The sequence below is a fragment of the Zonotrichia leucophrys genome, chromosome 3, assembly GCF_028769735.1.
Source record: "Zonotrichia leucophrys gambelii isolate GWCS_2022_RI chromosome 3, RI_Zleu_2.0, whole genome shotgun sequence".
NCBI lineage: Eukaryota > Metazoa > Chordata > Aves > Passeriformes > Passerellidae > Zonotrichia > Zonotrichia leucophrys.
The window spans coordinates 66294770-66416665 of record NC_088172.1 but is presented as its reverse complement, the minus strand read 5'-3'; the positions used below and the strand labels follow the sequence as shown (position 1 = coordinate 66416665).

Here is a 121896-nt window from a genome sequence, read left to right as displayed (position 1 = left end):
TTGGACTATGCCTTCAGGTCAGGTTTGCTCAGTGAGCACACTAGTGTGATGCTGTTGGGCATTGCAGCACCTGCTTTGCTTTAGGGACCTGAGCTGTCAGCCTTGGCAGCAGCTCTTTGTGCTTTTACTGATGATGGCCCTTAGAGTGATAACTGTGTGAAGTTATATTTGCATATGCAGTCAGCTCTCTACAAAAGAAATAATTTTAAATCTGTGTTAAATTCTCCCTTCTGCACCTATCATCCATATACACTGTTTTTCAACTCCTTTAGCTAGTCTGTACTACAATCTTGCTGGGATTTGAGGAAAAGGCAGTGAAATGAAGAAGTTGACCAAGTCCATAGTATGCATCCTGTTCCCTGAAATAATAAGCAATATACTTGATCATACAGATTGCTGTTTGTATGTCAAGCAGTGAGTACACAAGTAGCAGAATAAACAAGACTGTTCTTTACCTCCTTATTCAATTAGATAACACAAAACATAGTCCTAGTAAAAAATCATCTTCAGAAATAACAGTCTTAAAACACATGCAGTGACTCATGTATGATAAGAATTGGCTCTTCCTCCTGTTTTGTCAAACGATACTGCTGTCTCAGGGTCAGTTACTGGTTGTGTGTTCCAGAAGGCAAAGCCTCACAGGCTAAAAATTTGGAGTTGGCTGACTTCTCTCCCAGCTGTAGTAGCAGGTAAACATAATGAGACCACAGTGCAATACACCTGCCCAGAGAATCTCAGTTTATTGTTACTGACAGGTGCTCAGAACTCAACTACTCAACACAAAAAATGTGCAATGAGATATTTACAGCTTCACCAAATAATGTTTTTACATTATTTACTGTGTGTGCAGTACAGCAGTCTCAAGTTACCATCTGCTGAGTGTGGAGAACGTCACCCTGCAGAGGCAGTAGAAAAGGCAGGGGTGTACAGCAGAATCTCTCTGTGTTTGGCAGAAGAGGGATAATGGCCTTCTCTCCTGGGCTTTTTCCCCAAATGCTTTTCTACTCATTCTGCCTTTAGGAATGTTGCAATGGACAGCTCATCAGAAGTTTATGGAGCTGGGACCTCTTAGGTCTTGTTGGTTCCACCACTGGAGTTAAAGTTAAATGCTTCAGAAGTGTTCAAGACAATGCTTACTTAATAGTAACCTAAGATTTGTAATCCACTGACAGATTTTATAATCCATGTACAGCATTTCTCTGAAGTTAAAATTAAGAGTTAAATGTGGGTTTAGATAGTTCCATGACATTTCTGGCCCTGAAGTTCCACAGAAGGATCTGTAATATGGCAGGGCCTTGCATCTGCAGGGGGAATATGGGATCAAGTTGGTGAAAGTTGGGGGAAAAATTATTCTTCAAAGTAGAGAATCAGCGTAGAAGGGTGTGCTGCAGTAGTCTGGCAGCATTTCTAGAAGACAGCTGGATGTTGTTTCTTTCCCAGGTCTCACCAACAGACTATTTCGTTCATCAAGCAACCTCTCCTAAGCTTTGGAAATAGAAGGAAGATCCCTAAGGAGATTTGCTGCTGTTATGAAGAGTTACACATCATACTGAGATTTTTTGTTTTTCTGCTCATGGGACAATTTTTAGTACTATTTGACCTTCAGAGGTGCACAGAGAAATGACTAAATAGGAGTAGTGGATGCTATTTTAGGTTACTACTTCAAAGAGTGCTAGTAAATTAAGTCTTGTCTGTTACAACCTACAGAAACAAGATCCTTAATCTCATTAATTGTGGGTAAAATCCACAGTGAGGGAGAGATTAACCATTACACTTCAGAGGTGATCCTTCTGGGATGAAGCTGAGTTTCGCTGGTAAATAACGTTGTTCTGACTTGATTGCTGCTGCAGGATAAGCATTACATCTAAAATCACAGCTCGTTGTCAAGAATTGAGTGAGTCACACCCTGCAAGCAACTAAATCATCCTCCCCAAAATAGCTGATGTTGATTAAAATCCTGTCTGCCTTACTTAGTGCCAACATCTTGTAACATCTACACCATTGCAGCTCTTTTGAACTGTTTTTTAGCCTGTATCCATTTGTCAGTTCTCATTTTTCCATCAGAGCAGAGCTAGTTGCAAGGAGGAACTGCTGAGTTACACTTTTGTGTGCCAAACCTAACTGCAACCAGCCAGATGGGTCTTTTTTTTTTCAAACAGAGGCTATAGACTGTAGCAACTTGTTGAAGATGCAGGATCCCAGAAGATGGTGGATAGAGCTGCACAGGGGTGTTTGGTTTGATCTGTGATAGCTGGGCTGTATCTGGGTTCCTTAGGAAAGGAACGCTATCTCTTTTGTGCCAAACATGGAGGAATTCACTGCTCTGTGTCTTTGGATTTTCTACTGTCCACATGAGAGCACATTTACCATGTTCAGTGGAGAGTAACTTGAGACTGCTATTTTGCAGAACTGGATTCCTCTGTAATTATCATGTTGGTTTTGGTTTAAAAAAAAAGAAACCCAAAACACTATAGTCCAAAAATAGTGCTATTTCCCACTTCCAAGAAGCTGACATGTCTGTATCTGGTATACTTACATATTTTATAGCCAAATAGTATAATGACTGCTTTCAAGACCATGTAAATCTTTCAGTGCAATACAGCAGAGTACCAAGTAATGTTGCTAATGCATGTCACATTTTCACCTTGGAAACCTCAGTGGGAGACCCCCAGCCATAGCCTGGATGAATAGTTCCTGCTCTGGGCAGCTTATCAGGAGTCCCACACAACTTGAACCCACAGGCTTTGTGCTTGTCCTAAGACCAGCCCTAATGCCGGCCGTGTTTGCAGTTACTGAACATCCCCCGTGGGGCATCATCCAGCTCCCTGTCAAAGCAAGGTCACTACAGCTGCTTGCATGGGGCTGGGTCTTCGAGCAGCTCCAAGGATGGAGACTCCGTCATCTCTCTGGGCAGCCTGCGCCACTGTTTGACTATCCTCACACTGTCCTTAGACTCCTGCCTCTTGCCCCGGCCCCTGGGCACCACAGAGCAGTCTGTGGTGTCCATAATCTCCATCAGGTATTTGCACATCCTGTGATCCTGGTCCCCCTCAGCCTTCCCTTCCTCCGGGCTGCACTTCCCCCAGCACACTCCATGTAACAGATGTTCCTATCCCTTAATCTTCTTTATGGCCTGACAGCCTTAGCCCAAGCACACATCACCGGCTGCTTAGGGGGAAGTCGTGTAGCCAACATCAGAGCCCCCAACTCTGTCCTTCTCCTCCTCGCCCTTTGCGCTGATGTGAGGCTTGTGTCCCTGAGCCCAGGAACAGGGTAGCCTTACACCGGCCTGGGAGCTCCAGGCTTTCCTTCTATTCCTGCACTCCCTGCCCTAATCCTTGGCCATGGTCTCTGAGATCAGGACGCTGCAGGCACAGGGATCCCCCACCCTCTGGATAATGGGTACGGACCTCTGAGGTCACTTGTCCCGCGGGAAGCTGTAGGCAAAGGGACCTCCACTCCCATGGATAATGGGTACGGACCTCTGAGGTCACTTGTCCCGCGGGAAGCTGTAGGCAAAGGGACCCCACTCCCATGGATAATGGGTATGGACCTCTGTCCCGCGGGACCCCCACTACCACGGACAGCACGCCCATGGATAATGGGTACGGACCTCTGAGGTCACTTGTCCCGCGGGAAGCTGTAGGCAAAGGGACCCCACTCCCATGGATAATGGGTATGGACCTCTGAGGTCACTTGTCCCGCGGGACCCCCACTACCACGGACAGCACGCCCGCTCCCTACTCAGCCTCCCTGCTGGGGGCGCTCTCCGTCACAAGGGACCGCCGTGGCCCCGCCCCGTTCCCGCTTCCTGCTCGCGGATTGGTTGACTTCCCTGCCACTCAGGGATAGGGCGTGGCTGGCAGGCGGTGGCGCTCGCTCAGCCAATCGCAGCGCAGAGCGCCTGGCGGGGAAGGGGCGGGTCCGTCGCCATGGCAGCCGCGCTACCGCCCCAGACGCGTCCCGGGTTAAATCCCCACCGGAGCCGCGGCTGGAGCCGGAGGAGTTCTCGCTCCGCCTCGGCGCGGGACCGGGCAGGATGATGCGGCCGCGCCGCGGGCTCGACCCGAGCTCCGTGTGGGCGCAGCGCCTGCGGCAGCTGGAGCAGCGGTTGCGCGTGAGGGGGCGAGGGGCGGGGCCGGGGCGGGGCCACGGGCGGGCGCGTGCTGCGGGGCCGCGCCTCAGCCCCGTGCCGGGGGGAAGGGACGGCCGGGAGGGCGCTGCGATCCCGGCTCCTCCTGGGCGGGTATCCCGGATCCCGCAGTGCCGCTTGCTAGGTCCCCGCGTGTCGGAGCAGCCCGCTCCAGCTGGGGCTGGGGTAGGAGTGCAGTGTCAGAGCAGTGAGCAGCTCTCCTTCCCCCGGGCCCCACCGCCGGGCAGGGCGGGCGCTCGGCGCTCTCGGGAGGCGCCCCTGGGCTGAGGGAGCGTCTGGGGGCGACGCTAAAAACCTCTAGTGGTGCTGCCTTGGAAATGGAAACTTAGGTGCTTATGCATATATAAATAAAATAGTGCTTTGGTAAGACCGCGGGTCTGGAAAATGCCAGGAGGAGGTGGTTTCGCAAAGCAAAAGCGCTTTAAATTGTGTACCTATGCGTTCCCACACAAGCAAGCAAGGTAACAGAAAAGATGGAAATAAAGGAATATTAAGAGTTTATCCTAATTTTTGCATGCTCATATACAAATATTGTTGTGATTAGGAGATGGGGGTAGGTAGTCCATTGATCTCAGAAGTTTGAGAAACAGTGGAATATGGTAATGAAGGCTATCATAATGAAATTGTATTAATCAGACTAATTTTTTTAATTTTCATTTTTGTGTATTTGGGTGGGTTTTCTTCCTTAGGCCAAAGAAGAAAGAATAGTTGTCCTGGAAACTGAGAATGCTGTTCTTCATCTAAAGCTTGCAGAGGTGACTGTTGTTTATATTTTTCAGAAAGAATTAATATGGAAATAGAAAAAAAGACACTGACATCTGCCTTCCTCTTTTCAGGTTTTGCCCTCTTTACCAGTTGGGAAAATCTCTGAAGTGTTAAGGCTCAGCATCTCTTTCTTTTCAAAATCATTAATGGTAGCAGTAATGATAGGCTGATCAAGTAACTTGATTCAAGTCAGCTTGAATTTAAATATTTGTTATTGTTTTAAATCTAGAAAGCTGAACTGAGGGAATGACTCTGGAAGCGTTAAATGTGGAATATCCCTTCTAACAGGGAACATGTTTGTCTAAAAGACAATGGCAGATTTTTCAGGAATGCTTTTTAGACACAACTGGGATGATGCTTGGAAAGGAACTGTTCACAAAGTGCAGGAGAGACATTTCATTAGGAGTAGACTTACCAGGGATGCCCTGCTGTGGTTTCAGTGCTGGTATTGTTGCATGTGTGCCTTGTCACACAGCATACAGCAATAACTTGAAGCCCTCATTGCCTTACATCCTTCTATAGGATAGAAGGATATAAGTATAGGCTTTTCCTAGATCCTCACTAAAATAAGGAGCAGCCTGTGGTAATGTTTGGGGCCTTCAAAGGAGGGGATTTCAGAGATTTAAAGAATTTTGAATGTAGATCTAGGCTGCTAGTGCAGAGCCAGCTGTGAGTATTAGTGGTGATGGAAACTGTTGGCCAAGAGTTTCTAATCTGGGCTGAGACATTAACTGGTTGGGTGACCTCAGGGAAGCCATTTGCCCTCCCTGTGGGTTTGCTAACACCCGTGGATAAAAGTGGATTTAACATTTTTCAAAGTCTAACTGGAAACAGGTGGTAAATGTGAAATGAATTTTGCTAGGTATACAGAAGAACACTAATTTATTCTGAGGAAATGTGTTTATTGTCTTTGTTCTTCTTTACAATATTCATGGAAAGCCTTAAGTATTTCAGCAGATTTTTATTATCCTCACAAGGACAATAAATTAATTATTATAGTCAGTAAGGTATGTCAGATGTAGGAAGGAGTTGTCTGTGTATCAGAGAATGAAGCCTTGCTTTTGAAATAGAGCACTGCTTCATTTTATTGAAAAAATGCTGGAAGAAATGAGCACCTACAGACACACAAGCAGTGTGGGCAGTGTTGCCACCATCAGTCAGAAACAAAGTTAAATGAAATCCTTTGCAATTAAGCTTGCACTAATGGTTCTTGCACTGATTCAGGCAGTTATTTAAGTACACTTTAAAAAATTGCCTCTTCTTGGTTAATGTGCCCCAGCAATCTGAAAATACAGGCTGAACTGACATCTATGAAATAGTTTTACCTTAATTGAAGACCCTCTATTAAAAACAATAGTAATTGAAATGAGTATTACTTAAGGTTGCGCAATATTCCACAGTATGTCCTAATATTCCACCAGCTATGCTGGAGAGAAAAGCTGCTGCCCTTGACTGTGTATCCCTGATCCTTCAGATCTGCCAGTGGAGCTGCCTGAGTGACTGAGCTGGAACAGGTTCAGTCACAGGGAGCAGGGTTAACAGAGGTCTCATCCTTAACTTGTAAAAGCTAATTGGATTCATTTTGTCTGGAGTGAGTTGGGAAGCTTTGGAGACAAACTTATGAGGATTGCCATAAATTAGGATTTGCAGTGTAAATGTTTGTCTATAGGTTTCATCAGTCTTATTAAAATGTTATCTCCTGCTACAGACCTTCCCTTACATCCTTGAGGCAGTGATGAACTTCAGCACTTCTCCTGTGTTCTGCAGCCTGGTGTGTGGTTGTCCCAGCAGCATCCTGGGGGCTGTTACTGCACACAGGCAGGCAGATTTCTAGGTAGATCTCCCTTTGCCCCTTTTTCCTGTTTGGAAGTCTCTTTATCTTTTATTAGCAGTCTTTGAGGGCCTAACCCTGCAGCCTTCTGTATGTAAAGCCAAGTCTGCCAGAATGGATCTGATTGCAAAAGTGAGATTTCACTTTGGAGAATGCTATTGAATAGTTGTGTTTCACTTCTGCTTACAATAAAGCTGACTGTAAAAATGTTTTGGTCCATTTTTTGCTTCTATGCTCAAGCACAGGTTCGCAAGTGCTGGCCTATGAACAACTCTGGTGAATGTTAAAACTGTTTTGGTGGGGAAAACCCCAAAATCAAGGCAACGTTTGCAATGAAGATGAATAGACGAAGTGATGCAATGACAATAGCATCAAACTTTCTGCTTTTGTCTTAGTGTTGAGAAATGTGGAGGGTCAAGGGGAGCCTGTGCAGATGGTGCAGATTAGGTGCTAAAAGGAGGTTTTAGCTACCCTAAGCTTACTTAGTAACAAGGCTTGAGTACAGCAGTTGTTTATATACATATGCTTAACTTTTCTAAGCATTGTATAGAATCAGTCTCAATGTCTGGGACCTTAAAGCCTGTAACAATTTAAAAAAACCAAACCTCTTCCTGCTATTTCTTGTAAGAACTTTTTCTAATAGTGCTAAGGTGGTACATTGTTCTACAGGCTTTCCACTTGCATGTGTAAATAGAAGATTCATGGTTTGTGAAGGTGAAAAAGCCACATGAAAATATTGGTTTTGATAAGTGAAGTACTTCTTTTTTTGAAAATACAATCTGTCTTTATCCTAACAGCTCCAGGATGTTATATTGTTTTTGTCCATATTGCCTCTAGTTAAACTGCAATTAAATGTTTGCTTTTTATCACCTGATAAATGTTATCAGATGATTGGAATTGAATCAAATCCATTGTGTGAGTAGGTTTAGCGCTTTCATGTCTTCTGTCTCTTCTATGCTTTGCTAATTTAAACAGGAAATTACAGTCACAGAATATATGATGTGAATAAAAAAGGAAATAAATCTGTGCAACAGGCAAGTGCATTTCAAAAATAAAGAAGTAATTGGTACTGGTTAATGTATGATAGATGTGAACAGGTGTCAGGGGAAAATAGCTGAAGTTGCAGCTCATTTTAAGCACCAGGACTGTCAGAAAATTAAAAAAATGCATTTTTTAGTGTTTTAGAGATTCTTCTATATTGCAGAATTTCACGAGAAGTCTCTACCGAGATGACTCTTCTTGCATTTGTGCCTGTAAATATTTAAAGTTGCATTATTTCTATTTTCCTTTTGATTTCAACATCTCAAAAAATTCTCAAGTTGGCCATAAAAATTGCTTTTGCATAATAGGTAATTTTAGAGTGTTAGACAGGATTCTTCTCCACAAACTTTAAAAATTGCTTTGGTTGCTGTGATTTCTGAAGACCCAGAGCAGGGCTTTGTTGGCCCAGCTTGGCACCATTGCAACCCTACTGATTGTAGTGGAGTTAGTGTTGCCAGGGGGCACAGAGCTGGGGGCTGGCTATTCAGGACATCAGCGGTTAACACCTGTGTGTTTGTCTTTGTTCTGTTTCATGTCCTTTAATGTGCTTTCTGCATTGAATCTAGTTTCCAGAGACACTTAATCCAGCTGAAAAGGCTGAAACCAGCCCTTTTCCCTAAGTGAAGGCACAGTTTTAACCCTTTAGACCCACATCAAGCATAAGTAAGGGGGTTTAGGTACTGCCAAAGCATTTTAGTAATCTGGTGCTCAGGTTTATAACCCAAGGAAGTAGAATTTTGTGATGTTGGCCTGTTACCATGAGGTGATTCTTCACATAACTCAGGAAAACAGAAAAGCAAAGAAATTAAGTACTAGCAACATCCTATGTTATCATATAGTTGAATTACCAATATTTACAGAGAAAAAGGGGACAGAATGCAACAGGAGACAGGAGTGTTTTAAGTGATTTTTTGTGATTTTTTTTTTTTTAATAGTACCAAGGGTTGGCTGGAAGAAGCACCAATGAAGTATTGCAGCTCTATGCTGCTCATAGCCAGCAGATGAAATTTCAGAGGAGTTCTGTTGTAACCCAGCTGCATGGAGCAATAAAGGTAAGGGCATTTAGTGATAGCATAGACATAATCAGTGTCCCAAATATTTACATGATTACCAAATATAGTAAACCCCAGAAAATGGTGTGATATGAACCTGATCTCTGGCTTTATTGTATTCACAAGAGGGCTAACAGTGAGATGTAACAATGATTTATTTCATAGTGGTTGTAATAGGCTGCAGAGTCACCTGAGAGGCTGGTAAAAGTGGATGGTCCTGAGCTCCAGGATCTTACATATAGGGTGCTATTAATACCTGAGACAGATATTTTTGTAGTCAAAACTTTACAATTTCCTATACAGACATCCCTAGAAACAGTAATTGTAATATACTTTACCCAGGTAGGCAAATCCTTTGGAAAAGGCATTTTAGAGCTCCACTGATTACTAAGAGTTCTCTGGCAGATCTCACAAGAAGTTTGCTGTATGCTCACTCAGGTTTTACTTTTGCATCAGAGAGACTGAAACTCCTAGTGCCAGTACCATAATATTTGCCTTTGTCAAAGTACTTCTTTGTGAAGTTGCTCCACAGAGTAGTGAGTTCCTTTCAGGGACACTACCATATATTAGCTTTACTCAGGGCAGCACCAAATGCCTGCATAAATGACCAAAAAGTATCTCAGGAAAAAATCTGATTCTTAACAGATAGAAGGATGCAACTTAATTGCAGCAGTGTTGGACTAGATGATTGTTGTAGGTCTCTTCCAATGGAACTATACTTTTTTATTCTAGTTATAGCAGTTCTGCTTTGTAAATTTTATAGTAGTGTCTTGCATTTTTGATTAGCTAGAATGGCAGAACTGCTTGTGATGCAATATCAGTGGATTGAGGTAGTAAACTATCAGATATCAATGAATACTAGGAGGAGCAAAGCTCTCTAAATAAAAGTCTAGAGGAACAGTCATCCTATGCCCATACTAACAAAAAGATACTCCTTCCCATTTACATTGTATGGCCTTTGAAAGTGAGAAATGCAATGATTTTGTCCCTTTAGTTTAGATTGCCGTTTTATCATTGAAACGAATTAATTATTTCAAGGTTGGTACCACAGTTAGAAAAATAGAAAAATGTCACAGAATATGTAACACTTTGTAACACAGGCTGACAATGAAATATCACAGTGTTTCTGTGGCATAAGGTATTGTTAAGTTCACCTTAGAGATGGTTTTGCACATCTTGGATGTCAGGAACTTTACTAATCCTAAAATCAGGTCAATTTGTTTTTATTTAGGTGGACTTGTAAGTGAATATAGGCTGATCTTACCAATATTTAAAAGCCTCATCATGTATATTACACTGAATTTCTTACATAGTACAAATTCTTTTCTGAACAACATCAGTTTCTGGGTTTTTTCAAAACACATCTGTTCTCATAGTAAGACATAAAACTAGCCTATACAAGAAATGCCTCAAGTGAATCCTAGCAAATACCTTCTGGTCAAAGTGTGAAAAATTATAGTAAGGGATATATAGTTCACAATTTTTCATTGCTAGTTCTGGGTATGACTTAAAAGTGGACAGAGCCCACACATGCTCACACACACTTATTTTTGTCTGATGAAATAACAGACTTAGTTATACCTGAAGCTGTGTTACAGTCAAAATAGGTATGATAAAATGATAAGGATCCATAAAGTCTTGCTGAAACTTTTAGGAAATTACATTGCTAAATGTTTTGCAGGATCCTTCTCTGAACATACTGAAAGATATTCTCTTGAAGGCTTCCTTCCATCAAGTAGAGGGTTCTTCCTGTTTGTGGTGTCTCACCGTAATAATTTGGGTTGTTATATTGATTCTTCTTAACTGCTGGTTCTGTGACTTTATAACATATTTTTCTTCTTGCTGAGAAGAGGCTCAAGCAAGACCTGAAGAGCCTTCATTCATTTGCTCTTGAGCTTTCAAAAGACTTTCAACGTCAAAGCAAGGCTTGTCTTTACCAAGTTCTGGCAGCAGTCCAGGGGATACAGCTGCACAATGAAGCAATGCAAAGTAAGGCTCATTGCACTTAGATTTCAAACATGTAACATCAACAATGTAATTGTTCGATGTTACTAATGTTAAAAGGTTGAGGTTTATTTTTGAGAAATGTGTCACTGAAATGGTAGCATTTGTTTCTTGTTTGACATTAAATCATCAAGGAGTTCTGAAGCATTAGAAGAAGTACAAATAAGTCTGCAGAGGTTATGACTGATAATTTGAATTTGTCTTTTGTGTGGATTACAGCTGCTATTAGACTGCTGCTGAGTTGGCTCAGCTGTAACATTTTTAAACTGATGCTCTCAAGCTTGTTGTCTTGGCTATTTTAGAAGAGCCAAATAAAGAACGCATTGCTTTATAAAGCTGAAATTTGTCTGCTTTTAACTGTTCCAGGAAAGGACTTGGCTTGTTTCAGAGGTTTCTGAAAATACTGCCTGAAATGAGGATAGATTTGATTTTTAATATTTCTGTGTATTTATCAAAAAAGAAATTACTTCCTATTCAAAAACCAGTTGCATCTTCTGGACTGTAGATACTAACAGTACATGGACTGAAAAAAAGACTGGATGTGGCACTTGGTGCCATGATCTAGTTGAGGTGTTAGAACATGGGTTGGACTCGATGATCTTAAAGGTCTCTTCCAACCTAGAATTTCTGTGATTGTGTGATTGCTGTTTTGGAATTCAGGCTCTTCCTTGTTCGTGTATGCATAGGAAAGAGAGCCAGTGCACAGGTGCATTCTGCCCTCATCCCTGAGGATTAAGTGCATGGGTCCTACACCTGGATCCCATGATGTGGATCTCTGCACCTGCTTCCAATATCCTTGAGTCTAGTGAAGCTCCTACCAGACCTGAGAATCACATGACACATGTAATGCTTAAATTGTTGAATGTGTGGCAGCCTGGTGAACTACAACAAATATACAAATTTCCAATCAGAGGCTCTTTGTGAGGCTCTGAAAGCCATGTGTCACCATTTGAAAGGTATGTTTTCTTACCTTGAATTATTTCATTTTGGGACTGTTTTGGTTCTGATGAGACTCCTGATTTGGTTCTGATGGACTGTTGCTATGTCAATAGCAACAAACAGCACTCTTGGTGATGGGTGTTTACAGAACTTATTCCTGTATGTTAAGTACTCAGTTATAAATAAAATTTATTTGATTACTGTATTATTATTGTAGAAAAAATATTTTTTCCTTCTTCAAGGAAAAAATCCCAAAGTTGAAAATTAACTTTATCTAAAAAGTCAACTTTTCTCTTATTGAAACAGGGGGCTAAATGAGCAGATATGAGATTGAGTTTGGCACTGAGCTATTGTGGCGTAAATAAATAATAAGTGTTCCTTCAGAGACCTGGCAAAATTGTGTTGACTGTTCTCAATTTGCATTTCCTGGTGCATTGCTCTTTGAAATCATAAGCAGGAGAATCTTCCCTAACTATAACAAAATTAGTATCCACTTTGGTGGATGACTTTTGTTTTAATTTGTCTGGTTTTCAGTTCTCTGTCAAGTGTTTTAGATGGAGATTCTATTGTTTAGGTTAAATATGACCATTGGAATTGCCATCCTTAAATTACATGTAATCTTTTGTAGACAGAAAGCCCTAAGTATATATTCTGGAGACAGTATATATTACCAGTTTAATCTTAAAATAGAGATTGAACACAAGGGAGAAAATTACAGAAGAAGCATTTGAGTAGGTAAATTTCAAGGTTGTAGTTGACATGCAACAAACTGTAAAACTTTCTTATAATAACTGAATAGTCCTTTGCTTAGAAATATCTATTCACAATCTGAAAACCAGGCTATGCCACCTTTCCCACTGAATTTAAGCAGTAAAAGTTCAAAAGAGAGAGAGGTGCTCATTATTCTGTTGTTATAGGTCTGTTTCCCTCAGGGATAAAGCTGATATCATTTTTGCTAAAAAAATATTGGCTACAGAACTGCAAATGATACTACTGAGACAGATACAGTGATTCAGCAGAGTTTTGGAAAGGTAGGATTTAATAAAAAATTGAGATTAGGTTTTTAGATTGCTTCACCATGCAGATATTATCAGAAAGAGGAAATTGTGGTGACTTATAAGCCTCGTGACTTAGATATGCTTCGTAGTTCCAGGACCCTTTCTCTCTGGGATGGAAAAGATTAAAAAAGGAGCTTTCCCATTTTGTCCATATGCTACCACCTATGTTCTTTGCTTTTTCTGGAGAAAGCTGAGCTCTGCACTGTGCTAATGACTTTATAACATGAAACATGGTGGAACATGAACTACCATCATCTTTTCTCCTCAACTCCACAAAAGTTGGAGAAAGAAAATCAGCTCAGCTGATTTTCACCAGCTCAGCTGCCTTTTGACAGCATTTTCCTTAGTAGAATAGGGAAGTACGAGCAGGACCTTGGATCCAGTAACACAAATATTGTAGCAGCCTAAAGAATACTCCATAGAATGGTTTGGAAGAGATCTGGACCCTTGCAGTGAGTAGGGACATCTTCAACTAGATCAGGTTCTCAGAGGCCCATCTGACCTGATCTTGGATGTTTCCAGGGGTGGGGAATCCAGCATCTCTTTGCACAGCCTGTTCAGTGTTTCACCACCCACACTGTAAAAACCGCCTTTCTTATAGCTGTTGTGAGTCAACCCTCTTTTAGTTTAAAACCATTGCCTACTGATCTATGACAAGAGACCATGGGAAAAATAATGTTCCAGGGTGGAATATAAAATGCAGCTGAATTCAAAATAAGTTTTGGTATTAAGTCTATTGCATCATAGCTGCTTGTCCTAGGAGACATGATTAGATTGATCTTCTTTTTAAAAATGGGCTCTAGACTGGCAAGAAACAATAAAAATCCCAGGGGACTATGGGGACTGCTACACATCCATGTCTCAGATGTGCTGTGGCTGTGCGAGGTTAGGCTGCTCCTCTTTTTCATATCCCTGTTATGTTTGTGTAACTGTTTGTGATCCACACACAGAACAGATCAGGGAGCTGAGCCAGGACAGAATTTGCTCAGAAGAAAGGATTGCTTTTAGACCCCTGTGTGACTGAGGAAGCAGTTGTGTGAGCACAGCAGAATGTCCAGTCCAGCACTGAAGGGGAGGGAATATAAAGCGCTGAGACTGGCAGTTGAAGGAAGGAGACTGTAATGGTTACAGTCCTGAATACACTTGCAAGACATCACAACTGTTAGACTGATGTTACTGTGGTTGGTAACATTTAAACAGAAAAATTGCTGGCATTCCCATCTCCCAGAAAATTTCCATATCAGTCAATGAAATGGACAAAGGGTGGGGAAGAGGGATGTCCGTAATGGCTCCATTCATGTGGTGACTACTTCTCTTGCCTAATGAAGAGTGTGTTACTTAAACAGATGTACCCAATGTCTACCCCTAGGTTAAAGGTGAAGATGTAATGCTTTTATTGCCTGCATCTGATGCCAAGCAGAAAACTAGGAGAATGTTAAATGAATGTTTATATTTGTAACTGCATAACTCCACTTTCAGAAAAAACAATAGAAGTTCAGAAATCATTTATGCATCAGGAAACTTTTGTTCTTTCAGTCCTGGAATAATGGAAGAGTGCCCTCAACATCAATTGCTTTACCTTACTGCTTGTTTCAGAGACTTAGGAACTCAAAGTGTGTGTACACAAATATGTAAATGAAGATACTTATTGTGGAAGTTACTTAAATAATAAATAGAATATTACTTCAATAATCAATGGAATTTAACCTTGTGTTTTAAAAATTACAGTATAATAATAGGGGTCAGTGACTGTAAGTGGCCCTTTTGAAAACTTACGGTAACATAATTTCATGGGATTCTCCAAACCAAAGCATGCTAGCGTTACTCCACATGCTGGATGCAAAAGAAGGATTTTTCATAGTGAAACTCCTAGACATTGATTCCCCAGCTATTAACATCATGCTTCCCCTGCATGCATGCACTTGTGGAAGGACACTGTGAGCTGGACATGAACGACATGAGTATTAGAAAAAAAGAGATCTGAGAAATCTCTAGTGTACACAAATGTCCCTTGAAATTATCTGATTTTTAGTCTTTACCAGAGAGATTAAATTGTATGTGTGACCATGCTGAGATACTGAGTCTGCTCCTTGCTCTACAAGGTAGCACATACTGAGGCTGGTGGCCATCTGGTTGGGGATATTGAACTGGGGTTCCTAAAAGTCTGCTTTTTACACAAGTCACATAATGTGTCTTCTGGGCTGTGTGTTTGTTTTAGGCCTGCTCGGTGTTAATGTAATTGGGCTGAAATAAAAGCATTTGTGAAGTTAGAAAGCTTTTATAATGACCCATACAAGCCTTCTCAGTTTGTTGAAAGAGACTCCCTAGGGTTCAAATGATCCATCTTTCCTATGAATTCCTCATGGAGTGATGGACCTGTCTTAAAGAGGAACCTTAAAACTGTTGTTAAGGATTAGTAGCACTGTGAGACTGAGGGTAAATGACAGGTTAACTTCTTGTAAAGCTAGCCCACATGAGTCTAATCAGTGCAGACGTGGTGTGAGCCTTGCAACTGACATCCCCCTCTAGCAGCAGGCTGCTTCAAATGTAGGTTTTCAAATGACACATTTGAGCTGCCTTTAAATATCTTGCATTATTGATTGCTTTTCAAGACTTTACATGTATAGTTGTGGTAATAATTTGTAGCTTCACATAGCAAGAACTATGATGGGATTTTTCATAGATGTCTAGTAAATCAGAAACTAAGCCTCCTAATTGAAATTTGGTAGAAGTTGAGAAGGTCTGTGATCATATTTCATGAGGTGCTACTGAACAATTCATTTTGTAAAGTCATGGAGTTTATATCTCTGAAACTGCTTTCTTCTAGTGTTTCAGATAAAAGCTTTTGATCTTGAGCAGTCTCTACAAGAGGTGACAGAGAGATATGAGAAAGAAAAGCAGAAAAGGAAGGCTCTACATAACAGCTTAATTGTAAGTATGTTTAATAACAGAACATTGGCTTATTTTGTTGAAATTATTCCCATAATTTCCTCACCAATATAAGTAAAGAATATACTTCACATGGATATATCACTTGTCTCAGCTGTCTATATATGATGTGTTTATTGCCTGAGGCACATTTGTCTTATAATAAATCCCACTCCTTTCTTTTTACACATGATCTTCCAAATGCTATGTGACCTACTCCCCTAAAGAGTATAATCCATTTTGAATAGTGGACAAAAGCTGAGTTTCTTTTTCCTCTTCTCTAAATTTGGAGCTTCTGAAATTGTTTTGAAATTCTTAAAATTATAACTTGATATTGCAAAGTAGTCATCTTTTATTTTTCCAAATATGTCAAGCTGTATCCTGCTCAGCCATTAGTGATGGTTCATTTGGGATTAAAGTTTTCCTATTTGTACTTTAAATTTACTCTTCCTCCCTTCCCCACAAATGACTAGTTTTGGGTTTCCTGTATCAGGACCCAATTTTTAGAAACACAAACCTCCTTCAAACAAATTTTTTAAAAGTTTTTCTACCTGGGACAATTAATCTCTTTGTTAAAAATACTTACCTTCTAAATTTTGCTTTGTGTTGCAGTTTACTGAAAGAATATTCCCCAGAGCAATGGGGCGTTAATACCAGTGGTCATTAGTCCTCACAGGCAAGCTGTGTTCAGTCATACAAAATAAGAAGAACTGATCACCAGCAAAATGGAGGAGATAAACAGGTCTAAAATGTCCTACAGTAAAAAAATCAACTTTTTAATCATGTAGGAATGCAGTGGAGAGGAAAATATACAACATATTTTAAATTCCACATCTTCCTCAGGACTGGTGGAAGAGAAATGGAGTGTATAACATTGTCTATTGAGTTAATACAGGTGTCTGAAAAAGCTCATGTAAAGAGGAAGGAGAAAAAGGAAGGGAAAGGAAAATGTCTCAAGGGTTGTTTTTGTCCATATGACCTAGAGAGGGCTATACAATTCCAGTGCTCTGAAGAGCTCATACTTCCTCAAGCAGTTTGTCCAACCTTACTAAGACAAATTATATTGATTCTATTTTTTCCCCATAGAGTACAGGGCTTTGATGTGGTAAACACTGGCTTTCTTAAACATGTTCGTGTCTGTTTGACAAATTTCAGTGTATTTATCTCTCCAGTAACTTGTGTTAAATACAGCTCAATATTCTTATCCCAGGAACTGAGAGGAAATATCAGAGTCCACTGCAGGATTCGACCATTACTACCTTTTGATGATGCTGCTGGACATTCACAAGACAGGTAAACTGTTTTGATTGTGTTAGAGCCTATCTGACTCAAAATTCAAATAAAGGGAAAACAATAGTTATGTTTGTATGAGAACAACTGTGTCCTTGATTTTTCTGGTTTTATGTGTGTGGGGAGACAATGATGGTATCATAAAAACTAATTGCTGTTTTCTTTCTCCTGCTGAATTGGCTCTAGCCAATCTCATCTCCCTGTCTAAAAGTATGTCCATCTCAATAGAAAGCCATAGTTGTTCTGCCAAGCCAGGATTATCCTTGGCTTGGCAGAAGTAACACAGCTGCAATCAGTTTAGAGTGTATTCACTATCCTGTACAAATTCTGGGATGCAGTAATGTGAGAGCTGCCAAAAGACGTGGGTAGTGCTACAGTTGTTTTGTAATGCTGTAGAACACACTGGCTGTCACCACAAACATTGGTAATTCTATTTCAGTCTAATTTGGCTCTGCAGCCCTAATGTATAAAATGTTTACTGTAACTGATGTGTCAAAACATTCCAAGATCCAAAAGGAAAAGAGGGATTAGATGCAAGTATCTGCTTAACAGGCTGAATTCTCCATAGATGACTAACATGAAAGAAAGTAGGGGTCGAAGTGTATACAAAGAAGGAGAGAAAGAAGGGAAAAACTAGGTGGGTGGCTAGAAACCAATAACATTGTCATTTGCTTTATCAGTAAATAGCTGATTTGGGGCTTCTTTTACTGCCTGGTAACTCTAAAAGAGTACATTCAGTGTTTTAAAGTTTATTATTTTTTGGCAAATCTTAAAAAAAAAGACTGTTTTAATTAAAACAATGTCAAAAAGAACAGACAAGATATTTCAAGAAGCCTGAAGTTGAAACTTGCATTAGCCTGTGCTTTGTACACCTGGGAACGAACCCACTCACTTTTTTTGTTGCAGTATGAAATAGTGCAATCAGGTGCTGACTTGCAGTGTAAAACAGGATGGACTGGGCCAAACAAACAATTGTCAAGGGTAACTTTTGTTAATGTATCAAAAAGTAATTTAAATAAAATTTATCTTTAAAACTATGGACTGAATGTCCAAAATCTTGCACACACAAATAGATATATACACCTCAGTAATCCCAGTCAGTGTTTGGACTAATCATGGATTCAAGCTCAGGGACAAATTCCTGAAAAGAGGGTATTTCTCACTTTAATTTTCTAAAGTGAAAGCCTCTTGTTACAAGCTCATGCAGCAATCACAAAATAATAGAATGGCCTGCATGTGCATTCATCTTAATTTGGTTTGTTCTAAATGTGTTTTCTAAAGCAGATTATTTTGCTTGATTGCACTTTAATTTGTTATTTACTCAAAATTAGCTGTGGTGTTAGTATGTACATAGGGTACAATAATAGTGGCAATTCTGGAAAGTACTCTTCAGAGAGTTCACATTTAAACATTGTTTTTTCTCAGCTAAGTGGAACACTTATGGTTTGAAAGGTATCTCTTCTTCCCCTACTGATGCTGTTTTCTTCCTTTACAGGCAAAGAAACTTTTCAGAAAAAGTGGCATATGCAGCTGATGATGTAAGTATTTGATGGTGGAATTCAACAGCACATTCATAGAGGTAGAAGAAGAAACAAAAGGGACATGAGAACCATGAGTTTAAAAAACCCAAAACAACAAGGCCAGGTGCTACTGAGATTTGATTACCCATGGGTGCAATAGCAGGTGGTTTGTGCTACTTTCATCCTGACTCTTTGTAGTGGTAATAGCTTGGAGCTTCTGTGGATCAGCCATCCTTTAACTGGAGGTTGAATGCTTGCCACAGTCAAACTGCTGCTGATTTCCTGCTGTCAGTCCCTTTGAGCCACCTGTATGTGCTGTAGCTATTTCTAAAATTATGTCAGGCTTTTCTCAAATATTACTATTGCAACACAGCTAATGCATTAGGACAGGAATCTGATACCTGGTGAACCACAGCAGCCTATGTGGTGCTGTAGTCAAGCATGTTAAAGTGTCCTGGCTTAGATCCATCAGAGGAAGAATGGTCATTGAGGTTGCAAATGACATTCCAGCATTAACTGAGGCCATTTCCAAGATATAAAATTTAAAAAGGGACAGTAGTGTGAGCTAAGGTCAAAGTATTAACTTGGGTTTTAATTTTCATAGCTGCCATAGTTCTTAGTTGCCTGCTCTCTGTTACTTACATGGTGATGAGCCAAATTCTCTTTTATAGTGTAGTGCTTAAAATATTGCTGAAGTGACCTACAATATATTATGCATTTAAATCTCCCAAATTATAGTTTCATTAGGCAGATCTCACTTGTATAATATGGATAATTTTATATGTATATATCTGTATCTATATCTATATGTGTGCAATTAGGTAACTAATGGAGCTCATAAAGAGAAGAAGAAAGTAAATATATCAGGAGATAAAAAACAGGGACCTGTAATGGTAGACATAATATTCTGGATATCCTGACACATTTATTGTACTATAAAATACTGCAGCCATTTCTGACCTGTTAAATTTTATTGCATAAGGATGAAATTAGGCATATATAGGAATATTTAGATTTTTTATTATTTCATATAGATATATGAAGTATTACAGTATTGATATGTTTACAGGCAAGGCAGTGTTGGCTTACTTATGCCAATTTATGAGTTTTATTTTGTATTAAAGAGTGACCTTCAATATGATAATCTTATGAAATATTTAAGGAATATAAATATAAGCACGAGATTAAGAAATGAAATTTGCAAAATGCTAACTTCCTGGTTTGGAAAACACAACATAGACTTCAAATGTTTTATTGGTTTGCCTGGACATTTATTTAGTTAAAATACTTTCCAGACCTGAAGCCTTTGTTAGTTTCTTAATATGAATTTATCTTTTTTAAGAAAAAAAAAATGTTGCAGAAATCCTTACAAAAAGCAGTCAATTTAGACTAATCTTACGAAAGTAAAAGAAAATAATGTTTTATTGCCTGTTTACTTTGCTGTTAACAACTGAAGATGTTATGCTAGTGGCTAGGATAAATGTGCTATTTTCAGATTAAAATACAGGGTTTGACTTATGCTGAGCTTTTAGTTGCAACACAGTCAAAGATTGTATTTCTGGAAACAAGTTAACCATTTCCCTGATAATGATTTCAAGGAAATTTTAGATCAGAGTGAATGAAGACTGTGTGTGGTAGAGTTGAATTTATTAGTTTTGCTTTTTAAATCATGACTGCCTCTCCAGAATTTTTTCCTGAAAATCCTCTGTGTGTGGCATAACCAGGCAGTTATTTGCCATGATTGTGTTAGAAAGCAGAGCCACATTTGAGAACCAGATCCACGGAGACTACATAACTTCCATTTAGTCTCTGAGTGGGTTTTTTTGTTTGCTTGTTTAGAAATTCATATAGTCCCTAAGACACATGATCTTTTCTGACATATTGTTCATCTTGTCTAGAGAAACATGATTCTGATTTTAAGTCTAAAAAAGGCTTAAGATTTTACTGAGTGTACCAGAAGAGTATTGTATTTCAGTTTTTGAGTTACTTGAAGATTTTTGAAGTTTTCTTTTTGCTGTCCTGTGTATGCTCTGCTCCTCAACATAACATTAACAACTGTCTGAGCCTTTCTTCTGAAGCTTATTGTGCAATAACTGTGGAGATTGAGTACACAGCACACAGATTAGGACACTGAACAGTGCTGGTATTGTCAACACCTGAGAAAATGAGCAGATGAGGAGATACTGAATGCACAGACTCTTTCTGGTGGTGACAGCCCAAGGGGGAATGGGAAATATAGGAAATGTAGCCTAAACACAAGAAGAAGCTGTGAGGGAAGTCAAACACTGGCACAGGCTGTCCAGAGAGGGTTTGGATCTCCATCTTTAGAGACTTTCAAAGCCTGACTGGACATGATCATTACAAATGCTCATATGAAACTTCTGCCTGTTAACAGTCAATTCTTTTATTTCTATGTTATGCAAATGGAGGGTTTTTTCTCTTATTTCTCACCTTAGAGAAAGCTTGTCTGTAAGTATATTAGATATCTGAATCAGAAATTTATTCTGTCATTCTATATATTTTTCAGGGTTTTTTTTCTTTTTCCTTCCCCTGGAGCCTGTTGGTTACTGATCCTATTAGAATTTTTGTGTGAGGCCATTTAGTAGCAGTGTTGTACTGAATCTGCAGTCAGCTAAATTTGCCACTACTGGGGTGGGTAACATAGCTCGTTCTGTACAGTAAGTCTTTTGTCATCATTAGTCTGATAATTATACATTTCTCTTCTCCAAAGAGGTACAAATACTCATGAACTCAAAGGAAGAAATTTGGTGTTTATTAGCCTTTTGCACACTGGACATACTGTTATGTGATTGTTATTTGCTTAGCTCTTTATAACTTCAGTCTGTGGCAATACTTATTTGAGGCCACTAGTTCAGCACTCCAACTCACTTGTCTGAAGCACATTAGGAATTTCAGCACTCCCATCAAATGCAGTAATGTAACCACAGGTTAGTAAGCTAGAAAATCTCTTTGACTTGGATGAAGTATTTTGTGTGCTAGAGAGCTTCCACCCAATTTGTTGTAAGCCCCCAAATCTTTTTTCTTTGCTTTTCTCAGCAATTAAGCAGCATTGGCTATGAAGAGCAGAACAGCACAGAATTTGCTAGCTAAGCCACATCAGACTGCTGGGATTTTTGTACTCTGGTAATCGTTTAAAGGGCTGCTTGCATATTTGTCAGACTTACAAAGTTACTGTATAACTCATCTGGAAAGTGCATTCCACTAAAAACTCATGGAATTCTACAGATTGTTGTAGTGCAGCTTTTTCTCTTAGTTGAGGACTACCATGTTATTTAATAAATTGTGTATCTTTTACTCAGTTCTAGACAGAGCTATCTATGAAATCAATTTGAAAAGGCACTGAGAAAATTTGCCCAATAATAAAAAAACCTCTTTTGCAATTTTTTGTGCCTGTAGTGGCAGTTGGGGAGCTTGTGTTTACTTGTCTGTGACTTTCTAGGTCCAATAAAAAGTTCAGGTAAGGGCTTGGATCTTTCTCTTGAACTTAAGTGCATGTTGGTTGTTATTTAATAACCTGAATGGGTTTTGAGGGCCTTTCTTATGGTTTTCCAAGTTCACTGCATTATGCATGCTCTAAAGCCTCATGAATTGGTGACTGCTGCTTGGATTTCCTGGTCTTTAAAGCTGTCAGCTGATACATTAAGATTGATGGATATTTGACTTTGTGTGTGCCTGTGATATTAACTATAGTTAATTTACTCTTTTCTCTTAGGAAACCATCCTTGTCAAGTGTAGCCGTCCTGGTCATGCCTCAGTAAACAAGACTTTTCAGTTTGAGAGGTGGGTAGTCCTGTATAACAACTGGAAATCTGGATTGCTGGAAGATTTGTGTAATGAAGACTAATATTTTTAGTAGACATTAGCTAGAGGATAGTGCTCTTTTTGGTTGGGATTTTTGAGTAAGGTGGGTGGGAGGAAGATTATTGGGGTTTTTTAGTGTGATAATTATGTTCTTCTCAGGACAGAATCATGCATTTCAGAGAATGGATAACAGTCCTCCCTCTCAGTAGAGACTACTGATAGGGCTGAATTTGAAACCTTTATAGAGACTTGACTCTTTTCCCAACATGAGTAGCTCCTGATCCTTGCAACGTGTTGCAATGTAGCAGAATGTTTTCAAGGTAAGGAAGCCTTGTTTGCCTTCCAGTACGTAGAGGGAGCCCATAAGAAAATGGGGCCAAACTTTTTAGTATGGCCTGTTGCAATAGGAACAGGAGTAGTAGTGGTTTTATATCTAGTCTCAATCGACCCTCTTTTAGTATAAGGAGGAATATTTTCACAATGAATGTGGTGAAAAGCTGGAATAGGTTTCCCAAAGAGGGACTAGATATCAGATTCCTGGAAACATCTGAGGTCAGGTGATATGGGACTCTGAGCAACTGATCTAGTTGATGTCCCTGCTCATTGCAGGGGGATTGGACTCGGTGACCTTTAGAGGTTCCTTAAAACCCAGACAATTCAATGGTTCTATGAATTGAGGTGGATTGCAAGATTTCAGCATTAGACATAGAGCATGACTTTGGCAGAAACTGGACTGAGCACTTGTATGAGTTGATGTTCAAACAGCCTGACCAGAGGCAGAAGGGCAGAGCAGTGGCATGGGAAATCAGTGCTCCCCAAGGGAAAGGCTACAGTGGGACTACTTTCCATATTAGATGCTCAAAAATCTCCACAGATGAATTGGATTTTGAGTGCATCATTTGTGATAAGGGCTTTAATGGGACACTGGAGTCACTGCCAGTGTCTGTCAGTGACACAGAAAACTGCTGGGAGTCAGGCTGAAAGGTGCCTTTTGTTCTGTCAAAGTAGTGCTGACTTGGACCTCTGAAAACAGGAATGAAGAGTGTAATAATACAATGAGAACTTTTGTCATGTAAATGACAAAATACAAAATTTTACCCCAATGCCTCTTTCTAATGCAAACTTTGAATCTGTATATTGCAATGACTCAGGAGGCTGTCTACCCTGAACCATGATGCAAAGCCTTCTGGAAACAGAATACAGGGGAACAATTTCATGCTTCCTTGCTTGAAGGCAAAACTTGATTTAAAGTCAGATGTACCCAGCATGAATTATCTGTCCTGGTTTAAACTTAATGTCTGAGCCTGTTCAGCTGAAATTCCTGTAGGTTTGCTAAACACTGTTAGTCATTTACCCTTTCCCCAAGGCATTCTTTTAAAGTCCTGCAGTATTCTACTCACAGGAGAATGGGGACTGCTGCCATGCAGACCACCAAGCACCTGAAAAATCCTGAGATAATGCAGATCTTGGGGAAGCTTTACTGATCCCACAGGTTATAGGACATCTTTGATTCAAGGCATATGAGCTCTCTTAGGGTACATGGCCCCCTCACATGTTGGTAAGCTACATAAAGTAATTCCTTTCACTCTGCAGCTGTACATGACCCAAAAGTAATTCCTTTCACTCTGCAGCTGTACATGACCCAGCCATACCAGTTGAAGTAAACACAGAATAATGCTGGAATTCAACTCTGTAGAACAGCACAGTTAATGGTATTGACTGTTCCAGAGGTGCTGTGATTCTGGAAATGTGGTGTAGATCCTGGTAATCAGGAAAAGGGTTAAAAAAAATGTAAATCCCCCAAAGAATGCAGTTCTCCAGGAATGTTTTTTTAGTGTCCCAGTACAGCTATTTTTTTATAAACAGAAAAGCATATGTTTCTTATGAACTCTAGAATGTTTATTTTTTTTAGCAATGTTTTATGGAACTAATAAATGTCAAAATATTTGATTTCAGCTCAGGAAGAAAATTCCAGCTTTCAACATGTTATGCTTTTATAATTTTATTGGCAAATCAGTTAGCAAAATAAAAAGGAAGCTCAGAATTTTCAGTGTGAAATTCCCATTAATCAGTGCACAGGGACAAATCTATCGTTTGGGTAAAAATACATGGGGTTTTAGAAAGAGATTCTTTGGATTTGCAGCATCTTTCATGGTTTCAAATAGCTAATGAAGTGGGTGTCCATGCTTCAGCCAAGAGCTGTGGTTACAGTGTAGCATAAACTAGTTCAAGACTACTTTAAACCACTTTATTTCAGTATGGACAGCATTTGAACCACAGCAGCTAAGTTGTGGCAGTAAAACCCCTTTAGGAAGTCAAGTAAATATTTGAGTAGTTACTGTAACGTGGAATCACGTGCCTTTGCTTGGATCTGCTACTGGAGCCTGACCCTGCCATGGCTGTACCGACCCCAGCTGTGGCTGTCCTTGGATGAAATGGCCTCAAGCTGCACTAGGGCTTAGGTATGTGTCCAGCCTGTGCTCAGGCTGGAGATCAAGAAGATTTTCTGCACAGAAAGGGTGCTTCGGCTCTGGAATAGGCTGTCCAGGGAGGTGGTGGAGTCACAATCCCTGGAAGTGTTCAAGAAACAACTGGATGTGGCACCTACTGGGTTAGGTGACAAGGTGGCGTTCAGTTAAAGGCTGGACTTGATGGCTTTGGAGGTCTTTTCCAAACTAACTGATTCTGTGATTCTACTTTGCTGTGCAAATGAACTGCTAAGACTGATTGATTCTAGCCTGGGTTGTGGCCAGTAGCAATGTGTTTGCTTTCTTAGGCAACAAAAGTCATTAACTGTGAATGTTTTAATCTTTAAAATGCCTTTCTTAGCAGTTTCTCTTTTTTAAATTTATATCGTAGCTCTGAGATGTTTTGATGTGCAAAGAAAAAATATTTCAACACATACTGAGTTAGAGACCTAGGTGGTTAAGATGGGATGGGTAACTGGGTGCTAATGAATATTTCATCAATTGCAGATGATAGATGAAGCAGGGAAACGTGTTTGCAAGTGCTTTTGGTCTTCTCTATTGACCTTGCAGATTGGATGTGCAAAGTTTACTGAAGCATATGCTCATGTGCATGCAAAGCAGAGACAGAGTATTCAGTGCCTGTGTCCTTCTGGTCTGAACTGTGCCACATCCCTGCATACTTGTTGGTTTCTCAGTGCACTATGATGGCACATCAGTGGAATGGCAATACAAGCAGTATTTGTCTATCAAGCCAGACAAGTGCTCCTTTCCTGATTAAAGAGAGTACATTTTCATGCAGCTTACAATTAGTCTGTGGAACACATTGCCACAGGATGTTGCTCTGGGCCAAGAATTTAGCAAGATGCAGAAAGAAACTGAATGCTAATTCTAATAATATTTTTTTTGAAACAGAGATTCAACTCATATTCCAGTTTTGAGGCCAGTATACAGCTTTTAAGGATTAGGATGAAACACAGAGATGAATTATTGTGTCGCTGACCACCATATTGTTTCTTGCTCCTTCCTCTGGCTGTTGTCAGGAAAAATGCTGAGTTGAGTGCATTGGCTCCAATTCTGTATCTGTTTATCAGGGATCCCTCTGTATAATCTTATTTATATAGAGCATGAATACAAAAACTCCATTTGTGCAGTCTATAGACTGTAGCAGACGGATCATGGTCAGATATACAAAGAGGCTTGAGTAAATGCTGAAGAGGACACTCTGTCTTTATTCAGTTAACCCTGTAGTATCCTGTACAATCTGTGGGATACTGTTAACTGAACTGTACTGCTGTACTGTATACACAGAGGAGTGACCACACTTTGTAGCATTTGCTGCTACCAAAATTCCTGTTTCTAATTAGCCATTTTGCAGTGAGCTACAAAGAGCATATATCACCTATTGGAAAAAAGAGCTAGACCAAAAAAAATCACCACGGAAAGATACCAGAAAAGGAAACTTTTTTCAAAATATAAACATTCATACCTCAAATATTTAACTGTGGGTAAAGACATTCATGTTTTAGATTCTGTTCATATTGTATAAACAATGGGTGCTGCAGGCTGTAATCTTGGGGAGGGTACATTTTTGGTGTGCTGCAGAAGAAATGAATGAGTTAGGATATCCATGTTTTATGATCAGAATTTCCTCTTTGATTTCCTATTTTCAGGTCTTGATTTTATGTTGTAGAAACCTGAAGAGGTTGGAGGAAAGATTTCTTTGAAAATGACTATTGGGGTTTTTTTCCTTCTTGCATTCAAAAAACATATGGAGTTGTTTCAGACAACATTGTATTGGCCCATATATTGAAATGTCATTGCTCTTTTTTAAAAGGTAGAGTAACTCATGCAATTTAATTGTCTTCCATTCTGTTTAAAAAGGTCTGCATTCCACCTCATTATGTGAAAGAAAGTCTTCCCTTGAGTGAGAAGTGTTGATTTCGTAGTACGTAGTTCATCAGGGCTGGGGATGGAAATACCTTAGGCTGATGTTGCCCACAAAGATAGTGCATCCTTAAACATTACCCTTAGGAGCATTCTGATTTCTGCTGTGCCTCTGAGTCCTCTGAGACAAGTCCTCAGCAAGTTTGCAGTCTCTGTACCTCTTTCCCCCCTCTCCCCTCCCCAAACTTTACCCACATCTAAAGGGCAGTATAGCCTGACCACTGTCTTCCATAAAGTGATACATAGGAATCCCAGGCAGCAGGGATATTTCACATTCTGGTAGGTGTGAAAAAGTTACAGGGATCCAGTACAGCCTATAAAAAGACTCTGTGTGCCAGAGGGGCAGGCAGGAGGTTTAGGATGAGCTCAATCCACAAGGATACACATATGTGTTGTTTTCTCCAAAACACACAACAGCTGCCCCCAAAATGTGAGTGAGGACTTTGGAGTTCAAATTTTCAGTTTTGTGTCACAGAAATCTCTGCAGGTCCCAGATTATATGTCACTGGCCTACAGTGTCTGTGATCTGTGTTCTTGTGACAACATTTATATTTTTCTTTGGTTAATCATTGCACTTTGTTCCTCAGAGTTTACAATGACTTGGAGTCTCAAGATGCAGTATTTGCAGATGTGGCCCCTTTGCTAACATCTCTCCTGGATGGGTAAGTTAAAAGGTTGCAGTAAGAAAACTAAAGCACTGTGATCTACTGAAATCTATAAATTAAAAAAAATACTTAATAATCATGACCTAGTCAAGTTTTATGGCTTTTCAGTTCCATTTTCCTGTTTTCTTTCTACTCAGCACCAAGCAAATGCTGTTTCTCTGTATAAACAGTGAAAATAGGGCTTAGAAAATTTAGCAGAGCAGACAAATTTGTAAAAATTTTAAAAAATCCCAGTTTTTTCCTCTGATCTGCTTCTGTCAAACTAATGCTTCTAATGGAAGATGTTGTATTTTTCCTTTGTGTTCTTCAGGTCATATTTTATAACTTTTCCAGCTGCAAACATTGCATGATACATCTTTTCCAACAGTGTGTTCACTGTGAACATGGTGTGCAATGTGAAAGGCCTGCCAGGGCCACTGTCTGTTCTGGTTTTGTGTCCAGCACAGGCCATAGGAGGTGGTGCAATCGATTCCTGCTTGAACCAGAACTGAGCATTCTCAGTCATTCTGCTGCTCCTTCAGGCACTGGGGTAAAACAGAATTCTGGTTTGAATACAAAACTTTATCACATAAAGTTTTGAATACATAACTTTATCAGTTATGAAAAATCACACTTTATGAGCTTCAGTAGCTAGAAGTAATTCCATGTACAAATACATAGAATTACTTCTAGCTACTGAAGCTTATAAAGTGTGATTTTTCATAACTACTGAGCCAACTTAAGCTACTCTTGCAAAGAGGCTTTGATGTGCATATTGTTATAATCCTTGAGGCTTAAGCTGAGTTTTACACATAACTTTCTTTCTGCTCCTTTTTCATCCCTGTTCCAATACCACTTAATTGTATGGTAGGGCTGTCTTGGACTTTTGGCTCCCTGGAGAGGAGAAGACAGTCCCTTTCCATTCACACTGGCATAGTTGAACAGTGGGAATCCTTGTTCCCAGCAGCCTGCACACTGAAGTTTCCAAGGTTCCTTTTGTTAAAAGCATCCTAGAAGAGGTATCTAAAGATACTGTAAATATTGGGAATTCCATATGCCACAGAGAAGCCCCCAAGGGCTCCCTGGCTGAGGGAAGTCATAGACTGCATTATTCTTGTTTACCAGTGATGAGTAACCACAGTTTCTTTAGCTGACCAACCTAGGGACCACTGTGTTGCAGGAGTTAAAGAAGTCTTTAAACAACTGCTTTCTCTCTCTACTTTTCCTTTTGCAATGATCATAATTTTGCCTTGGTTCAACAGGTCCTTTAAGTGTCTTCAGACACATCTGATCTGCACTTCGATCTGCTGTACTTCCCACTTACTAATTTTTACATGGGGAGAATCCTGTTCTAAAAGCTAAGATTTTGTATTCAGTTAGGAAATGTTCTGTTATTGAAAACAATAGACCTGTCTTGTTCTTCCTGAAGTGCTGTTTAAACAGAAGCAGATTCTCAGGAAAGGCTACTCTGTGCACAGGAGCACAGCAGCCTTCCCACTGTAAATGGGAAACAGACATACTTTGTCTGAACCTTCAACCTCTGCTGCTCCTGATTGTTTTAGTCTGGGCTCCAAAGTGGTCTGTAACAACTTTTAGCTCAAGTAGAAGGGAGTGTTCTCTCCTTTTCCTTATTTTTTCTGTTTTTCTTTCTTAATGGATTGTTTCATTTTTCAATACAAATATACTCGAAGAAAAGATTGTTCCATATGTAAACCAGACAAAGTATAGCAGGCTTTAAAGTTTACCATTAGCCCACAGGGTCAACAGGGGAGTAAGGTAACTTTTCTTTTCTTTACAGCATTGAAGAATCCAACTTGTTTGTTTATTTTAAGAATTAATTTCTCCTCCTTTTATTTCCTTTAACAGTGTTCTCTCCTAGGGGTAACTCTGCTGGAGTGAACACTCACACTCTTTTCAGGAGAGAAGTGCTATATTGATATTTTAGCTTGACAATAAGAACTTTTCTAAAGAAGACTATTACAGTTATATATTATAATAAAGTGGAGAAGGAAAAAAATCAGGGCCCATAGGTGAATCATAGTAAAAAATCTTCAGACTTCTCTATTTGAAAGCTTTATGCTGGAGCTAGAGCTCCATTGAAGTAAACTATAATAAATAACTACTATATAGATAAATATAAGGTAATCTGCTGCTTGTCCTATTTTTAAATCCCCCAACAATTCATTATCTCCTATATCTGCTCAGATATGATACTGCTTTGGCCAGTTTTGGCTCATTTAGGCTGGCTGAAACACTGTTTTGGCTTTGGCAGACAAGTTACCACTGATTGATACATGACTTGCACCCCTGTCTTCAATGTTCCAATCCTCTGCCCACTTAACTTCTAATCATATCATCTGTCTCTTGTCAGAACTATTTTGTCCATGATACTTACTGTCTTATAACTAGCAGCAATTAAGGAAAATTTAAACAGCTGGACTATGGGAAAGTCCTTTAGGAGAGACTTCTAAGAAGACTAATTCTGTTTTTCCTAAGGAAAAACATCTGGCTCCTTTTTTAGTTCCAAAGATCTTCTTAATTTTGAAATAGGGCTAGAAGTCTCAATAAGTTACCGGCTGGCCAGGCAGTGTGTATGAGGGGTGGAACTGTGAAAATTACTCATGGTTAGTCTAGCTAAAAGCTACCAAAATTAGTGTGAGCTTTTCTACTGAGTTATGTCAGTAGTGAATATTTCAAGGAATCCCTCATTTCAGATTTATAGCCCTAATTGCTATCACATTTAATTTTACTGTAGTGCTCTTTGTTTTCAGTTACAGCTATATCATCTCCTTTACTTCATCAAATCTATGACTAGACTCTTATTTTATACTCTGCAGTGCATGCTAAAATCTGGAGGGACCTTATTATAGATTCACTGACTGCAACTATGACTTCAGGAAGGGTATCCAGGTATTTTTCATGTGGCTTATCAGCCCACATTTCTTTCCAACAAGTGAAAGTTTTCAAAGTAATCATCCTGAAATAATTGCATCTAGGCATGTTTAATAAGCATGTACGTATTTCATGACTTGAAACCATACATTTAAAACAATTAGATGAGGGGTGTTCATTGAAATATGCTGGCATGTGCTTGAAACTACATTTTTGATATGAGGAAAAGCATCAGATAATCAAAAACAGCTGTTTCAGATCTGCCACAGAGGAGGTAGCTTAGGCAGTGAAATTCTATTCTCTGGCACAAAAGGAGCAAGCCCATTCTTGCAACTCTAGTAGAGCAGAAGTTTCTGCAAACTGTGAAGCACTTCTTGTGTATGAAGGTTGTGCTAATGTCGTATCTCTGAACAAACAGGATAGTCCAGGGAGAGAGCAGTCCTGTCAGCATGAATGCACATCTTCCAGTTGCTGCCAGGAGCAGCAGAGCAGGCACAGCCAAGGAGGGGCAAAACTTCAGCTGCGCAGCACAGTGTTGGTCCTCCTTACAAAGCAGTCCTGTGGCTGGATGCATCTGTATCCACCCACTTATTTTGCTTAAGATGTTGACTTTGATCTGATTGTGTTAGTAACACACTTTCTGGATAGGTTTCATACATTTCAGTTCAGATCCCTGTGGCACAGACATCCACAATGGTGCTCACAGCTGTGAACAATTATTTTTCTATTATTTTCAGTGCAGCCAAGAGGCATTTTCAGAGTTCTGTTCATTAGACATATTTACTTGTCTGCTTCAGAAGATGATGTTTTATAGGTGCTTGTTCCTCTGTACTTATATTGTACAATTTCATTTTCTACTTGTCCTTATCAGAGCAGTTCCTGCCACCTTTGTTCCAGAGTAGTCATTGTGTGCATGCTCATTCTCAACTGGTGCTCTTGGTTTAAAATTTGTGCCTCCTATTCTTAGGGCTGTCTTCTCTGAGGGCTATGACTGATGAGCCTGCCTGAAGAAGGCTATGAGAGATGAAGAGTTCCCAGCTGTTAGGATCCAAGTGCAGTGGTGTGCAGCACAGCACTGTTGCACAAATCAAGCCCAGAAATGGTTTACTTTGAAATGCTGTACTGTAAACTGCAGTGGTTCAGGAGCTGATTAAAAAGCAGCTCAGTAGTGCAAAAGCTGCAAGTTGGGCAGGCAAGGAGGTCTAACAGCATCAATAATTCCAAGCTAAGGATCCTTTAAACTTCTACTTAAAAGCATCCTTTCAACTCTGCTTACAAAATAAAATCTGTTTAGGTGATGTTACGAACAGTAATTATTTTCAAACTTTGAGATCTGCAGAAAGAAATCAGGGGCAGTGCTTTTATTTTCTTGTTTAAGTTTGTGTTCCCATATTGTTTGGAGTTTGACTTGCCACCTAACAGAGACATTTGGTAATGATAAAATAAATTACAGCACTTCTATTTTTCAGGTACAATGTGTGTATCATGGCTTATGGGCAAACTGGAAGTGGGAAGACATACACAATGTTGGGACCACAGTTAGAGGGGAACTTAGCATTCGCCATAGAAGAGGAATCAGAACTTGGAATTATTCCCCGAGCTACCCAAGAAGTGTTCAGGTAAAAACTAAATAAAGACTTGCCATCAGTGGCAGTCACTTTAAACTGTATTGAAAGGATGAAATAATGTTTGTAGTGTATTTATCATGACAGATTTCAGCTTCAAAATTGTTAATATTTATAGCTTCTCTGACCACCATTTGATACTTGAGGTTTCATATAGATTTCTATTCTCTCTCCTGCTTAATCCAATTTTCTAAGACAAGAAGATTATGCAGTTTTACTGTGTGTTATCTGTCTATCTGGCTTTCAGACTCTAATTAAACTTATGAAAAAGTTTCAACCATAGTTGTTGAAACTATGTTTAGTTGTTGGGGGAGTCCAAAAGATAATTAAGTTCTAAAAAGTCCTGTGAAAATTGACAACTGGAATAGATGAAGAGGATGCAGATTAGAACCCAGTCCCAAGGAAAAAGGATAGTAGAATTTTTAACTACAATCTGTTCTCGTTTTAAGGGTTCCTGGATTTTTTCAGTTGAACCTAAAACAGGATTGAACTGATATGCTGCTATGTTAGAGTAGAAGAGCCATTAGAAGTTTTTCCAGCTAAGCCTGTTTGTTTTGGAGAAGGGTATGAACTAAATCAAAGAACCAATTTTGTATGAGAATAACTGTCTAAATGTAAATACTCTCCTGAACAGAGAAGCCCTTAATTTATGGGTTTTCTCAGGCTGTGAACAGATAACTTCTTCCAGCAGATATAGTTTCCCATCTCTGTTCATTGCTTGCTCTCTGCCAGATTTTATACTCTGAGCTCTGAGTGCAGTAACTGCCAGCAGAGAAATGATATTAAAAATCCTGAGATGGGAGGCTAGTGGAAAAAACAAACTGGCACAGCTGTTTGGAAAATTAAATTCTATCTACTTCCTCAAGTATAAATAAACTGTATATTCTGATTCTTCAGGTTAACATTAGAATATGGATGAGGCAATTCCAAGGCTGCAGATACTTAGTAAATGCTTTTATCAGATTGTAATTATATTACAATTAAAGAAGAGATCTCTATTTACAGATTTTCATTTGGGGTTTGGCTTCAACATTTCTGGGCTTTTTTCTTCAAATTTTTTTCTCTTTTTTTATTTGCCAGGCTTATTTCAGAAAAGCCACCAGGAAGTTACTGGGTTGAGGTTTCTGTTGTAGAAGTGTATAATAATGAAATATTTGATCTTCTGGCCAAAGACAGTTGTGGAAAAGTGTTTGGCGTCAGGCGTGATGTTGTCACAACCAGAGAAGGGAAGAGTGATGTGCCATCGCTGACGCACGAGTGAGTACAGAGTTTGCTCCTGCCATCCAAACACTGTCTGGTGGTAACGCTGTGTAGAGCTGTCACAAAACTGCATTACAGGCACCAGATTGCTTCTAAACAATGAGTCCTTACCATATGCAAAAGAACAGTTCTGTTTCTGTTAGCCCAGTCTGTTAGACTGCAGTTGGCTGCAAATGTCAAAATACTTTCAGAAATAAGTGTACAGTTACTTTGAGTTATACTCCTGTGCTGAGTGCCTTCCACTCAGAATGCCTGAAGATTGCAGCATATGTGGTTGTTGCTGGATCTATGGCATCTTGTCAGCTGTTGAAAAAGAAGGGATAATCTTGGCACAAAGCACTTTCCATTCAGCCTCATTGAATTATAAAATTTACAGATTATCATAGAATTTTACATACCAGTTGCAAATAGTTAAGCAGCTGTATGGTGTTAGCTTTCCCTTTATGCTGGAAAGTTGGAGTTACAAAAATTAGAGTTGGAGTTACAAATTAGGTTGGAGTTACAAAAAATTAGAATAAGATTTTAAGTGATCTTTTAATGCAAATACCCATCTTAGTATTACTTAATGTTCTGTTTTCATAACTGAAGGTTTTAAAGCTGGAATTGTTGGCATTTGAACTGGTAGATCTTGAAAATCAAGGTTCTTCAAACTAAAAGCTAAGCAGCAAAGCTTCTCACCGTTCACTTGGAAGATGTCCCTCCCCAGCATTGTATGCCAGGTTTGATCCTTATTTACACAACTTGACAGTGTAGGGGAGAGCTAGGGTATTTAAGGCTACAGCTATACTTACTTTAATGCCTTCTTTTACTTACTAAGCATTATGAAGATTTGTTCTAGCACTCATGGGAATGATTCTTGGCATTAGGTAAGTATGGCATACAAAGCAAATGTACAGTGCTTTCTTGTTATATATAAAATCTTACCTTGGGTAATTAGATGTTAAAAATAAAATGTTCATAAAATTTCATCCATTAACAAGAGGGAATCTGTTTCAGATGCTTCATTTTAGTATTGGCTGTGTCATTTACCATAGAGTGTCCTGAGTGAGAAGGGGCCCACAAGATCATTGAGTCCAACTCCTGGCCCTGCACAGGACAGCCCCAAGAATCCCATTCTAGTACCTAGCCACTCTGGGTGAAGAATCTGTTCCTAATATCCAATGGAAACCTCCCCTGACACAACTTCTGGTTGTTCCCTCAGGTCACCAGAGAGAAGAGGCTGATTCCTGCCCCTCTGCTTCCCCTCGCAAGGAAGTTGTAACTGCAATGAGGTCTCACCTCAGTCTCCTCTTCTCCAGGCTGAACAGACCAAGTCACCATAGCTTCTGCTTATGTGGCTTCCTTTCTGGGCCTTTGACCATTTTTGTGGCCTTTCTTTGGGCCTTACACTAGGAATATCAATATTAGCTACAAAAAAAAATAATTAGAATAAGCAGTATTAGTGGCACCAGAGAGGTGATGGTACCCAGTGGAATTAAACTGGACATCTCTCTGTGAGCACCCAGCATGAGAACAGATGACAAAAGGAGCATGTGCATTATGGAGATGTCACATAAAGAAGTGTCCTGCTCCTTGAGTAAATAATGTTTGTGAAAAGAAACATCCTGCTCTATTGAAATGTTTAAAACAGCATTAGTGTTTTCTATGTTTCTGAGGAAACATGATGTTTTTCTTTGCCTCTCTGTAATAATTCTTGTCATAGTCTAATCTTTACTTTTCCAAGGGGAATTAGCAGTCAGATATGAAATGCATCCCATGCCAATTAAATAAAATGCACTATCAGTGGAGATTATTTTGTCCTGTGGGACTTAGTCACATAAGCAGACCAGTAGTTTGTTTATGTGGATTTAATGCTATTCCCAGCAAGCCTTGAGAAAAATACAAGAATGTGCTGGAAGATTGTGCAAACATACTTTTATTCTACCTAGTGATACACATTTATTGATTTGTACTTTCTACCAATTTAATTGCTCATAGAAAAGTAGGAGCCCAGAGAAATTGTCAAGTAGTTTTCTTCACTGTAGGATCAACAGGACTCTCCGTTCTTTCTGTGAAATAATAAGCACTGCAATATTCTCAGAAGGATTAACATTTGTATCTGGGGTTTGCCTGCTCTTGGTCTTGAGATTAAATACCATTTCCATAGAAATTCTGCAAGCTTAATTGCACTCTGCACACTCCATAAGAACATGGAATGAATGTGTGATGGAGCTTAAAGTGATGAATCCTTTTGCCCTTTCTGTCTGTATTATGCTGACTAGTGGGTTTCTCTATGTGTCTCTATTCTTGTATTTCCCAACTGTGACTCTACTCCGACTTTTAGTATCTAGTTAAGGCTCTGCTGTCACGGGAATGAAAAACTCCAGAAGATGCTGGGAGCAGAACTCAACCTGTGTGTGCTGAATCTTTCTTGGAGGAGCTAATCTTTCTCCTTTGACTAGACAGGAAAGGAGCTATATGACTTAGAAAGTGAAGATGGGTGCATATAGTGTGGGCATGCTGGGAGTTGAACTTTCCCTGTTTCATCAAAACCTCCAAGTACTTTTTAATTAAGGTATTTCAGTAACTAAGATGCTGGCCTAGCATAACTTTATTCCTGAAAAATGCCTGTTCCACTTCCCAAGGGAACTTTGCATAGTTAGTGGACCCATCTATTTTCATAGGTTTTGGGAAAGGGAGAGGTGAGAAGCAGTGGGACTTGTGCCATAGAGACAAAAAAAAAAAGAAGCTGCAATAAGGTTTCATTTGTCCCTCTAGTTAATAAAATGGCTGCCCTGTTTATTTCTGTAAATTTTAATTTATGGCAAAGGAACCTGGTGCCTTGAACTAAAACTCTTAAAAGCCACTTATCTCAATCAGTTAATGCTAAATTCTAATGCAAACATAAATAAAAATACTGCCTTGTATCTCAATTACAATGCAAGCAGTGAAAAAAGTCCAATTCATAAACAGGTTATATTAATAATTACATAGAAAGGTTAATAAGAAAAAGCAAACCCAAACAAAGTAAAGGAATCATTGAATGAGGCCACCCAGCTGCCTGAAATCTAAAGTAAACAGCTGGTGCTTTGAATAAAAACACATCCTCATTTATGATAATATTTCATCTAGAATATATTGGCCTGCTGGGTCTCATTGGCCTCTCCATATATCCACTAAAGTTACAGTAGTCTCTTTCCTGCTAACATGTTCATCTTACTGAATCACGAAAGCCTCAGTCTCTTTCTTCTTTTATAGCTTGGTTGACTTTGGAGAACTTTCAGCATCAAATTTTTAACGTAACCACAACAGGGCTTCTCTTTGTAGAATCTGGTCCTGGAACGTGCGGCACATAAGGCTCGATGAAGTCGTAGAGATTACACTGAAATATTATTTCTGTCAGTCCTGTGGGGGAGCTACTGTGCCAAGCTGACCACACCGGGCTGGGGGTGTTGCTTGTCTTCAAAGCCAGCGGCAGCTTCCCAGCCATAGGTGACCAGCAGTGACAGCACACCCTGAGCCCAGTCTTCCTGGCAAATGCAGGGATGGGGCAGCAGCTTGGAGTGCTGACCCTTTGCCAGCTCACAGCAGCAGCTTGCAGAATCCAACAGCCTGGTGCTGCATCCTAGCCAAGGCTGCTTCCCCCTCGGGCCTTCCAGTCCTGGCTGCCCAGGCCCCTGTAAGATGCAGTTCAAGGCTTGGGAAGGCAGGATGTGTGCCTCCTTCAACGGAGGCAATAGTCAGGTCACTCCAGAGTAAGGCTCTGACTGCAGGAGCTGGAGCCACTGGTTCTCTGCTGGTACCAGGTCAAACAAGCAGGAGGCATCCCCGGTGGCTGCCCAGAGGTAGAGGGTCACTGTGGAGGCTGGCATGTGTGGCTCAGGACTGATAGGGGAAGTCTATAGTGATTGTTTACCTCGTGCAGGCCTGGATACACAGGAACTGCACTTAGCTGGCTGCTTCTCCTAAGTGCCTATAGATATGGTGTGGCCAAATGCTTTTCTGGGCTTCAGATGCCCTTGCTTTGTATTTTTAAAGAAATTGTTTTAGTTGAGTATAGTTTGTTTTCTTTTGTTCTTCTGTCTCTAAACTCTTCAAGTATGGCTCTTAGCATAAAATAAGTTTGTGCCTGGTGTGACTTTTACTGAAATCAGCCAAATCTAATTCATAAAGACCTTGCCTTTTATCATATGCTAGCTGCTGCTGACTGCAGCGTTGTGAAACCAAGCCTGTGGCCTGTCATAAGTGTTATTAATAGTTGGGCTGTTACAGAGCATTCAGTGACCAGGCTATGATACACAGTCATCATTTATACCCCCACCTAAAAACAACTGTTTAGGTGTTCTACCTTCAATGATTATTGAAGAAGGCAACAAGTGAAAGAAAAGTGTAGGCAGTCTTATCTCATTTATTTTAAACATTGCAAACATAGGGAAAATCATAGTGGTTTTTTTTCTTTACCTAACCAGATTATTTCACTGTCTGTGTTTCACTGTGGGTGCTAGGTCTTTGCCCTTGGATTCATATTTGCAGTACTTCTTTTAACAGGAAAACAGATAGTATGAGATAAATGGTCTATAGAAATTCACATCTATTTATTCTGATGATGTGCTCATTGAGCAGTGGAACTGGACTTTTTTCCAGGGATTCTGGATTTAATTCCAAATGTGAAATACAACTTCCAGAGGCCCAGAGAAATTTTGGGGGGTTTTGCCTAATTCTGTACCTAAGAAAATGAGCTATCTCAGCATAAATTGGAGAAACCTACTTCTGTAAGACCAGAGATTCCAGCAATGTCTACCCCTGTGTCTTTTCTTCCAAAGTCTGGAGATATAGAAATGTCTGTTGCTTCAAGAGCTGAGCTATAGTACCTCTGGACCTGCAAGGCTGGCAGGCCACTTCTGCAGCACTTTAAGGACTGCATCACAGCTTTTGGCTTGAATTGTCATCTTTATCTCACCTGAAAATGTCTGTCTGTGCAGCTCAAATCTGAGAGTAGTATAAGGAGAAGAGCAGAGAAATGGAAATGCTGAGGTTCTCATTCAAGTTGTCAGCTTTCTTGTGTGATTTTTTCCTGCAAGTCAGTTAAATACCCTTTCTGTTTCTTTACTTCTTAGGACTGTTGAAAATGCATCTGAATTTTTGCATCTAGTCAACAAAGGCCTACAGCTGAGAGTCACGCACCCAACACTGGTCCATGCTCATTCCTCTCGCTCTCATCTGGTAGTGACATTGACCATAACCACAGTTGTCCCTGGAGATAACTTTGGTAAGCAGGATGTTACAAAGATACATCTGGAGCCAGTTGTTTTTAGAAAAACAGTTTGTGGACTGGGAGGTTCATATTGCTTTTTCTTCCTTTTTCCAATGTTTGATACACGCCTTCAGTTCTTTTCCATTTTTCTAACTTCAACATTCCTTCTTAAATAACAGACCATTTTCATGTTTCTAGCACCTTTCTTTGCATGCCTTGACTGCCAGAGTTGTTGAAGTTTTATTGCATGAGGTAACTAATGAATAAGTATCATCAGAAAGTCATAAGGTATAAGATAGTAAGTATCTTGATAAGGTACATACTCAAATAAAGTAGTTAAATCACTTAGAATGAATAATTACATGTCATAGAAAGTTTGTGGTCAAGCTAACCATAAATTTTAGGGATCATCATATGCTTTTGGTTGAGAAAGAATTAAATTTATTTACTCTCTGCCTTGCAAAAATGCCCTTTAAATTCAGAATCTTTTGAACTGTTAATAATAAGCCACTGCACGAAAAGACAAAATACTTGTCCTATTTACTATTGGTAACATTCATATTTCTGCTTTCCACTACCACACCAAGACTTACCAGTTTATTGGTTGAGGAACAACTTTCTTTTGGAGCTCTTGAGGTAACTTTGTTTTCTTTTGCTCATGTTATAATTAGGCTCTCTGCTTTCAGTACTGTGGTCCATCTCCTACATATTCTGCAACAACAATTTGATTTTAGAAAGTGGGAAACATTTTTTCCCTTAGACTGCTATCAGAAATTAAACCAACAAAAAAGCAGAACAGACAGTGCCCTCTCTTACCTGTGGGCCTTGCCAAAAGACACAGTTAATTTCTAAGCTGCAGCTCCAGCATTCCCAATGTTAACTCTAGTCAGCTCCAGATTCTTGTCAGTTCGACTGATGGTACTTTTTGAAACTCAGTGCTTGCACCATTAGCACAGCAGCCATCTTGTCTGCTGCAGAATTCCCTTTGCCACTTCTAATTGCAGCCACCCCACTGTGCCATGTTGCCTGGCAGCACAGCTCTGCAGAAATGGCTGATTGGTGAATGCAGACTATGGCTTTTGATTCACAGCACGTGGGTGAAGATGTGCACTGTAAGGAAGCAGACAGAGCAGCACTGAACCTGGGACCTCACTGCAGCAGTGTGGCTTGTTTAAAAGGAAAGGATCCTGATTTAAAAGCCAGATGCCATTGTCAAATATCTCAATGTCAGATACCTTAGTCACTAAAGAAAAAGTTGTAAAGTCTGTGATGAGTTCTGTGCCTAAAGCCAAGGTTGACAAGCCAGCACATTTTCAGGTTTGATTAAGGTATTTTAGCATTTTGATCCGTATTTGAGGAAAGCTGTTTCTTAATTTCATTGTCTAAAACTGAAGAGGAGTGAGAATACTTAGTTTGACACTGTATGGCCTGAAGCCATTTATTCTGTGTAAGCCAACACAGCTGCTCTGCCTACACTGTGAAGATCTGGCTCAGGGTTTAGCAGCAGCCTACTTGGAGAAGTACAGAGCTCTGTAAGGCAAGTCAGTCTGCTCCTTAGTCAAGTTTTGCAGTTGGAAACTTTCTACTATTCCAGCTAGAACTCTGCAAACACCCAAGGAGGTCTGTTGTCTCTATGACCTGTAGCAGAATATGTGCCTTTTATTTTTTTGTTCTTTCAGAGAGAGAAAGAAAGAAATAGATGAAAACCAAAACACTAAGAGAAAAAAACCAAACAAACAACTTTGGGAATTCCATTTTGTATACATTCCTGCTAAGCTAATGTGAAAGCAGCTTTCCCAGACAGTATTTGTCTTACTTCCCAGCAAACAGAGAAAGCCAGATGCTTCTGCTGAGGAATGATACTAGTAGGTAACCAACCTGAACAAGTGGGAATAACACTATTGAGGCTAATAGCTCGTCATGTGGAGATCTTGCAGTGGATAGGAGGGCTGAAGGAAGTCTAGGGGGAGCAGCAGCAAAAGATAAAATAGAAGAGGCAGGATAAGGATTTATTTTTTTTTTGCCACAGCACCAGCAGTTGTAATTTCAAATACACAGAATCTATTTTCAGAGCCTATTGCTCCCAAGCATCCGAAACTGCATTTTGGTTGCAATAAGTCTAAAACTTTTTTTAAAGCCTCTTTAAAGTCCTTACTGGACTCCCATTTCTTGTTTTCCACACAGATGTGTCAACAATGGGGATATTGGGTACAACACAATGTACACCGAAGCTTGTTACCAATTGGTACGATCAGTTTGATGAGTAAAACTTTAAGATAGAAAAAGTCATTCAGCCTGCCTGTGCCATGGATTCTGGCTTGTACATTGCTTCTGTTAGAATAGCCTGAAGCAACAGATACTGCACATCCCCCTATTGATACCCCATTTTTTCCCCATCTTAATTTTCAGTGTCAGTGAGAAGCTCTCTTTTGTTTTTTCCATTAACCAGGTACATTATGGGAAGATGAGCAAACCAGTCAGAGACTAAATAAAGAGGCTTCCTTCACTTTTCCACAAAAAATGAGAGACAATAAATCCACCTCTTCTTCCAGAGCCTCTTCACCAGTGCAGCTTGAAGCCACTGAGAAAATGAAGCAAGTCAAAACAAGACTGCAGCTGGTGGACCTGGCTGGGAGCGAGTGTGTTGGTAAGTGAACATGTCTGTTCGTGGGCATGGATCCTCATGGATCTAGATTGGAATAAATGCCTTAGTCCTTTATGGAGGGATGCATGCTGCTCACACAGGGGTGGTTTGAACCCACAAACACATAAACAAAATTTTGAGGGCTGATTGATCCAGTTTTACACTGGTACAGTTTAACTCAAAGTATGGCTGTATAAGCTTGAAATAAGCCCAGGACGGCTACCCCTATCATAGATACACTATTTGTTCAGACTGCTTTGATTAGGCCTAAGATTTCTATTCTGAAAATTAGCATGTCTTTGGTACCTAAATTTAAAGGGCATAAATTATTTAAATATTACAAATATCTGTAATAATTGATATCACCATGTGTGGATTTTTCCGCTTTATTGTGGAAAAAAGTCTTGGAGGAAATTAGTGTTGAAAAGATAATATTGTTTTCATTGTTTCTTCAAAGCATTTTCCTCCTGCCTCCTCTATGCACACAATAATTTCAAAAACTTGATTATTTCCTAAAGGACAAGCTTTCTTACCAAGAAAAACCATGCAGCCAAATGTATCATTCCAGAAATAATGTTTTCAAAAGTGAACCAGTATTATGAAAGAGTCTTTTACTTTACTGCCAAGAATTCTTGCTGTTGCTCACTGTTAAACTTTTGTTCTACAGAGAAACCTAAGATAATCCATTATTTTTTCATTTGCTCTAAATGCTGAAAACATGTAATTGAGCAACAGGGCGTGTGTTTGTTCTCTCAGTTAAATCAGGACAAACATTTCCTCCGTTTGGGGCTCAGCAGGCCAGATCCTCCAGTGAAGCCAGAAGAGCTGTGCTCACATCAGTGTTAGATGAGTGAGTTAGTGGCAGACTGACCTCTGCCATCAGATGTGCTAGTGGACATATTGCTGAAAGTGAGGGCAGTGTTAACTCGTAACTGTTTTAAAATGTGGGCAAATCTAAGTGAGCAGCAGTACCCCAAGCTTCTCACACATGTCAGCACCCAGCCCTGTTGGCTCTACAGCTGGCCTGGGTAATTTGTAGCACTTACAATCCAATTTGTCCCTTTTTAGCAAACTGTGTTTCACTTTGAGAACTCAGCCAAATGCTTTATCAAAGTTCATCTTACCAAATGCAGATAATCAGTAGTTTAAGCATATAACCCCTCCCCTATTTGCAGTTTTCTTCTTTAGGGGGATAACTGTTATCCCAGGAGCCTACTTTTCCTTGATATACAAGCAGCCTAGGATGGCTGTATATATAATGACCCCAGTAAAATTACCTGGAGATTCATCCCATCTTGGATTGTTATCCACCCTTTGGCAGGGTCTTCCAAACTGTTTTGCTGTGTCTCTGACAACTGGAGACTCTATCACTCTAACTTCATCCTCTCCCACAGTCACAATTCTACAGCTCTCCCTGTCCAGACTCCTGGGGTTTTTGCTACTACTGTACTTTTCCACATTTCCTTCTTGAGCTCCCCTTTGCTGGAAAATGCTGGCCTAAGGGGAAAACAAGATCTCTAGCCACTCTCTGTACCTGTCTAGAGATAGGAGAGTAGGCAGTAGAGGAAGATGTTGGCCTCATCTGATCCCACTGTCATCAGCTCTGCCTGACGTGGATCATGTGCTCTGGGTAAGAAGTGACTGAGGATGTATCTGTACCTCATCCACTATCCTCAAGAAAGCTCAAATTTGAATAACATGATGCTAAATGCTATTAGCAAATTTCTTGTCCCCAAATGGCAATGGTAAGGACAGCAGGAATTAATTACTCTTAACTGCACCCTCATCCAGACTGATCAAAGAGTTGAGCTTGCAGCACCTCTTTGAATTGGTGCAACGTGTTGCATAGACCAAACCTTTATTGGGTTGTTCAGGGGCAGCATAGCTACGTACAACCATGCTGGGTGGGTGGTAGAAGGGCACCTTCTACCACTTCCTTTATCCATTTCCTTACAGCAAATCATGCCATAAAACACCACTCCACAGGCTTTGGTGAACCCAAACACTTCACACTTGTGGCTGCTGTACAGTTTTCATGCTGCAGCTTGTGCCATCAGTGTCTTGTCTCTTATTTCCAAAGGGATACAGATGGGGCAGCTAAATAGTGTAAAAAATGGTGGAATAAACCAGGCTTCTCTTTAGGGCCGTTGTGGACTCATGTTTTCAAAAGCAGTGTTGTCTGATCTAAAGGTGTTCCTGCTTTCTTGGTTCCTTGTTCTTAATACATATAGAGTAAAAAATGCATTGTACACCTGCAGAGATCAACTTGAGATGCTTTGGACCATCTGTAGACATTGAATCTTCTCTAACCTCTCCTTCACATTACAGTTTTGAGGCAGATTTGCTTAGTGTTCCCAGTGCCTTTTTGTCCATTGTACCAGGTATGTCTGGAGTGACAGGGGCAGCACTGAGAGAGACCTCCTTCATCAACCGCAGCCTGTCTGCCCTGGCCGACGTTCTGGGAGCGATAGCAGAGCAGCGAGCTCACGTCCCGTACCGGAACAGCAAACTTACACACCTGCTGCAGGACTCCTTAGGTGAGGCGTTATTCTGACTCTTCAACAATATAGATTTCTTCTTCTGGTTTTTCCTCTCCTTTGCTGTGTAAAACTAGAAGATGATCTTATACTCCTTGCTTGAATGTGCCCTCTATTTCAAAGACTCTGGCTCAGGGCAGTGTGAGTACACACTGACAGTTCTGAACTCCCGAATCAGGCAAAACCGTGCCGTTTCCAAAGCTCAGTTGAAGAACAACATCTCAATAGGATCATGTAAAGGGTAAAAATTGCATTTCACCAGTGTTTCACGTCAGGTACAGTTTAACTTTTAAACTTCAATCATTGTTACTACAGGGTATAATCACCTGCTTGCACATTCCTTAACATTGTGCCCTGTAGCAGCAAGACAAAGGAAGAAGGCAGGTCATTGGCACTGTGCTACAATTTCCTTTTGTGTTGGGGTCACTTCCTCTTCTTTAGCTCCTCATCAATGCAGAAGCAGTTTTAAAGCAAGTGTTATGCCTGCAGTAATGTTAGATTTGTGTCCGTATGTGTAGTACATTAGTCCATTTTTCTTCAGCCAGAAAATATTAGGCTTTATACTTTTAATCTCCAGTTCAAGGCATTGACAGTGAATGAGATAACAGTCCTTCAGAGTTTCTGAAATACTATTACTTTGATTTTCACTTAGTACTGGAGTACCTACTGTGAGAAGGGAAAGCCAAAAAGAGAAGTGAGAGCTATGTTGTACAGGCACCCAGCCTGATTTTAACTAAGTCTGTTGTATGACTTTGGTGAAGTGTTGAAAATGGCCATTTCTGCCTTTGTTTAACCATTGTCTTTAAACTTCAAGTCTGTTTTGTTTAATTGTCACACAAGCCATTTTGCCATTACCCCAAATTTACAAATATTTGACAGAACTTAAGTCCAGAGCCATAACATACATGATGATTAAGTAATGAAGCTAATAGGGGAAAAAATCTACATTACCAATTGTGAAACATTTTGGGGCAAATATATTGTTAGATCTAGATTCCCCATGAAGGAGCTGTCTGTTTCAACAGCCCTTTTCAGAAGCAGTCTTCTGCTTCATGAAAGCAACAGTAACCTGTGCTCACTGTTGTGTATCAGTATGGTAATAATGTATAATTTACTGAAAATAATGAGGTAAATAAGTATGGTTTGTCTTTCCTCTGCTTTTAGGAGGTGATGCTAAACTGTTGGTGATGCTGTGCATCTCTCCTGGCCAAAAGTACTTAACAGAATCAATGCAGTCTCTGGGATTTGGAACTCGTGCTCGGCAAGTTCAGAGAGGACAAGTCAAGAAAAAAAATTTCTCAGTGCCGAGTAAAGGAAAATAAAACCTAAGACTCCTGTGGATTAAAGTATCATTAATGAGTTCCTCAGACTGAAATGTATATTGTTGTCCTTAAACCACTCTTTTAGATATCAACTGCCAGATAAAATAAACAATCTTCAACATGGCATTAGTAAGCAATAAACCTGCTAATGATGTTCTTGCTCCAAAGATAATAGCAAGTATTGACAACAGCTACCCACCATGGTGGAATGGTAGAGAAATAAACTGGGCTTTAAGACATAGCTTTGGTGATGTGTTTCTTTAATTCTGCTTGCCCAAAGTCAACAGGACCCTGATTTAGGGTGGTTTGCTTCTGAGAGGCCAAGTGCGCATTCTGTCTTCTCAGTAGAAGTCAGGAGTTTAAATATCATTCCAGTGCTTCATTCATTCATGCATTCCAGTGTATTAAAATGAGACACATCAGTTTTTGACTGCTCTGCTATCCAGCATGGATGGGCTCATTCCTAATGCACTAGCAACAGGTATGAGTGTAAAGGAGCCCATGAGCTGTACTGAATGGAGCTTTGTTCTCTGGTTTTACGTAGGAAATAATGGCATTACTGAGATGGAGAAAAATAAGTAGGCTATATCTGTTATCCCTCTGGAATGTGGCTTAGAAAGCAAATGAGGGATTACACAACTTTTTGAAAACACACAAGTTAAATATTTGGAATGAGTCCCAGCTCTGCTGAGTTCATTAAACCCACAGCTTTGCCTGTTTGGGGGGTGTTTTTGCTTCATGAATGCTGAGAGGCCCTGAACTACAGATCCTAATGGGACCCAACTTGTACAACTGTTGTAGTAACATGGCCTATTGTTTCACTTGCCTTTCTGAAGTTAAACACATCACAACATTGATGCTATGCCTTCAGATTAAAAGAGGATAACCACACAAATAAAACATCAAACACCAGCTTGTTATACGCTGTTTGTCACCTGCAAGAGGCTTTCACCCTTTTACACCAATGGCGAGACAACATCATGTGGGGTTTGTGAATGAAGGGACACTGGGAGAAGTTTCAAGAAGTTTAAGCAATGTTAGAGGTGAGAAGTAGATCCAAAGTGAACAACTGGAATCAAGCAACATCTGATGTGTTCTGTGCACTAAATTATTGCTCAGCAGAGGCCTCAAGAGCCACTTTTAATTTTTTTTCCACCAGGAATTACTCTGCCCCTAGACTGGGAGAGAGGTCATTGGTAGGTCACTCCAAGAAGGCTTAAATTGCAGTGGCCTGCCCCAAAAGCTGGAGTTTATAGTATTCCAAGTCACTTAACCTTCACAAGCACAAATATTTATCCAGAGATCATGTAGCATACTATTATTGGAATTTCACCCATGAATATATAACAGCTGCTGTGTTGCTTGCAGTGCTCTAGTGCCCAGAACATAAGTATTGAACCAGAAAGCTGTACTAACACTCGCTTTCCTAAATAATGTCATGAGGGTAAAAAAAGCCTTAACTTTACCTGATTCCAGCAGTAACAGAGGGGTAGAAAACAAATCTGGCCACAGGAGTGTAGGAAGCTAAGTGGTCAGTAAAACAATCTCAGGTGAAAGTGTCAGAGCGAGGAATGTCAGCCTGGTAAACAAAATACAGAAGCAGCTTCAAGCTCACCTTAGTCTCTGGACAGCTGGGTTACTAAAGCAGCCTGGATTACAGCTCAAAGAGAGGTTAAGTAACAAGGGCTGATTCCACCAGTAGTTAAAAGTAAGTCCAAGTATTTTAAGGATTTGACATTTTTAAGTGTTACAGAGAAGCAGAACTTGCCATGAGCTGTTCTTTCTTTTCTTTTTCTAAAAAACTGCCCTTCAAAACTTTGTATTTATTTATAATCTTTGTTGTAGGAGAAAAGCAGCAGTACTTATTATTGAAGCAGAGAAACAAGCCCCTCAAATATGAGCAAAAAGGTTAAGTTTCTACATCAACATTAACTCTGCCAAACTGAGAGTCTGCAGCATTCCCTACTCCTGTTTTCCTTGTCAGCATAGCATATCGCTCACTGTTTGACCTGCACTACAGAGTGTACAGGATATGCAGGGCAGCAGGGTTAACATTTTGTTCTAACAACTTTCAGGTTTGGAATTTCCTGGGTTACAGAGATGTGATTGCTCAATCCCAGTGTCAGAAAGGAAGAAGGGTAAAAGTTGTAAGGGTGAAATGGCTTTACTCACATGTCTAAGCTGAATTGCCTTCTGTCCCAAGAGTCACTCAGGCCTGCCAAAGGAGGATATTCAGACATATAACTTATGTCTTGGGGAGCAAGCATGTGCAAGGCCCTGTACTTCTTTGCTGTCATTTTTCAGTATTTAGCTATTTCATGCTTTGAAATTACATCTGTTTTAGAAAAGCAGATGTGACAGATACTCATAGAGCTGACCTCAAGATTTCCCTTGTTGACTACAGCCTATCCTGATAAACCAGTCCTCACTATCTTGGCACTGTCAAGCTGAAACACACATACCAACACTGGGAGAAAGAAAGAAAAGTGATGTTTGAACAAATTCTGAAATATTGAGATAGAAGGGCATAAGCACCAGGGAAAAGGTGGTTGTTCTTAAGAATGCCCATATAGTCTACATGCTAAAACAGCTTTGCTCTCTTCAAGGGCAGGGGCACAACCAAAGGGAGTAAAAACAACATAAACCAGGAGGAGATCCTTTCAGTGAAGTCTGTGAGTGCATAATGCAGCATTCAGCTGGTGTCTTGGGGCACTGAAGCTGGAGCACTCTCAACCCTGCTTCAGACAAGTCCCTGGGTCACTGTCTCAGAGTGCTGCTCAGTATAGAGGGGTGCTGTTTCCTATCCATGATCCACATGCCTTGGTGGCAGTCAACATGTTAACCTTCCACTGCTGGGCTCTCATTCTCCTCCCCTGGGCCCTGACTTTCTCTTGTTTAATTTCAGTCACTGCTCACCTATGTCACGCCTCACACTGTCCCCTGGCTGGCCCTGGGACATAGGAACACATCCACATCATGCTGCAAGGCACCACAAACCCCAGCCATGCATGGGACTGGCCTTCAGGAGCTCCTCTTGAATTTACGCAGCTCCCTGTAGAGGAGCTGAGCAGGTAATATCAGCGACAGTATCCAGAAACCTCCAGCCCTTCCTCAAAGAGCCTGCCCACTGCAGAAGTTACAGCAAACACAAGAGAATTTGCTCTCGTTAATACTTTTGGTACTTGGCATCCTGGTTTAGTGTCCAGGAGGCCAAGGAGCCAACAGTGTGAAGCCCAACCAGCACAGCACCTGCCTGGGAGGCTCAGGGTCCCACAGTCATGCAGATGTACCCCAGAGCACCTTATTTAAAAGTGGAAGCAGCTTCCACACTCCTAACCCATAGGCCAAGCATCCTCCCAGACAGCAGAAACTTTGGATTCAGTTCAAAGACAAATCTCCGAGCTCCTGTCTCTCCCACTACATGTGGATGCTCTGGCTTGAAGGCCATTTAGCAGATCTGGAGATGGAGCAAGGAAAATGGGACTCCACTAGAGCAATCTCCAAGGCCTAATAGCAGCAACTGCTTGCCTAAGGTAATATACAGAGATATGTGTACACGTAAACCTACACAAAGTTAGCAGAAATCTAGACTTACCTAGAATCACACAATGACCTTTAAAGTACAAGTCCAAAATTTGGCCCAAAAGCAGTTTGGTGCCCCCTTCTCTGTGGATTTCTCATTACAGACTGAATTTATCAGCTGAGGTTGGTGGTTGGCCTTGCAGCCAAAAAGGGATTAACAGGACAGATCTACTTTCAGCAATAACTCTGCCTGGCTAGTCTATCAATGGAGTCCAGGCAAAGGGTTTAGAGCACCAGCTCTCAGTTTGCCACAGCCAGGGAAACTGAGTGCTCAAGGACTTAATTTTGAAGAACACACAACTGCTGTGGAGGGTTTTCACTTATGTTTTTCAGCCTTGTACCCTGCCGTGCCTGCCCAGCTCTGCAGTGCTCACGTTCCTTTCAGCCTTTGCAAATCTGCCCCCAGCTCCCTTGCAGCAGCCAGCTTTCTGAACAGGGCAAGGCTGCATGAAATGAGGCAGAGCAGACCACATAGCATGGGACCAGGTCTCCACCAGCTCCCTCTGAAGATGTTTTACTTGGCACCTGCAAGACACATCTTTGTGCAGGGTAGTTCACCATATTTAGCTTTGAGTGCTAAACCCACACTGCAGTTCACAGCACTCTGCACCCCCTCCAGACAAGCCCTTAATCTTCCTCATCACACAGGAACACTCTTATCAGCAGAGTCCAAAAAAGCACTGTGATCCACCATTGCTTAATAGAGCTGCATATCATCATGGGGTTAAAACAAACCAGTAATCAAACCAGACAGGGCCTTTAGCCCACTCTTAAACAAAACCTTGACCTATGCTGACGTTTGAAAATTATATATTTAATTTTCATGTGTGGCTTCGTGTTTTGGCAGCAGCCACACCACAAAGAGAGCCTGCTTTTAGCCAGGCTAGAAAAACCATAATCAGCATTGGAAGGTTCACAAAAATTTGTTATTAAATTGCTGATTCCATTTTATGAAGCACTTTTCCAAACCCTTGCAAAATGTGAGGAACAGGCAGAATGAAGCGGTTACTGGAAAAGGCTCCTGGCTCTTGCTGAGAAGAAACAGTCGCAAGCTGATGGCTTGCAAGTCCCTTCCAGAAGCAGCAGCATCTGATCATGGAGGAGCACACAGGCCCAGAGTGCAGGGATGCCAAAGGTTCCACAGCCTTTCACAAAAGGACATTAACCACAGCCCCAGCCACATCAAAATGCCACATATCATATAATGGAGGGCACAGGGGGATCTAATTGAAGGACACAAGAGAGAGGAAACATTGCCTACAACTATTTTTACCCTCTTGTACACCCACTTTTATCAAATCAGGTTTTATCTTGCAATGCATCTTCCCCTTTTTATTTTGTTCATTTTTAAGAAATCTAAGATTAAATTTGAGCCTTCTTGAATTCATGCACATATCTCATGAGATTAGCACATCTTATCCACGGACTTTCAGGCCTAAAGTTGCACCTCTGCTCATTTCCCTGGGGAACCTCAGTTAAGTCAAATTATCACCCCCTTCTTCTCCCAGTTCCCCTTGTTTCATTTTTGCAAGTATCTCCTCCATCACGAATTCCCTCTTATTCTTTCTGTTACATGAAATTGCTTTCCTGCCTGGGATGAGTCAGTGCCCAGCAGTTCACTTAAAAGCAGCACCAGGAGTGCTTTTCCTTTTCATTTTCCTCTGGACTTTACTAATGACTTCTGTCCCTCTTCTACATAAAACAAGACAAAACAAATAAACCAAAGGCACCACCAACAAAAGAGCCCCACCCCACTACTATAAAAAGTTTTGGAAGCCACACCAGAAGCTTTGAAGATCCAAGAGACAGAAGATGATAGCTCCTCCCTCACTTCAGATGTCTGGGTTTTTTGAGCTTCCTCCACCTCCTTGTGAGCGTGCACACATACACAGAGACTTTGCCCACTACTGTCTCTGAGCTGTTGTTTTAAATTATACAAGCTTCAGGGAGAACATACATTTCAGAAATGGGAGCATTTTGAAGGGCAAAAAAACCTTTGCTGTCCCAGCTGCATGTCACGAGCTCAGCTCCTGTGGCATACAGACAAAAGGCAGAAGAACTGGTGAATAACAAAATTGTGAAAACGTGCAGTTGCATGGGGACATGGAGCAGAGGACAATAAGCAAGCTACCTGCACAGTCCCTGGAAGGATCCTGGTAAAGAAATCTTCCCAAGTTCCACAGCAAGGAAATGCAAACCCTGGGGAAGCTGAGCACACAGGTACTGCTCCTGATCCTTACATCACCAGGACTATTGGAATATAAATCCCAATATTACCAGGTAGATTGTGCCTGGGCCAGTCTGACCCTCGCTGCTGGGCCAAAGGCGGCAGCTGTGGTGTATCACCCCAGAGACACCTTTAGCTTGCTGGAGGTTGCAGCTGGGCAGCCGAACAAGTCCAGGCTTGTTAGGAACTCCGTTTACCTCAGGAAGAAGGCTTCAGGCTAATGGTGAGGAGGAAGGAGATGGATTCTGCTGGAGGGTTATATCCAGAGCTTTATTCCATGGTCACAGAAGTCTGAATCTTGGTTACAGCTCCAACAGAATCCCGAGCACATGGTCTGATTCACCTTTTAAGCTCAGGGACAGGGGGAAGGGAGGGACAGGTGAGCCACCAACCAGGTGGGAAGGGCAGGGTCTCAAGGGACGAGGGACACCTAGACAGGCCAATGACCCCCAGGCCTGAGGGGCATCCTTTGAAAGTGATGAACCACACCACGCCTTGCCGGAATGTTAAGCCTGATTGACAGAATTCACTCAGCAAGGGGTCGAGGGGGAAGGGTATTGCCACGCCTGGGAAAACACCCGGAAGTTTAAAACAAGATATTACAACACACCGCAACACAGGACTGCACCCAGTCTGGTTGTGGACCTTGTACAAGCTCAGTAGTAACTACAGGTATTTCCTCAAGCCATATTCAGGCCAACAGAGCAGCTGCTCTCTCCACTCATATTTCTCCATCCACCTCCTCCTGCTGGAGGTGAGTACTCCTGCAATGTCTCTCCTGAAGAGAGCCCTGCACTGCCATGGCATGGTGAGGTGGTCCCTCTGCAGAACATGCCTGCTGAGCCAGGGAAGGGGCAGTGCCACTGAGGATGCCTCTGCCTGTTTGCAGGCAAGTCTGATGCTGCACGAGGCAGGAACAACTGCCTTTGCCCAGGACATGGTTTTGGAGAGACCAGCCAAGCACAGAGGATCCCAACATCCCCAAATGCTCTGGGAGAGCCAGAGAAGGTTACACACTACGAGGCCAGGCAGGGACAGCACACAGGAGTCCTGCAGCCAGGTGTGCTCTGGGCCACACAGTGTTACAGGGTGGTGCGGTGATGGGAAGCTTGAAGGCAAGGCAACCTCACCACAGACACAAGAAAGTAAAAGTATCCAGCCTCAAAAAGGCCAGGGAGTTTTGGACACCATCTACTTCCCAAAAGGAGTGAAAGAGAAACATGGAAAATGCCACAGAGTCCTGAAGGAGCTCTGATAAAGTAATGGCAGGCACGAGATAGTGGAGATGCTGTGACACTGACTCATACAAATGTTGACTCTCTGAAGTCCTGAAAACAACCCTGGCAGATCAGATTTCATTGGCACTTAGCACCACGCAGCTGAGGTCCCATCCTCATTGCTGAGATTTTGCCAGATCCTGGCCAGAGCCTCAGCTTAGGCACCTGCTTTCGACAGAGCAGGTCTGAGAGCCCCCTAAAGAAGGGCCCCAGTGTCTCCCACCCACTCTCACCAAGCAGCACTGCCACCAGGTCAGTCCCTGCAGGTGTCCCACTGCTACATCCTGCTGTCCCCTTCACCCAGCTGCTCATGCTTATGTGGCCCACATCCAGACAGGGCTGCTCCCAGTTTGCTCAGCAATCACAGCACAAGTGCCCTGAGAGAGGACACTGTTGGACAATTGACATGTTTGAGGCCAAGGTCCTCTGCAGCCCAAAAGACCAGGACTGCAGAGCTGCTCTCACACGAGAATCCCAAGCTCCAGGAAACACAAGAGCCACATAAGGGCAGTCAGGAGTAAAACAGGTCCTGGCCTAATGATGCAATGAGCACAGAAGGCCTATCAAGGTTCTGCCAAGTTACTGCTGCCCTCACCCATGCCATTGCTGCCTGTAGTCCTTGCAAATTATTCCTTACACCACCACATCCCAGGGAAGAGTCAGCAGTTTCACCATTAGGAAACACCAGATAGGAGGAAGGTTGAAACATTTTGCAGGACACATCCCAGCAACTAATATGGCTCTTAGAGTGAACAACATTTGGAAAAGACTAGGAAGCAAACAAGCCCTACCCCATTACCCCAGCAAGTCTCTCCTTACTTCTCTCCTGGGCAGCTCATCCACAGGACCACAACTATGGAGCTTTCTGGTCACTTCTCCCAGAGTTTCTGCTGAGCCCTTCTCTCTTACTTGGCTGTCTGCCTCAGAAAGACAGCTGATTTCCTGTGCCTTGATGGTTTTCCTCTGGAGCAGCCTCCTCCCGGACCTGCCACCAGCTGCAGCAAGTTAAACGTCTGAGCCACTAGGAACACTCTGTGGTCCCTGCTGTCAGGTGTAGGAGAGTGGCTTAGAAATGCCAGAAACCACTTCATGCTGCTCCACACCTGGGATGTCACCTCTTCATTGTCCCTGCTGTCACCATGCCTTGTGGGGATCTCTGTTTTAACCATTCATCCTGAAATGGGAAGAAATTGTACTTGGAGCTTTGTAGGCACCTGCTTGGAGTTAGAGAGGCAGCTCAGAGCTAAAGATGGCCTCGATGAAGCAGGGCCAGAGTGCTGGCACTAGCAGTCTGAGGCAGCAGCTTTGAGGAGTCTCTAAAGTTTGTTAAACTTAAAGATACTGGGCTGTCCAAAAGCTCAGCTGTGTCCTTGGGAAAAAGAAGTCTGTAAGAGCTCCTATCTGCCTCTTTTTCCTGAAAACAAGTTAAAGTTGACGTTATGGCTGTGGAGCTCTCCCTAAGTTTGCCTAAGCTGCCTTAAGTTTTTTTAGTAGTAATGCTGAAAATTTTGGAGCTCAAATGGGTTTGTGCTGAAGCAGATTGGAAAGCAATGGTTTTTACTTGCTCTGTTATTTGCAGAGCATGTATTAAGCAAAGTCATACCCAGCTGCTCCCCCAGCAAACCCTGCTGCGGGATGTGGCTATAGCTGAATGCCAGCCAGGCTGGGCTGGGACAGGCTGGGGGCGCAGCTGCTCCAGGGGAGCTGTCCCCACTCCCAGTCTCAAGGCATTGTGTAAGTGTGGGCTTGGATCTGGATGTTCCAAAACATACCTGTACTCAAGGCTCTCTATTGCCCTTCTGGCATGGGCCCCTTAAGCACTCCTATTGCCAAATTTTCCCATCAGCCAGGTATGCTGCAAAACTTTCCTGGTTTTCCTTCTTACAAGCCTTATGCAGAAGTGTGATTCAGGGACCATGTGTGACATAGAAGGCAAAGAGATGGCTCAGCACACACACACCTCCATGCTGTCCCAGCTACAGCATCTCAGGGTGCAGCTCCTGGGCCCCTGGGACTTCTCATCTTATTAAACCCGTCTGCCTTTTTTAAACCAACTTGTCAGAGGGAGGGAAGGTTCTCAACTTGTATCAGCGTTTTACGGCTAAATTATGCCGTGCCAAGGGTGACCAGAGGCGAAAGGGCATCAGCTTTCTCCCCAGTGCAGTTCGGGTACACACCCCTCCTTGCAGGAGCTGGACCCCTGAAACCTGTAACCGCTTCACAGGCTTTTTGTGCGGCATTCAGTGAGGAATGGCCACCGCTGGCTTTGGGCTCTGCTCACTCAAGTACCGATCACCCTGGGCTGCACTGTCCCGGGGGAGACGGTCAGCCTGGACCGCGCAGAATGCTGGCAGAAGCTGCCCGAGGGGAATCGGCACCACTTGCCCGGAGCCCCCGGCCCGGCCCGGCCCTGAGGCCGCCGCGCTCCTTGGGCGCCCCCGCGCGGCCCGGCCCGGCCCTGCCTCACACTCCGGCCCTGCCTCACACCCCAGCCCTGCCTCACACTCCGGCCCTTCCTTACATCCCGGCCGTTCCTCACACCCCGGCCCTGCCTCACACCCCGGCCCGGCCCTGCCTCACACCCCGGCCCGGCCCTGCCTCACACTCCGGCCCTGCCTCACACCCCGGCCCTGCCTCACACTCCGGCCCTTCCTCACACCCCGGCCCGGTCCTGCCTCACACCCCGGCCCTGCCGCACACCCCGGCCCGGCCCTGCCTCACACCCCGGCCCTTCCTTACACCCCGGCCCGGCCCTGCCGCACACCCCAGCCCGGCGGCCGCCGCGCTGGCCCTTGATGCGCCATGGATGGCGTGCCGCTGCCGCCACGGGCCGGGCAGAACCGCCAGAGGACATGATGGGTCCCTTCCTCCTCCTCACGCCACAGCTGGTGGGCGTCCAGGAGAGCCATGAAGGCAGGAGCCAGGCCTTGGGCACCACGAGCCCAGGAATGCGCTCTAAGAAAGGGGGGGCGTCATAGCGGAGGCTCCGAGGTGGAGGCAGAGCAGACAGGGTGGGGATGAGGGAAGAGAGCTGCCACGAGAAGCCTGGGCAAAGTAACTAGGAGCCACCCGACCCCTTGCTGGGGAACAAGGAGCTACAACTTTACAGTGAGAGGCTTTAGGACCAGTTCTTGTTCAAAAATGTTCAGACTTTTAAAATATGATATCAGCCTCCAGTGACTCAGAATTTGCTGCCAAGAAATCCATTGAAGAACTGCTCTCAGCTCACCCAAAACACCTGGGTTGATTTACCCATCAGCTTTAGCACACACCTTCAGGCCTTACCTCCATGCAGCTCCCACAGATGGCATGCCTCATAACAGATGCAGTGCAGTAACCACATCGTCCCCATCTCACACTGCAGCACTTGACTGAACCCACACAGGATTTGCTGGTACCACCAGAAGCCCCACCTTCTGAGACAGATTCCTTGGTCAGCAGGACTCCACCCTGGAGGGCAAGAGAGTGCTTACTTGCCAAACAACAAAACAAAGAGAAGTGACCATGTCCTTCAAATTTGGGTCACCTAATGTCTATCTGCTACTTAGTTTTATCTCCATACAAAGCTCCATGTGCAATCAAATCACCCTCTCTCAGCATCCCCAAGCCAAAGTTGGATGAGTTTCCAAAGTCCTTGAAAATTTGTGTACTGGAAACATAGCAGGTACTGGACAAAAATATGAAGTACAAGAATGGAAATCTTAAGAATAGAGGCAATACTACCATATCAAAGCATATAAAAAGTACATTTTTTTCCAGAGAAAATGAAAAAAAAAATTAAGAGGCTCCCAGTGAGCAAGCTTCTTCAAGAAGAGATCCAGATAGCTCTGCAGCACTCCTTCATAGATTTATGACCCAAGGAAAGAAACTTTTCCTTTATCCATGCCAGACTCTAGGCCAGCAGGTTAGGTGACTTTGGTGGAGTGCTCTTCAGCAGCGCTTTGCATCCTGTGGGCTGGCAGCTGTCCTTGGATGCAGCCCCTGGAGGATGCTGACAGGATCTCTCTACCTCCTTGGGAGTTCACGCTTGGTTTTCTTGACTAACCACCAGGAGCAGCTTAACTTGTCTCTTCAGTCAGATTCAGCCCCCTTGAGTGTCCTGCTGACTCCAACCTGCTCAGCTGTGTTCTTAATACCTGACAAAGGCCCTTTGGCATTGTGCAACTGAGAATAGCAAGGAGGAACAGCAGTTGTTGACTGCAGTGCCTCTGGGTTTTTCATCACAAGCTGAGCTCGTATGGGTTAGTCTGGCAGCAAATTAATTTCCACAACCCATCTCAAATGGAAAAAACAGTCTTCGTTGGGCACAAAAATAGCCACACAGTTACCTTTTTTCTATCCATTCTTTATTGCAGGTGTATATATAATTATTTATGTTTTATTTTAAACAAGAAAATCCTTTCATGGAAAGGAGAAACTTTTACCATTAAAATAGAGTGATTATAACATGAGTATTTTACAAATATGTACAAATATTGGCAGCTAGTTTCTAACATCAGCTGATAAATGCTTGCACACTAACATCTACCAAACTATCAAACCCAAAAAAAAAAAAGAGATCTTCTAAATCCAAACAAAAAATAAATGTATTACTAGCAGAAACAGGTGGATTTTTTTTTAATATGAATACAAAAGTTGCATAATAGATATTCACAGTGCTCATAAGATACGGATTCATTCTCAGTCTATACACAAAGTGTCTGGTCTCCCCTTCATATGCATACGTCACTTACAGTACTGGAGGGAGCTGCACAGACCACAGAGAGAAGACAGTCAGACCTGCAGAGTTTGCCTTCCCTACCAGCCATGAATAAATATAAGAACTCCTCAGGAATGTACAAGGCAGTGGATGCTCATGCAAGAGTCAGTTACGCTGTTTTCAGGCATTGGTGCATTTTGTAACCAGCAGCAGCAGGATTACAGGATTACAGTGCTTCACCAAATCCTTTGGATGACTGCTAACTGCAAAACCAGCACAGTGAGCTGCCTGGTGGCAATAAACACTGCTGTGATGTGGTTAGGCTGCAGCAGATAAGGATGTGATTGTCTTTGAGAGAAGTGTGCACATGCTGCACACACATTTTATGACCCTTTTCCAAACAACTATACCCACGGAATTTTGACCTTTTTTCCTGTTAACAACCATTCCCAGAACCACAAGTAACTGTACATCTACATGGGTGGGAGAGCAACAGGTCAGTGGGGCCCTCACTCCAGACCTCCCTCATGTTTTGCATGGAGAGGCACTGCTGCAGTAAGAGCCATCCCTCCAGCTCTGTGGTAGCTGCAAGAGCAAGGCTCCTGCATTGCTGCAAGGCTGCTGCCTGCTGTACAGCCACTGGCCTCCTGGATCCTGGCCATGCCCATCCCCTGTGGCTTATGGCCAAACAGGACCCAGGTAACAGGGAGTGACTGACAGAGGGAGGCTTGGCTGGACTGTTCAAGAGCAGCCAACTAGATTTCCTTTACCCATTCAGATCCATTTAGAAGAATTTATTTTGGATGCAGTAAACATACCTCAAGTACTTTGCAAAGGCATTTTGGCTTTGTTTGGAACAAAGGAAAAGAGGCTATAGTGAACACACAGCTCCTAATTGTTCATTACAACACGAAAGAACAGTGTGATCAAAGAGGGCACAGTCAACTAAGTCGTGCACACAGCTTGGGTTTGGTACTGGATTCATCTCAGAGGATGTAGAGCAGCTGGTCCCAAATCAGTGAATGCAGATGTACTTGCATGGGCTGTCTCTACATGGCATTCACACACAAGTAGCAAGATGATGGACTTCAAGGATTTGCTATTTAATGACTTATGGGAATGCAATTTACCAGACAACTACTGAGCTTGCATGCCCACCATCAAAGCAGCAGCTCAAACCTTCCTTGCCATAGTCTGGCTTCCTTTCTTTTCTGAATAAGGCTATTTTCAGCTTTTGATTACCAACACTGCACAACACACACTTCCCCAGCCAGCAGAACAGTATTCCTTCCCTTCTAGTTTGCCAGAACACAGCTAGATGGCTGTCAAAAGCTGGGCACAAAGCTGGGCCTTCAAGTACAAGCTTCCCAATGCTGGCAATTGATGAGGGGAGGAAACCAAACACATATTCATTTGCATGTAACAAGGTAGCAGGATGTTTTCCACACCAAATGCTTCAATGAAACAGCATAATTATGATTATTTCCCTAGTGAGAGCCAGCACAGCCAGATCCACCACTCTCAAGATCACCAAAACAAGTACCCTTGGTCTGGCACACAAACGCCCTACACCTGCACCATCATCAGCCCTGCAGCACCACACACACATATTTGCCTGACCTATCCATGACTAAGTAGGACACAGTCACTCTGTCTGTCCTTGCAAAGTGACTTTCTCCATTTTTACTTGCCTCCTAAGCAGAAGGGAAAAAAAAATCTAAGGAACAGATTCATTAAAAACAAATAAAAGAACAGCATTAAAGTATGAATCAATGTAAGGGGTGATCATGCCTGGACAAATTCTCCAGTCACACTCCTCTCTTCAAAAGCCTGTCAATTAATGCTCTTGCCCTCTATACTCTCAGAAGCAGCCAAGTCATTTGCTTTATCTCCTCCCTATCTCCCCAAGGATATAATGCCAATCTGCATCACAGCAGTGGTAGACAGCTGACAGTCAGCTCCATTTGTTGCCATTAAAAAAAAAAAAAGACCACACATTGTATTTGGCTGGATGCTTACAACAAAATAACAACAAAAGAAGAAGAAACTCCTGGCAGAGCAGGTCTTGCCCCAGTGCAGTGAATAAGCAACTTGTGTTCATTACAACTGAAACAGGCCAGACACTTCCATACACAGCCCTCCAAATGTGCTTAGAGTATATCCTGGCCTGACAGCTGTTGGCAATGTTGCAGCAGCACAAACTGAAGACAAACTATCTGTACACTAAAATTAAGAGACATGGACCACAAGAGAAAGGCAGGAACATGAAAAACTTTAAATTTCTGATTAATCCATATTGACAAGGTTTGCTTTACTAGCTCAGTATCAGTTTTGGTCCACTGTTTTTTGGTTTTTATGTTGATTGTGTCCCTTCCAAGGGTGCAGGCTACTTCCACTTTCTGCTCAGACAGACACTACCAATGCCAGTGTTAAGTGCTACACTCCAGTTGATCTGCCCTGTAGTCAGCTCTGCAGAAGTGATGCCACTTACTGATACAGAGCTGAATAACAAAGCTGCTGACCATCTCCTCCTGCAAGAACCAGAGTGACATCACATGTGTTAATGAGGTATATATTGCCATGATGAGCTGTTTCCTGGTATGGAAGAGCTCCAATCTCATTACACCACAAACTCCTCTGGGAGCTGGTCCTCTCCCAGAAGATCCAAGGAGAGGCAGTTCATGGATCGCTTCCCGTAAAGGGCAGACTTGGTTTTGCAGTCTGCTGTGGAATAGACGCAGCCGTAGACAGACAGCTTGTCCTCGAGGCTGCAGCCGAAGGTGTAGCTGTGGGACGTGTCTGAAGACAGCGTGGCACTTAGTGACGGGTGCCGGCGCTTGTACAGGCGGATGTCATCCAAACTCTGGCTGTGCTGCTCCATGCAGCTCCGGCTTTTGGGTGAACTGACCTGCCAGTTCAGCATGAATAAAAACAGTGAGCTCAGACACAGCCTAAGGATTCTGGCTAGGCGTGCCAGAAGTTTCTCAAAGTTGTTCTTCCCCACTTTGAAAAGAGCACCACCACCCTTCTGAAGGATGTTGGCTTAAACAAGGAGCTGTGGACAATTCAGAAATTACAAGTGCATGAAGCTGCCATGCCATGTTGAGATGGATCCTGATCTGTCTGCCCTGTGTGCTCAAGTGTCCAGTACAATGGATGAAACACTTGACAGATACTGACACCTGAATGACCTCACACTTCTTGGCAGACCCAAGCAGTTGTCCTCAAATGGACGAAGTGTCCTTAACAAAAAACTACCCCAAGTGCTCAAACACATTAAGTCTAATGAGCTGAAAGGAAGGTTCAGAAGGCAACCATGCAAACTAATGGGTTAGAGTGTCCAGTAATTGCCACAAACAGTTTCATCTACAAAACACTGTTCCATAAAGAGTAGCAACAAATCAGCAGTAATTCCCAGAGGCACCATCTCACTATATAAGCCTCTGTGAAGGAGTTATTGACCATTTGAGAGTATTTCCAGCTTCAACACTTGTATTTTTTTCTTGCTCTGCCTCTTTTCTTGCTCTGCCTCTAATCACCTGTTAAATGCTAATATTAAGGCTAATTTCAAGAATATAATTTTGAAACCAAGACACTTCTGTTGGCACTACATAAATCTTACTCCCAGTATAATTTCACTCACTGCCATGGGAGAGGAATTAAAAAACTACCCTGAGGAAATCCTGTTCTGGCTCAGCTGTACTCCCAGAAACAGGAATATGCTGCACTGTCTGGTCAATGCTAATGAAACCCTGCAGCATTTAGTTACATGGCTTTGTAAGGAATATTTTGAGTTTTCTAAGGAGCCACCAAGTATGTGATGCACTAAAGTGGCAGCCAGGTCTTTGCAATCATATAGACACTCCTAACAGTCCTGTATAAAACAGATGTCTCATGATCATTTAACAGTGTAAGCATGATAACAGCAGTAGCTAAAAACATTACAGCTTTAAGCAAGATGCCCACTTCCAGCCATGAGCTCTTAAGTCTTCCATTCCAACAGAGGAATAAATTCATTATAATTTGTACTCTGTGGTCCTTAGCTGTATGGTCTTTAGCTTCTGTTCAAATCTCCTACAGCACTTTATGGATTATTTTGCTGACAAATGAAAATTTCTTATCATTTTTGACTGGGTCCAGAAAGAAATATGGAAAATTAAAAACAAAGTTCTAAGAAGTGACTGAAAACCTTGCTAAGAGTTTTAGAATTCTCTCAGCAGATAAGGTAATTTTGGATTAAGAGAGGGAAGACAGGGTAGAAGTAGGGGTTTTTGTTTTGTTTGGTTGGGTTTTTTTCAAAAACCACATTTTTACCCCAGTGAGTACAGCAATACTTTGAAAAGAAGTCTTAAAAAGACATTTTAATGAGCTTCTTCCAAATATATCTTCTTCCCTGACGTACTTTACCATATATAGTTTCCCTTTCTCAAGTGTTTGGTGAAAAGAAAATCTTGACAACAAAGACTTCTGTACACACAGACTATAATCACACAAATGATATAACAACTAGAGCTTGAGCATCTGGTTTTGCTCTGATGTAAGCTACTTCTGGCTTCAAGATGATCAAGTTTGCAACTCACATCCAAACTGCATAGATGGTTTTTGCTCTGTATTGCACCAAAAATTTTGATGTGGTTGATCTTCCATGTCTCATCCAGAAGACTAAGGTAGATAATAACTGGTTTGCATGACCTCCCTGCTGATTGCTCCAAACCTTTCTATACTATTCTGACCCCAAATGCTGCTCTTATCCTATTCCTGAGAGCAGTGGCTGACCAGCAGCTGGTTTTGATTACACCATGTAAAAATCAGTCAAATCCAAACTAATCCATGTGTCCTGATTTACAGCTGTCTCCATTACACTGGACCTCAGTTCAATGCCCACACACAGACCCTCCTGCTGAGCAACCTCTCCCTTACCTGGTGAAGGGATTCCACACTTTGGCCTCTCATTTTGATTAGTGTGACTTGCACCACAGACAGAGATTCCTGATTTACAGCTGCAAAGGAGAAGCAGGAAGTGAAAAGCATTGCAAGTTTGAGGTTTTGTGGGCAATAGAAAAGGGAAGTTGTTCTCACAGGTCACATTCAAACAGTGACAAACAGTGTCCTCTTAAGACAAATATACATCATTAAGCATCCTCAATGCTCCAGGAGTTTTGCTCACGAGTACTCTTTTTTGGCCTGAAAGATCAACATTTGAAAACTTTCAAGGAAACAGTTTCTTGCCAACTTGTCCCATTTTTTTACCCTTCTTGCTTTCCTATAAAGGCTGCATATATTAAGGCCAAACAGCTCCTGCATAACCCTGTTGCCTAGAATCCCCTGTATCACAAGCCACAAAACTTTACTTAAGAATTCCTGTGACCATCCCATTATTCTGTGGTTGAGCCCCTTGGCTGTTTTGTGGCATACAAGATATTAAAGCATATTCCTTCCTTACAAAAAGTTTACCTCAATTATCTTTTTGTCATTAACTGAATATAAGTTTAGAGAAGGGAGACTCTGAGGAGCACAGAGGAGAGCAGCACTGTACATACAATACAGAATGCTGGCCTGTAAACTCTAGATGAACTGCCTGCAAACCCTGTTGCAGTAGGGCAGTAAATAGCACTGGCAGCTGTTTAGAAGGAGGTAAGAGTTTTTGTAGATCCCTCAGATCATGCCTGTTGCTAGAGCCTTAAAGAACAGCATTGAGCAGTTGCAGAAAGCCATCTCACCTTGGCAGCTAGCAGCATCTAGAGGCAGGGATTCAACAGATTCTCCCACAGTGGCCTCCTCTAACTGGTCTCCCTCTAAAGGCTCATCTACAGGCATCTCCTCTGGCTCATCTACTGCCAGCTCAAGCTCTAGGAGGAAGAGAGCAGCAGGGGAATGGTTAGCATTACACTTGTGCTCCAAGCTGCTGTACACTCTTTTACTCCCTGCTCTCCTGCAGGAGAAGACAAAAGTTGGCTTAGAAGTTGCTCCACATGTCCAAATTCTTTACCATCATCCTGCGCGTCATCCTCAGCCCGCCCTTTGCTGCCACTGTCAATGCCAGAGCTCCCGTAGCTGATGGTTGAGCTGCAGGATTGCTCTTTCCTATGCACGCGGTCAATGCCGAAGGGCTCATCCACCGACATCTCCACGGACACGCGGTGCCGGGAGTCAGCCTCGATGCCCGAGGTGTGGGAGCTGCCGTGGCTCCCGGTGGACTGGCGCGACAGGCGGTTATCCCTGCGGCTGCCCCCGCTGCTCCCGCTGCCACGGGAGTTCTTGTCACACGGGTCCAGGTCCATGTCCAGAGTGTCACTGATGTAGGACTCCCGGTAGCGCTTCTTCTCTGAGGGAGAAACCAGCGAGAACTTTAAGGAAGGGTAACAAAATATATTCAGGAAGTTCTGCTGGCATCAGTCAACAGCTAAGAAACAACCGCTGCAGCTACTGAACAAATACAGGGACAGCTTTGTATTTTGTTTGCTCAACAGATGGATGCTCAGGTGGTTGTAAAAGAATTACTCATACTTGCAGTAAACCCAGCATCTCCTAAAATAGAACAGGCAGGTAGAGGCAGTTATGATACAGAAAACAGTAGGTTTCAGAGTGAAGGTCAATAACAATAAAGCAAAACAAAAGCAAACAAGAAAAGGGAATTACTTAGTGAAATTTGGTGCTCAATCTTTAAATCAGATGTGCCGATTGGTTCTTGAAATACCCACCACTATGTGAAGTCAGCTAAGAACAAATTTTCTGTGGCTGGTATTTAGTAATGATTTATTGTTTCTCCCATGGCATGTATGTGCTAAGGGTGGTTGAGAAATCTATGTGACACTAACAGACACAAAACAGCCAAGGGCTTTTTGCCCACAGGCACTTGACCAGTCAGCCTTTCTACAGGTGACTGGCACATGCCACTGGTTGCACCCACACTGCTCAAGGCCACTGCTGTAACCCCACTGAAGGGAAAGACAGAAACCACTTGAGAGGAGATATCCCTCTACTGCTCTCACACAAACATTCTTCCTGATCACAGTCAACAATGTGGGAGCCACAATTACTTCTTAGGAATGGACTTGAAAGGTACCTGACACCTCTGCTTCTATCACTGGCTCCTCAATAAGGCAGAAACACCATTAATTAGATGAGAGCAGGCACCATGAAACAACAGAAGAGACTAACACACTGTACTCTTCCTCTTACTAAACTCACTTGGGTGTTCCCTAACATACCTTCAGCCTCCTCCAGTTTTTGGATCTGCTTCAAAACTGGCTGAATATTCAGAAAGAGCCGGTGGCTGTTGCTGAGTAGCTGCAGCAAATGGCGTGACCTGAAGGGGCAACCCGTGTAGTAAACCAGTTTCCGTGCAGAGGGCAAACCATCTGGCTGGATTTCAAATTTTTTCCCCTGCACAAAGAGGAGAGATGCCAAAGAGATGAGCAGGAGCAAGTTTTCAGCCACACAGCTACCAGAGATAGCTGTGGTCTCGTGCATACAAGTGACAGGACGTGACGCAGCAGCACAGGCAGGCCGACAGCTTTGACACATCCCAGGCTGGCAGCCACTGGCAGATGGCCTCCATTCCCTCATACTCACCAGGAAGGCCAGCTTCCCGATGTGTGACCAGGGAAAGTCGTAGAGGAGCTGGCGAACGTGATTCACCTCCTGCAACACATCAAACCCACAGTGACACAGGGACTGGCAGGTACAGGGTGGAATCAGTGATGTGCAAAGAATTTGCAAACAACCAAGAATTTGAGATATGTGGAGCCTGGGGTTTGCAGGGGAGGCAGAGGAGCCACGGTGAGGGGGGAGGACAGGGAACTGGGCAGAGTTAATGCTACACCAGAAGGCTTTCACAGCAGTCTGTTACCTGATAGATGTGCATTCCTCTCAGGGTCAGGCCCAGGATAACTGTTGGTCGATCCTCCTTCTTATCCTAAAAGAACAGAAGAGTCAAAGGTTAATCTACAAAGACCACGCTCTTGTTCTGGCACCTACTGCAGGAGAGGTAGCAGGACTCCTCATCACACAGATGCCATCAGCTCATTTGGTTTTTATTATGTTTGTAAAGTGCACCTTGCCTTGTTGACCCCTGAAATACCTACACCTAAAATCCCCTCATGCTGGGACCTCAGGCATTTCACCAGCATATGTCCTAGCTGTCCTGGACAGCTAGGGAATCCTGTAGCTTTAGTGATTTGAGAATATGGACAATTACTGTTCTCAGGGGTACCTTGTAACCTCTCTTATAACCACATGCTGTCTATGCTGTCCCCATGAACATGCACCACTCTTGCTCTCCAGGTGACAGAGAGCCCAAAACAGAAGGGGAACCCATTCCCCTCTCCTTGCCACTGCACTGCTGTTCCCATCCAGGGATTTGCTAGATCTTAGGTAGCTTTTGGCTGGAGGGGAGCTAATCGATGCCCAATTATTGGGATTTTCATGCTAACATTCTATCCTGGTGTTGGGAGTAGGTGGTTTTACATGAGTTTTATTACCTGGGTTGAAATACTGTCTTTTAACTCCTGCTGCATCTTGGTATGACATACTTGGTCTCTATTCATATTCTTTTGCTTGAAGACCAAAAATATCATAAGCTAGCTCTTTCAGCCTCTCCTAACACAACAGAGTTAGGGAGTGGAATGCATACATTTTTTTTTTGTTGGGAAGAAAAGGAGAAAGAAAATTTGGAGGTAAAAATGTATGGACTCACAAAGCTCAAACTTTATGTCACAACTCATTTTTATTCATGTCTGTCCTCATCTGGCTTACAAGATACAAGCCTTATGCCATCACATTACCCCACCCTTTATTCCTGGTACCATCCCTGTCTTCAGCTCAAAGTAAGAAATATTAAGAAATAATAAGAAATATTTTCTGCCTCCTAAGGACAAAGAGCTTTGTAAATCAGTATTGGTCTGAATGAGAGATAGGGGGTGTGTTGTGTTTTCCTTAGCTCCCAGCCTCAGTAGAAGCCACCTTAAGATGAAAGTGACTGCTTTTGAAATGTCAGGGCAACCAGTCCACCAACACCTTCACCAACTCCTCTGCACTTGGCTCAGGCAATCGGTGACCCAAGCATCACCTAAGGAGGAGCATCTCTCACCACAAAATGAGATAACTGTGTCACACAGCAGGAATAAGACTCTATTAAGAATCAAATGACACATGGAAGAGTACATGGTGCCTAAATTCCAAGTCAACAAGGAACTTAAATATTAAGAGCAAGCAATTTCACAGTCTTGATGCTTTTGGATATAAAATGTATCATGTCCTGCCAGCTGGACTTCTCATAGCATTCAAGTGTAACTAACTCTCTCATGACTGCATCACTAACAGCATTAAGAATAAAAAAACAGAACAGAAGAAAGGTAGGCAAACATCTTTGGTTTGCAAACAACTAAGCCTGACTACTGATCAAAACTTATTTTCTCTACAAAATGCACATTTCTTCAGTAACTAGAGCTGTTAGATATGTTCAGAGGACATGTATACTTCTCAGATATAATTGCCACTGAGCACAAAAACCCAAAAAGTTTAATTATGAGTCTGACAGAGGAGTGTATCTCCATTTGGAAAAAAAACCCCAAGCCATTCCTAATTGCATAGGCAGGTTTCACTCACCTAAGTGGAACAGAAAAGTTCTCATTTTTAGATCTAAGCACTCAGCATGTGAAAATGAAGCATCTTCTGTTTAAGCAGGTTTGGGTAAAGAGTCTAACAAGCAACAATGTAGGAATCCAAAACTGCCAAGAAAAGCATATAGCTGAAAAAACACCAAACACTCTGGCAGGGCTGGAGAAGGAATGGGATATGAAAGTTGGAATGACTCAGTGTCACCTTCAGTTGTTACATGACATTTGTGTGAAAGCTAGCTGACCTCTTGTCATAATTTCAATGAACTACAATGGGAAAAAAAAGCAGCTTCATTGATTTCCCTGGTGCAATTCTACTGACAGGCAGGAACAAATATGAAGTTTTGCCATTCCTGTGGCCAGTTTCTTGGCTGAGGGACAAAACTAAATTCCAGCTACATCTGTACATTGGCGACGGATTTGTTTGTGGGGACAGGCCTCATTTGGCTCCGCATTTTAGATTTATTTGGCCTCTCTGAATCAGAGGCAACTGTCCCTCAAACAAACAGAAGGAGAAAAATGCCATAGTGCACTCAGTTAATGATGGGAGAAAAGTTCAAAATAAGAAGCTCTTTGTTTAACCTTCTGCAGCCTGTAGAAGTGGACGGGCACATCTTCCAGCAGGCAGGACTCCTTAATGAACTTCAGCACCGCTTCCTTAGCGCTCAGCCCTTGCTGCTCCCGGTGCATCTCTGGGGCATGTCTCAAGATGTAGTCGCTCCCCCTCTTTGCAATTATCTAAACCGCAAAGAAAACAAACAGGTCAGCAACTCTTCAGCAATCCCCATGAGAGGCAGCTGTGATCAACAGCAAAGCAGTGGCTGGAGGTGGAGGAGGTTCATATATTCCCTCAAGATGCTGGTCTGTGTTTGCCGCTGCCTCCCTGGAGGATAAGCATTTAAAGCAGTCCAGATGACACTGATGTCTCCAAACAGATCCTAGTGGCAAAACTGTAACAGACAAGACTACAGAGGTCGTGTCAGCTCTTTTCACTTTTAAGTATTGGAATTAGTTTTCCTAACTCTTGGCATCCATAAATGTTTATGGGCAGATAACAAATACTCCTCTGCATGCCAGCACAATCAGCAGCAACATCTCTGAAGAGGCAGAAATACTAGGTTTTCCTTTTAAGACCAGAAACTACACATTAGGCTTACTTAGCATTTCCATTTTCAAAGGGTGGATAACACTATCTCAAGGTATTTTTTATCTATTAGGAGTGGCTGGCAGGCACGTGGCTTCACTAAGCAGTAGGAAAAACCTGCCCTGGGCCTTTTGCTCCTGCCCTGCAATTGCCCAGTTCCCACGTTTACCCACATGCCCTCTCCATACAAGGCTACTGGGCAGCTCAGCCCTCTCCCATACTCAGCTGGTTCCTTTCAGGCTGTCAGTGGCAGTGACAGGTAAGAGGGATGATTGGCTGAATTCACTTCCCAACATCCCCCACCACCAGGAGCATTTAAAACTAGATTGCACCAGGTACCTGAGAACATCCTGCCAGAAACAACCTGTCCAGGCTCAAACCAACCAGACCCTATCACCACCCAGTTCCCACTTACATTTAATATTAAAGCCCTTGCTTGCTCTGTTTGCTAACACCTCTGCATGCCCTGCCAGATTGGCTGCCCTCCCACAAGGAAGGCGGGCCTTGGTGGAGGACAATATTGATGCCATCAGCTGTGCAGTGTCAGCAAAGAGATGTGCCAGCTCCACAGTTCAAAGCTGGGTGGGTCAGCCCAGGGCAGCAGTGCCTCTCCTCACTGGCACGAGACTTGGGGCAGCCCTTGGGCAAATGATATGAAGCACGTGTTGAAGGAAGTGATTGTGTTGGAGGAGGAGATTACTCACTATCTCCCCAGGGGCAGGGAGAGAAGCGTCCCCATGCCTGCCAGATTTTGCTGTTTGTAATGATGTAATAGATCACCCACATACTTGCTTGGGGTTGTGGCTCAGTGCAGGTGAGCAACAGTCTGTGATAAGCCCTTTAGTTGCCTCAGAAACAGCACAGAAGACCCACCATTTCCAGCCCTTTGTTAGCTACCTCCTGACAGGCACCCAGTAACAAGGAATGGCATGGGATGAGGGCCTGTTGTCTGGGAGAAAGGCAGACTGCTGCACAGTAAGGCAGGCAGGCTAGGATTTGTGCATAAAAGAGACTATCAGTCAAGACAAGTCCTGTCACTGATCTGAACCTTCTCCCCAAAGCAGAGGACAGTGCCATCTTACAGGGGAGAGGCAACTTGCCTGGGACAAGCAGCCAACTAACAAAGTCTTAGCTAATTTGCCTTCATTTGACAATTAAATCAACTCTTGGTTGAAAGTCCTGAAGGGCACAAGTCACATGCTTATAAACAAACATGCAAACGCTTTCTCTTTCCTCTTACTGCACTTGAGGCAGAGATTAATGACAAAGCAAGCACCAGAGGCACTGCACAGCAGTATTACCCCGTAGGGTTTGGATCTATCCATCCCTGAGGCAAGCATTACAGAAAGGAGAACAAAGGGAATTAGACTTGGCTTTGCAGCCCTGAGGTTTTCTGGAGATCTTGCTGATGTACCTCTGGAAACACACAACCCTTTAAGCCATAGAAGAATTAAACAAGGACATCTGCACTGTCAGAGTTATTCATGTGACACCAACACATGCCATCACCAAGGAAGGATGTATCACCCACCTCACCGATGAGTGAGCCCAGGAACATGCATCTACATCGAGTGGAAAGACAAGAGATATTCCCTGAGGGACCTTCAGGGTGATACTCTACCCATCTGCCTGATCATTGCAGCAGGAGAGGGGGAAGTTGCATGGCTGCAGTTAGGTACCACCTTGGCATAGCTCCTGCGGCAGGCATGACCTGTTGACAGAAAGGTTCCCCCCCAAACTTACCCATTGTGGGAAATAAGCCTGAGGTTCAAAATATTTGCCAGTGTGGACCTTCTCTCTGTAGTTGCCCAAGTCTGCCTGTAAGCTGTAGGCAGCCAGCAAGAAGTAGATTTCTTCTTTGTGGTTGCAATGAGACATAAGCACTTGCTCTTTGAGATGGCAGTAGTAGAGCTGCCGTGCCACCTTATCGCTGCAAGACAAGGGCAAATTTACTTCAAGAACAAAGTTCAGATAAAGACCCTCAAAAACATCATCCTGCTGAGAAGAGGGATTAAACTTTGACATGTCTGATGTGTGCCAATGCCACCCTGATACAGTTGTGTGTATAAGGAGCACCAAACCAAGATCAAGGTCTTCTCCCACTAAGTGTTGTACAAACACAAGAAATGGTAGCTTCTACCTTGAGGAGCATGAGATCTAAGAAGTTAGGGCAGAAGGTAGATGAAAGAAAAATCACATCACACCTGTTTTGGAGACTGACTACAATCAAGCACTTCTGTTTCCCTGGAAAGCCTGTAGCAGCCAGGATAATCAACTCCCTTGGACTCTCAGTCCTGTTTCTTGCACACCTGCCCTCCTTTTCCCTCTAAACTTGGCGCTGCTCTTTGTTTCACCTTGCCTTAGGCTCATGATAGTTCTTAACAGCTAATTCCCTGCAAGGTAGATCACAAGACATGGGAGCCCTGGGCTTGGTTTTGTCTTCTTCCTCAAGCTGCTAAACAGGGATTGTCTGATAAGGAATTACTATGGCATAGCCTTGATAACCCACACACCCCCTGCCCTCAGAGATCATGGGAAGCAGGCTGCTGACATGTGCATGTAGATGAGGTGCTGGACACTACAGTCTGCTGTAAACGTGTGCAAGTATAGTTTGAAGGGGCCAGATAACTACCTCTGCATCGCTCTACAAACATCTCCAATTAAACTACTAGTGCAAGAGAAATATGCCTGTGATGGTGTAGGATATGTAACTTGGGAGTGGCAGAATGGTATGTAATCTCTCTCTGTACAAAAAAGGCAAAATGAAACAAAAAGCACTTATCAGCCAGACAGACTCCATAAGAAAGAGTCCCCTGTATCCAAAAGTGAAAGACTATGGAGAGAGAAAACATAGAAAACCACAAGCTTTGCTCAAGACAAGAAGGAATGCCAAAAAGTTGGTAAAGATTTTAATCCACCTAAATGATCCCAGCTCCTGGCTTCCCCCAGGGACAGAGCCACACCAGAAGCATTGATGTAAATTAACTCTGTCAGTTGTTCATTTTTAACTACCTCATCCTTTGTTCTGTACCATGGGTGAGGGTGGTGCTGTTTTGAGTGTAGCCCATATTCCATGTGAATGGACTACAAATGAAAAAGTCTAACTTATGAAGTAATTTGTTTGTCCATGTATGAAAGTCCATTTCCAGGATTAGACTGCACAGAGCACTGCTCAGATGCAAAAAATAGATCCAACGCACGTGCTTTGGAGTATAAATAACTATTTTTGGTATGTGCATTCAGTGCCTTTCATACAACCAAAAGACATGAGCAAAAGAGTGTTTTGATAATGTCATCATTCAACACAGATGGAAAAGCAGTCACAATTTTCCTAGGGATATCGAGTATGATTCAGGCAGAAAACATTCATAGCTGAGAGAGGACATCTGCGAAAGTCTTAAAAAAAATTCAAGCTGATTTTTAAAGCTTATTTCAATGAGTTCACAGAGATGAGCTTAACAAAGAAACATTCTTTTTCTTTCATTTTAAGAACACACTGAATAATTCAAAACACAGTCATTACCACAGAAGAGAACTTACCCTATTACTCTTCCATTTTCTACATAGTATTGTACTCTAAAGAATGCAACAAATGGAGGGCTGAATTTCTCTGTCCCCTAGAGCAAAGACAGAAGACGAGTTAAATTATGATCAGCATCCAAAATTCCTGTTACCCTATCTGGTAATGCTCTCTCCTCTGAAATTTACTCCCCATACTGCTTTTCATTTTCTACTCTTAGCTCTTGGCAAGTTTTAGGAGGGAGTCTGACTGTCTTGGAGGCCCATGACAATGAGGCATCACAAAACAATCAGACAGGTTGAACGACAAAATCTCCTAGGAAGAGCAGAAGATTTTTGGATAGGAGGGATGTGCTGGTGTAAGAGTCCCAGAGTAGCCTGGGGACACCCAGGCTGGCCCAGAGTTACCTAGCTCAGCACCTGGCAGCACCACAAACACATTCGTTCTGAACGCAGCAAGTTTAACCCAGCCTCCCTCACAGCGCCAGGCAAGGCAGCAGCGCAGTGTGCCACCCTGGCATGGCCATGGCATTTTCAGGGCACTCCTAGGAGCAACCATCCATCCCTGCACCACACCACATCACCCAGCATGGACAGACACACTGGCACGTTCAGCACTCACTGCCTGGGGCTCAGGAGCACCAGCCTGGTATGAGCTCCATGCCTTTTGTTTGGCAGGGCTCCTAGTTAGTTATTCACACTTTCCTGCAGCCATAGAGCAAAAGGCAGTGGTGGTGTCTGCTTCATACTGAGGAGTGCTGCTAGAAGAAAGCCAGCATGAGGCCTGTTGTTTTAGCTACAGCCTATCTTTCCGACTTACAGGCTTGTTTGAACAGAATAAAAAAGAAAAAAGAGAAAAAGAATAAAGGAACATCTTACTAACTCACTCTCTCATCTTTCCTACTTTGTCACTTTCATGTTCACACAGGTAACTTTGCTCCCACAGGCAATTCCAAGGCTTTGCTGGTCAGATCCATCTCACTGGACAAGGTCCATGCCCTCCACATCTGAGGCAGACAGCTTCTTAACCATGCAAACATCTCCATTTCATTTCTGGAAGTTGTTCATAGCCACCCTATTTTATCAGCTGGATTGGGCTTTCCTCCTGAAACCTCTTCATAGAAAGTAACCTTGTCAACTATCCCAGTCCAATAGGCTAACTCATCTCAGACTGTAGTACTGCCAGTAGCAACTCACTGAGTCTTTTGTGATCCACATCACACCAGAGGTTCAACACTTATCCTGACAGGAAAGTGTAGCCAGAATCCAATCACAGAGAGACCTCAAAGCATAGCCCATCCTGAGGTGACCAGAAACACCTGTTTTGGGGAGCTCTCACTGGCTGGACAGGCAGTCCCTTCACATGACTCTGGGTGTTTCTGAAGTAACTCTCACTTGTTTGGGAAAAGCAGAGCACATGCCTGGGGATAAGAGAGATGTCCAAACCTCACTAGTTATCTACAAACTTAGTAGCAGAAATGGCAAGTGTGCCTATTCTGCAAAAGAAAAAATGCTTAGGCAAGGTGGAAAAAAGTAATTGACAACTTTTACAACGACCCAATTAAGATATCTGACAGCAATTGCATGCATACTTTGTTCTAGACTATGGCTCCTCTATTAAGGACACACACACAAACAGGCATTATCATGTCTGAATGAACAGTATTAAACAATGACGTAAGCTTGTCTTTATTTCATGTAGTTTTTCCCTCCCTTATCAGGGTTAGCTGGCCTTAAAGAACTAGGACTTGTCTCAAACAAAATATCCTTCCTCTCCCTTTTGCACATACTCTGGGAAGAGTCACAGCTCCAGTCATTTCCCATGTACCAGATTCAAGTCACAAAAGGTTATTTTAGGCTGTTTTGCTTAAGGATAAAAATGAGGTCTCCAGACTAAATTAAAATGGAAAACTGACCAACTGACTTTCTCCACTTCTGCAGCAGCCAAGCAGCAACCATGTGGTTACTATGGCTCAGCTAAAGGTGCCTAAGGGGCTGGTTTAACTAATTGTGCAACTATGCAAAAGTCACTGCATCCTGCTAATGAAAAGTATTCTGCAGACCATCTTCAAAAGATGCTTTATGGACCTTAGTTTAAGAGTTTTCATTTCACTGTGCAGTCCAATAAAAAAGCAGCAGCTTCCAAAGTTAAACACCTCTCTTACTTTGGTGGTCTCTTTCTTCCATTCCTTTGAAAAGTATTTGCTAAGCTTCTGCTCCAGGTCTATAAAAACATATTCATTATCTGAAAGATAAGAAAAAAGGAATTCAACATAAAATAATTGGAAATGTTTAGTCACTAAACATTTAGGTCACTCTACAAGTTATTTCCAAGCAATACATTTGCTGACCAGGAAACAGACAGGGCAGTGGAGGAAAAAAACCAGTACTCTTAAGTACATGTGCAACTCCAGACAGCATGGAAGGAAGGTCATTCACTCCTTCAAGAGATCCTGAGCTAAAGGTTCCCAAACATCTTAGCCAGAAATGCAGAATTCCTGCTTTATAATCAAGAAGCCATTTCCAAAAAAAGAGAAACATCATCTTACCCAGCTAATTGTACTGGCAGCTTACCAGAGTCAGTTTTTTATTATTATTAAACAAGCAAGCCCTACCCAAGCTTGTATTCTGCCATCATGTAGCACCATGGTCCAACATGGCAAAAGTAAGTAAAGAGAGCTGGGTACTTGACAGGTTTCATCTTCTGCATGTGAAGGGGATCCTCTGAAAGGGTGAGAAACAAGAGGACCAAACACAAACACCTTTCTCAGAAGGTCTGGTGTGTCCTGCTCACACCCAACTTCTTTCATATAGAGAAAGGATGAATGAAAGGAAGGGAAACCTGGCCTGCCTCAAAACACTAAAGGACCAGGACTTGCTCTCCACCCTAGTGAGAGTGAACAAGACACAGCCTGAATGGCACATCATCTTGAAAGAGGTTTGTGCTGCTTTCAAAGCTGATGTTTCATAACACTGCTTACCAATTATCAAATACAAACAACTCAGCCAGTGAAAGATTTTTTTTCCTGAGTCTTCAAGTCTCTTAAGAAAAAAATAAAAGACAAGACTTGACAGGTGTTTCAGGCTGCAGTGGCAATGCCAGCTGAGCACATTCACCTGACCAGTCTCTCCACACTTTGATCTTGCTTAGGACAGTGTTTTGACAGGTGACACAGGTGCCAAGATGAAGAGCTTGCTCCTTAAACATGAAAGGAGCAGGAGTAAAAAGGAGAGGAAAAAAAAAAAAAGAAAAAAGAACCCTTCACAAAACAAACTCCTGCCCCTTAAGACCAGCCCAGACTTCCAAATGAGAGCCTGCACTCATGTCTGTATTATGGCAGAAGCAGGCCTGGCATGGTCAGTGTTACAGCAGGCATTGAAGGGGGCTCTAATCTACCTCACACCCCTTCCAAAGCATTGCAGATCCTTACAGGGGCAGATACAAATACTTTCTTTGCTAGCTTTCAAAAAACAAGCAAGCAAAACAACCTTCCATCTCCATCTCCTTCAGCTCCCACCTCAAGAAACCACATCTGATGCTATCCAGAACTGGTCCACACATCACCCTACCAGGAAACCTCCTGTAAAACAGCACTAACACTGGATACAAAAAGTACAATGCCCAAAAAGTCTTGTTTCTGTCTCCATGCTCTTTCCTGCATTGTAGTACTTGCAGCTGTACTTTTAATATACCTACACTTCTGTTTATCACATTACTTGACATATCACATACAGAAACAAGCCAATATTTAACTGCACCATTGAAGTGGCTGTATAGAATTTCTGAAAGTGTCTGTGGTGGCCAATTTAAGTGCTGTAGCACACAGGATGATATGGAAGTTATTTCTGCTGTTTTGACAAGGAAAGGAAGAGTTTTTATCATCACAGAGATTGCATCTTGTACCTGCCTCTTCACTTCTGTCTAAGATAGGGTGGCTGGGGGCTACACTGGCCCCAGCCCTTCCTTCTCTAGGTCCATTAAGATCAGATAACACTGCCTGGAAGAGGCTGATAGAAGTCCTGGTCAGTGAGTGAGAGAAGGGTTTGCTCATGTTAGGATTGTCTGTCCCTAATCAGCTGCCAAGCTGATAAGCATGACTCCATAAAGCTTTTAATAAAAAGTAAGCAAAAGCTTATTTAGGGAATCAATGCACAGCAAGTGACTGGAGTGGGATAACATGAGCACACCACCCAGTCCCTCCCTGGGCTTTGGCAGTCCTGCAGCAGGGCCTGCCCTCCACTATGGGCTCCCCACATGCCGTGGGGCTGGGCCCGATGGCACAGCAATGATGGGTAAAGCCTGTATCAGCTCTGCCAGCACTGTGGTCTTCAGCTGACACCTTGTTAAGTGGCTATAACAAGTTGAAGGGTCAGTTTTTCTTTCTACTTCAACAGTGATCCCATGCCCAGAGGCATTTAGAGAAACACATTAATTATTCCTCAATCAAGAGGGGAAATTTCAATAGCAAACACAGTGACATACCCCAAACCATCCCATAATCCCTGAATAGTACGTCAGAAAGGAAAAAGTGTGACAGAACAGTTACACCACAGTAAAGCAATTTGTCACCCACACCCCAGAGTCCCTCTTTATCTGTAATGTTAATTAGGTCAGAGATGATTTTGTGAGGGCACAGATGTCACACCTGAGGATTCCAGGTTATTATCAGGCCTACTGGGAGATACACATAAACCACAAGAATAAGCCAAGCTACAGGAGGACACCCCAATGTCTCTTCCTTCTTGGGGTCCTCCCCAGCCCAGCTCAGCATCCTCCCTCCCGAGCAAGAATGCAGCACTGCATTCCTGCCTTAATGAAGTTAGTATGGCTGGAATGTCAACCTGCAATGGAAGCCTCCATCCACAAAAACAAAGAGGTATTTCCCTCCACAGCCCTACTGCTTTGTTGGCTTTGTTTTTGTTTTTTTTTCCTCACACTGGATTAGTGATGAAACCCTAACAGATCTTTTGGCAGATGCTATTTGAAAATAAGCATCTCTAACAGATATAAGGGCACCAAATTGCAGCACCTCTGAGCAGTGCTGTAAAGGACAATATAGAAATGCACAGATGGCCCCCTTTCCAGGGAAGAATAAATTTGATCTGTGGATCCAAACAGGGCTGGATACTCAGCAGGTACAAACTGTCATTGCTACACTGGCCTCACTTGAAGGACAAGTGAAAGGTAATAGGAAGCTGACTGAGAAGCATGCTCACATAAAAATACACTCTCATCCACCTGCAGCTACTGACACTAAGTTCATGAATCTCATCTCAGCACTGCAGGTGATCTTACAAATGCATCAGCTTCTCTTGAAAGGTTTCCTCATGTACATATGTACAGATACCAGACCTGGCACAACCCACCAGTGCACTGCAATCCCAAGAAATGCATCTGGACAGCTAGCTCCTTTGCAGTAAAGAAATTTACACACTTCTCCCAATTTCACCTTTAAGAATTCTCAAATGAGATTGAAAGTTTATGCTGTAAAAATCACATCTCAAAATAAGCAGTTACCAGAAATGCAAAACACTTCTACTCTGCAAAATTAGCTGAGCACATTTTATGTATTTAAAAAAATATAGGACACGCATTGTTGCAAAAAAATCATGTGCCAGGTCCCCAGTTAGAAAAAAATGACACAGTTCCAGTGAGTGATGCAGACTTACAATAGGCATTATTTACACTGCAGGAAAAATGGGAATGGAAAATTAAGGCTGTAATACAGGGTCAAATCATTCCGAATCATTGTTAACCTAAAGGCCATTACTTTGCATTAACCAGTTTCTCCTCATCTCATTTTTTATGAAAAGTAAGTTCTCTGCATAAAAGCTAAATAATGGTGATGCCAAAAACCTGTTCTCCTCCTGTGCCCATTGTGGGCTAGGAGCACAAACTAATTCCACAAAGGTGTCCTACCAAGAGTCGGTGCTTAGCCCCACAGGCAGCCAGGAAGATCCCATTAACAAATTTGGCTGAGTCATGTATATTTTAGCAATGCAACTAGACAGTCCAGAAGAATAGGATTCAAATAAAATATGAATTAGTGTGAAGCCAAATTTCCACATAGCAAGCATTTTCTGCGTAAAAGAGAAGGCAAAAAATTATCCATGGCTATTGCACTTAACTTTTCCCAGATGCTTCAAGAAGCTTTGTGGCAACACCACTATGTCCCCTGAGGTGCAACAGGAAAGAGAGCAGGAGCAGGACAGAGGGATGCTAGGGTTCGGGGAGAGCTGAAGCTTAAAAAAACCAAAAAACAACAAAAACCCACACTAAAATATACCTCACAGCATATGCTGTAGCCCTCACATAACCTGAACACCAGCCTGGATTTTTTTGTTTGATTACTGAAGAAGAGCATCCCTTTTGCATGTGGATCTCCCCAAGCTTCCAAGCATTAGTGATTTGGGAAAATCACTACCCACATGGCACCTGCTCCCACCACCTCTGCAGAGCTTCTCAATGCTCCTTGTGTTACCTTTCCAGCCAATAGAAAGAAATGTTGTTCACTTTCTGATCAGTTTAGTAAAGGGTCTGAAAGAACTTGGTTCAGGAAAAACTTGTGTTTTTAGCTTTAGCTGGAAAGTACATGTATCCCAATGAAGGGAAGAATCACAACCCAGGCTGGGAGTAAAGCAACGGAGGTCCTGGCTGAGGTCACTTTACCTGGGATGGACACAAGGCTATGGAGGGTAGTATGAAAGGAGACAATATCAAGAAGCCTGAGATCTTGTGGTGTTAGGAACTGTCGAGATCTGAACACTGAGATAAAGGTTCAGTCATTCCTGGTAATGGATAGGTACTGCCATAATTTTACATTGGTATCTTACATTTAGCAACAAGGCATGCCCAGGCAGAGATCTCCAGACTTCAGCAGTGTCACAGAGGATTCTTCTGCACAAGAAAAGCTGTAGAACCATTTCCAGCACTGCTCATCCAGGGGCGAACAAACCCTTAGCAATTCTCAGGCAGGAGAGCACTTGGCTGGATGTTGTACTGATACCAAAGGAGAAACAACTGGCAGTAGGTACAGGCAAAAATTTGCCTTCATAGGAAGAGACTATGTAGGTCCTTTCAAGGAGTACTTTATACTCTCTGGACATCTGAACCTCTGCAACTCCCTCTAGGTGGTATATTTCTGCACATGTTTTTCTTATATTGCATTTAACTCATCTGAGGTACCAAAGTAAGCGCAATAGAGCTGTACCTTAGGTTAGAATTCAGGAGAAATTCCTAATGAAGATTCAATTGTGTAAGCAGATTTAAGAGAGGATAGGCAAGAAGCACGGATAGTGAGGAAGGACTGTGTAGTGAGCAAGGTATGCAGAAATCAGCATAAGGTATTTCTGAGAACTTTTGTTATTTGTCCCTAAGAAACCCTTTGTTATAAGACACACTCATGTAATACAAAGATAACCTGTTAGCATATTTTGTCCATGAACTTCAGTACTGGAGGATACACAGATGCAGAAGAGTTAACTGGAGGCAGAGTGGTTTTGGCAGAGTTAATCACTGAGCTCCTTGGTAAGCGAGTACTGGGAATCATGGGCCTGGCAAGGTGAACAGCCATTGCTTTAAAAAAACAGAGTATTATTCTTGAGGCAGAGGAGCTGAAGCAGAGGGATTTGGTTGTAAGAAAGCCAGCCTGACAAATTCATAAGAGGACACAGAGACAGTGGCAAGGTATAGGAGCTGCAGTCTTGCTCCTTCCCAATTGAAGGCTTACATCTGCTTAGGTCAAGCAAGGTTTGCTCCTATGAAGGCATGGCCCAAAACTCAGGATAGAAGGGATCTGGGTTATAACAACAAAGGAAGCCTGGCTGTTCATTGTCTGCTGACATTCAGTTTTGTTTTAGAAGACTGAATGTGTCTCTGCACACACTTGCCGATAACAAGAGGGAAACCTCCCGCAGGGCACTAGATAAGGTTGACCCCACAGGAGGATTTGCCATATAAGACCCAGCTGCTGAAGCCTATGGAACCAGATTGAACCTGGCAGGGTCGCAGGATCTTTCACTGAGCAAACTACAAGTTAAAAAAAAAATAAAATTAAAAACCAAGCACTTCAGCAGCAGGAGCACACAAGGTATAGCCTGCCTGATGATCCATGACAAAACTAGAAGAGCAACATGTCCTAAGGTTTGTAGGACCTCCCATTAATGCACATTCCTGAACCTGATTTTCAAAGGGATCAACTTCTTATAGAAACAAGTTTTTTTCCTCTCAGATATATTGGGTCGAAGCGGTTTTCCTCTTGAGAATAAAAAAAACCAGTTCAAGAGCAGAAGGGATGAAAAATGCTATCCTGACAATGTAACTGTTACCCTTAATCCTGAAGCTTGCCCTTAGCATCTACAATAGCCAGATGAGAAGGCAAGATATTTAGGTATCAAATGCTGGGAAACACGCTCCGAGACCTACAGCTTAGATCTTACAGCATTCATGGTCTGCAGCTTGCATGGTGCTTTGTGGTGCCGTTTCCCTTTTCGCCACATTTAGGGGTTAAACTTCTGTTTATGATTAAGGACCCCAACCTCTCCCCCCACACACATACTTAGTATGAGACCAACTGAGCATTAGTGTATCTGTACAACGTCTGCAGGTCAAATGGGCTCCTAATCCAGATAATCCATGCAGTGTGATTGGCTACAGTTCTGAAGAAATCCTTTAATTTTCATTCTCTTGCTGCTGCTGACAGTCAGGGTTTTGTTGACAAATTAGCAGCAAAGTAATGGATGCAGGTGGATTAGAATACCTTGTTTTGCATGTGGCAGTATCAGACCACCAAAAATAAATACACATTAAGAAACTGGGAAAGATATCATTACTAAACCAGGGTAGCTGTTTTTTAAAAAAGTGTCTTTTTGAAGCTGCAGCACAGAGGTGAAAGCATGATAAAGGAGAGGATTACCTTGTTGAAAAATGTAGATGCCTCCTCTCCATTTTTTGGACACCTAGCTCAGCCTTTCCTGAGGGACCAGGCCCAGGCTTCCCCCATTCCCAGCCTCTGTGGGATGTACACTGACTAGGTACTAAGCCAAGGCAGTCGACTTCAGCACCCACAAGGCAACCTGGGAATACAACACTTACCCAGGACCCCCCACCACCTGACCTGAGCACTTCCCTTTTTTGAGATGAGAGCTTGTTGTGAAGCAGGCAATGCCTTAAAGGCTACTTCCAAATGCCACACTCAGTGCTACATTTGCCATAGAGGCAAGATCTCAGCTGCCACAGGCAGCAAGAGAGATGATCAACAGTCTGCTGACCAAAACAAGGTGGAGAGAAACCAAGTTGTGGAACAGAAAAAGTGTTTCCTTTCAGGAAAGCAAATAACCAGCTCCCAAAACAAACAAAAAAGAGATGTTAATTCAGGCTACAGGACTCCTGTAACTCTTTTCCTTAATTTTTAAAGTGCTTTCTGGAAGAATTAGCTGCTATAAAAAGGAAGAATACTTTCATGAAGTGAGAAGACTGTTTCCACTTAAAGATGTGGACAATATACTCTGAAGTCTAGTCAGAACAGCTTTATTATGCTCTTTGGTATGCAGTGGTTACAATACATTTCCAACAGGCTGAAAGGTGTCTGGCACTACTGGGTATTCTGGGACCAGAAGCCCTGTTCTTGACAAGTGAAGGAAACTGCTTCACAGAAAAGGGGTGAGGGAAGGCAAAAGCAGGGTATGGTAAATATGAAACAAAAAACATGTGAAGGGGAGGAAAAAGTGAAAGAACATGAGAAAAACAGAAGAATTCAGAGAAAATAGGAATGAAATTGCCCTGTCTTACAGGAGAGGACAAGGGCTCCAATTTCAGCCAAGATGTCCTGCAAGTGGAATAGGCAAAACCTGGTGTTAAAAAATGTTGCAAAGGGGAGGCCTCAGAAACAGAGATGATTTGTGAGAAAAGTTAAGAGCATTCAGGTCTCATCACATTAAAAAAACTATTCTGGTTTAAAGCACAGGTATATTAGGTTTAAGGAATCTTTTGGAGATTCTACAAACCTTATGGAGATAAAAAGTTTGCGCTCCTCTCAGATTGAATGATGCAGTCAAAAAAAGCAGTTCTTACAGAATGAGAGCATAAAGGAAATGAGACAAACTTAAAAAAACCACCTTATTTTATCCTACGTATTTATAAAGAGGCAAAAGCAACCTTTTGAAGGGCTTCTATAAGACTACTATAATTTCAATGAAATAGCTAGAATTGCAGTAGTAAATAACACAGTGTTTGGAGGAGAGACAAGTCTTTCAGTGCTTTTGGAAATATGGGAAGGCAAGATAAACAAGGCAACAGATCCATTTCTAATTACTAAGAGTTGGGGTGTGGGAGGGAATGTCAATGTTTACACCATACCAGAAATGTGATCTCTCATATCAATTTGCTTCTTTAAGGCATCATCTTAACACCATTTCCTGGCCAATACTAAGCCATAGGACCAAGCAAACTGGATTTTACCCCATGGACTAGAAGTTTTGTATTTCCCATGTGATATTTCAAAACCCAATGTGTCCCACGCATGCATTCATTCCTTTACAATCATTTGAGTTTCCTCCACAGTGCCACATTCTTCACATGTGACTTCAGAATATAAGTAACACTTTCAGCCCCAAAATCCTTTTAAAATCCACCTCCTGTTCAATACCTATAGTTTTGAATATAGTAACAAATATGTTGACTAGCAACTCCCACTACAGGAGAGAAAGAAAGCCCCACAAAGAGGAGGAATCCCAGAACAAAGGTGGAGAACAAAAGCCCCCCCTTTACTCAATTTGTCTGCCCACATACCAAAGATCAAAAGAGCTCTGGGAAGGCTCTGCATAATCTACATACTTTGTGACCTTATTACAATCAAATTCCCCCTGCAGGCACAGCCACTGTGTATATATGCACACACTGTAAATACACAAGCGAGTCTGTGGATGTTTGCCAAGTCACTTGCTCGTGCATTGAGTTTGCTTACTTTTAACAATGCTGAGGCCAAAGAAGTGAGGCTCTTTAATCTTCACTAAATCACAAACTTGCTGAAAGAGCTCTTGTCCAGTGGCTTTGACCTGAAAGACACAACCAATCCAACATTACAGATGTCTCATGCACCTGGATGGAGCAACTTCTAAAGAGGAGTTCTAAAGAAGAGTTGCAGGCCAATACATTTTTGGGTACCAAAGTAAAATACCCAAACACATCCACACCAGAGAACATTCTTTGTTTTCAGTATTATTGCTATTATCATAGAATAATAATCATTAATATTTACAGAAATGAAAATACCGCTCCCTTACAATTTTTTTTGAGAAAATAAAAAAAACAAACCCAAAAGTTTCATTCCAGAGAACCAGGAACAAAAGTACCCAAACAAACACAAAGACTCTGAGTAGCTCATAGGTTAGAGATGTGGTTTTTCTGTACCCCACAGAGAGGAGCTCCTTTTGTCTCCTGCTGACTTCTAGTCACACAGCCATTAACATCTCTATCTTTGGCAGCTGCAGCCAAAAGCCTGTAAGACCTTGCAGTGTTTCCCTGCACACTGAGACCTTCCAATATCCCCACTTCCTGTAATGCACAGACTGCCCCAGAAGGAGCATGGTTCTGGTTAACCACATGTGCACACCTGGATGTGTACTATGATAGGAAGATTCCCCCACTAAACATCTCCCCATCCATAGCCTCATTTCCCCCTGTCCCACTGCACCATCCCAGGAGTACTGACAGACAAACACAGAAATCCCCTCAGTCCACAGAGAGTCCAGAGAAAGAGCAGATGGGGAGAACAGAACAGCACTGACACAGACAACCTCAGCTCAGGCCATGGTGCAGCCAGCTGCAGCTGCAAAATGGGCCAAGACCTTGGAATTTCATTACCCCAGTGCTGGACCATGCAGATTAGCAGTGCCAGGAGCAGCTGCCTGCAGGGGTACAGTGCAGTGCTACCTGCTGAGCAACAGAGAGGACAGGGCAGAAGTCGGCTGTTTAACTCTGCTACAAACTAATCACCATCTTAAGTTTTAAAGCTCTTATAGTGTAGGTATGCCACACACCCCAGAAACTGGCTTGCACTCACCTCCCTGCCCCAGGCCGTACCATGTCACTAGACATGGACAATGGGAAACAGGAGGTCATTTAAGTACTCATTTTCTTCTACTTGACAAGGCATCAGTAGCCAGACACTCACTGCTGCTTTATCAGGAGCTTTGAAGCCTGCACTACACCAATGCAAACACGTGTAAGCTTTGAGCAGGGAGGAGTCAGTGCCCAGTTCTGATAAGACCCAAAACCACATCTGGGTCTTATAATAATGAGTCTCCATGTAAGATTGCACCCTTTCAGTCTCACACCTAGATGCAGTGCTTGGTCAGATACCCAGAACACACGCTTGGAAGGGAAAGTTGGGCACAGAGCAATCTCCTTTGCCAAAGAAGCAAGCTCTCCTACCTGGGAGCAAAGGAGCATGTTCTCCTACCTGGGAAGGATTTACTAAGAAAGATGTGACCTACCTCTGGCCAGAATGATTATGGTCATGCAAGAGTCACTGGCAGCACAGGACTCTCTGTAAATGCTACACAATGAGATGAATTTTCTAAGTTTTCATACCTAAGGCAAGCTTTCATACCTAAGGGAAGAAAAACCTGCTTTAAGATACTTAATTCTAGGGAACTGAGTACTTCAAGTGACAGTTTTGTGGTACACAGCTCTCAACAGTGATTTAGGCAGAGTTCTAGCACAGCAGGTATGTTACTAGCACCTTGTCCATCCTCCTCTTGGCACTTCCCTTCTGTATCAAGTTCTACTCCCAGCCCTAAAGGCTATGCAATACCAATTACATTTGCAACTGCTGTTCCCTCCTACTTTCCCCTCTGCTCAAAGCAACCAATACTTCCCTTTGCATTTTTCATCTTTGGACTTTCCTCCCTATGCATACGGTTCCTGTGCCAAGATTGATCTCAGAAATGTTATGACTCATTCCTTCCATTGATACTCAGCTTTGCCCCACGTTGGGCTCAGGGCTTCTTTACACGTGAAATTTAGTCCAAAGTGAAATCAAGTGCAAGTTTACAGATGGTAACTGCTACTCCAAGGTCATTCTGTGTACAGATATTCACGTGCATTAGTTGCCTATATCTATTTTTCTTGATATGTATGTTTTGAAACACTGGCTCTCCGGTTCACAGAACAATGGAAAGACTTCAGACCTATGCTTGCCATTCACCAACCCACAGGACCTCACCAGACTTCCTCCACTCCGAAAGTTTCTCCCACTTTACCTTGCCCTCCTCAGAGAAGCGGGTGAGCTGCAGCACCCCTAGTTCCCCTCACAGCTCTGCTTCTCCTCACATCCACAGCTGGTCCCAAGAAGGCAGATTTACTGTGCACCACTCCCCAGATTCACTGTACATTCAGAAAGGCAGACATCAAAGCTAATTAAGAGATACTTGACTGTGGGGGAAGAGAAATTAAAATGGCTCCTGCTATTCCCTCTTCAACAGCACTATCTCTGAATGGTGTAAGACAAATATATTTTAAAGAGCAAGCTTCAATATGTATGTGACCACATAAAACACATATAGGTAAACTCTTATCTGGAAGGGTGGAATTTATATGGGAGGGGAGAGGGAGGACTTACCTGCATAAACACTGTGCTTATCATGGGAAGGATCTATAATTTATTCTGCTGGAAAGATAACTATTCCTACCTACCTCAATGAGCTGCAAGCTTGTTTAGTATTTGCATTCCATACTGAAGAGGTTAAAAGGCTTTGGAAATCTTTAGTAGTAGCATTATTATTCTAATAAATGCACAAAGTATCATCTGTGGTTGTGCTAATTACATTTGGGTTCTACCAACATCACTAGAAAATTGCCTTGATGTTTCTTTAAAAAAGAAAGATCTCTCCAGCTGTGAAATCTTAATTTTTGTTGCTGTTTTGAATGAGTGTTGTGGTAAAGTCCAAAGCCAAATGAAAAGCTGTTTCTGGTGACTTGCCCAGCTGTAACAGGTCATGTTTCACTCTCTATGCAATTAGGACACAACCATGTGTCGAGGTCTCATGTTTTGGCCCAGGCAGCTATTCCCTTTCACACACAGGCATCTCCAAGTACATACTTTCCCAATTTCCCAGACGCAAAAGAAAGGGGTATCAGAAATGACAAGGGCAAATGTCTTTAAAAGGAATACAGAGGGCTGCTGTGGGGGATTCCTCTGCAGGACAACCTAGTGATGCACAAGGCACCCCAGCTTTTTGGAGGGGCAGCAGGCTGGGACAGGACAGGGGAAACAGGAAGGGACAGAGCACTTTTCCTCTGTTCCTGTCAGCACTCAATGCACAAGACTATTTCTTATGCTTATTAAATATTTTAGAGGCATTAAAAAAGACATGCAGATGTAGCATTTAGGAACCTGGTTTAGTGGTGGACTTGGCAGCGTCATGTTTATGGCTGGACTCGGTCTTAAGAGTCTTTCTCACCCCAAATTTTTTTACAATAAACCACAGGTTTTTGTGATTTACCGGAGCATGATCCAGTGGTGAAGGAACAGCTGTGTGCTCCATTTAGACACAGGCAGAGTGAGTAGCAGTGACAGTGTCAGCCCTGGCTTGTGCACTGTCCTCCTGCACCGTCCCCATGGCCAGCAGCTCTGCTATCTCCCATCTTTAGCCTCCCTGATAAGAGCTATAAGAAGGTGAGACTTAGGGTCAGCTGCAACAGACCATTACCCAGGCCTGTACACCTGCTGCCAAGAACTTAATTAAATCATCATTTTCTGCCTTGCACAAAAGCCAGCAGATTGCAGAAGCCTTCTGGGGCAGTGGATGGGCTGGGTTTGAACCAGTAACCTAGAAGCAGAGTGTCCCAGATTTTTCTGTTAAAGCTTTATTCCATCCAACCCTTGAGGCTGTTTCAGTTAAGGACGCTACACTTACACACAGCAGGTAGGAAAATTATGACATGGATTTTGAAGATTAGCACGCATAGCTTCAAAAGCCACAGTTTCACTCAAGTACTTAAAATAACAGTTCACCTCAACTGTCTTCTCCCCCTCCTCATCCCAAAGCAGGGGAAAAAAACCTACCCAAAACAAAGGCAAATCTCCCCAGCCCACACGAGTGCACACACACGCTCACAAGAGAGCACTTATCTTTGAAACTCGCTGGTCCTCTGAACGCCAAGTGCCTCTTGTCAGCTCAGTTTCTCACAAGTTCAAGGAGCAGCCGGCACGGCACAAAGAGGCACCGTGCTGTGCAGACACCGTGCCACCCTGGGCTGCCAGCTGAGCTGGCCCTGCTGTCACTCACACACACTTCGAGACATTCGAGGCAGCAATCAAAGGAATGAAGCGACTTGCCTCGATTTTCTGTGTGTACGAGTACTCAAGAGGAGGGAAAAAAAACCCAGCCTCAATGGCTGTTTGCCTTAGACTCTTTGAAGGCATCTGCAGGCTGTCAAAACCAGGGATAGCTGGACTCTTTACAAGAGCAAACAGTCATATGTTGGGTAGACTTGCTAAGTAATCAAGGTATTTCAAGTTCAATTTTTAAAAAATTGTTGGATTATTACAAGCAGCAAAACCATTCAGAGATTAAAAAATGTAAATAACAACAGAAAAAGAGCAGAGGAGACCCCCACCCTGCAAACACAGCCCTGACTTTCAACAAACTCTGCAAATGAGTTGAAGCTGCCCAATTAGAAAATGGAGCACCAATTACCCTAAGCTGGCTAATAGCCTTTTGGTCAGAAGACCAGCACCAGGCTTTTGGGAGAACAATGGGAGCTAACAAATCTGAACCGCGGCCGCGATGCAGCGACCTCCCAGCACTCACCCCGACGGCCAGGCTGAGCTGCTCGCGGGTGGGCAGGAAGACGCAGACGCTGCGGATCTCTGGCTGCATCCTGCCTGCCAGCAGTGTCCTGCTCATGGTGGGCAGCTCCACGGGGGCTGGGCTCTCCTCTCCAGACTGGTGTCAGGCTCCCTTCATCCCATGCACCTGTTGAAAAGGCGAGAGCATCAATGCTGTGCTTCTGCTGGCACCAGGAGCAGCTCACAGCACGTGTGTGGTGAGATGTTTAAAAACAAAAGCACTCCCAACAGTCATCCATTTTCCAGGGCCAGTCAATGTTTCCACCAGCATCACAGCACAAACCAGGCAGTGTCAACCTCTTAAACAGCTTGAAAGTCCCATGAGAGTGCCATAAAGCAATGAGGTCTCCCTGGAATAACAAACCAGACTCAAGGTTTCCAGACTCATGTAAGCGATAAGGCAGGTGGCACCTTGGGCTGCTGCCTGAGAACACCCGTGACATGGGGGAGCGCCCATCCCTCAGCCAGGCACCTCGCTCACTCCCAAAGCAGAGAGCTCAATGGGCTGTCAACAGGCACATGTCAGTGCACAGGAGCTCATCTGTGCTGTCCTCTCCCTCACTCCGTCCCTACTCCCTGGGAAACCACTGCCTGAAATCCTCTATACTTCAACTCAAAGGAGGAGGTGGAACACAAACTCAGCCACTGTATAACACCTTTTGTAGGTAAGCACTGCCCTCCTCTCAAGCACTGAGCACAGCCTGCACAAGCACCTTACAGCTGAAGTTCAGATATTAACAGAAATAAGAGATGGAAGTTTTCTTTGCAGTCAAATGCAGGGAAGCCAACATCATCTTGACTTTACAGCTAGGTTAGACAGTTTCCTGAGCAACTTGTACCATTTTATGTATAGCCCTCTCCTCTCCAGTGCTCTCAGCATTCCTCTCAGGAAGGATCCTGTGGCACCTAATGAATCCATCAGGAAGGGAAGAGGCTCCTCAAGGGTGGGTTAGGTATCAATGCCAGCAGAGACCTAAACCAGCAAGATACCAGCCATGGGGTCATGCCTGTACAAGTTTTGATGTAAGCCAACCCCCAACTGCCCTGAACAAAGGGGTGACTCCCTTCCACCAGCAGCACCTGAGCACTCACCTGCAGCACAGAGACAGAGGTGCTGCTGGCTGATGCCTGTCCCCAAAGCTCCCACACACCTGGGGACAGGTGCAGACCCCAGCAATGGCAGCTCAATGCACTGGTTGTGGCAGTGCCACCCTCTCCCACACCCAGAGCCCAGCCCAGCTTCAGCGGACAGGTTGTGAAGGGAGCCATGGGCTTTTCCTTCACCCTCCACAACGCATAAAACATGAGGGATCACAAGCAGCAGGGAAGCAGGCCATGTCATGCCTGCTTATACCTGCCTGTATACACATACACATATATGCATGTACTTGTGTGCCTGTGCACTACAAGTAAGTTTTAAAAGCATTGTTTTGTATTTAAAATCATGTTTGCCCAGGTTTGTCCAGGAGAAAATTATGGCAGAATCAAATTCTTGTGCGGGAGATGGGAAAAGCAAACAATAATGTAGAGTACAGCAAATAGAACTTGGATTTATCCCTCTCCTTTCAACTCTGTGCTCAAGCATCAATTTTTTTTTAATTATTTTTTAAAGCAAATATAAGATAGATCCAGGAGTGTCCTCTTGCAAATTCAGAAGCTGTTCCATGCGCCACCTTCCCAGAGCCAGCATTATACAATGTTTCTTAACAAAGCAATTTTTGATTCAAGCTGTGTAGAGCATTCCTTATAAGACAGAAGTGCACCAAAAAATGCAGACATGGGAGTTATTAAAGTATTTTTTCAGAACAAGTATTTGGTTTAACAAGACCTAGGAGTTTTAAAAAGATTGCTCTAAACTAAAGCAAGTGAGAAAAAGGCATTTGACTTTATGGGACACGTGAAAGCTGCTATTAACTAAAATATTAAGAGGAAAATTCTGATTTATCTTCTCTCATTATACTCACATGCTCTCTTAGGGTCCAGACTACACACTATTAACAGATGTATATAAATTACAGATGTCTACAGAATTACTTGAGGGCAACAGGTCACCACTATTATTGCCAGCTGATGTAATTCATGCCATAAATTTTATCAACAGCATAGAGACCTCAAGTATGAACTTATCTTAATTGTCAAACGGCTGCACTGGCCAGTACACGTTCCCTCTCACAAGGGATATCACAGCCAGTGAAGACACTCATAGGGCTCAAAACAGAACTGAAAGTAGGACAAAAAAGTTACCATAAAACACAAACACAGGCACACAGATTTCTTTGGACAGCTGAAGAAACTGACTCCCACTTCTCCGTAGCCTCTACAATAAAAACTTTCTGGAGAGTTTTTCCCCACACCTGCTTTTTCCATTTGAATTTTTAAGAGAACAGCTGTGGACCCTTGGAAGAGGGAAGTGAGAAAGGCAGAAGAGAAAGTGTTTTTCTTATTATGATTCAAAACAAATGAGCTTGTGGAACCTCCCACAACAGGTAAGGGGTTAAAGAAAAAACGTCCTTAATCTGAAGGGGGAGGTCAAGCCCAGCTCAACCTTCTCTTCTTTAGAGGTATGTTAGGACGTGATAAAACATAATGAATCATTAACTTGCTAGCAATGCATGTTTACACCTTTCCTTTTTTTTAACAAAGTTGTGAGTCAGGAGTAACTGCCCAATGAAAACAAGTGACCAGAAGGAATGCTCTTACTTAAACATACACAATTTCAGACTGCCCATATGCCATTCCTTTGTTTACCACAAATTCCAACCTCTTAACCTCAATTAAACCATAAAAGCTTCAGCAAATGCCCTGCAGATGAATTAATAAAAGCTGAAGTCAATCATCAGCCTCTGGGACACCCTACAGGTTGTTTGTTTTTGTTGTGCTGCCTTTTTTTGACTAACACTCATGTTTTAGCTCCTGAAGAAGTGCATTTTGAGATGCAATTGCTTGGTCAAAGGCCCAGCAAGTCTATCAATTAAAACAGTCAAAGGCACTATTTGTTTGTATTCTTCTGGTATCAGACAGGAGGCTTATTAGAGCCCAGAGTGGTGGCATAGCTTATTTAGCAGTGTTTATTTTACCTAAACACACATGCAGAGGATCTTTGGAAAACATGCCTGTCATTAACTTCAAGCCTTCTCTCACTAAGCAGCTCAAACATGGTCATAAAAACTCAATTAAATCTTCCCCTCCTCTCTCCACAGACCCTCAAGTTGCCTCCCAGCACAGGACCAGAACCCCAGCACTTGCTGGATCAAAGCAGGAATGGATGAGGTTTGCCCCAGCAAGGCAGAAAAGAGCAGCAGAGCCCCCCATGGGAGGAAGAGGAGTTGGATGAGAAGGAAGGAGCCATTTGCTTCAGGGATCAGCAGGATGGCTCACTGAAACACCCCACACCTCACCCACCATACACCCAATGGCACAGGGATGTCCTGCAACCACTGAATTTGGGGCCATGCCACTGCCAGCCTGTCTGGGAGAAGGTCTCATCCAGACACCATGTGGGTACTCGCAATGAACCATTTGTTTTACACTCTAGTTCATAACACCACAGCAAATTGAGTCCTAAGTCTCATTTCAGCCTCTAGGTACAGCTACAACCACATCTCAAGGGGGATAAAGGGAACAGATGAACGAGCCATAGCTTACCAACTCCGAGCAGCAAAGCAGAACAAAGTTCTTATCTATCAAGAAAAAAAGCACAGGTAATTCTGTGCTTCTCTTACAAACACCTGGAAACATGCTTTTTAAGGTTTATTACAGTAAAACATCTGCTTTTGCTAGAGCTGATAGAGAATGAGCACTGAGCATCTTCCTGATGAAACCTTACCACAGTGGCCCTACAGCCTCCCATCAAAAATTGTCCAGAAACATTAAGACTCTTCTTAATATTTTCCAGACACCATCCAGAGATCTCTTAGGCTTCTAAGAACACTAGACTCTTAGGCTGCAGTTTCACAAACAGCTTAAGCAGCTTTAATCAAGGCAGTCCTGCAGCAAGACAGACAGACAACTGCCTGGAAACAAATCTGCCTTTGGCAGCAACCCACACCTGGGCTGCCTCGTACTCATGATGAAACAGTTGTAGAACTGAAAACCCCCCTCACCTTCCAGGTATTTTGTCCCCTCAGATGCACATGGTAGGGCACCAGTACTATCTGCAAAGGAGAGGAATAAAGAGCCTGAGCAAGTAAAAGACGTCATGATGGCATGTATAAGCCTTTCTCAGCAATTTTAAAAAACTCCACCCACCTCCTTTGACTAACCCCTGCAATGATGAAAATTTCTCTGAGAAGATGCATCAGCCAGGAAGGAGCGGAAACAAAGTTGCTTGTCAGGGCAGAAAACAAGATTGAAGCTAAATAGCTTTATGTCATGGCTGTAAAATGATGTGAAAAGTGCCACCTGTGACCAGCAGTCAGGACAACTAGGTCACATCCTGCAGCAAACTCCCAGGAGCACATTGACTTTTCAAATGTGTCTACCTCAGCATCATTCCAGGACTAGCACAACACATCCAAGGGCAAAGATGCCACAGGGAGGTAAGGTACCAAATTTGCTATCCACACACTGCTTTTTGGGTAAAATACACACCTGTCTTCAAACACTGCACACTGCTTTGTAGGAAATCCCTATTCACAGCCATTGAACAAGGAACACCAGGACACCTCCTAGTCACTCGGGTGCTCTGAAGAACTGGATTCCAGAACTGGTGCAGCTTGGCTGATAGATGCAACACTGACAGCAGAGACAGCTGGCTTCAGCCCATGGAACTGGGAGATTAACTTCAGCAGGCTTTCTGCACCTGCTCAGGTGTGACCACAGTCCTCTCACAGGACAGAAGTGTGGGCCTGACCCCCACCTTTCCTTTAGGATTCTTCAAGAGGTGCAATGCAAGATGCCCTCAAAAGCTCCAGGGCTGTGAACCCAAGCAGATGTGATGGGGAAATCGCTGAGCACTGGTTTTAGATACCAGCCAACATCCTTTTTTCCTGTACAAGCAGCACTCCTGGGTGACACTGAGCTTTAGCAATAGCAAGGAAAATGCTTTCTCACTAGTCTTCATTGCAGGATTAGATGCAGCTCTTAGGCCTGACTGCTCAGGCTCCCCACCTTTGTGCTATACAGTCTTCCCACCCCACATCAAGCAGTACAAGTGAATCCTAGACCAGAAAACATGCTCTAGTACTTGTAACTCTTCTGCTCTGCAGCCACACACAATGTGTTTAGGAAGAAGGGATCTCCCCAAATTCTGTGGGCACCCCTTCCTAAGCTGGGACCATGCTGCTATGACACTCTGTTGGCTGCCCTGGTCCTTAAACTCAAAGATAGGGACAACTCTCCTAACCCAGGGATGCTGGCATTCTCTTGCAGCCAAATAAAAGTGACTCATGGTTTTGGGTGCACTAACTAGTCCTGAAGGAGAGGAAAAAATGCCCAACAAAGGACAGAGCGCCAAAGGAGGTGCTCCTGCAGCACATGGAAGCACGAGGGCAGGGCAGCAATGGCAGGACCATGCAGGGTAGCTGCCACGCTTCCATCCACCACTCCCATGGGAAGAAGAAAGCTCCTCAGCAGTTTGCTCCCTTTGAGGACAGCACAACATGAATCACTCTATGAGCTTAATATTTAGCTGAAGCAAAACTGACTTCAGGAGCTCTTTGAAAGACATAGACAATGAGTATTAAAGACTTCAGGCAAAAAGGGACGAATTAGGATCTCACAAGGATTATGTTTTTCCATCACTTTTAAGTGATGGAAAGTGGCTTTGAATTTTTGTACACAAAAACAGGCAGCCTTTTAAAATACATTATTTTATCAGCACTACATGCAAAACTTAGCAATGTACACATTTTAAAGAACACCCAAACTGTAAAGTCTGCATCTAGAGCATGCAATTCCTTTCTAGAATGCTTATTTACCTGGGAAGACAGCCTTCTTGTGGGAAGATAAATGGATCAACTGATCCTTCCTTTTCCCTGAATGGTAACTGTAGTAGTATGTACTACTATTTTTGTTGTACACACAGTACTTTTTTGCACCCTATAGCATCTGAGTATTGACAAACAGTTTCTATTGCAATGAATTTCATTACTGCTGCATAATCTACTAATGGACTTGTTTATTGAATACCAATCACTTATAAGTCTTTCTCATATTTCATAAATCAGGCACATTAATTAAAGTTTAAGAGTAAGTGGCAATTTAAGGTATCAACTGGCCTAGACAACTGCAGAAGCATGAGAAAGAACCAGCAAAATATGGCATTGGGCATGAGCCAGCCTCAGTATCCATTACACCTCACACAGAGCAGCTGCAAAGGAAGCCTGGTCAGAAATGCCAAGCTCCATTTTCTCAGCTGGATCCCCAACACACATCACATGAGACCTTGCAAAATTAAGAGAAGTGAATTGCTGGAATAGCCATGCAGTAACAGCAACCTTGTCACCCCTCAAACACACCAACATGTCCCTTTTGAGATAGATCCTTAGGGAAATCTCATTTATGGGCATACAAGTGCACAGCTAGGAGTGCAGCAAAGACAATGCTGGTCCAGAATCTGCGTAAGAACAAGAACAGAGATACCTCAATTTAGCACTCCAGTGCTTGGCAATTCTGCCTTGTAAATTGCAGCTCTTTAGTAAAGACCATTCATCTTTTCTATCTATGGGAAACAGGAGAGGCCAAGTACAGGCAGCAAGTTCTTTACAGTAAGGGAAAGCCAGGCTTCCTTCACAGGCACAGCAACTGTCAGGAAACTTAGGAGGAGCAGGAGAGCAGCAGCTAGACCTGGATTCTCTACTGGCAACTGAGAAGAGAAGCACCTTCCTATACTGTGCAAATTGCAAATGCACGACACGTCCTGACACAAAAGCCTATCAGTTAATTCTCCAACTGGAAACATATTCCATTTTTAGTCTGCCAAGGCTATAAACAGGATTTCTCCCAAGGGGATCCATTATACTCTTGCCTCAAGCACAACAGATGAGAGATACTCTTCTACAAGCCTGTCTTTGCGCAAGTTATTTTACAGGGATAATATTTTTTCACTTGAGCTACACTGGACTGATTTGAAATATATCCCTAAGACTCCAGAAGTCTGTTGCAGAACTGTCCAAAAATTTCTTCATTGCTATTCTCACCAAGATCTTGTAACAGTTATAGAAGCAGCAGACTACAAAGTCTTTATTAAATAAATAAATAAAGAGCAAAGTGTAATTATAATTTCACAAGCAATACCTTGAGTTGCAGGACAAATAAGGAGAGACATGGGTTGGTTTTTTTTTTAAACTATGTAACAAATTCTTCTGAGTAGGAATAGCTTCGCTACCAGTAATAACCATGTAAAAAAATAAATTGGCTTGCTTCCCCTGAGGAAGGGGAAAGTCCACTGCTGATCTCATTGCATTTGAATCACTATCTAAATATCCAGACCAACCAGGCAGTTTCTGCATCAGTTTGCTTCTAACTTTTCCCCCCCACTAAAGTGTACAGCTAGTCTTGAAAATATTCAGCGCGGAAAGGAATACTGATTTATGTGAAGTGGACAAAAAGAATAGATAAAACTCCACCTGGAACACAGCGTGCCTCTGTTACTAGTGTGAAAATGCCAATCTGCCAATACCTTGATAAAATTAACACAAACAGCAGGGTCTTTATGATTAGATGCAGTTTCAGAGACTGCACACAGCACTGTCAGACATCAGCTTTAGCAAAGCAATGGGGAAGACAGACAAAAAAAGAAACAGAACAAAAATCCCCCACCCTTACAGAGTGCTGCACTTTTGAGGTGATGCTGAATTGTGCAAAAAGAGGAAATAGAGGGGAAAAAGGAAAAGGCAAACATAACAAATGGTTAAACAAGAAGCAAATTATCTTCTGTGATTCTCCAGGGAGCAGCTCCTCCTTGCCAGAGGATCTTGTTTGGGCCAAGCCCACTGTTTGTCTGTGCAGAGTTACTAACCACACATTAGGAATTAAGGTACCACTGCTTAACACCAGCGAGATAATCGAGCAGCAGCGCAGTAACAGGGGACTTTCTGCAAGAAAAGAAGTGTAACCCTGGAGCACAGTAAGCATGCAAGCCATTTTCATTGTCTCACTTTGGAGGAACAGTAGGCCACCGACTTTACCACAAAAGCCAACTGATAGAGAGCTAATCATTGGATTCATATGTTTTTTACCTGCAGTGTTGGGAAGACAAAAGTGCTGTAGCTTTAAAGTACTATTAGCTTTGATTTAAAAAAAAAAACCAAACTAAAATATAACAAAGAAAAAAAACCCCAAAACCCTATAAAAAGTCACCCATTAAAAAAAATCTAAATTATATAGACCTAGGTCTAAAAGCTTCTATCAGAAAAAGACTTAGATGGGAAAACCACATGTAAATCCAAACCGTTTTGGTGTTACTGGTATTTAACCCCTTTTATCAAGTTTGTATTAAAAAATCCAGTTAACAACAACAAAAATTCTAAGGAGGGGAAAAAAACACTGCCCAAAGAGCACAGACACATTTTTCGGTACACCACTGCAAATAATCACTAAAACTCATGTTCTTCAACAGTATTGTGTAGACTTATTTTTGTCTTACTCTTTTTTGTTTCCTCCCCTCTTTTCTTCCTCAAGGTGATCTCTACAAGAAACACAACGCCCACTCACCTCTCAGATCCCATTTTTTTCTGATTTGACACTTCTTATCTGTAGCCAAAACACTGGCTACTACACAGACTCCCGCCACCACCAGCGCTGAAAGCACAACACTTAGATTAAGAGTGTTTAATTGTACATTTAAATGGGAGGAACAAACAACAGCGAGGCCAAGGCATTCTGTTGTCATTAGAAATTTTCCAGGAACAAAATAAAAATTAAAAACGCTAAACAAATTAATGGGTCACCAATGTTCAAACAGTTGTGGTTTGTTGGTTTGGGGTTTTTTAAAACATTTTTGAAGTAAGTATTTATTGTCAGGGCCCGAGCATCACAGCGGTACTCTGAAGAAGGGACAAGGTTCAGACAGTGTGCTAGTTTTCTGGTGGGGTGGAAAAACACAGATGTGCATTTTAAATGCCACAGGGGAGTTAACCTGAGAGCCTGTCACTGCCGAACAGCAGGAGAAACATCTCTCGATGCGGACGATGACGACTTCTCAGCACAGGAAACCCAAAGCCTTTCCCTGGAAATCGTTACCAAATAACAATTCCAAGAGGCGGAGGAACAACGAGGTACGGGGATTTCTGCCTTGCTGACGCCCACCGCCTCTCCCGCAAGCGCAGCCTGCGGGGACACTCTGCTCCCGTCCCGTCCCGTGCATCCGAGTCCCTCGGGGCAGTCGGACCACCCAGACCAGCCCCACGGGATGCCTGCAGCCCCTCGCCCCGAGGCTGCCCCGCGGATGGAGGCGGCCCGGGTGCTGCCCCACAGGCTGGACCCGCGGGGCCGCGTCCCTGCCAGTGTCCCTCGGCACCTGCGGGGCAGGTGGCAGCCAGCCGAGCACCAGCTGGGACGCGTCCCACACTCGTGCCACCGTGCGGCCCCACGGGGCTCTCTGGGACGCGGCCAGCCAACTCGGGTGTCTCCCGAGCGCAGCCGGTGTGTGGCTGATCCCGCCCCAGCATCACCCCATCATCCAGCGCCACCGAGACCCACCGGCGGGGCCCGGGCAACGACACCGAGGGACGGATAAATGACCACGATCCCAGGCTCCTCCAGAGCCCCACTCCCTCCTGCTCCCACCTTGTGCCTGCCCGCTCCCGCTGCCTCCGCCCGAGACCGCGCAGGGACGCCCACGGCGGCGGCTCCGACGGGAAAACCCCCTGATAACGTGACAAGATCGCTCCGGCCGGCCGGCGCTCGCACCGCCCATCCAGCCACAAAGTTGTAAATAGACTTCCGCAGCCGCGCGGCGGGACCGGCGGCCGCACCACGGAGCCCTCCGCGTCCCGGCGGGCAGCACTCCGCGTCCCGGCCCCGCCATTCCCTGCAGCCGGAGCCCCGCGGGTCTCTCCGCTCCCAGCGCCGCCCGCAGCCGCACCGGCACCGCTTCCACCCGGGACCCGTCCCGCTCGCCTTTGTCCCCCGGCAGCTCACCGGCACCGGCACCGCGCCGCCTCCCCCCTGTGCCGCGGGAGCCCTGGGACAGCCCTGGCCGCTGTCCCCGCAGCGGAGCCCGCGGACTCACCGGGGGCGCCCCGGCCGCGGAGCTCCTGCGGCCTCTCGGTGCAGCATGCAGCGCCAGCAGCAGCGGGGCGGGCGGCGGGCGCACGCCGGAGCCCCGGGCGGGACCGGCGGCGGGGCGGGGCCAGGCGGGGCCGCACACGGGGAGGGGGAGCCGCGGGGGCGGGGCGGGACGGACGGGACAGGACGGGCGGGGTGTGCCGTGCCCTGCCCGCGGTGTTGGGGGGCTGTTGGCGGGGCTGCCGGCCGGTGTTGGTTTGGTGGGCGCTCAGTCCGCCGTACGGGCAGCAATGAAGTTTGCCTAGGGAAATTGCAGTTAAGAGGGACCACAGCAAGTCACGGGAACTCGGTCCGGGTGGCTGTGCCGCCCGGCGATGCTGGCGAAGGGAGATGGCTCAAAGCGTGAAGAGGTGCGGTGTAACAGTCGGGATCGCATCTGGGAACTCCGCGCCTGGAGTTTCAGGCGCTGGGAGCCACAGCGCTCGAGAGGGAGGTGCTGTGCTGCAGACGTGGCATAAACCTTCTTGTTTCTCTCCCTCGTCTGTGTTATAATCTGCTTTTTAATGTAGTAATTTTCTGAAAGAAGGCGGACATCATCTCAAGCTCTGTTGAGATGCACCCTCACGAGCAGGTTGTTGCTCAGATTCCCCACATATCCAGTTCCATGTGAAGCTGCAACCGGCACGGGAGCTGGGCTGGCAGCAAGCTGTAAGGGGAGCAGGTGGAAAGGCTTTTGCACAGTGTTGCTCAACTGTATAGCAAAAAAAAAAAAAAAAGAGATTTGCCCTGGAGGAACCTCAAGAGTGAGCCTGACTTGCTGGTCTGGCATGGCCACCTGACAGGGTGATGTGAGCAGGGCACCAGGTCACCTGTACTGACCCCCAGGTTTTAATCTTGCATTTGAGATTGGACACAAGACTAGCTAAAATCTGAGCCCTGCCAGGATGGATAATAAAGAGGACGGCTTACTTTTGCCTCTTCCCAGCTGGACTGTAACAGTAAGGCTGCTCTGTGAGCAGAGGGAACATCTCATCCCGCAACAATCTTCTGAGAGAAAACATTGTTGTCATACTCATTATCTCTGCAAATGGACAGGCACCTCATTTCAGGAGTGGCTCTAGGGCTGTGGGTCCTAACAGAATAGAGGCAACTCCCAATGGCTGAGGTGAAATCTTTCATGGCTTGTCCTTTTGTTAAGCCAAGGCTGATCTATGTAGTTGCCCTCTCAGCATGCCAGCTGTTTCTAATGCTGTTCTGAGGTGCCTAATGCATGTTTTCATGGGCAGCTGACTTGGCATGACATCTTCCTTCTGTCCATAGAAACATGTCACACTGTCCATTTTTATTCTGTACCATCTTCTATCTCCTTCACTCCCTTTGCTCATGGTTGTAGCACCTTCCTTAAGCCAGCACTGGAGCACTTCAGATTGCTAACTGGTCAATCTCATTAAATGCACAGGAAATCTCAGCTTTTTATTTGTTTGTTTGTTTGTTTGTTTTGTGGTTTTGTTTTGTTTTGCTGGAAGAGTGGTCTGCTGTATTGGTGGCTTTGATTGTCTCAGAGAGTGGTCCAGCCAGTGCTGGATATCTTGTAAGATCACCTCCTCTTCCTCATTTATTTTCCAGCATGAATTTGCAGGACTGAATGCAAGGGCACAGGATTTAGTGTCCAAGCGTAGGCTCAGTTGTTGAACCTGTTCTAGTTTAACCTGCCCTGTACCATGCATGAAGCCTGCAGCAGAGCCAGCACAGTCACAGTGGGACTTGCTGCCATACTCTGACAACTAGTGGAGAGCTTGAAATGTTAGCAAACAGCTCTGCTGCATTCTTCTGGGTTTTGATAGTTTGAAAAATAAAATGTAACAGTACCTTACAAACTCATGGCTCCAGTTTCTGTGAGAAGGTGCTTTAGCTATCACAGAAGCTTAGGTGCTTAGGCTGTTGAGACAGGGGTGTGCTCTGTGGCACACCACCTTCATCTGCTCTCCTCATATTTGCACTAGAATCCTTAAGGCTATTTCCTTCCCACAGAATCTAAGTAGGAGAGTGAGAAAAGTGTGGGTCATGTGCAGGTGGTGTTCCCAATGTAGCCGTGATTGAAGTGGAATTTAGCACAGAATGTCAGGTAGCATTACCTTAATTGGAAGTATAGCAATTATCGCACATAGCTGGTCTTCTAGGATTGTGTGGCACCCTAGAGAAAACAAGCTGCGTTTTGAGAAACATCAGGACTGCAGGAAAACTGAGATAGTGTCAGCCTGTTTGTTTTTGAAGGAGACATCAAAGTGTTGAAGATATCTGTGTTCCAAGGAAATACCACTGCAAGTTTTCAAAGCATCAACTCCAGGTCTCCTTCTTGCAGTGCTGATAAGCAGTTTCATCCAGCTTGCTCTGTAAAGTGGAAGCAGGAGAGGGGGATTTGTGGATTGCTTCTTAAAAGCTGATGTCTTCAGAAAAAAGAGCAGCTTTTATAAGCCGATGCCTCATGCAGAGTCATGCTGGAATCAGAGGGACCCCATGCAAAAATAAAAGTTTGCATAAGCAGGTGTCTTTACTCATGGTCTTGTCTGGATTGCATGTAGGCAAAGAGATCTTCTAGTGCAAAAGGGAAAGCTGTGGCTCGCCTCCTCTGTCTCGGAAAAACTATCCCTTTCCTTTTCTTACGATAATTATCACGGTGCATGTAGGAGATAATTTTGTTGCCACTATTTATTGTCTAGTTCACAAGCAGCACCTCAGCTTGGAGAGAAATGGGTTGCTTGTAGAGTTTAAAAACAAAAGGAGTTTTCACTAATGATGTCGGGGAGCTGAAGCTGGCTTCAAGCTGTTCAAGTCATGAGAGGATGACTCAGAAGTCAGAAATTTGAGGCATTCCTATGTCTAGCGTTTAATCAACAGGCAAAGCATTGGGAGGTGAGCGGAGGAAATCAATGGCGAATCAAAGAAGAATAGGTCAGCTATTCATTAGAGAAAGGACTGATCTCAGGGATATTAGCAGAAAGGAGGGCATGAAATGAATCCTAAAGAAAAGTTTGAGTTAACTGTGTCTGCAGTGAGCTGGCAGACAGGGAGGCCTAAAAAAATTACTTGAATGTCTTGCATGAAAGGCTATTTGCAGAACTGCATTCTCAGAGTCAGATTTAATCAGCTGCATACAGACACTTTCCAGCCATAATGCAGCTCTTGCAGGAATAATAATTGTGTATTTTTCTTTGCATATACAGTCATCATAGGTATTACACGTGAAATTGTAACAATCTGCTTTCTGTTAACATACATGCTGAAGCAAAATCGTATTTGGTGATGTTCTCAGTGCATGTTACAGCTTGATTTTGCTGGCTCTAGCCTTATTCCTAGAAAATAATCAATAGCTTCAGTGGGACTATTCATCATGCTGTGGCTTTCATGATTAACACGTTGCAAAATCAGGTTTAATTCTGAGCTCCAGGGTCAGGATTGTTTTGATTTTTTTTTAACGCATGAAATATCAAATTTATCTAAAATAGCATATAAACAATAAAAATAAAGTTGCAGTGCGGCGTATCTGCTGGTACAGTATTGGTTACATTACTGATAACAATTAGTCATTATACCAAATGCTGTATACAAGGTATAGGTATAACTGAGGAGGTATAAGACACCAGTTTATATTAAATAAAAGTCAAATGCTGTTGTGCTGATCATTGACCACAATACTCTGCAAGTGAGGCCAAGGTACAGGTCTGGAGCCATAAACTGCTTGTGGGCACTTGAAGGTTGGCTCCTGTGCCAGGGATGTGCCATGTGACTGGGGAGGACATGGGAGATTTTACTTTATACCCTGTTGTCTCTGGTGCCATATATGTCACTGTGCATTGCATCTTTCATCCCAGAGCATCCTGATGTTCTTCTTCAGTAAGTTTTTCATTTGACATTTCAACAGAGATGCCTTCAGGTAGTGAGGGAACAGCTGCATAATGTTGCTCCGTCAGCAACCTTTGAAAACCAGGTGGGTAATCTGGGTAGGGAGAATGGGTTCATAAATCAAATTTGGCCTTAGAGCACAGAGGTTGTAACTCTTACCTTTGACAGAGTCTCTGTGGGACTGTATTTACTAAAATGGTCACAAGCAGCATTTCATTCTAAAGAGAAACAGAATCTTTCAGTAACACAAAATCATTTAACATCATTATAGGCTTATGGTTTTATTCTAACTCTGACCAAATTCCCAGGGCCCTTGGTTTCAAGATTTCCTAACCCAAGTTCTAATCAAGCCCAAACCTGTGTTCATTACACAGCCTCCTGAGATCCCAGCTGGTGGTGGCACAGCCACCAAGTGAGTTTGTCACGTTCTCTCTGACAGAACCCATTTGATGTATCTTTGCCTCTACCGGTGCTCTGGCAAGTTGGTATCTGCAGCTAAATACACACAAAGCGCATAAGCTGCTGGTACAAATTCCTTTTTGGGGACAGGAGTTGTCTGCTGATTTCACCATACGCTGAAACTCAAACTGTCAAGTTTTGGTTACTTTCTGACGACTTTGAAACCATGCCAGAGCTGTTAAATCCCTGCCCAGGGTTTCACAGTGCTTATCATGTCTCTGATAGGCTTCCATCACAATGCTAAAATAATTTCATGTCCTCGGCATGACAAGCATGTGACACACATTGTCATTCACTGTTTAATAAAGAATTCTTTCTGGCTGTCTGTTCCCTGCAAGTTTTCCTCTCTTGACCCTTAAAGACAACAATCCTGCCAAAGCGTACCTTGCAAAGGAGTAAATGGCTTCTGCTGTCCCTGAACGTGGATTTCACAAAGGCTTTTCTCTTCATTTTACTTCCTTTCAGCTATGTGTTTTGCTTTTTGTTTTGATTAAAATTACTGTCTGTAATATTGTTTTCCTATTTTTAGCTTTTTCTCTCTAGCTGACATATATTCTTGGTACAAAAGGAAGAATAACACCAGTAGATGATAGGGAAGGGTGGAATTTTTTCCATAAACTAATCAACTTTGGAAATATTTGGAAAAATATTCCACAGTTAAGCTTTTTTCTAATACTAAGTGGAGGTTTTCTCTTTTTTAAATCTGTTTTTATCTGTTCTTCCCTAGATCTAATAATAAAAATGTCTGCAATTTTAAAGTGTTAAGAGTATTAATAAAAAAGCAGTAAAGTCAGGAAGGATCCAGCTACAAAGGCAGTAGGGCCAGCAAAGAGTTTTCTACAAAACCACAGATTTTTTCATGCCCAAAGCATAGGCCTTTCCTCTTTTTTTGAAAATCCTGCATGTTCCCTCTGATCCCCACCCCCCAGCAATGTGGGATGTGGAAGAAATGTAATCTTGGCTGCTGGGGTCCTGCCTGGGGAGCACCTTGCCCGGGCACACAAAGGAGAGCTGGTGCTTCTGGAGGGGGAATGGGGAGGGGGCTGGAGCGCAGGGCAAGGGAAACGTGCCTGGGAGCAGCTCCACCAGCTCCAAATCCTGCGTGCAGGAAACAATTGGCTGAACAGGGGCCACCGCTCGCAAATGCCCCGGCGGCCCTTTCTCTGCCTTCTGCTACCAGGCAGTGCTGCAGATTTCCCTACCTTGGGAAATCTTGTGCCTAGGAAAGAAAATACTGGGGGGAAAAATGGAGAGAAAGCCAAAAATAAGCATACGATCCTGCAAGTTAAAGGGAAGCAAAGGGATACCCTTGTGTGCTGTGTCATCCTGCTTCTTTAATGAGAAATGGGGGATGAAAGGAGAAAAGAGAAGGGGCACATTTAGGCTGAAAATTTCCATGAAGTAATGGCACTAAGATGATTTGAATTACCCACAGGATGAATTTAGCCTGACGTGTAAAATCTATTTCTGCCATTTTCACTGCTAACCTAAGCCTATTCACAGATAATTACAGTCAAGTGCTTACCGTGCTCTTGCTCATCTGTTTTTCCCTCCTGCCCATTTAGTAAATGCATCAGTTATGTATTAACACTGGTATGCTGTGTCAAAGCAGCAAGAGCTTTGAAATTAGGCAGCAGAAGCAGAATATCATATGACAGGAAAGAACCAGTGAAATCTGTAAACAAAGGGTTGTAGAAATGGTCATTAGAAGTTAGGTGTGTTCTAACAAATTAAGATCTTAGAATGAAATAATTTGAATTTACAACAATGTCAGTGAAAATGGAAGTCAAATGTGGTACATTTAGCTAAAATGCCAAAAAATCCAATTTTTGCATAACTTGGGGCAAAACAGATCCAAACATGAAGGAAAGTCATTGCCTGTACCTGACTTAAAATGCTGTTGAAATTCACAAAACGTTATCTTCTGCTGTACAGTGTGAATCTCCTGCACAGACACATTCCATAAATGCTCTTCTCTCCATCATGTTCTGGATAAAATTACTAATGTGTAGGTCCTGTCAGCTTTCTTCCTCATCATCTTACCTGGCACTGAGTAAAGGGTCTGAATGAATTCCCAGCTCCTGTGCAAAGGCCAGAGATGACCAGGAAGAGTGCTATGATATCTGTCCATACAGGAGGTGAGATTAGGAAAAGTGCCTCAAGTATGGGATTTATTCCACCCACAGAGTATACTTTTAAGTATAGTAGAAAAAGAGGCATCTAGATCTCCCTCATTCCTGAGAAATTCCTGCTGAGTGGTTGAGTGGGTGCCCAAGGGTGGAGTTAGTCCGGATTTGCTCTTGTTTCTGAAAATGGGCTCAGGTTTAAAGGTGCTCCACAACCTCCACACAGCCCTCCTTTTTCTGTCAGAGGGGGCTCTGCCCCTTCCCTTCACACCAGCACCACTCTGGTCAGAGGCTTTCTCACCTGCCATAAGAGCTCCTGCCTATTTTAGTGTTTTTCTTGTCTCTGCAGGGGGAGGTGGTCCTTCTACTGCCAGAATGAAACAATTTACCTGGAACTGAGTGTTTCAACCACTCATTCTTCAGGAAGAAAAAAATGTCTTCTTCCTGAAAATAAACAGAGCTGATAGGAAAGCTTATATCAAGAAATAATAATCGCATTTCACCAAACTTCAGTAGTTCTAGAGGCTGCCTGGAAGTGTTAAAATGTCTGCTGGAACTCATTAAATTATTTCTGTATTGAAAGCTATTTCATCACATTATAAACATTTCATCAAGTTATAAAAACAACTTAGGTATCTTATAAGTATAAAAAGTCTGGAACACTGAAACCCCCTTGTAAATAAAGAATGTGGCTGTGAAATATAATCCCTGGTGGGATTGGTTTCTGTCCTTTAGAAAGGACATTACTTTGAGACAGGCAAAGACAAAGTAAAAGCTGGAGATGATGGCTGGGAAGTGGAGAAAAGGCGAAAGTAATAAAAAATGTACACACAGGGGTTGCTAATCTGCAATGACGGTAAGCATGTCTCACTGACTTCAGTTCTGAATAAATCATGCTATCTATACCAAGGTTATCTCCTTTTGTCATCATACATCAAGTAAAGATGAGAAACACAAGTCAGCCTGGTTCACTTAAAGTTACTTCCAAAGTCTAAAAATTGTTCAAAATCTGTAAAATATAGGAAGTACTCTCTAATTCTCTGTATATCCCATAAATACTGTTACTGTTAATGATTCTTGAAATCTTTTCATTCAAGGTTGAGGATTGAGTTTTGGGGGTTTGTGTGACGGTTTGTTTTTTTCCATGGGGATGATGTCCAAAGCCTCTTGGAAATGATCCCACAGAGGAGTCCTACTTTTTAAAAATAGCTGTTTCTCTTCCTTCCATTAAAATGACAGAAGAAATACTCATCTCAGTAACATTAAAAGCAGCTTCTAGAGTTACCCCTTGCCATTCCCAGTGGTAAAGCTGAGCTCTAGCAGAGGGAAGTCCTGCTGGCACGAAGTTCCTCGGGGGTGGGTCTCATGCTCAGGGCGTGCAGTGGGCTCTGGACACTGCCCCAAACATAGCTCTTGGTCATGTAGACCTGAGCAAGCTGCTGCAAGAGGCCTTTTCTGAAGAGGCCGAAGCACTTCAACCAGGCATCCTGTGCTGTAGTATCTTCCTTTTCAGGCCACTGAGAAATTTCATGTTAAGGTACACAGCACTTTATAATGCCCATCCCATATTTCTTTCAGTTTTTAACTTCCTTTCAGGTGATAAATACATTTTTTCTTCAGTTTTTTTGTTGAAAAGAATTATAAGGAAATTAGAAAAAGGTAATAATTTCCAATCACCATGCATGTGCCAGTTACATGGCCATCTATGCTCATCTTTTTTTTTTTTGTTTTTACTTTACTGTGACTCTACAGGGGTAGAAATAAGCAGGGTAAGTACTTTTAAGTAAATAGAGATACCTTTGTCATGCTTTCAGTCACATGTCAGGTGTAGAAAGCCAGTCCAGTGTCCCTGGAGTGACAGGCATAAGGTCATTTCACATATATACAGCATTCTTGCTCTCTAGCTGCTTTCTGAAAGCAGAAAGCTTATCTCTGAAACAGAATAGTATTCCCAAAAGTATTTGAACTTGATCAGTTTACTTCTTCCATAAATATCCATATGTGTGTATCCAGGCCTATCCTCCATTTCAAAGGAGGGGAGCATCATTGGCACTGGTGCATGGTGGATGCCCATGGTAAAGATGGCTCTTCTGTGTGCCCACACAGAACCTGAAATCAGGGATGTCATGACCTGCTGAGGAAGCAAAGAGGGCAGGCTGTGTCCCTGCCTTGTGGTCTGAGCTCCTGGGTGGGAAGGGGCAAATTCCTGCTCTCTGTTTTTAAGGCACCTAACTTGTGATACGGTTTCAGGTTACAGCTAAACTGGTCCAGCCAAAACCAATGTTCTGCTCCTCTCCCTCTCTCTGTCCTCTTTGCTGCTTCTTTGGAGTGCACTCTAGTGATGGTACAGCTGCAGAGTGAATTGGTCCATTTGGCCTACCCTAGAAAAACTGATCTATTTTTCTAACTCTGCGCTGAATTGAAGAACTTTACTCCAACAAGATGCAGGGAGGGATGGCAGGAACTGCAGCTGTAGTTGCAGTTTGTGGTTTTCTCTCTTTTCAGCAGAAACCCACTGCTTACTAGGGTTTATTGAAATGTCAAGTGGCACCTAACTCATAGAAAGAAAAGGACTAAATCTTAAAATTTCCTGCTTTCTAGATCTGATGTGAAGCAGAAGAGGAGGAATGGATTGCTGGGGCAGCTGCAACTGGGAGCTAGTCTGTCCATGTTTCTAACAAAGAAGATATTTAGCAGAGGGAATTCTCCAGCTTTTCATACCATGCCTCTTCTGGAGGAGTTTTGGGGTTTCATATGTACCTGCCTTTCCCAGTGTACATTCTCTTCCCCTCTTCTCTGGATGGGGCACATCAGCCATTCTAATAAAGAAACAAAAACCCCTATCTCTGACTGCCCAAGGAGGGCCTCTTTCTCTTCTGTTACTGTGCAGATCATCTCACCTAAAATTGGGCAGCATAATAGCTCTCCAGGTCTGCATAGGCACTTGATGTCAAACACCTGAATATATTTGGACATGTAAATAAGACCACGGTTGTCTGGACCTTAATTACTTGATTGCACTGCTAGCAAAGAAAATTTGGAATTTTTTGGTTATTTGTAGGTGGCATGAGAGAGTTTGGGATATGAAACACTGGCTGTGACACCTTCAGTTCTGGGGACTAGAAGTTTGGCCAAGTGCAAGATACGATGAGCCATGTATACATTTGGGTAAGACTTGTATCTGTAAATAACACTTGCAGATATTTGCAAGGACTTGATCCACAGAACTTGTCCCTTGTGTCCCTGACTGGGACACAAGTCTTTATGAGGACAGGTATATTCCCTCACTGAAATTGTCAGTAACTGGTTGTTTACATGCTATTTACTAAAGGCAAATATTGTATTGTCACTGCAGGAGCTCAAGCAAAGTGCAACCTCTTCTTTGTTAGGATGTAAAATAAGTAGCATCATTCATCCTGTATTAACTTACCCTTAGCCTTTCATGGGATAAACCGGTGAATGAAGCCAAATACAATGAGATAGTGGACAAAAAACCATGTCAAAATTTATTTGTGTTTAGTCAGTAGCCCAGGAATGAGAGCTGTGGTGGTTGTGGTGATGAGCCGGAGGAATGCTGCTGGTATTAAGAGCTCTTTGCTGTGTCACACATTCCTGTATTTCGCAGGATCTGAAGGAATTAGCCTCAGGAAAGCTCAGAGTTTATATCAGGTGGGTAAACCCTGTTTTCTGGCCTTTTGGTCGGTGGTGGGAAACATTCATAGCGATTGAAGGAGAGATCAACCGGCTAGATAAGAATTTGTTATCTTCCAGATGGCAGGTTATGAAAGCAGAGAAGAGGGCTGTGTCTGTCAGGTGTAGGCTAGGAATGACAAAGAAATTTAACTCCATTCCAGAAATGTTAACCATATTGTTCACGCTCAGCAGTGAGGGGGCCTGTGGCTGCTGTGAGATTAACCTTGTGACCCCGACAAGAGTTTAGAGCAGCCTGTCAAAAGCATTATGCCTGAAGGCAGTAATCGTTCCTTATTAGAAGAACAGTTACTTTGCCTGGTTTCTACTGCCCACCTATGAACTGCATTTTGGCTGCAGCACCACCTTTAGGAAATGGTGTGTAGCTTAATTATTAACAACAGCAGATTCCTAAAGGCTGTGGACAGCCTCTTCAATGTGGTTTAATTTGCCCTTAAAAAGCAGCTCGATGTAAAAACGTACTTATCTGGAATAGCAGTGATTTTCTACAGGGCTGGTAGTAGTCTGTAAATTATTTCAGAGCATGTAAATATTTTTAATAAAGGAAATTAGGAAAATTTGGTTTTGTTATTTTCAAGCAGACTTAAGAGTTAAGTTTTTAGAATGGCTGTGCCTATTTATGGCCATCAATTTCGGATCATCCTGTGAAAGGCACCTGTTTGAAGAGCTGCAGCATTGAGACTATTGCAGCCTCGGTGGTCCAGAGAAAGGCTATTATGTGGCATTAAGAGCTCATATGGTTGTAAAAAGAGAGTGAGCTTTTAGGCCCAGAGGCTCTTCAGCAGGTTTGCAGAGAGTAACCTGCTCCTGAGTGCTCAGCTTCCATGACTTTTGTGGATGTGTGACTGTTCTGCCAAGTCCTCAACAAAAATTACAGTTGTCATAGTTCCCCGTAGTTGTGGGATTTTTTCACATTCTCTGTTGACAAGTTCTTGCAAAGAAAAAGTGTGAAGTGATTTAGTGTTTTGTTCAGTTGGCTGATTCACTCAGTTTTACTCTAGTGGTTCAGGCATTTTGTCACAACTGTATTACAGCATGTGCTTGTAATAAACATACACTGAACAAGAAAATAAATAATTTATGCCACAGAATATATTCATTGTGGTCACAAAAAACAGTTTCAAAATACATTAAAAGCATTTTTAAGGAAGAAATACTCCTTTAATAATATAATTTTATGTGGAAACTGCTGCACAACCGTATAGCCACATCAGATCACTTGGAGTTTTCTGGATCATTATTGCACCCCCTTGCCTAACTTCATCTCTCTGACCCCTCAGGCTCTGTGGATGCTGAGAGTTACATTTGGGAATATCTTAACTGAACACACCTCCTGCTCCTTACCTTTATAACATAAAGGAAATAGACACAGGATGTCATTTCTTCTTTTCAGGAGCACTGTGGATGCTCATACTACTAAAGCAGTCTGCAAGTATAAACTCCTACTGCTGCAGACTACTTACAACCGAGAAGATGCTAAAACAGTGGTATTCCTCTAAGTTCTCCTTTCCCAGTTTCCATGCTGTCCACTTTGAGGTGTTTGGTTCATCCCTGTGTTTATTTTGATGAGGATGCTGCCACCTGCTTTTTGCAATCGACAGATGCTGCCAGTGCGATTGTAACAGGGTACGTTCAGCTGCAGCGTCCCTTGGGACTGGGAGTATCTCTCTCCCGGCCTTTCAGGACAAAAAGCTGCAGCAAAGCCATTCATCTCAGGGCACAGGCATTACATCACAGGGGGAGATGCAGAGTTTTTAATGCATGAAGTCACTGCCATTCACAGTGATCTGTCTTTAGCTATGGTTAAAATCCCTTGGATGCCTGTGTGTGTGCGTGTGCACTGGGAAACAGATAATTGATACTGTGAGGTCTTTGATACCTTTTTTCAATGAGGCTAATTGTCCCTGCATAGTTTTTGGACAAGCCTGCAATAGTGATGTTTGGTTGCTGCCCAGGATTAGCATGTTTAGCAATAGGAGAGGGAAAAACAGAGAGATGGCATCCAGTACCTAGGTGATGGGCCCAGCTCAGTGACATGCATCTGAATAAGACATGCCTATTTAACCCTGGAATCATTTTTCTGGCTAATCATGGAATGTGCATGACATTTGTTATTACTGACATTATAATGCATCCATTCACTCTACTAGAACTGCTAAGCTGTTCCCACTGAAAGTAATGGAAGCTTTGTATAAGCTGAAGAGAAGCAGAATTGAGTCCCACTAGAACAGGTCAGGAAGCTTCTCTACTCAGCTTTATTTTCAGGGAGCTGGATAACTGATGCAGAAGCCCTCCTGCTGCAGTTTTGGTAAGAATCCATTGGAAAGTCATACACTTCATAGAAATCTTTATTTCCACATCATAAGTTTGCTCTAAGGGTATCTTTGAATTTCTCGGCTTTCAAGAATGTAGTTTTATTTGATTTTGCTTTATCTTTACTACAGAGAACATTGTAATTCAGTTTTCACTCCCATCAGAAGCACTGTGTCATCATGAAATCACCTCAATGCATGCCAGGTGAGCTAGAAAGCAGAGGGAGCAATGTTGGCCCTCACCCTCCTGGAATCAAGAGGATTTCTTGTCTCTGTTTTGTCACTGACAAAGCCCTAGCCATTTCACTTACTGATTTTGCACTGCGTAAAAAACATCCTTGGTGCACTTGACTTGTCTGCCTCTCAGAAGTGCTACAGAAATGTCTGAGAATTTGACAAAGTCAGAGTAGTAAAAGACACGTGGTCTTAGACACTTAATTCACTGATGCATATGTGCATGTTCTGACACCCTATGCATATTTGAAAAACTGGGCCAAAATGTACTAGGACACGATGTCAGTGCTAAAGCACTCTGCAGTCTGCAAATAGGTGTGGAACTGGGATGCCTTTGGTTCTCAGGCAGGAGTTTTCTCAGTCCTAGTTGTAGTTACATATTGGTTTGCTGTTGCACAACCAAAGAATACCATAAAGATTATTTTGATCACTGCATATTTTCCACTTGCAGTTTTTTTAAATATCCTTTGAAATGTCTCCTCCACTTTCTTGTTGAGAACAGAAACCAGGCTCATGGAACAGGCAGATTTTTGTTGTTTCTCAGTCAATCTGGCAGGTGCATGGTCTGATGCCAACATTTTCGTTAAGCTCAAGGTGGTGTTAAGGAACTGATTTGTCCCTTTAATGGCCTGATGTGTTCTGTTTCTGCATGTAATTTAGACAGCTATCTAGTAAAAGAGTTTTAAGTGTAACAATAACACTGCTCTCTCTTTTTGTACCTGGTGGCAAACCTCCAATTCCTCTCTCAATATTCATTACCTGTAGAATACAGCAAAGTTTTGGGGACAAGAATAATGTCTTAACGTTTACACAGCATTAGATATACATCAAGTCACTGCTTGCTGGAACCGAAGCCTCTAATCAATATGAAGCTGTATCTCTTGAGGATACAGTGTAGTAGAATTAGCTGAATTATTGAAGGCAGTGAGCAGGAATTCAGCTGTGTCCATGGCTGGAATATGGATCTGAGAGGACAGCTCTTCTTCCTTACTGTGCAGCACTCTTTTCAGTCCCACACTGAAGGGGATTCCAGCATCTAGAAATAAAACAATTCTGAAAAAAGCCTTCTGACTATGTGCTAGAGATCCATGTGGGGAGACATGGATGAGCAAGTTGGGGCTGACAAACTGATAGCAGCACCTGAGTTCTGTCCACTGCAGAGCTCCTGCCACACTTCTGGATAGGCCTGTCATAGAACAGAATATTTTGGGTTGGAATGGTTTATAACACATCTAGTCCAACAACCCTGCAATGAGCAAGGACATCTTCAACTACACCAGGTTGCACAGAACTGCATCCAGTCTGACTCTGGACATTTCCAGGGATGGGGCATCTGCCACCTCTCTGGACAACCTGTCCCAGTGTTTTACCACCTGCTTTGTAAATAAAAGGTCTTTCTTACATCTTATCTAATATATCTTCTTTCAGTTTAAAGTCATTCCCCCTTGGCCTATTACTACATGCCCTTGTAAAAAGTCCCTCTCCAGAACCCATGTCCCAATAATTTTGGTATTGGAAGGCTTCCCTTCTCCATGCTGAACAACTCCAGCTCTCTGATCCTGTCTTCATAGGAGAGATGCTCCAGCCCTGTGGCCCAATGTGCTGGTTTCAGCTGGGGTAGAGTTAATTTTCTTCAGAGTGGTTAGTACAGCTTTGTTGATGACAGGGGTTAAACCACAACAGTCCTTCTCTGGGCTCTCTCCAGCACATCCATGTCCTTCTCATGTTTGGGGGCCTTGGGGGGGATGCAGCACTCCAGGCAGGCTCTCACCAGAGTGGAGTAGACACCACTCCCTCAACTTGTCGGTTACCCTTCTTTTCATAGGATCATTGAATCGTCAAAGGTGGAAAAGACATCCAAGATCATCAAGCCCAGCCTTTGAATTCCAGTGTGCCCACTAAACCGCGCCACAAAGGTTTGTGCAAATGATGCAGCCCAGGATTCTGTCACTGTGACAGTAGCAGCAGGGCTGGAGAGGAGGTGAAATTCAGTAGTGGAGGTGAAATTCAGTGGTGGAGGTGCAGGCTGGAGCGAGGCAGCCTTCCTGGGGGCCAGGCTGCCTGCCCTTTGAAGTCCTGGAACAGTTTCCAAGTGCCATTTGTGCCCCTGGCTTGGTTTGCATACACACGGCATTACCTCACCCAACAAAGCCGCGTCAGCCGGGGCCGCACAATGCTGGGGGCTGGCTGTGCCCCATGGGGGGCTCCCAGTTGCCCTGGGAACGCCGCATTCCAGCATCAGCTGCTAATGTGCAAAGCATGCTGCTGGGGGCTGGCCCGGGCAGAGCATGGGAACATTCTTGCATACTTTATGAGACAGAAACAAACCGACTTTCAACATAACAACAGCCAGGCATAATCCCCCCCACCCCTCTCCCCCCCCCCCCCCCCTCTGAAACCAAAGCTCTCCGGGCCTTTGTGTGAGAGCTAGGAGGTTCATTTCCAGGGTATTTTGCCAATAAAATGAACCAAGGATATGTTCTGTTCCAGGAGTGAATTTTCCACGTCTTGGGAGAAGAATGGCCTTAGTGTTGAATGCCTATAGAGTAATTTCCTACAGTCTCTCAGACCAGGGCACCCAGGCATCCTTGGCCAGGCCCTCCTCTGGAAGGTTAACACCTGGGACAGCAGGGACACTGACTGACCATGATCAGCCACCTGCCTTTCTCAAGCCTCCTTTTTATTTTTCCTGCAGATTATCACCTGCAATAAGAGCACATGGCTTGGCTGCCCCCAGAGCCCGTACCCACAGCAAAACAGTGGATATTTTCCACAAGGTAGTAGCTCTGGGTGTCACCACAATGCTGTTGTGGGGAAAAGAAAGAGTGAGACCAAGGAAGGCACTGAGGGCCATCTCCTACTTCAGGATTCACCAAGTGAGAGTGCATCAGTACAGGGCTGTGCGGAGTTCTCACCTCAGCCCCCACTTATGGGCAGAGCTGGCTTCAGCAAAGGCAAACCTGACTCATCTTTGTTTAAGAAAAAGCTAAACAGTAACTTTGTTGAGTAAGTAAATCAAGGCACAGCCTCTGTGTCTCTGTAGCACATTGGTGTAACAGAAGGAACAGTGATGCGGAGATCCTCTTAGCAGGATGCATTAGTGAGCCTAGTTTTTACACTGTTCATGGACCTCTAATTATTCAAGGCATCCATGTGCAGCAGTTACTTGTTGATTTTTTCTTCTACACACAGAAAAACTTGCAACATCCCCTGTGTAAGGCAAACTGCAGCTGCACAAGGCAGCTCTTATCCTTTTGCACTGAAATATTCCAAATCCTCTCCATGGCTGGTTCAAAAAGCACCTTCAGGAGAAGTGATGGGCAGGGTTTGTGTAGCTGGTTTGCAGTTGATGGCTGTTGGGGATGCAGGTTCAATCTACCACTGGCAGTGATTCTTGGATCCTGCAACTCAGTGCCCATTGATGCAACTATTGGAAATAAATTTGGTGACAGGCCTTTGCTTGGTGATAATCCAGTAAACAGTGTCTGTTCCTAAACCAGGATTTTAAGAGACAGCTAATGCTGCAGCACCACATGGCAAGCTCTTTAAAGGAACATCAGTTTCAAATCTCTCTGTCTCATCTGTGCTGTGCTAGTGCTAATAGCTGCATGCTCTACACAAGGCTCTTTCAACTGAAGATTTGAGAGAAGCCTTGCTTTTGTCTACCCAGTTTGTTTACTTTGTAAACATGATGTTATGCACTGTCAGTTCAGCTATTTCCTCCCTCTGCAGTCTTCTTCTGAGATTCTTTATATCTTGCTTTCACACAGCATCTGAGGAGAGAAATTGCTATGCCATATGTCTGTAAAACTGTTACACTTAATAAGTAGGCTGGATAGTAGATACAAGGCTTGCTTCTACGTCACCCTTTTTTTAAAAGAACTTTTTTGGCTTGAGGATGCAGCATTTTGGACCTAATCAAAGCACTAAAGCTGTATTTACAACATCATCAAACTATGGCCTGGATCCTTCCTGTGGCCCCAAAGAATCTGGGGACACATCTGTAGCAAATCCCTTAAATCTCTAGTTCAGTGCTTTCAAACCATGTTGGTCATGACTGAATACTGCTATTGTTCCTTGCCTTCTGACACATCTCTTCATCCAGTTGATCCTCAGCTGAGCGGTTGCACATCTTTGCAGGCTGCATGACAGAAAGATTGGTGAGCAGCGAGAGGCCAAGCCTGGCTGGGTGCAGCCATACACAGATGTCCTACAACCAGTCTGGAAGCAGCCCAGCAATATTTACACTGCACTGAATTTGAGTTAACAGTTTCAGATGTCCCCATATCGTGTTCCCCACTGTGTCTGATTCTGTTCCCATGGGCGGAGGCAGACACAAAGAGTACCTTGCAGTGCTCACACCACTCCCCAAAGCAAAAGGAGGAGCAGGGAAGGGGAGCCAGTCCTCCAGATTGTCTGCCCCCATTCACCCTCACCCTCAAGAATTTATCCTGTTCAAAGTGCAGGCAGAGACCAATGTGTCCATCTGCCAGTCCCACACCGTGTCTCCACAGGGATGTCTCCATGCCACCACCTAAGCCACAATCAGCAAAAATGTGGAGTCTTTCAAAGAGCCAGCATATATTTGAATTGAGAAAAAGGAATACCTGAAGACATTTGCCCAGGTGTAACCATCAGGCAATATCTAATCTAGGCCAAATGAGAGGCAAAGATATTGAAGAACACCTTTTCTACACAAAGTACCCTTCTGATGAGCAATCCTCCCCAGTGACTGGGAGACCACAGCGGTTTTTCAGCTCAAGGCCCTTCTGCTCCCCATGGCCTTTTTGCCTGTGCACTGCAGCAAAAACAGCTACCACTGTTCAGAGCTGACCCAACCATGCAGCCCACCCTAGAGCGGGAGCTGCTGGCTGCTGCAGCTGCTGCATTTCTGGTGTCCAGCTGTGACTGCAGTGCTGCAGGGAGTAGGGACAGCCTGGAGAAAACTCATCAAAATTTAGAAGCAAGATTTAATGCAAAATTTAGAAGCTATTTGCTGTGTGTGCGAATGTGGCAGAGATTGGAGAGAGAGAGATTGGGCTGGGCCATAGCTGAGCTGCTTGCTTTATGGCCAAGTTATTGCTAGGGGATTCAGCACTGGGCTGAATGCCTGAGTAAAGGAGGCAATCCCACCAGTTCAGGGATAAGCACTACTCCATTGGTGAGGGTAAATGCACTGCTGCTGAGAACATTGCACAAGCACATCCCCTCTTGCCAAATAAAAGCCCATCTTTATCGCACTCTCTGGAATTTTGTAGTATTTAAATATCCAGTTCATGCAGCAGGGTCTCTGATATTCCTGAGCTGCTGACTAAAGTAAAGCCAAAACAGATTTTGTTTGGCTTTCCCATGGCTCAGTAGTCCCCAAAAGGTGTTTTTATTATTTTAAGTATTAAGCATGTGCATGGGAAAGAATTTTGTTAGTTTAGTTCGGCCGCTCCCTAGGAGTTTTCTTGTCTCTCCCAGCGTCTCCTTACCCTCGGGCTGCTCATATCTTTCAACAGATCTCACTACTGGACTCAGCAGCTCCTCATTCCCTGCCTTTCCATGCAGATCCCAGCAGGGCTGGGCACCCCCCACCCTCACCAGACAAGGGGAACCCATGGCCTTTCACAGGGAAGGGGCCACTCTTTTCCAGGGCAGGGGCTGCAAGGGTGAAACCCACGGTCTAGGGTAACAGCCAGTGCAAAGCTGAATACTGCCTGGATCCCAAACAGATTTCAGACTCTTTCTCAACCAGCATGTAATTAATATATAAGACTTGTGCTGGCCTTCTGCATATTAGTGAAATTCATTGCTTGCCCTTTACTCCAATCCACTGCTTCTTGCTTGTTCTGTTTCTTGTCTGAATAACAGCAGTGCAGTGTAGTGATTTTCTCTGGCTAAACAGTATGGAGACAATGCTGCATTTTAAACCACATGAAATTTCTTCCCCAGTTTCTGAACAGAATGGTGGGTGAGCAGCAGTGGAAAAGGCAGACAGATAAATTCAAATGGGAAATTAAGAGCGTGTTTGAATGTTCAAGCACCTTCAGGTAAAGCTATCAAATATTTCTGGAGCAGAAGGACCAAAATTGTTCAGGAGTCTCTAAAGGTCAGCAGGAGTCTAATATACTGAAATTGTTTGTGAAAAATGTAAGAAGAGATGCCACAGGCAAACAGAGTACTGCAAACCACTTCCTTCCTATTTCTATTTAATACTGTTTGTATTACTTGAATGTAATGCTTCAATTCAGAAGAAAGCATCATGGGCTCCAACAGCTTGTCACTCATCGCACAGGAAGCCACAAGCTGCCCTCAGTCCCAAACTGTCCTTTGTTGGAGCTGGCGGGGTTCACAACATGGGCACAGAGATGAAGCTACCCTCTTTTGTTGAGCTGTCCAGGTGCTCTTTGCTCACCAGACTCCTGCTGTGACTTTGTCCTTTGTTAGCTGGAAGCACAGGCTCTCACAAGGCTGAGCTGATCAGGCCAGGTGGAACAAAGACTAAACATGGATGAAATGGTCAGATGCAAGAGAGGGTAGAAAAAAGGTGGATCTGTGGAAAAACTGATCCTCTGGTGTCACCAGGGCAGTGTGAGCAAGATTAAGGTGAAAGAGGCGAAGGAAGAAAATTCTGCATGTCTGATGTTACTGGCAAAACAGGCTCAACTCAGAGAATTTTTACTTGCTTCAGTTTATTGCCAACAAACAGAAGTTTCTAATCACTGATTTGGGTATTGAGAAAAAGAAACCATGAACAATTAAGCAAACACTTGGGTAAGCAGCTTTCTTGACTCTTCTTCCCCAGGCACTATTCAGCAAAACACCTTTCCTCCTTCCTAGTGTCACCCCCCCCCGTTTTTGATGTGAGTTACACTGAATAATCCCAGAGGCTGGGGCCATATACACAGTAGGTTTATTCTGCTGCCTTTCCACGCTCCTTACTGGTATTCCTTTGGCCATCTGTCATTCTTACTGGTTTTTCTCTGTCCTTCTTGCCTCTTACAGTTTTGCATGTTGGCCACAGTCCCTCAGAGCTGTCCTTTCCCTAGTGTTGATCACCCATTGCCACAGACCCACAGGCTTGTCCCTGCCCACTCTGGGTCGCCTATAAGCCACAGGCTGCCTCCCTTTAGCGTGGAGCTCCTCCTTCCAAGAGTGTGTCCCCAGCTCCATGTCTCCACAATTATCTCTGTCTTCATTTGTCTCCCTAAAAGTGTTATCTGTGTATCTCTTGCTTGCAATAGCTGCTAATCTTCCTGAGGTATGTCTGAGCTGGGATGCTGTGGGATCCCCTGCCTGCCTGGCTGCAGCTCTGGTGAGTAGTGATTGCACAGACTGGTGTCACAAATGGCTGAGCCCAGCTGTGACTGGCACACGGGTCCCCAGCACACAGGTCCCCCCTGCTGAAATCCAACCATGCATGGGGAAACACATCTTAAGTGAAACTGAGAGATAAATAAACTAATTTTTTTTCCAGGGAATGGCCAGATAGTGGAAAAGGAATGCAGCATGCAAGGAAGGCATGGGAAGAGCGGAGGTATAGCTGAAATTCATCTCTCCTTGTACAGACAAGCATTTACTCCTCCTTGTATGACACAAGAATACCCAGGAAAATGGCCAAGCAGCACCTTGAAAAGGTTACTCCAGAATTTCTACTGTAGAGTAAAAAGCTTATGAGGTATTTGGGAACAGTAAAAAGCAGGAAAGAGATCTTTTCCTGCCAGTGATGGACCCTCTTTCTCTTGCCAATTTTTATTTTCTGTGAATTTCCTATATTGGTTCAAACACCAAGGTCTGCAAATGATTCTACTGTCATAATTATTCTACTGTCATATCCCATTTATGTTTATCTCCTGCAAGGGATGAAAAGGCAAAGAACACTTTGACCCTGCTGCAGGAATTCCAGGCATCCCTTCTCCAGTAACCAGCTTTTGTGAAGAGATTGCCAGGGGTTCTCATGGCCCTGAAGAGAAGGAGAGTGGGGATCCATCACAGGCTTGTTTCAGACTATTAGTTCCTCACCTGAGTGAACAAGCTTGACCTGTTCTCTTAGCAAATGTCCTACATGAGTGGTAGATTTTGTGACTATTGCCAAAGTCCTTATTCTGCAGTCTAGAATTTCTCTCTGGAAGTGTAAGACCTGTAGGGTTTGTTGGCACAGGATGATTGCCCTCCTGGAGGAAGAACATCTGATCAGATCTGTCCTCAACATAGCTCTAGAAAGCAAAATTTGTTCTTACACATCCTCATCCATGCATGAGAGGCCATCATCACCAAAGTCAGAATACTGATTGCGTAGTGGCTGCAGCAATCCCAGCTGATGTGGTAGTGGACTCTTTTAATAAGACTTGCAGTGATCTCTGTCCTGCTTCTCCCATTTCACTGCCATCATACCAGTTTGTGATGAATTTTCTGTGCCAGCTTAAAAGCCTTTCCTACATCACAGAATTGCTTTTCCAATTTCTATTAATGATTAATATAATAAGTTGTCTATGATTGCCATAAAAAATGACATAATGAGAATGAGCTCTTGTTACCTTGGCTGTAAATCATCCCAGCCATCCTGATGTAATCACCTACCTCTCCAACTTCCCTTCCAGGGTTCCTGATACAATCACAGGGCCTGGACTTGCTCAATCCCCACCTGGTGCAACCTAGCTATGTCTGCTAGTGATTTGATTGGTCCACCACTGGCATCAAACAGATTTCTTTGGATTTTTTTTTTATACCTCAGAGTTTTAATCTATCCCTCTTTATAGGGAGTCTGCTGCATCTCCCTTTAGTTAGGAAAATATGTGAACAGGGATAAGATCTGCTTAGCTTTTGTCCTCCAAAAGTCAAGCACTTGGTCTGTGCTACTTGTCTGTCTTTTTAATCAATGAACACAAAAACCTTCTCCAGAGGGCAACTGATCCTGTTAAAACAGATGTCTAGTAAATATGGGAAGAACTGTCCTTTTGAGGTGCTTTTAATGTTGTCTCCACTGACTGTAGGTGAAACTCAGGTAACTACATTAACACCTTTTTAGATGGCTAAAGAAGTGTTGATGCCTAGAGGATGGATAAAGCTGCCTTCTTTTTTACTGATTGAGAAAGCAACAGGACTGTCCTTCAGATGTTTGGTACATGACACTTTCCTGGGCTTTTGTGAGGATGGAAGGAAAGTTACAGAGAAGGTAGAAGGCTTTCCAAGAGCCTGACCAGTTCCACAGTCTAGTGTTAGGCATTTTCAAGCTCAGACAGTGTCTGGGTCTCTCACGACACAGAGATGGTAGTACAAAATGAGTATTCCATCATATGCCAGACTGGAGGGCTGAATGAACATGAAAAGTGAGGTGCAAGAGGATGACAATCAGGCCCTGCTCCACACAATCAGTCCAAGGATGCCGCTCTGCTGTAGTCCAGGAAGGAAATGTGTGGAAGATAAGATATGTGGAGCAATTGTTACTGGCCTGGAGCTGAAGGATGCCTGGGGACATGGTAGCACTTTAAACCAAAGATTTCACCTTATATGAAATATATTTTTTACCCCTCGTGTAAGAAAAAATTTTGAAAATTTCATGTAAAAATTTTTTTTGAAAACTTTATCAAGTTATGTTTTCAAATTTTTTATGAAGTTTTAAAAGCTGGGTCACTCAGTTGCTTTTTAAAGATTTTTGTATAAAGTTTAGGTTCTGCAGATGTGGAATAAAACTTTTTTTTTTATAGTCACAAACCTCAAAACCAGCAAGGTAGGTATTTTGTGCTGCTTCATTGTGATTCATACTTTACCAGTGGAGCTGAAAAGGGTCACAACTGGTTTTAGCTGTGCTGGAGAGAATGTCTGTTTTGCTGAGCTCAGGCTACAGTCTGCTATTTATGTATTCACGTACTTAAGTGGAGTTGTAAGCAAGCTCTATAGAATTAAAGAAATACCTGTGGTTTGACCACTGGGAGCATGGCAAATATCTGTAAACAACACTCCTGTCCCAAACCCTCTTTGCATTCAACACAGAAGTCAATCCCTCCTTGCCTCGCAACAAAAGATAAGTCTTAAGCTATGGATCCTATGTAATGGAGAAGTTTCTCAGTTTTCTGTTTCCCTTCTTTTGTTTGTTCCTCAAAGCCCAAGGCAAAAGCCTCCAGTGCAGTTTGATGCCGTGCACAGCCCTGGTACCTGTTTGGTGAGGTCAGGGCTACGTGCGGTTGGGAGCAGCGCTCTTGGCACTGATGCCCTGCCAGCGGAGAACAGATACATCCCAAGTGAGTGTGAGAGCCTTTGGCACAGCTGTGGGATAGCCCCTGGGTGAAATCCTGCCTTGCTCAGCCTTTGGAAAATCTTGCTGATGCCAGACAGGCCAATGAAGACTTGAGGGCTATGGTTTTTCCTGCAAATGAGGGATGCTCACAGCTGTTTTCTGCCCTGGAACTGCCTGGCATAGTCTGGAGATACCCAGATGCTCAAATCCATACATGCTGGGTTCAGAATTGCCTGGGAGAGTGTTCATAGGCTCACTGTGCAGGCAGCTGAGCTGAAGCTCTGCACCAGTGTGGATGTAGCACAACTGAAGCTGAAATTTCATAACAAGGCAGACAAAATGACTGTAATAAAAAAGAAATGTGTAATAAAAAGATCTCAAGAACTTTCCAATTTTCCTTGGAGATGATTGTTGTAGTGCGTTCTGTTAGTTTGTTTGATTGCTCCCCTATTTTCTGTATTGTTCCCCCCATCTTCTGTAAGGGTTCTGCCCTCACCAGTTTTTCCTGCCATGGTATTGTCTGTCATTTGGTAACCTTCCTTACTCCCGCCACAGTTTATGTCAATCCTCTCTGTTATATAATTTCCCCTCCCCTGGGTTTCCTTATCTGTGAATTTGTTCTCCTCCCTGGGCCCACTCAATCACTCCCCACTCCTCCCAAGCTTCCAGAATCTTCTTCTACCTGGGAGTTATGATTGGCTGTGGCTCCAGAGCCCCTCCCTTATAATGTAACTATTGGTTTCTCCCCAGGGCCTATTACGTTAAGTCCACCCCCCTACCTTCCCCTATTGGTCCTTTGTAAACCCCTCCCTGAGATCCCTCCTCCCTTTATAACCCTGTTGCACCCGTTGTTCGAGGTCACTCTCTGGCAGACACGTTAGATTCATCATCTGGGTGTCTGTCACTCCCTGGTTGACAATAAATCTGGCAAGTCCCCAGTGAGTGTCCGGACTCTTTACTCTCATCGGCCAGCTGCGATTCTGTCGGCTGTGAGCACAGCCCGAAGCCTTCTGACGCCGAGGGGTGCTCACACATTTGCAGTTGGGTGTTGACCGCCCTCCTGCTAGCCGGACGCCTGACATTAAGGCCAAACCACGCTGCAGATGATCAAATAATAGACAAGATGACTAATTTGTGATACTGAAACTATGGTTCCCTTTGCCTGGAATTGAACTCTTGTTATCTGTGATGCTTCTGAGGAGCCTTCCCAGACCTACACAGTGTATTGAAGCACACAATTTTCAATCCTCTGGCTATTTAAATCTAAATCCTTTGAGCCTCACTGAATTTACATATTTGTTAAAATTATTGGACAATTATTTGCATTGGGGTTATCTCAGCTCTTTGTCATCTGAGAGGTGTGAAAGCTCCTGTTAGCCACATTGTGATAACTTTTCAGAGACCAAACAGTATAAAAATAATAAGGCTGCAGTCAGAACAGTTTCTGAGCCAGTTAAATTCCAGGGCTGACGCACCACATGCTGTGAATCCAGCATTTGAGGTGGTGCAGATGCTCAGTTGGGTGTAAGAGGAGGATGAGAGCAGAATCTGAATGTGCTTGTCAACAGGAGTGAAACGAGGTGTGAAACTTGGCTTTGAGTTTTAACTGTGCTGCTATATCTAGGGGTGTCTAAGGTCCTTGGCCAGGCAGGCAGGACCGAGGGGAACTGGAGAGCAGTGCTGCTGCAGGGACTGTCAGGGGACTGACTGACATGGGATCCTGCGCCAGGGGCAGAGTGGGAAGCTCTGGGGAGCCTGAAATGGGATCTGACTGGGACAGGACAACTGGCAGTGCTACAGCTCTGCATCCCTGAGAGCAGCACCCCTCAGTCCCTCTGAGAGATGGTTAAGGAAACACTGAAAAG

At 43.2% G+C, this 121896-nt stretch overlaps 2 protein-coding genes across 13 annotated transcripts; one reads left to right on the top strand and one right to left on the bottom strand.

Annotated features, from left to right (window-relative positions):
- The first annotated feature begins 4011 nt into the window (after positions 1-4011).
- On the top strand, positions 4012-45213 carry KIF25 (kinesin family member 25). 8 transcript variants are annotated; one of them, XM_064708608.1, is made up of 15 exons: positions 4012-4117; positions 4843-4908; positions 8726-8842; positions 10693-10831; positions 15671-15774; positions 16982-17064; positions 18557-18599; positions 22315-22382; positions 27403-27477; positions 31821-31970; positions 33057-33233; positions 38333-38484; positions 40919-41116; positions 43495-43650; positions 44815-45213. In XM_064708608.1, the coding sequence occupies exons 1-15, from the start codon at positions 4040-4042 to the stop codon at positions 44970-44972; spliced, it is 1764 nt and encodes a 587-aa protein (XP_064564678.1). In that variant the 5' UTR covers positions 4012-4039; the 3' UTR covers positions 44973-45213. The 8 variants fall into 8 exon arrangements, with proteins under 8 accessions (XP_064564678.1, XP_064564682.1, XP_064564681.1 ...); XM_064708612.1 differs by lacking the exon at positions 4012-4117 and adding an exon at positions 4170-4318; XM_064708611.1 differs by lacking the exon at positions 4012-4117 and adding an exon at positions 4177-4340.
- An 11201-nt stretch (positions 45214-56414) lies between these two features.
- Positions 56415-97177, bottom strand: FRMD1 (FERM domain containing 1). Of its 5 annotated transcripts, none has more exons than XM_064708602.1 (14): positions 97069-97177; positions 86857-87021; positions 82005-82095; positions 73206-73285; positions 71062-71138; positions 69265-69451; positions 66960-67115; positions 64610-64675; positions 64333-64401; positions 63969-64143; positions 62747-63082; positions 62478-62606; positions 61678-61757; positions 56415-59665 (listed from the first exon to the last, which is right to left on the bottom strand). In XM_064708602.1, exons 2-14 carry the CDS (start codon positions 86950-86952, stop codon positions 59378-59380), a joined length of 1830 nt encoding a protein of 609 aa, XP_064564672.1. In that variant the 5' UTR covers positions 86953-87021; positions 97069-97177; the 3' UTR covers positions 56415-59377. The 5 variants fall into 5 exon arrangements, with proteins under 5 accessions (XP_064564672.1, XP_064564675.1, XP_064564673.1 ...); XM_064708605.1 differs by lacking the exon at positions 97069-97177 and adding an exon at positions 96978-97062; XM_064708603.1 differs by lacking the exon at positions 97069-97177 and adding an exon at positions 96624-96702.
- Positions 97178-121896: the final 24719 nt, after the last annotated feature.

Bases quoted from the DNA above. Each gene is read 5' to 3' on its own strand.
- KIF25 (XM_064708608.1), top strand. From the start codon at position 4,040: ATGATGCGGCCGCGCCGCGGGCTCGACCCGAGCTCCGTGTGGGCGCAG. The intron at 22,383-27,402 runs GTGGGTAGTCCT...TTTGTTCCTCAG, and splicing joins AAGACTTTTCAGTTTGAGAG to AGTTTACAATGACTTGGAGT. The intron at 38,485-40,918 runs GTAAGCAGGATG...TCCATTAACCAG, and splicing joins TGTCCCTGGAGATAACTTTG to GTACATTATGGGAAGATGAG.
- FRMD1 (XM_064708602.1), bottom strand. From the start codon at position 86,952: ATGAGCAGGACACTGCTGGCAGGCAGGATGCAGCCAGAGATCCGCAGC. The intron at 67,116-69,264 runs GTAAGTTTGGGG...TTTGCGGTTTAG, and splicing joins AGGCTTATTTCCCACAATGG to ATAATTGCAAAGAGGGGGAG. The intron at 61,758-62,477 runs GTGAGATGGCTT...TCTCCTTTGCAG, and splicing joins AGATGCTGCTAGCTGCCAAG to CTGTAAATCAGGAATCTCTG.